A 121,896-nucleotide genomic window follows, 5' to 3' on the forward strand; every position below is an offset into this window, starting at 1 on the left:
GCCATGTAATTATGACAGAGATTAAATCAGCATTGAAAGGCTAATTTTGATGGGCGCCTTGAGCAAGAAAAGTCAGGATGAAACAAGCAGGTTGAAGGCACGCTCAGATTCTAGACCAGGAAGGGAAGTGCCTTCAAGCTCAGGTGAAAACACTGTCTGGAAACATGATGTGCTTTTTTTTTTCTGACTAGATAAAAATCTAATTAAGTCTCGGAGTTTGCCACAGAGAACTCCAACGAAAGCACGATGTGATTTAATAAACAGGAAAAGGCTCAAGGGCGATAAGACCACGCAGTCACAGATTCAAGCCACCAAGACGCGGTGTTGCCAGGATTTATTTAAAACTGAGAGCCAGCGCCATCTACAAATTTGAGAACTATTTCCAAACTGTGTATGAGTCCCTGATGCTTCTGAAACTATTTTAAAACATCAGTAGTATAAATTCTTACTTTCGAATGATGTCAGATTTCAAACCTTTTCTTCCCACTCAAAGATAAGGGTCTGGAAAACAAAGATGAAGTCCCTGTTATTTTTCCAGGGTCACAGGTCTAGTAAGTAGAGAATCTTTTCCCCCAGACAGAGGCAAGCCGTGTGGACGAGGTGTGAGGAGGTTTCCAGGCTGTACGCCCAGCCCGAGCTCACTGTGGTCGGCAGTCATCAAGAATGAACACACATGTAGGTCATATTAATAATAGTAATTATGACAATGATGATGATAATGAATAGGAACATAGAGTCTGAGTGTAAGGAAATGCCTGTCCCATATTTTACTCCTTGGCTTAAGGCTCAGCCTCCCCTGGAGCCAGTCTGGAAGAAAGACAGGGGCAAACTTGTGTGTATATGACTATTGGGTATATGGGAAACTGATAGGAAACCTACAAGCCACATGCAGGAGGAAAGAGGAAGGCACGGGAACTATTTAGGTTTAAAAAAAAAAACAAAAGAAGAGTAAACAAGACCTAGGGGCCCAGCGGGAGACACTGAGGTTCCAACAAATGTATGCATGAGAGTGTCTTCGGTAGGAAGTGTCCTACAAATATATTCTTCATTAATGTATTTTTACTCATAAGAATACGGCAAGCAGAATCGTTTACATGCAAAAATATTCTTTGTGCATATATTTTCTTGAATAAATTTTTAAATGAGTTAACTATATTCAATGACTGTATCATCTTAAGGCTATCGTCTTACAAACATGTTCTTATAAATATATTCATGTCGCCTCCTCTGCCCGCTGTTTCCTCTGGGACTCCCACCTCTGCGGTCCTCACCATCAGCCTCTGTCTATAGCCTCTGACGTCAGCAACAGGAAGCGAGGGCAAAAATAAACTGAACTTCTTTAAAACACTTCTATGAAGACCAAGGGAAAATCAGTAAGTTTAAACTAACTAGTTTTATCTGATTTATTTTATTTTATTTTATTCTATTTTTAGTCAGTGTGGTAAATGGACATTGGTATTCAGCAAATTGATCTTCCGTGAATTGGCCTGGTGGCAGGTTATATGGGAGAGGTAGAAAGGTGTGCATTTTAGCTGGCCGCAAGTCCAGTACGAACTCACTGTGTTCGTCGGTATCAAGGTCATTAGAAATAAGTTGGTACATTGGCTAATAAGAAAGTGATCCAGGGGCACCTGGGTGGCTCGGTGGGTTAAAAGCCTCTGCCTTCGGCTCAGGCCATGGTCCCAGGGTCCTCGGATCGAGCCCCACGTCCGGCCTTCTGCTCAGTGGGGAGCCTGCTTCCTCATCTCTCTCTTTCTGCCTGCCTCTTTGCCTGCCTGTGATCTCTGTCAAATAAATAAATAAAATCTTAAAAAAAAAAAAAAAGAAAGAAAGTGATCCATATTTAGATACCATTATGAATGATAATGACCCTTCCCCTTGACCATGGGTGATTGAATCAGAGGTGTTCGGGCCCCTGACCCTGACATAAGTGAGGCCATCAGAATTCTTCCCTAAGACTTCTCAAGTTCAAAGTGGGAACAAGCCCTCCCTAAGACAGATTCTCATTTCATTTACCAGGTAAGATAAGCCCCCACCTGCAGGGAAAGAATAGAGCCGACTAGCAGAGAGTGGTAAATGACATGGAGCAAAAGAGCATCTTGACAGTGACCACGCACCTGGATCCCACCCTTCTTGAAGCTCGTCTTGAAGCTCGGGAGGAGGAGGTAGCTAGCTTCAGTCTCAATGGATGAGTCAGGACATGCCCAGAATGATTCTTAGCATATGAGAGAGATGGAAAGAGGAAAAAAAAAAAATCCAAAGACCTGCTGGGTCAGAGTGGCCCAGCCCCAGGATGCCAGTGGTGCAGGTAGCTGGGCGCTCTGGATGGAGAGAGTTAGATGCTTAGAAAAGGCCAGCAGGGGAGACAGGGCCACATCTGGAAGAGACCTCAAAGCCAGGCTAAGAATCTGGAGCTTTCCCCTCTAGAAACTGGGACTCATTGGGGGGTGGGGAGGATGAAGGGGACTGAATGGGGAAAAGCAGGAGGTGGAGCACCGGCTGGGAGGCTGCCGCAGGGTTCCAGGGGAGCAGCGAGGGGAGCCCACTGAGGCAGGGAGCGATGGAAAGAGTTTTGCTAACTCCCTGAACCGCCCTTCAGGCCTTCATACACAGGGTGTGCCAGACTTCTGTGTAGGGCTGGGGGTGGGCCAGGGACATCAAAGGGAAGGCAGATGGGCACAAGCAGCACCCTTCTGACTGCTTCACATGCTACGCAGAGCACCTAGCACACATCCCGGGTTCCTCAAATACCAGCCGGGAGTATTTCCCCTCAAGGTCTGCGGGGCCCGTGCTCTGGTCCTGAACTTGCCAATTTAGCTCTATATCGACAGGCAGAACTTGGTTCCTTGTTCTAAACCAGAGATTCCCTCTGACCCAAATTCTCCCCAACTTTTTATCTCTTTAAAAAAAGGAGCTCAGATATCATTCTTCCTTTTTTTTTTTTTAAAGATTTTATTTATTGATCTGACAGAGATCACAAGTAGGCAGAGAGGCAGGCAGAGAGAGAGAGAGAGGAGGAACCAAGCTCCCTGCCTAGCAGAGAGCCTGACACAAGGCTTGATCCCAGGACCCTGAGATCATGACCTGAGCCAAAGGCAGAGGCTTTAACCCACTGAGCCAACCAGGTGCCCCAGATATCATTATTTCTTCCACCTGCTCTTTCTGCTTCATTTTTTCCCCTCTTGTTCTACACTAAAATGTTCTGTACTAAAATGTACTTTAGTGTACTTGTATACTAAAATGTATTATAAAATAATAACACTGTCCCCATTGACATGATTTCCTGATGATGCTATATAATCAATTCCTAACCCCGTTCTCAGGCAGAGGGGCACCCTCGTACCCAGCCTGTCTGCTACATCAAGGAGCTGTTTTCTTTACCACTGCAGATGGAGGACTTTGACTTGCTTCTTTCCCCTTTTTGTCCTGTGTACCTCATCACCCCTGCCATTTGTTGGAGTGGTATTTTGTTGTTTTTGTTTTGTTTTGTTTTGTGTTTTTAAGTGCTGTGCTGCCCCTGGTCAAGGTAAATATCTTTCATGATGAGAAAAGGCAACTTCATTTTTGCCACTGCATTTCAGGGCCATCTGAGATGTCAAGAGTGATGTCCTTTTAAAAGTACCTGTTCCTCAGGGCGGGAACAGATACAACGCAGGGCAGGAGCACTCCGGCCTGTGGGCTCCTCCAAACAGAGTTCCTCCCTGTCCTTCCACGGGGCACCTCTGGTAACCCCCAGGTGAGAGTGCAGGGGGCAGGGGACAACAGAGCCTGGGACAAACAGGCCCATGGCACCCTCTCCTCCAAAAGGGCTCAGCGATCTCTCTCCAGGGGCCACTGCTTCAGCGTCCTATCAAGAAGCAAGATGGGGGACGCCTGGGTGGCTCAGTTGGTTAAGCAGCTGCCTTCGGCTCAGGTCATGATCCCAGCGTCCTGGGATCGAGTCCCACATCGGGCTCCTTGCTCCACAGGGAGCCTGCTTCTCCCTCTGACTCTGCCTTGCACTCTGTCTGCCTGTGCTCGCTCTCGCTCGCTCTCTCTCTGACAAATAAATAAATAAAATCTTTAAAAAAAAAAAAGAAAAAGAAGAAGCAAGATGGGCTTCCGTTTCCCAGGCAAGGAGGTGGGACACAGCCTTACTTTCCTTCAGGCCGTGCTTGGCGCTGGGCAGGACCCAGCCCCCATCCACTTGTGGCTCAGCTCTCCCACAGCAGTCCCAGAAGTCTTGGTGGGGACCCTTGCGCCCTGATGCCATCCAGCAGCACCGTCACCAAGTGAGCTCACAACGAGGACCAGGCACAGTACTCGACAACCCACCGCCTTTTACGCGTGTCTTTCCACATTTCACCACCCTGTTCCACATAATCCACCTTTCCCATAAGGGCCGCCCATGCATCTCCTACCTCAACAGAACCTGTGTTTAAATAACTGTGTTTCTTTCCCTTGAGGTCTACAAATTTCCATTTCCTCGGCTCATTTTGACTCTTGGCTTGGCTCTCTGAACCTGACTTCAAAGTGCGTAGGTGAAGACATCCCCTGTCCTAGGGCATCACTTGCAGACCAACGATCTGAAGAGAGAAACCTTAACCTCTCCCCAGAGATCCACCCAGGAGCGCTAAGGTACAGAGCCGCCCATGTAATTTTAAAAAAGAACATTTCCATGCGCTCCAACAAAAGATACAACTGAAAGGGAATGAATACAAAATATCAGCTCCTACGGTTTTGTTCAAAATCCTCCTCTAATTTTGCTCCACAGGAGCTCTATATTTGAATGTTTTTGACAAAAAAAAAAAAAAAAAAAAAAAAAGTCTCTTTCTCCCTTACTCTCATACTAGGCGTCTATCATGTTCACATTCCTGTGACTGGAAGTGCAGGCTTTTTTCACCCCCTCACCAAGCAATTGTGCAACCCCAGCAGGTGTCCTACAATTTAACTGGGTTCTGACACCATCTACCTGGAGACAGCTCAGATCCCCAGGGTAAGCGCTCAGCCCCACGAGCTGCCCCTGGACACTTTGATGCCAGGCTATTATTGCCTGTGCCTCTGACCGGTTATAAATTGGAGGTTTACGTCCAGCCGTGACAAACCACAACACCTGCCTGGGGTTTGGTCATTTACCAGAGCGGCTCACAGAATTCAGGGAAACAATTTACTTAACTAGATTATGGGTCTATAATTAAAGAAACATTATACCAGTAGATTATAACTCAGGAGCAGCCAGAGAGAAAAGGCGAATAGGGCAAGATCTGGAGACAGGAGTGCCCAGCTACCACGGCCTCTCCACACCTCCCACCCTTCCAGCCCCTCCCTCTGTTCACCAAACCAGCCTATTTGCAGCAGCTTCGTTACACAGGGAGGATTGATTAAATCTCTGGCCACTGGTGATTGAGTAGATCTCCAGCCCCTCTCCCCTCCCAGGAGGTAGTCAGCTCTCTAAAGTGACTTTCCCCCACCCTATCCCCACCCCCCACCTCTGGGGTGGTTCCCATGGCAACCTGCCCCCTCCCTAGTCGCTCATTAACATAAAGTGGGGGGGTTGAAAGAGGGACCCTGTGAATAACAGAAAATACCCTTTTTACCTTCATCACTCTGGAGCTATGTCAGGAAATGGCAACACAAACTAAGTATCACTAAACCAAAATATTGTAACAAAAGATGGCTCTATAGCTCTTATCACTTTGGAAGTTGCAGGCATTTTAAAGATTCTATTCCAGGAAACTTGGAGGAAGACCAAAATATGTATTTATCTTATTATATCACAATACCGCAATTTTCTTTTCTCTTTAATTTTTGTTTTCACTTTTGTTATTTTCTATTTCTCTGTCATAAGCACCTTTAGTGCAGAGCCCTACCCAGTCTCTCAGAGGAATGTGGATACCAACCTTAGTGCTGTCCCACAGTGGCTTAAATGAACCAAGACTATCAAAAGAAGAATCAAATTAATACCCAAAGTCATCTAAGAAATGTGCAATGGCAGAGATTGTTCTGTTCTCATCAAATTCAATTTCCTTTTTCTCATGGACACAAGCTGGACTACATTTCCCAGCCTCCTGTGCAATCAGGTTGGCCATGTGACCAGGTGCTGGCCAGTGGAATGCAGGTAGGCTTGCTGAACACCACTTGCAAATCTGGCTCCTAAAAAAATCCTCTTTCCTTTGTGACCTTTCTTTTCCTTTCTGCCCGCTGAATACAAAGAGAACCTTTGAAGAGGGAAGACCATATCTTGGAAGAAACATGGGTCCCTAAGGATCCTATAGAGCAGACAAAGCCCTCCTCCCCCTTCCCAATGACCACAACGGAACCATAGTGGATGGTGACATGAGCAAGTAATACAATTTTACTGTATTAAGCCATTGAGATTGGGGAGCTTAATCAGGTCAGCCTACCCCATATTATACTCGTGCCTAGTAAAATAATTCTAAAATTTCCAGCCAGGAAGTTTATGGAACAACTGCCATGCCTATATATACCTTTCGCCAAATGCACTACTGTGCTCCCCAAGAATTAACCCACAAAAGGCTAAGATACAGATTAAGACAGTTTCAATTCCATGCTGACCTTTCATTTTGATACTTCTCAAAATCCTTACAAATAATTACCCTGTTTTTTCCAATCCCTGGGAGTTTGGGGAGTCACACAACAAAATAAAACAAAACTCAGCAAGTTACCACTATAGAAAGTTTTGGTGCAAATATCTAAACATCTGCATGAATTAACACTTGGGCCTACACTCATAAAGTACCTTCGTTCAGAGGCCACCTCATGGAAGGTTACACCGCAACTGACATCTTTCCTCCGCTTGGACTCAGTACTTCTCTGCTCGACCCTCCTCCCGCTCCCTTACCCCAGCTCCCACGGTCCATGAAAAGTCGAGGAGGCTTTTGTTCAGGGTCCCTAAGTGGTAAGAAGATCCCTCTCCAACCTTCAGGCCACAGCACTGCTTGTTGCTACCATCTGCCCTGCCCAGAGCGCTGCTGGGGAGTCAATGCCTCTCTCTCCGTTGCCACTGGTGTGACCCTAGCAGGACAGAAACGAAGGCTTGAGTGTTACTTTCGGCTTGGCTCCTTGTCCTCAGTGTTAGGGTCTGTGATCAAAGGAACGAGACTGATACAAAGTGAAAGTCAAGCAAAGCTTTATTTCACGCCAGCACTGAGAATCAAACCGACCGGTCGGGGCCGGCTCTTACAGAGAGAGCGACCCCTCCCAGCCTCACAGACTAGCTTTTATAGAGCAAAGGTCATGTGCTTGAGCCTGGCCCCACACAGGTGGCCAATGAGATTGTAACACACAGAGAAAGTTGCATAGTCATGCTAGGTCACACACAGGTGGCCAATGGAATTACAGTTCACCCTATAGTAGCTATTTGAACTAGCCTATCACATTGGTCAGAATTGGCACCCAAAAGGCACCCAAAAGGCGGGGCCCACATTCTTTAGGGAGATAGTGATTGGATGTCTCCACCTGGCCTGACTCATCCTTGCCTTCGGACTCTGTTATCTCCACCTGACCTGACCCGCCCTTGGATTTGGGCTCTGTTATCAGGGACTGGTCGACCATATTTTACTGGTTTCCTGGACTTGCTTCTAAGTAAGTTCCTCTGGGGGGATGGAGGGGTGGGCGGGGGAGGGTCAGTTTAAGTTTTACTGCATAAACGACAAAATCACTGTTTAACCGAGATGGAATCGCTCTGGCTAAATAGGCCCTTACACTCAGCAGTCACCTCAACACCTGTCAGCTCAACAGTTTGCTCTTAACTCCTGGATTCTGTCTACATAGTTCCCACGCAAACGTTTCCTGGAACTCAAATGCATCAGATTCAAATGCACCTGGGTGCTGATGCCCAGTCCTGTCTTCTTCTAGTCCCCCTGTCTTCAGTTCTTTTCCCTCGCCTCCCCCAAGTCCTTCTCTCATCAAGACCTGGCTGGACCACTGAGTTTCTCCTAGACTTATCCAGGAGATAAATAAATAAATAACCAGGAGTTAAGCTCCTATTTCTACTGGCTCATGTTAATGCCTTTCTATTATCCACTCACATAGCTAGTTTTCTGATCAACAGTCATATCAATCACATTGAGAAAACAGATTCTCACCAAGGGGAGGGAAGGACAGGTGGCAGATTCCAGGGCCTCTGGCTTGAGGGATGAGAAGAGAAGCACCCTTGGGGGAAGAAGATTGTTTCATTTTGGGGCATGCTGTGTTTGAGGTGTTGTCGTCCAACCAGGTGACGATGCCATATGGTTGTATGAGCAACTTCGATGGGTGCTTTCATGTACAGATGGGAGGTAAAGCCATGTGCAGGGCCCATCTGCCCAGACTGATGTCATGGGAGATTTTGATGCCTGCGAGCCATTGGAGCATCTGAGCCATGGGATAAGCCAATTCCAGGGAAGAAAACAGGAACCAAAGAAGTTTTTTGCCATCCAGCAAAGCATCAGGGTGATCAGCACATTTTTGCCAGAGAAACATGCTCTGAATCTAGCACGGCTGCTCTTTCATGAGAAATGCGAACAGAAAGGCTGAGACCCTGCACCCAGAGAGCCACATCCTCTGCCAGGTCAGAGCAGCCTCACGCAGGCTCTTGTCTCTCACCTCAGTAAGGACTCTCTGGAGACATAACTGCCTTGACACAGCCAGCATGAAAACTCTGTGAAAAGTCGCAGGTGGGAAGGAAGAGAAAGGTCCCAAGAGAGCAGTTGGAGGTCGGTGGGGTCTGCAACTTCTGCCCTCCCCACAGCGAGAAGGACAGCACTGGGGAATAGGGCTCTGGCTCAGAGAGGAGCAGGGATCTCCTCGCTGGCTTGCAAATCAGCTGTGCTGAGTCAGGGAGCAGCAAAGAGTTGGGGACAGCACCTCTGTGACCAGTGCAGCCCCTCTCCACTCTGACTCTCCCCTGGCTTTCACAGGGAGCAGTAGGGATGATTCTTCAGCCAGCCCATTCCCATACTCATTTCTGAGCATGCGCTGGATATTCAGAAAAGGATGGGGCTCATAGAAGGGCTGCTGGGACCTTCCCCAATCCCTCAGCCCTCAGCTTTCTGATGCCCCCACAAACTAGAGACCCTCCAGGACATTGTGGAAAGAAGCCCTGAGCTAACAAGGTCTAAAATTTGATGCCATATCTACTTGTGACTTGTCTGATTATGGAAAATTGCAACCCTTCTCTGTGACTATTTTCCCCATAAGATGCCTAGATGCCTAAGAGGCAGTTAACACAGTGAGAGGCTCACAGCAAATGCTCCAGGAATATTAGCTATTTTTATGACAAGAATGATAATGTTGAATAGGGCATTTGGATTAATGACCCTCCCTAAGTTGGAATAAGCAAAACATCTGTTTGTAACAAGCTGATACAGTAATAATCACAGACACTGTTGACTAAGCACCCACATGCCAGCCACTAGAGCCACATAGTTTCATTTACTTCTCAGACACACCTTGCAAGGCAGGGGATCTCAGCCCCTGTTTGGGAGATGACCAAACTGAAGCCCAGAAAGGTGAGATAACTTCCCCCCAAAGTCACCAGCTAACAAATGGCATAGCTTGAACTGGAAACCAGGCCTTTTCATTATCCCACTGAAGCCACATCTATAAAAAATGGAGAAGCCCTTTCAAAACAGTACACTGCTCACAAGAAATAAACATAGAGACCCAAAGACTAGAATAGAGAGCCCAGAAATAAATCCAAGCTTCAACAATCAACTGATCTTCAACAAAGTTGCCAAAAGCACACAATGGGGAGAGGGCAGTCTCTTCAATAAACGGAGTTAGGAGAACTGGCGATCCATATGCAAAAGCATGAAAACGGATCCTTATCTCACATCGTATACAAAAATCAATTCAAAACCAATCTAAGGGGAAGAAGCAGGAGGGAGGAAGAGTAGCAGACTAAAATATCATCAGGTCCCAGGAGTTCAGCTAGATAGTTATCAAACCATTCTGAACACCTACAAACTCAACAGGAGACAGAAGAGAAGAGCAGCAATTCTAGGAACAGAAAGTCAACCACTTTCTGGAAGGTAGGACATGCGGAGAAGTGAATCCAAAGTGTTGGGGAGGTAGGCCATGGGGAGAGGGGCCGGCTCTCGGCAAAGGGAGAGCAGCAGAGCACAAAATCAGAACATTTAGAAGTCTGCTCCACTGAGGGATGTTGCTCCAGAGGCTAAGCAGGGAGTGGAGCCTTTACAGGGACAGTGTGGTCTCAGGACCCATGGGGTCGTAGAGAGACCGGAGGGTCTGAGTGTGGCAGAGCTGCCAGGTATCAGAGTGGGGAAGCCAACTACAGAGACAGAGCCAAGGAGTTAGCTCTCAGCTTGGGGTTACCTTAAACTGTGATCCAAAACACAGTCAGGCCCCTGCTCTTCAAGCAAGGAATCCACAAGTGGCAGATCCAGAGAGACCCCCATCCTTCCTCCTCCGGGAGGAGAGGTGCGGCAGGAATCTGCTTGGTTTGGAGACTCCTAAAGGGGCCATGCGCCAGAGATAGAAATGCTCGGTCATGGGCCAGATGAGCTCTAAGTGCAGCCAGAGACTACAGAGACAGGAGAGATTGACTGCTTCCCTCTGAGGGCACACAGAGGAGTGGGACCCCAAGCTCTCACCTCCTATATGGCTGGAGATTGGGAGGTCGCCATCTTCATTCTCATCCTCCAAAGCTCTATGGAAAGCGTTCAGAGAACAAAAGCTCCAAGAGCAAACTCAACCTGAGCCAATTAATTAACCTGGCCTCTGACAAGGGCGGTACAATTCTGCCTCTGGCAAAGGCATTTGAGAATCATGGCAATAGGTCCCTCCCCCAGAAGATTAGCAAGAACATCTAGCCAAGAACAAGTTCACCAATCAAGGAGAACAGTGGGACTACATAGCTAGGGGAAAGCAACACAGAGAATTCATGGCTTTTTGCCCATGGTCCGTTAGTCTTTCAAAGTTAAATTTTTTTAATTTTATTTTTTCTTATTCTATTTTTTAAAAATTTTTCTTCTTTCCTATTTTAATATTTTTTAACTATTTTATCCTATCAATACCTTTTTAAAAATCTTTTTAAATTTTCATTGTCATTGTCATATTTTATCCCTCTGTTGTATTTAACGTTATTTTTAATACATATATAGGGGGTTTTTTCTTTAAAATTTTTCTTCTAATAGATCAAAATATACCCTAAATCTAGCACAGGGTTGTGTTCTAGTCTCCAACCTGATCACATGCTTTCCTTTTTTTTTTTTCTTTTTCAACCAACTTCTTATCTTATCAATTCCTTTTTTAGAATCTTTTTAAATTTTCACCTTTACAGTCATATTCCATCCCTTCATCATGTTTACCCTTATTTTTGTCTGTATATAAGTTTTTCTTTCTTTAAAATTTTGGGAGGTAGTTTCTTCTAAGAGACCAGAATACACCCAAAATCAAGTGAGTGGCTCTGTTCTATTTATTTATTTTTATTTTTTCCCCTCTCTTCTCCCCCCGGTTTTGGGTCTCTTCTGGTTTGGTCAGCGTATATTTTTCTGGGGTCTTTGCCACCCTTTTAGTATTGTATTCTCTCCTTCATATATTCTTATCTGGATAAAATGACAAGGCAGAAAAACTCACCACAAAAAAAGAAGAGGCAGTACCAATGGCTAGGGACCTAATCAATACGAACATTGGTAATATGTCAGAACTAGAGTTCAGAATGATGATTATCAAGGTGCTGGCTGGGCTTAAAAAAGACATGGAAAATATTAGAGAATCCCATTATGGAAAAATAAAAGCCTTTCTGGAGAAAGAAAAGAACTAAAATCTAACCAAGTTGAAATTTTAAAAAGCTATTAATGAGCTGCAATAAAAAATGGAGGCTCTGACTGCTAAGATAAATGAGGCAGAAGAGAGAATTAGTGATATACAAGACCAAACAATGGAGAATTAAAAAGCTGAGTAAAGGAGAGACAAACAACTACTGGACCAGGAGGGGAGAATTTGGGAGATAAGTGATATCATAAGACGAATCAATATTAGAATAATTGGGATCCCAGAAGAAGAAAGAAAGAGAGGGAAAGCAGGTATATTGGGGCAAATTATAGTAGAGAATTTCCCTAATATAGCAAAGGGAACAAGCATCAAATTCCAGGAGGGACAGAGAACCCCCTTTAAAGTCAATAAAAATGGATCCACATCATCATCTAATAGCAAAACTTACAAGTCTCAGTGACAAAGAGAAAATCCTGAAAACAGCTCAGGACAAGAAGTCTGTAACATACAATCGTAGAAATATCAGATTGTCAGCAGACTTAGCCACAGAGACCTGGCAGGCCAGAAAGAACTGGCATGATATATTCAGAGCACTAAATGAGAAAAATATGCAGCTAAGAAAACTATATCCAGCTAGGCTGTCATTGAAAATGAAGGAGAGATAAAAAAAACTTCCAAGACAAACAAAATTAAAATAATTTGCAAATACCAAACCAGCTGTACAGGAAATATTGAAAGGGGTCCTCTAAGCAAAGAGTCTGAAAGTAGTAGACCAGAAAGGAACAGAGACAATATACAGTAACAGTCACCTTACAGGCAATACAATGGCACTAACTTTATATCTTTAAATAGTTACTGTGAATGTAAATGGGCATTTAGCCCATTTACCCCAATCAAAAGACACAGGGTATCAGAATGGATAAAAAAACAAGACCCATCGATATGCTGTCTACAAGAAACTTATTTTAGACACAAAGTCTCCTCCAGATATCAAGTGAGGAGTAGAAAATAATTTACCATGCTAATGGGCATCAAAAGAAAGCTGGGGTGGCCATCCTTATATCAGATAAATTAGATTTTAAGCCAAAGACTATAATAAGAGATGAGGAAGGAGATCATACTTAAAGGGTATATCTTACTTAAAAGGTTTGCCCAACAAGAAATCTTTTTTTTTAAGAATTTATTTATTTATTTGACAGAGAGAAATCACAAGTAGGCAGAGAGGCAGGCAGAGAGAGGAGGGAAGCAGGCTCCCCACTGAGCAGAGAACCTGATGTGGGGCTTGATCCCAGGACCCTGAGATCATGCCCTGAGCCGAAGGCAGAGGCTTTAACCCACTGAGCCACCCAGGAACCCCATCCCAACAAGAAATCTAACAGTTTTAAATATCTATGTCCTTAACATGGGAGCAGCAACTATATAAACCAATTAATAACCAAAAAAAAAAAAAAAAAAAAGAAAGAAAGAAAAAGAAAAAGAAAGAAAAGAAAAGAAAAGAAACACATCAACAATAATACAATAATAGTAGGGGAATTTAGCAACCCTTTCACTGAAATGGACAGATCATCTAAGCAAAAGATCAACAAGGAAATAAAGGTCTTAAATGACACATTGGACAAGATGGACATCACAGATATTCAGAACATTCCATCCAAAGCAATATAACACACATTCTTTTCTAGTGCACGTGGAACATTCTGCAGAAGAGATCACATCCTGGGTCACACTCAGGTCTCAACCAGTACCAAAAGATTGTGATTATTCCCTGCATATTTTCAGACCACAGTGCTCTGAAGCTACAACTCAATCGCAGGAGGAAAGTTGGAAAGAAGTCAAATACGTGCCGGCTAAAGAGCATCCTACTAAAGAATGAATGGGTCAACCAGGAAATTAAAGAAGATTTGAAAAAATTCATGAAAACAAATAATAATGAAAACAAAACTGTTCAAAATCTTTGGGACACAGCAAAGGCAGTCCTGAGAGGAAAGTATATAGTGATATAAGCCTTTCTCAAGAAACAACAAAGGTCTCAAGTACACAACCTAAACCTACCCCTAAAGGAGCTGGAGAAAGAACAGCAAAGAAAGCCTAAACCCAACAAGAGAAGAGAAATAATAAAGATCAGAGCAGAAATCAATGAAATAGAAACCAAAAGAACAGTAGAACAGATCAACGAAACTGGGAGCTTGTTCTTTGAATGAATTAACAAGATTGATAAACCCCTGGCCAGACTTATCAAAAAGAAAAGAGAAAGGACCCAAATAAATGAAATCATGAATGAAAGGAGAAATCAAACCACACCAAAGAAATACAAACAATTATAAGAACATATGATGAGCAAATATACACCAACCAATTTGACAATCTGGAAGAAATAGATGCATTCCTAGAGACACATAAACTACCAAAACTGAACCAGGAAAAAAAATAGAAAACCTGAACAGACCCATAAGCAGCAGTAAGGAGATTGAAGCAGTCATCAAAAATCCCCCAACAAACAAGAGCCTAGGGCTAGACAGCTTCTCAGGGAAATTCTACCAAATATTTAGAAAATTAATATCTATTCTCCTGAAACTCTTCCAAAAATAGAAATGGAAGGAAAACTTTCAAACTCATTTTATGAGGCCAGCATTACCTCGATCCCAAAACCAGACAAAGACCGACCCCATCAAAAAAAGGAGAATTTCAGACCAATATCCTTGATCAATACGGATGCAAAAATTCTCAGCAAATTCTAGCCAATAGGATCCAACAGTACCTTAAAGAATTATTTACTACGACCGAGTAGGACTTATTCCTGGGCTGCAAGGTTGGTTCAACATCCACAGATCAATCAATATGATATAATACATTAATAAAAGAAAGAACAAGAACCATATGATACTCTCAATAGATGCTGAAAAAAATATTTGACAAAGTACAGCATCCTTTCTTGATCAAAATTCTTCAAAGTGTAGGGATAGAGAGTACATACCTCAATACCATCAAAGTCATCTATGAAAAACCAACAGTGAATATCATTCTTAATGGGAAAAAACTGAGAACTTTTCTGCTAAGGTTGGGTTAGGAGGGATGTCCACTATCATCACTGCTATTCAACATAGTACTAGGAGTCCTAGCCTCAGCAATCAGACAACAAAAACAAATTGAAGGCATCTGAATCAGCACTGAAGAAGTCAAACTCTCACTCTTTGCAGATGACATAATAGTTTATGTGGAAAACCCAAAAGACTCCACTCCAGAACTGCTAGAACTCATGCAGGAATTCAGTAAAGTATCAGGATATAAAATCAATGGACACAAATCAGTTGCATTTCTATACACCAACAGCTAGACAGAAGAAAGAAATTAAGGAGTTGATCCCATTTACAATTGCACCCAAAACGATGATACCTAGGAATAAACCTAACCAAAGAGGCAAAGAATCTATACTCAGAAAACTATAAAGTACCCATGAAAGAAATTGAGGAAGACACACCAAAAAAATGAGAAAACGTTCCATGCTCATGGATTGGAAGAATAAATATTGTGAAAACGTCTATGCTACCTAAAGCGATCTATACATTTAATGCAATCCCTATCAAAATACCATCATTTTTTTCCAAAGAAATGGAACAAATAATCCTAAAATTTATACAGAACAAGAAAAGACCCGAATAACCAGAGGAATGTTGAAAAAGAAAACCAAAGTTAGTGGCATCCCAATTTCAGACTTCAGGCTCTATTACAAAGCTGTCATCATCAAGACAGTATGGTGCTGGCACAAAAACAGACAAATAGATCATTGAGAATAGAATAGAGAAGACGAATAGAGAGCCCAGAAGACAGAATAGAGATCCCAGAAATAGTCCCTCAACTCTACAGTCAACTAATCTTTGACAAAGCAGGAAACATGTCAATGGAAAAAAGACAGTCTCTTCAACAAATGGTGCTGGGAAAATTGGACAGCCACATGCAGAAGAATGAAAGTGGACCATTTCCCTACACCACACACAAAAATAGACTCAAAGTGGATGGAAGACCTCAATGTGAGACAGGAATCCATCAAAATCCTTGAGGAGGGGGAGCCTGGGTGGCTCAGTAGGTTAAAGCTTCTGCCTTTGGCTCAGGTCATGATCCCAGGGTCCTGGAATCAGGTCCTGCATCCAGATCAATGCTCAGCAGGGAGCCTGCTTCACCCTCTCTCTCTCTGCCTGCATCTCTGCCTACTTGTTTTCTCTGTCAGATAAATAAATAAAATCTAAAAAAACATAATAAATCCTTGAGGAGAACACAGGCAGCAACCTCTTTGACCTCAGCTGCAGCAACTTCTTCCTAGAAACATCACCAAAGGCAAGGGAAGCTAGGACAAAAATGAACTATTGGGACTTCATCAAAATCAAAAGTTTTTTCACAGCACAGGAAACACTAAACAAAACCAAAAGACAACTGACAGAATGGGAGAAGATATTTGCAAATGACATATCAGATAAATGGCTAGTATCCAAAATCTATAAAGAGCTTAGCAAACTCAATACCCAAAGAACAAATAATCCAATCAAGAAATGGGCAGAAGACATGAATAGTCATTTCTGCAAAGAAGACATCCAAATGGCCAACAGACACATGAAAAGGTGCTCAACATCACTTGGCATCGGGCAAATACAAATCAAAACCACAATGAGATACCACCTCACACCAGTCAGAATGGCTAAAAAAAACAAACAAAAAAAAAAAACAAAAAACAAACAGGTCAGGAAATGACAGATGCTGGAGAGGATGTGGACAAAGGGGAACCCTCCTACACTGTTGGTGGGAATGCAAGCTGGTACAGCCACTCTGGAAAACAGCATGGAGTTTCCTCAAAAAGTTGAAAATTCTACCCTACGACCCAGCAATCACACTAATAAAGATACAAATGTAGTGATCCGAAGGGGCATGTGCACATGAATGTTTACAGCAGCAATGTCCACAATAGCCAAACTATGGAAAGAACCTAGACGTCCATCAACAGATGAATGGGTAAAGATAATGTGAGATATATATATATACAATGGAATACTATGCAGCCATCGAAAAAGTGAAATCTTGCCATTTGCAATGACATGGACAGAACTAGAGGGTATTAGGCTGAGCAAAATAAGTCAATCAGAGAAAGACAATTATCATACAATCTGATATGAGGACTTTGAGATGCAGGGTAGGGGGTTTATGGGGTAGAGAAGGAAAAAAATGAAACAAGATGGGATTGGGAGGAAGACATACCATAAGAGACTCTTGATCTCACAGTACAAACTGAGGATTGCTGGGGGGTTGGGGGTTAGGGAGAGGGTAGTTGGGTTATAGACATTGGGGAGGGTATGTGCTATGGTGAGTCCTGTGAAATGTGTAAGCCTGGTGATTCACAGACCTGTACCCCTGTGGCAAATAATACATTATATGTTAATAAAAATAATTTTTAAAAAATCGATATAAGACTTTTTAAAAAAGATTTTATTTATATATTTGAAAGAGAGAACATGAGCAGGGAGATGGGTAGAGGGACATGCAGACTCCCCTCTGACCTGAGCCAAAGGCAGATGTTTAAAACTGAGCCACCCAGGTACCCCTAAAGACCTAAACATAAGATTTGAAATTATAAAACTACTAGAAGAAAACAAAGGGGATAGCTTCTTGATATTGGTGTGGGCACACTTTTTTTGGATAAAACACCAAAAGAACTGGCAATGAAAGCAAAGATAAACAAGATTGTAGCAACCTATAAAGCTACATAGCAAACAATTTAAAAATCAAAAAGGCAATCTATGGATTGGGAGAAGATATTTGCAAAGCATGTATCTGATAATGGGTTAATAGCCAAAATACTCATATAATTCCATGGCAAAAAAAAACCCACAACCCAATTAAAAAATGGGCAAATGACCTAAATAGGCATTTTTCAAAAGAGGACATGCAAACGGCCAATAGGTATATGAAAAGATGCTCTGTATCACTCATCATCAGGGGAAGGCAAATCAAAACCACAATGAGATATCACCATAGAGGTATTAGAATGGCTATCAGCCAAAAGACAAGATAACAAATGTTGTCAAGCATGTGGAGAAAAGGGAACTTTGTGCACTGTTAGTCAAAATTTAATTTGTGTAGCCATTGTGAAAAACAATATACATTTCCTCCAAAAATTAAAAATAGAACTACTTTGTGATCCAGTATCCCACTTCTCAGTATAGATACAAAGGAAATGGATCTCCAAGAGATATCTGCTCTCCCAAGTTCACTGTAGCATTATTTACAATAGCCAAGATATGGAAACAATGTAACTCTCTATCTATTCATAGGTAGAGAGAGAGAATATGATAGAGAAATAGATAAAGTGAAATAGAGTAGAGAATAGATAGAGATAGAATAGATAGAGAAAATGAAATTAATCTCAACTGTTCTCACTATAAATGAAGAAAAGGTAACTATGTGAGGTGATGGGTATATTAATTAGCTTGATTGAGGTGATTATTTCACAATGGATACATTGATCAAAGCATCAATTCATATACATTAAATACATACAATTATTAGTCAACCATACTCAATAAAACTGGGGAAAAGAAAGAGAAAGAAGCCCCGTGCCTAAGGCGGCCACCTAACTTAATAGTGAGTGCAAACCTTTCACTGCGTGACCAATGATTTGGTTTATCCAGAACTGGGGAATTTCTTGGGACACTAAACTTTCAGTAATAAAACTGGGATAGCCCTGGGCAGACCAGATCACTTGGTCACTCTGCTTTTGAGAGTGAAAAGGAACCTGATTATTCATTCAATTTATGCTACTTATTCTCCTTTGATTTCTTCTTTGACCAACAGATTGTTTAAAAGTGTATTGCCTAATTTCCAAAATATTTAGAGGTTTTCTAGATATTTCATTTTTTATTTCAAGTGTAATTCCATTTTGGTTAGAGAACATGATTTTTAGGGTTTTAACTTTTTGAAATTTATTGAGACTTGTTTTGTGGTCCAGCATGTGATCTATCTTGGAGAATCTTCCATTTGCAGGGAAATAGAATGTGTGTTTTCCTATTGATGGGCAGAGGTTCTATGAATGTCAACCAGTTTAAATAGGGTGATAGTTTTGTTCATATCTTCCATATGCTTTAGTCTACCATATGCTTTTCCATCAGTTATGGAGTGGGGGGTAATAAAATCTCCTGCTTTGATTTATTTCTCCCTTTAGTTCTGTCACTTCTGCCTCTTGTGTTTTGAATCTCTGTTATTGGTAGCATATACTTTTAGGCTTGTTACATTTTCTGATGAATTGGCCTTTTTCATTATTATGAAAGGTCCCTCTTTATCCTTTGCAATATTTATCTTGAAGTCTAGGTTAAATAATTCACAAGCTCCCTCTCAACCTAAAAAAGAAAAAGTTAAGAAAGTGTGCATGTCCCTTCAGCAGCCCTGACTCATTTTAAGTCAGAGATATTCTGTGGGGTTATTTTCATTTCCTTTCTTGGCACATGACATATCTCAACACTTAGAACATCCATGTATACAAAAAGAAATGTTTGGTTAGTTTAAACCATCCCAGATGTGATTCCAAATTGGCTGCGAGAGAAGCAGCTATTTCTGTCAGCTGGGCTGATAATGCCTTTTGTCTTGGGGAAAAAGTAGCAATTTATCAGCTGCCTCCGACCCAGTTGACTGGAGTAGGGGGACAGATGCTACCGTTGCCCTTTGGAAACCTCAGAAACACAGGTGACCTTCTCGTGTAGCAGCCCCTTTCCTCGTGGCTTGTCTGTCATTTCATCTGCACGAGGATACACTGGGATAGGGTCACAGGGTCCTATCTAACCAATTTATTTAAGCTCACTGTGAAGCTGGAACTTACAAAGGGACCATGGGGAGGGTGGCAGCGAGTGTTGCTAAAAAAAGAAAAAAAAAATGCATCGGGGTGCCTGGGTGGCTCAGTTGTTAAGTGGCTGCCGGCTCAGGTCATGATCCCAGGGTCCTGGGATCGAGCCCCACTTTGGGCTCCCTGCTCAGTGGAGAGCCTGCTTCTCCTTCTCCCTCTGCCTGCTGCTCTGCCTACTTGTGCTCTCTCTCTGTCAAATGAACAAATAAAATCTTAAAAAAAAAAAAGGCATCAAAGACATACATGTAGTTGCTCGTTTAGAAGACAGGAGAACAGCATTCCCCAAGACTGGAAGAGGGATGTTGGTTGGTACCATCTTGTCTTGGTCTTGTATCCACCATGTTCAGCATAGTCATAGACACCTAGCAGATATTTAATTCATATTTTTGGATGGCTCAATAAATAAATGAATAAAAGTAAAGTCAGAATGTGCTCTCAGAAAAATTAAAGGAATAAATCAGGGATCAAAAACTTGCTCCTTCGGGACCCCAATCAGTCGGGGTTCAGTCGCATACAATAATAACCACTCTAGCTAGTTTAAGCAGAAGTGGCTCCAATTCCAGGAATCAAGTGCTTACCGAGTCGGAAGGGACGGAAGAATAAATAACCTCTAGGCTAAGAAGAGATTCCAAGAAAACTTCACAGAACTGGTTCACCAGGGAAAAGGAATTACTCCGTCTGCCTAGGAAGAAGCTGCATACGCAGGAAGCAACTGCTGGCTCTGGGTCTACACCACCCGTGGTTGGGGGTCAGGAAGCTGCCCCTAGAATTGCCTGCTCCCGAGTTCCACTGTGCCTGATGGAAACACTGCAGCAAAACAGGTATGAATCTCCCATTTGACTCAGTTCTGATTTGAGATCCCAAGAAATGCACCTGGTTGAGTGACTCTGATTCAGTTCTGCAGCCACACCTGCAGGGAGTTAGGAAAACACTGATCTTAGCTTTCCAGCCTCTGCCGTGGAAGAAGTTATCCCAGAAGAAAACTGAGCAAGACGCTGAATGAGCCAACCTACATCTCCACGGTGGATACCAGAAGGGTTACATCAGTATGGCTGGAGTAAGATATTGGGGGTCCCTGGGGGCCGAGGGTTCACATTCTGAATGCTTCAAGAACGTCGTGCTGGCCAGATGAGACAAGACTCAGCCAGATCGGCTTCTCTCTGTGAACTGAGAGTCCAGGCAGAAAAGAACAGCAGAGCCTGTGGGGCTGGGGCTGGGGGAGAGGAGAAGCCCAGAAGAGAAGCAGGAAGAACTAGCAGGGAGAAACCAGGAAGGTCGTCGTCGTTAGAGAAGATGAGGCTGGTCAGCAGCCCGTGGGCTTGACCAGAGGAGGCCCCATGGGTGGGAGCAGCCAGGGAGAGCCCAGAGGGCAGAGCACCGTGGTGGCGTCTAGCAGGATCTGGTAAAGCTGGAAACGAGCATCCGAACGTTTCTGACATTGGCGGACACACAAGACAGGTGCACGCACACGCGCGCTCACAGAATTGGGGGAAGCTCCACCTGAATGTCCAGGAAGAGGGCAGCAGAAAGGGGTCTATTCAGACAGTGAAAACAGAAGTTCAAATGAAGTTTGTGTATCATCTATGTGCGGAAGGGTCTACAGCAGCCTCGCTGGAGGTCACTTCAAGGGCATAGAAGTGGAATGAGGAAGATAAAAAAAAACTTTATCCATTGCTAATATTCACTTTAAATAAGTAAGTAAATAAATAAATAAAGGGGCACCTGGGTGGCTCAGTTGGCATGCGTCTGACTCTTGGTTTCGGCTCAGGTCATGATCTCAGTGTCACAAGATCGAGCCCCACATCAGGCTCTGCACTGGCAGCAGAGTCTGCTTTTCTCCCCATCTCCATGCTCCTCTTCACCCCTGTTCTCTCTCTCCCTCCCTCCCTCTCTCGCCCTCTAAAATTAAATAAATAAACTTTTTTTTTTTTTAAAGCAGGTAAGAAAATAGGATAATATGTTAACAACTATTAAGTGGTGCCAGTATGGGTATTGGTTCTATTCTTTTTGTGCTTACTTTTCTGTGGAATTTAATTTCTCACAAAATGGATTTGTGTTTTTGGGAAATGGAGGTAGTGACTGGGAAGTGATTTTGCACGTTTCATGCAACTCAATGAACATGTGGTGCCCGCTGTCTCACTTGGCTCCGGTGACTGCTGTCCAGGGGGGCCCCACAGAGCCTGCCTCCTCCGAGGTTTAAGCAAACGGATGGGGCTTCAGGCAGCTCATCTCTGCACATGGAGATGCAAATTTAAATCATCACAGCTTCTGCTCCTGGCCTTGAGACTCTCCCCAGGGTGGTGCAAGGGTACTCGGGGCGGGGGAGGTGGGGGCGCAGGCTAGGCATCCTGGGGTACTTCCCTCCAGGCACCCCCTCCCCCAGCCCTCTGCCCCCTCCAGAGCTAGAGGGAGGGACAGACACCTCAGTATCTGTGGTCCACTCCCTGAGTTTTCTTTCCCTTCACCTTGAGGAGTCAGAAGGGAGTGAGAAAAGGATTTGAGAACAGGCCCACCAAGGTCGGGAAGAGGAGAGTCCTCACACTGGGTCCTTGTCTAAGCTTATAAACTCCACGTCAATAAATCCTGCTGCTCTGAGAGACAGCCGTGCTGGCTGAGCGCCCACCTGTTCAAGCTCTGAAGAAGGCACGTTATTACACTGGGAGACCCGCTCTCCCATCTCCCAACAAACCTGTAGTAACTTAGGTCTCTTTAGTTACAAGCAAGAGAAACTAACCAGAGAAGTTCAGCAAAAAGGAATCTGCTGGAAGGAGATGGGCGAGCGCACGAGAGCGACAAGAATGTTAGAGAAACAGGATCAGAAAGGGACCTGGAACCTGGGCACATCCAGGGGTCTGAGGAAAAGCAGGACTCACTCTGGAGTCTTGTCCGGGCTCCGCCGCCAGAGGAAGAGCGCTGGTCACTCTGAGGCTGTCCTTACCTGAAGGCGCTTTGATTGGGCCGCCTTGGTCACATGATCACTCCAGCCGGGGGAGGGCAGGACACCTGGATCTAGGTCCCTCTGGCCCCGCACATGGTGGGGATGGGAGCTGCCTGCAAGAAAGTCAAGGAGCTGTTACCAGAGGACGGAAAGGAGATATTGAACAGCAGATAAACAACCAGTGTGCCTTGGGCACACACCCAACTTTACAGATGAGAAAACTGAGTCCCCCAGGAGTTAAATCATTTTCCCAAAGGCACACACTTAGGGCAGAACTGCGACTCCAGCTCTATTCTTTGTGTTCCAAGGTCCAGGTGCTTCCCATGCACGACTCCCGGGTCTCCACAGTACACACACCGGCCAACGGAACAGACCTCACCCCAGACGCGAGGCCCTGCCTGAGTTTTCCCTCCGGACACTGGTCGTCTGAAAGCTATGGCTTCTCAAAATTTCCGTGCATTCTCACCCCAGATGGAAATTAAGGCCTTGACCAGGCTCAGGACTTATTGACATGGTGTGGGACGCTGCCAGAATAATTGTCTTATTATAGCAGACTCGGAGACATCATTTCTCAAACCGTCTGGCTAGAGTACGTGCCTGGGAAGGACAAATTAAGATGCCCTTGGAGAGGCTAATCAAATAATAAATGGCAGACACACTCCTGAGATTGCTGGTTCATGGAGAAGTAGCCTCGGAAGCTGTTAAGGACTCGAAGCCCGAGACAGCCCAGCCTGAGCACCTGCGGCCACCGCCTCCCCTCTCTGCCTGAGAAGGCGGCGTGATCCCCGTGGGGGGGCGGGGACAGGGAGGGAATTGGGTTCCAAATGGGAAGGAGCTCATTTCTTTCTTGAGGAACCCAGTTGATAACACCTGGGATAAAACATTTTAGATACAATCTCCCAGAAACCTTGTCACCATGATAATGACCAATATTGGGGGCGTATTTTTCTCCTAGAGAGGCTGAGAACAAACACTAAACGTGTAGAAACATCTTAGCTCGTAGAGCTGCTTTCTGAGCTAGGAGCAGGCAGCTTGCTGCTTGCCTGATTGTCTCCCAGATGCAGAGGTGGCCTCGGATGTCATTGAGGGATTAACCCCCAGGTGCCTGGCTCTGAGTTAAGGGTGCTCACGTGTGTGCCTCCTACCACACATAGAACAGCCCCAAACAAAAAAGATTCACCCAACCCCATATACGTCAGGGTTTCTCGCTCTCAGCACTACTGACATTTGGGGCCAGTTAGTTCTTGGTTGTGGGGCCTGTCCCACACACGCGAGGACTCAGACCTCTGCCCTCCAGATACGGGGAGCACCCCCAGCACCCTCTGTCTTTGGCAACTTTGTCCTTTCTGAGCCTGATCACCCCCTTCCCCCAACCATCTCAGTAGGAACTCTGACAGCTGAGGTCAGGAGCTGCTGGGGGGCGGCCATTCTGGGCTGTTTGGGTTTGGTTTGCTAGAGTTTTAAAGGCTCTAATCAGCTACCTACCAGCAGACAAGCCAAATTTCCATCTCGTCCTGATAATTCAGTATGTCCAGAAAACAGCTGATTTCCCTGGCTGGAGCAGGGGGTGGGGGCCTACAGACTCCCGGTGCCCTGTCGCCCATGGCAACCTCCCAGCCCACCCCACCCCACCCCACCCCACCCCCACCGAGGGGACCAGCCCAGCCTTCAGATGCTTGTGTTTGTGCTGCACCTGAAGAGTAGTGGGGTGGAGGGGAGGGGCAACCTCTGTCAACACCCTTCCCGACCCCAGCTGAGGCTGACGGTGGGGGTCCCCCACGGTTCCCAGCTCTCCTTTCTCACAAGACCACCTCTCATTTCAGGGTCTCCGACTATTTACAAGGCTCTCTCCCAGCCTCATGGTCGTCGGCGTCTTCACGACCCTTCTGGAAGGTGGGAGGCAGAGGTACAACCTCCCCAGGAGTTCAGGAGGGGAAACTGAGGACCTCAAAGAGTTCACGTCCCTCCCCACCCAAGTGACCCAACATGCAAGCAGAGCAGCGGTTTGGAGCCTGTTAGGTCCGGCTCCGGAGTGTCCTCCTTGTTATAGTCTGGACATCTGGACCCGCCCCCAGAAGTCATGGCCCGGTCAGTGTGGCTGGGTTTGGAGACCAGGTCTCTAAAGAAGTAATTAAGGTTGAATGAGGCTATGGGCGGCTGCTCTGATAGGATTGACGTCCTGTGTAAGAGAGGACAAAGCAGAAGACACAGCCCTTCGCTTGCCAGGAAGAGAGGCTGCAAAGGGACCACCCTGGCCGGCACTTTGATCTTGGATCTCGATCTTGGACTCCCGGCCTCCGGAACTATGGGAAAGCAAATGCAGAAGCTGCCCGGCCCACGACAGTCTGTCATGGCAGCCGGAGCAGCCTAAGACGATACTCTACGCACAGTCTTATAAACTGCTTTCTTTTTTTTTTTTTTTTTAAGATTTTATTTATTTATTTGACAGAGAGAGATCACAGTAGGAGAGAGGAAGGGAAGAGATCACAGAGAGAGGAAGGGAAGCAGGCCCCCTGCTGAGCAGAGCCCGATGTGGGATTCGATCCCAGGACCCTGAGATCATGACCTGAGCCGAAGGCAGCGGCTTAACCCACTGAGCCACCCAGGCACCCTAAACTGCTTTTTTTTTACATGATAGGGTATAGTAGACATCTTTTGGAGTCCTTCCCTGGAAGGGCTGCCTCCTCATTTCTAATGCCTCTATTCAGCGTATACTAAAGGTTTCTGAAATGGAGGCTTCTCGTGTGTCAAAGCCATGCCTCCTGTCTCGGGGCAGGGAATCCTGAGAGCTGTTGGCTGAGCCTGCCAGGAATGGCTCCAGCCGGGAGGAGCCAGGCCCCACGCAGAGCCCCCCGCTGCAGAGCCCACATCCCCACCGGCTCTGGGCTCTGGGGCAAGAAGGGAAGACACCTGCCACACGGCCCCAGCCCACACCCCCAACCACCCCCCCCCAGCAGAACCCCTCTCCAGGGCCTCCTTCCTGGGGTAGGAGCATCCTCCTCTGAGGGCTCAGGAGCAAGTTGTGCTGCTGTAAGCCGCCCCCCTACTGGTCTCCCCCACCCCAAAGCTGGAACGTTCTGGAAGCCCTGCAGCAGGAACTTGCAGGGCAGAGGTTGGTGAATTCTTCGCGTGATTAGGGATAATGGGGCTGAGTCACACAAGAAGTCTGACTGTTTTTCAGCTCTATTTTTTAAATTATGGCTGGGAAAGTGTGCCCCCACCATCACCCAGGCCGGCTGCTTGAAGCACCAACCCTCCCCCTCCCCACACCCACCACAGCTGCCTTTGCCCAGCACAGGCCTCTCAGAAATAGAAAAATCCCACTTCAATGAGAAGGCATGAGAGGCCCAGCTCCCCTCACCAGGGCTGTGGACAAAAATTGGCAGGATGCTGAGGTAGGACGACTGAGCCCCCAGCCCACGTGCTTTTAAAGCCTGGGTGCTTGCCCTTGGCTTGGGCCCTAAAGCCTCCAGAGTGGGGAACCCAAGACAGGAGGGCGTGGCCAGCCTAGAAAACCTTGTGTGTGGGGGGGGGGGGTGGCTGCCGCCCTCCAGCTGATTCCCTCTGTCCTTATTCCTGGCTTCCTCCTAGCTTAGACAGCAGCCCCAACCCTGCCCCTCCCCGGGGCTGCCTCTAGGTGCCCCCTCCCTCCCCACTCCCCCGATGGCCCCATGACCAAGAACCACTCACTGAGCAGCTACTATGTGCCAGGCAGCATCCTGAACCTTTCACACAGATGATCTCAGGTAACGCTCCATCTGTCTGTGTGTGACAGGTCCTAATACCGTCCCCCTGCACAGACCAGGACTGGAGATGCCGACAGCTTGAGGGAACTGCCCAGTTAGGGAGTGGAGGCTACGGCAGAGGCTGCGGCTGGCTTTGAACCCTGCACTTGCTCTCAAGCATGATGCAGTAAGAGCCGGACAGGTGGGCAAGGTGCAGAAGGTCCCAAGTTAGGGGCATGGGCATCTCACTGGGGTGGGAATGAGCAGCCCCTCTGTTAGGTGCCGCTCTGACGGCACCCACATCGGATGCTTTCATCCGGTCAGTGGTCATGGGAGGGAGGAGCCACAGTCCTTATCAGCTCTCAGAGGACACAGGGCACACGACAGACTTGCCCGGTGTGGCTCTTTACACACCGGCTGGAGGCCTGGCGCCCAAAGGGAGCAGATGCCAGAGAAGTTCCGGCTTCCTGCAGCCGCAATGATGTCATGCCTGGACCTGACCCCTCCCCCGCAGGAGGACGGGGATCCCAATCTCCAGGAAACTTCCAACCCTGTGGGTCAGAGCTCAGCCGTGCGGGTACTGGTCCTGCCCCAGGCCCCAGCAGTGGCTCCATCCCCAAAACCCCAACAAAAGGTTCCTGGTCATTTCCATTCCATTTTTAGCTTTTGACACCCTCTCTGTCCAGCCTGTTCCTCACTCTGCCGTCCACCGGAGACCAGGGGAGGGGAAGGGATGGCCAGATGTGAGGGACAGCCGGAAACACTAGTCTTGCCCCAACCCTCCACCCCAAACAAGGTTCAGACCTGCCTCCCTCCAATCCAGACTGATCTCTGGGGCTCAGTTGCTTCATCTGCGCAATGGACCTGAAAGTTACTGACTAGTCCGAGGCAGAGGCCCGGAGCCCACGAACTCCTAACAGTGTGTTCTGCTCCCCAACAAGCGTTTGGGTGTTCAGAGCAGCTGGAGGACATTTAAGGAACAAGGCAGCAAAGGAAGGGCAGGCACAGGCATCTCTGTTCTCTGGCCTCCGAATGCCTCAATGGGTCTTAAGAAACGACCTTTGACCCTGCCTTGGCACTGCCATGGAGGAGACAGGACAGGGGGAGATGGTCATGCTGTTAGGAGAGTGGGAGAGCGAGGGTGCTGGGTCCCAACCTCCCAGCTCGTGCCCCCAGTCTGCGTTTCTTCTGGGCAGTCTGGCTGTGACCCAGGGATCCCGCCACTAGGAGAGTGTATCAGGGATTGCTTGGGGGTACACCCTGGTGTACGGGGGAGCTGCTTAGCCATGGGCTGGACACTGCTGGCGAGTCAGCAATGTAGGGCCTGCAGCATCTCTCTGGTCTAATGGCCTGGCTGTGCTACCTTAGGCAAGTTGCTTAACTTCTCTGAGCCTCATATTTCTCTGGCTGTCAACTACAGCATTTGAATAAGAAGATTGAGTTTTCAAACACATTCAGCAGTAGATTCTCCAAAAGTAAAAGAAGTGAGGGCAGAGCCTGATAACTTTGGGGGTGGGGGTTGCTCTGGGACAGTCAGGGGCTCACCCAAATACCTATCTGTATGGTTTCTTTCCCCAGGGCTGGCCAAAAGACTTTGAACCCTGCGCCATAAGCAGTGGCTTAACCTGAACACCATAAGCAGTCCATTCCCCAAGAATCATCTTGCCAAATAGCAAGTCATGCAAATGAATCGAAAATACCTTCCATGGAAAATTAGCATAAATGTTAAAATTCTCTAAGGAAGTGGTGGTAATTGGCTTTCTGCTGATGAAATCTCCTAAGCAAAAATGAACTGCCCTTTAATAAGCTACCAAATAGCACCGTCACCAAATCAAACAGGAAAGCTGCTGATGCAGACACATGGGGTTATAGCTGAGTGATGGGTGACTTTTCTTAAGTCAGATACGGGGGTGCAACTTCACAGTCCGGGACCCACCTCTGAAATGGCATCTCCAGGCTGTCCCAGCCTCTCTTCAAGGGTGAGACGTGCTGCTTTTCTTCAGTGGTTTCCAGCCGTGGCTGCACGGCAGGATGGTGAAGTCACTCTCCCGCAAGCATCCTGCACCTCCACGTCCCTCACAGCGCTGTCCACGGACACGAGAACGACCTAAGGATCCATCAGTGGATGCACAGATAAGAAAATGGGGTAGATACAGATATCCATATAAAAGGAGGGAATCCTGCCGTTTGCCAGGACAGGTGGACCTTGAGGGCATTACGCTAAGTGAAATAGTCGGAGAATCCAAATACTGTACGATACTTAGATGTGGAATCCAGAAAAGCCGAGCTCGTAGGCACTGAGAGTGTAGACTGGGGGCTGCCGGGAGCTGGAGGTGGGGGCACGAAGGAGATGGTGTCGAGGGCTCCAAGCTTCCAGCCGGAAGACGGGGAGGGTCTGGGGATCTAGCATGCAGCCTGGTGACAGCGGTTAACCATTCTGGACTGTGCACTTGTGAGTTGCTGTGAGAGTAGATCTTTAATGTTCTCACCGCCGCCACAAAAACAGCAACTGGGGCGGCGCCTGCGTGAACTCACCTTATGGTGGTCACTGCTTTGTGATCTAGGCGTGCATCAGTCACACCACACACCTAAAACTTAACACCTTAAACTTAAACTTATGTCAGTTGTTATATCTCAGTAAAACAGGGGTGGGACGAGAATCTTCTGAGGCCACTTCCAAAACACTCAGCGGCCAGTTGCTGGTGCTGGAGGTCTGAGTTCCCAGCCTGGGGGGCCTGGGGGGAGGCCCGGGCTCCCAGTTTCTGAGCTCTGCAGAGACAGCACCAGAGCCTCCCCAGGCTGTCTGGGGCCCGCATCCTTCCGTGTCCTCCTCCCTTCTGTTCCCCTGAGGGTCTGGGAGCTCCGGGGGTGGGAGGCGTTCTCATCAGGGCCCCTGATCTCTGTCATTTGAGGCTGACAGTCAGTCACCCTGAGTCATCATCAGCCAGAGACGCAGCCCTTTGCGAACAACAGAGCGGGAACATCGTCGTCCACGCTGCTTTCCATGGGGCTACTTACTGGGCAGAGAACAGCCCGAGAAGCAAGCCCCATTGCAGACAGTAGGTTCGTGGTACCCATCCTGGAGCTGGACCAGCAGTGGAGGGGACGGGGGCCAGGCCAGCCCTCACTGACCACCCACCTCTGCGTCCACAAGCAGCCCTGGAGAGGAGGGCACTGTAGGAACGTGGATCGGAGCTGCCAGGGCAAGAGGAAGACGCTGGGCTGGGAGCGGATTGTATGGGGCCAGCAGAGACAGCTGAAGCCACGAACCCCAGTGGAACTCAAAGCCAGCATTCTGAAGGCCCCACCACGAGCTACACTTCTCAAGCTCTAGGGCTCAAGAATCAACCTGGGAGGCATCTCAGAACACAGGTGGCTGGCCCCTCCCCAGAGTTTCTGTTGTTCTAGGCTGAGGCCCAAGAATTGACCATTCTAACACCTTGTGAGATGATGCCGATTCTGCAGGTCCCCGGACCACCTTGAGAGAAACTGCCTCTGAGAATATACGCTGAAGCCGCCTGTCAATCACAGACAGTTTTGTGTGGAGCCGACTCCGGAGGGAAGGAGACCTGAAGCCCAGACTGCCGCATCCTTCCTAGCTGTGTGACCTGAGGCAGGTTATTTCACCTCTCTGTTTCGATTTCCCTTTGTGCTTACCTGCTAACTGGGACCAAGGACAGCAGTTATGCCTTAGGGGTTTTAGGGAAGAATAAATAAGAAAATATCCACCAGGTGCCGGGAGCCCTGAGACTCCTCTTGGCTCATTAACTGAGCTGGGGTCAGGACAAACCTGGAAAATTGTGTCTGTACCTCCTGTGGGCCTGGCCCCTGCCGGGGTTCAAGTGCACTTTACTAAATTATCTCTTAATCTTCAAACACTTAAAAGCAGATGCCAGTGATACATCCCCACCCCTGCACCCCATTTCACAGGTTAGAAAGCCTGCTCAGAGAGGTCAAGTAACTTGTTCAAGGTTACGCAGCTAGGAAGGCGCAGGGCCTAGATTCAAACCCTGACTACCAACTTCATCGCCCTCCTAATATTCTATTCAAAGTCACTGCTATGTGACTGCAGCCTGCACAGCCTTTGTGGCTGCAAACAACCCGCGTCCAGGAGGGTCCTGAAGCACTGAGAATGGTTCGGCGTCCTGGAGCAGGGGCCCGCAGGCTACCCAAATCAATGCTTTCACACCTGCGACGTCCAGTACAGGAGCCACTAGCCACCTGTGGCTACTGACCTTGAAATTGAAACGCACTAAAAGTAAACAAAACCTAAAATTCAATTCTTCAGTCTCACTAATCACATTTCGAGAGCTCAAGAGGCACCCCTGGCCGGGGCTGCCTTACGGGAGGGCACAGCTCTGGAACATTCCCATCTTCCCATAAAGTTCTGTGGGACAGCACGGTTCTAGAGCTTCGCTCGGACTGTTCTCCGCACTATCCTCCATTTTTAATTTTTTTTCCAAATAAGAAGGAGAAAAAGAGGGCTTTGGTCCATCATCAGGAAGAAAGCGACGCTGATTCGATGAAGGAAACATAAACAGAAAGGGCCCCTGACCACGTAAGGAGATGCTCAGACTAGTCAATATTAGAGAACCACAAATCACACTAGACTGTCCGACAGGCAGGCTGCAATGGGCCAGCAAGGGGCTAAGCTGACTGTTACCACTTCTGAGCAGGGTGAGCCAACGTCCTGTTTTATTCAGTGATTCCACCTCTGGATATTAATCCTAAAGATGAACTTGGTCATGGTCCAGACGGCAGACATGCAGGACTTCCACTGCCGCCTGGTTGCAGCAGGCAAAGCAAGGAGGCCCCCAAATGTTCGTGGGTAAGGGACCAGCCAAGCACATCAGTGTGGAGGGATGCCACGCCACCGCCACCGAGAGAAGAGGAGAGAGGGCGTGGCCTCCAACTGCAGGGGAGAGGTGTCTGAGCAAGAGGAAGGAGCGTGTAGGGAGGGGAATGAATTAGAATATAGAAATGTATTTGCTTATTCACCTATTTTCAGTATAAAAGAATACACGAGGCTGATTAATGTGGCTGGTTATCGGTGGACAAAGGAAAGGTGAGGGGCTCTGGGGCACAACTTTTTTAGAAAGAGAGGGAGCGAGAAGACAGGGTGAAGACAGACCCTTGCAGGTGCCCAGAGCCGATGGGCACGAGGAGAGGCGCTGAGACCTGTGGCAGGTGCAGGGACTTGTGATCCTCCTGACAATACTGGGAGGTGGGCGTCTCCTGTGGGCCTGCCTGGCCTCCATCCCCCCCGCCCCACCACCAACCTCGCGGCTCCAGGCACACGTCAAGCCTCAGCAGCCAAGCCCGAGCCACTGGCCTCACAGCCACCAAGAGATGGCACACCTGGCTTCCTCGCGCCCCAAGCCCTCCAGCATTTCCCCACGCCGCAGCCTCCAGACCAGCCCCGTCCCAGGGACCTTCCTGCAAGATGGAAGCCACCAGGCCGTGCAGCACGATTGACTGCTTGGAAGGGGGCGGGTGCATGGGAGCAACGGAATGCTTCATTCCATTGTCATGAAAGAGCCACACGCGCCACGTAGTGCTCTCACGCATCCGGTTCTTGGGTCTGCCATCGCCTCTCGGGCATGGCAGCTAAGAATCGTGAAGCGAAATTTTAACTGTGCTCAACATGGTAATGAGGGGTAGACACGTGCAAGGCATTCATTCAGGCTGAACTCCTGAGAGGATGATCAAGTTAAAGAAAGAGGAAGGGGAGAGGGAGAGAGGAAGGGGAGGAGGAGGGGGGAAGCCGGGAAGGAGGAGGAACGAGGCCGGGAGGGTGGGGGGGAAGAAGGGGCGCGAGTCCGCAGCACAGTCGGCTCCGGGAAGCTTGCGTCCCCGCAGGGCCTCGCAGATGAGTTGCTGCTGTGGGTCCTCGCGCCCGCACAAGTGGGCACCAGTGGTAAGGCTGTCCTGGGGAGGGCTGCGCAAGAGCCAGTCGAAGACAAGGAGAAGGCGCCCAAGTGCTGCCTGGGAAGACAGACTCCCCACCGGGACAGGCGAGAAGCCCAGTCATGCCCCTTGGCAGGACCCGGACCTGCCTGTGCTGGTTTTCCTCCCCGGAGGCCTGGCTCGGAGGGCGAGGACCGACCGTGAGCTCTTCTCTTGCCGTTTCCCCATCTGAGCCCGACAGGAGGCTTCTGAAGACCCTCTCTCTGCCACGTTCCAGAAGCTGAAGTGGGGGTATTTGCCTCTGTGTGGCGGGTGCGTGATACTGACCAAGGGACACCGACCACCTCCCTGGGGACAGGGGGTCACAGGGATGGGACGCGACTGACGCTGGGGTCCCAGACACGTGCTCAGCAGCTTTAGGCTCTCCCTGATTTCAAGGACAGCACCTGCACAAAACAGACACTCAACAAAGAGCTGAAGGGACCACTCACGTGACGGGCGTGGGCGCTGGAGCCCACAGCATGGGTCTGCACTGTGCAGGGCGGGGTGGGGGGGCTGTGCCACCTCGCACCAGCGCCCGCCCTCGCTGAGCCTCCCTCTGCTCCTGGGAGGCAGAAACAGATCAAGCAGTGCCCAAGGAAGGGGGGCTGCTACGGTGAGGGGGAGAAGCCCAGCTGAGTCCGAAGACTGCTCTCCATCTGATGGGCCGTTGGCCTCGGTCTGGAGTCACCGCTCATGCCGGGTCAGCACTGTGTCTGCCGTGAGAGTTCTGAGCGGCTGGTAGGGTGGCCCGGTGCTACCCAGCTCCGCTCGTGCAGGGAGGGTGGAGGGTAGCTCGGGGACACCCTCCACAAAGTACCCTGACTCCCAGCTAGAGCCCTCCCCCGCCAGTACCACGACAGCTAAGAAACCTCTGGGCACGAGATGTCCTGTTGGTGCTCCACGGACAAGCTCTGTGTGTCCTCTGATGTCTGAACCACGGCTGCTTGCCCTCATGGCCCCTGGGGACGGGCCCACTGGCCCAGAACTGGGGGCCTAGGAGTTCACATGAGATCTGCCTTATTTCCCCACAGGGCCTGGCCTGATACCAAGAGGCCAGCGGAGCCCCTTGAATGACATCCCTCCTCACGCTACCGCTGCTCTCCCCACCCCAAACTCAGAGACTGTGAAACGCAAGGATAAGAGGAGAGACCCCTCCGCGCTCCCTCTCCCTCTCCTGGATAATGAATGGAAGTAGGCCTCGTTGCCAGAGTAACCACTCAAAATCCATTTATTTGAGGAAATCAAGAATCCTGTTTATGCTCATTAATCTATATTAATAAAGCCCTTGACTGTGGAGGGCTCTGGGGGACTCCGTTCCAAAGCACCTCCCACCCCCGGCCCATCCTATCCCCTGCTAACTGGGCTGTCACACCACCGTGAGGGAGCCAGCAGACAGCAGGCTCCCCCGCGGGCGGGGGGTTCGGAGCAGCCCCCCCGAACACGGTCTGTGCACGCTGAGCTGCAGTGGGGTTCACGGGGCAGGGGAGGAGGGAGCCGGGGCCAAGCCCCTGTCTGGGGAGACTGAGAACACTCCGGAGAAAAGCACCTTCAAGTGCAGAAAACAGGACACATGTACCTGCCTTCTGGGCCCCCGATGGAACGTTCCGCTCCACTTAGCTGTTGCCAAGGGCTCTGTTATGAGAACCCTATAGCAGGCGTTCGGGGACCGCCCTGTGTCCCTGTCAGCTCCCCATCCCGGGTCCTGGCACCCGAGTGGGTGTTCAGCGCACGGTGACAGGTGAATGGAAAGGTCAGCCGCGCCGGGGATTCTAATTTTAGCCTGGATCAGAAGAGTTGAGGGTGACTAAGAATCAGCCTTCAATTAGACCACATGGAAATTCAAACTTTAGACCGGATCAAGCCGGCATCCCCTTCCCACACGTGGTGGGCCCCACGTGCCTTCGAGACACCTTGGAGCACGCAGCTGAAATGCAGGTGTCCGGGCCCTGCTCCAGACCTACAGAATCAGAATCATATCAGGGTCGTGGAGGTGAGGGGAGTTACAAGCCTCCTAGGTACCAGCTGTGCACACCATAGCTCAGGAACCCCCCTTTTCTTGCCAGCGAGAAGACAGAAGGGCTGCCTATTGGCCAAGGACCCCTTGCAAAGTCATGTCGGGAGAAGGCGTTCGACCCAGCTCTGATGCAGGCCATGTTAGAGGAGGTGGGGGGCAGACACATGGGGCCAGACTGCAGCTCGTTGGGGGCAGATCGACATAAGGCTCTGAGCTTTGGCTGCAGGATGGGTCTCAGCTACCCGTAAGTGGACGGGGATCCGGCAGCCCTTTTAGCCTGCGGAGTAGATGCCAGCCAGGCAGGGAGGCTCAGCTCAGTGGGACCTTCGGGAATAAGCAAGCTCTGCTACTGGTGTGGGGTCCACTGCCGCGTGGTGGCCACCACCTCCAGCGGGGAGGACAGCGCAGGGAACAGTTCAAGTGCGGCTGATTCGGTCCGGCCGTCTCGGCTCTGCCACCTACTGGCTGTGAGACCCTGGGTACCTGCTTCTCTGAGCCTCCGCTCCTCATCTGGAAACGGGGAATAGGGTGAGTTCCTCCTTCCTGGGGTAGCTGTGCGGGGAGCCCAAGATGGCTCAGGCTGCTCGGCTGTGTCTGCCTCTCAGGTCCTCTCTGGTTCCCTGCCACCCACACTCACCCCTCTCTGTTCCTGTGCAGACAAAGGGGAGGAGGGCAGAACAGGAGCTCAAAGACTGAAGGTCCGGAGCCCTTCCACCGCCTCCTTCCCAGCTCCCAGCCCCACCAGCCTCCACGCTGCCAGCCCACAGTGCAGTTAAGTGCTAACTCGCCCTCTGTTCCGTTAATCACATCTTTAACTGCCCATCAGGGCCAATTAGGCTCCAATTAGACTCCGAGGGTGGCCATAAAGAGTTAAAAGCATTTCAGCTGCAGAGTGAGCCAGTCCGAGCAGCCTTTTAGAGGTCAATGATTGGTTACTGTGCAGTGTCCTGTAAAACCGGGGTGGCTCAGAGCTTCTTTCCCACTCCGGGGTCCTCAGGGTGGCCCAGGACTAGGTGCACAGCCTCTGGGGACACACCCAAGGTGGACCACACATACCTCTATGCCCTGGCAGCTGGGGGATTTCAGATGGGCTACCGAAATTTCTCTGGAGCCCACTTACCCCTCTGTAAAATGGGATTGAGAATGCTAGTAGCCCCCTCCTAGGACTCCTCTGGGACTTAAATGCCATCGTGTATCCAAGGTGCGGAGCTCACACCTGGCAACAGACATACGCAACAATAGAAAGCTACTGTTTTTTCCCAAGGACTTCCATTCTGAGCCCACAGCCTAGGTATGGGTCTAATAAGATGTGTAGACACACCGACTACCATGGAGACCGCCTAATCTAATCCGTGGGGGCTGCTCAGTGGCTGTTTATTGAGTTAAAGGAAAACAGGCACCTAATTTTAGCCCGAAGAAGAGAAAGTTAAAAAAGCAACTTGGATAGTGGACTTTGGCCAGACAGTATCATCGTAACCTCTGCTGTTCTTCGGCATGTGGTAACAACTTTTAAAGGAAAGAAATGGATCAGAGCCGCCCTGGTTTTCCCGGGATGACCACTAACCCCGCCTCCAGTGCAAGGCCGCTGTATGGGTGGGGAAAAGGCAGGCCACTACTACACTGCCCTAAGGGGCAGTGCTGAGATCTGCCTTCTTCCTAAGAACCAAGCAGCTACCCAGTACCCGGTACGCAACGTCAAGAAGAAAACCTCACAGCAGCTAACACAGCACCAGCTCTCCACTTCTGTCTCGCCAGGTGGCAGGAGACCCGTGACAAGGCCCCAGACAGCCCTCCAATTCCCCCTGCAAGTAGGTACCCCCCTGGGGCTGCTGTGCCAGGCACAGGTGCGTGGATGCAGCAGTGTTGGAGAGGCGATGGCCCTGGGCCTGGAGGCAGGAGACCTGGGGTGATGGCCCACTGGCTCCCCAGGACCACGGTGTAGCAGAAGCCCCTCTCAACTCAGACAGCTCTGCCTGGGACCAGCACTGGACCTCATGTGGAAAATGGGGTGCCTCCCAGCGCTGAGTGAGGGTGGGTGGACACAGAGCTTGGAACAAGGACTCGCTCAGTGGGGCTGTTCTCCTACGTGACCTCATTTAGAGACAGAAACTGAGGCCTGAATTTCACTGTCCTGCTTGAGGGGCTCCTTCCAGACACCAGAACATCCAGACACCCATCCCCACCTGCAAGAGCCCACGATGTCCCCACAAGGTGTCCATGGCCCGCCCCTCCCTTCAGGCTCCCGCTCTCCCGGGGCCCCGGGCCTCCCTGCCAGCTCCCGCTGCAGCCGCAGAACACCTACTGCTGCCTGGGGACTGCAAATGCGATTTTCACTGTGTCGGGCGCCAGGGCAAAAGCAATTTACAGTCAGCCGGAGGAGAGCGGCGGGGGGAAGTGTTTTGCAGTTCATTAAGGCTTGGTAACCAGAGAGACTCTCAAAGCCGCACAGGGGCACCTGCTCACGTGGACCAGAGGCCTGGCTGTGCCAACCAGGCGGGTCAAGGACAGGGCCAGATCAAGAACGGGGGCTCCTAGGGACCCCACGCCAGGTTACTCTATCCTGGATCCCCTGCAATGTCTCCCTTTACTGCCCAGAGAGAAAATGCAGAGCAGGAAGAAATGTTCAGTGTGCTCACTGATCTGTCCACCCCCTTGTTTCAGAAAAGCTCCAGGGCGCCTGGGTGGCTCAGCTGGTTAAGCAGCTGCCTTCAGCTCAGGTCACGATCCCGGAGTCCCAGCATCAAGTCCCACATCAGACTCCCGGCTCAGCAGGGAGCCTGCTTCTTCCTCTGCCCCTGTCCCCTCTCATGTTTTCTCTCACTCTCTGTCTCTCAAATAAATAAAAAATTAAAAAAGAAAAGAAAAAAGAAAGGCTCCAAAGTGGGTAGCAGAGTCCTCACTCGGGAAGGGATGCAGCACAAGTGATCTTCTGGGGGTCCAGCCAGAGAGCTTGGGCTGTGAGTACTAGTCACCGGCTGCCACCCCTGAAGACGGAGATAAGGCCACAGTGGGCAAAGGGAGGGTAGTCACCAGGTGGAAGGAGTGTTGAGAGCCATGCTTTGCAGCCCCCGCACCTGGTGGCGCCAGGGGTCTCCGTGGCAGGACCCACACCCAGTCCCTCTCTCTCTGCTCTTGCCGGTTTCAGACGGCGATCACTCCGCACACCATCCCAGCTCGGGGGGAGAAAGCGTAGGTGGCTCAGGCAGTCTCCCAGCTCAGGCAGTCTCCCCGCCCAGGGCTTCCCCAGCAGTTCCCCCAAGACTGTGGTAAACAGGAGGAACAATCCCCTGAAGAGAACTAGACGAAGGGAAATGGAAGGTCAGAGGACCCTAACTGGTGTTCACCGCCATGGGCCAATTTTTGGTTTTGTCGATGAGGAGACTGCAAGTCAGAGTGGTTCAGTGACTTGCCTGATGAATTAAAGGTAAAGCCAAAATTCCCCCGGTCTGCTGCAGATTCTAAGCTGAGCTCTCCCTGCAACAGGATGCAGTGTCCCCCGAGTCTGTGTGCTCTTGGCTTTGATCTCTGTCCCTCCAAACAGCAAACAACAATCAGCCACTCAATTGCGATTTCTGGCTGTTGGCAGGGACATCATTTTGGCCTTGGGAGTCTCTGGCTCTGCTGAGCGAGCTCTTGCCCACCTGTGGGGCTCCTCTTCGTGTGCCCCGAAAGTCTGGTCTTCCCTGAGCCTGGCCACTCAGGTGGGGCTCTGCCTGGAGGCCAAGTGACCACCCAGAGCTTAGAAGGCACTGCCCCGCAGAGAACACTGCTGGCACGAGACAGCCCACAGGCTGAGGACTCAGCACCAGGCGGGAGGCCGTTCATGGCCCTGGGATACCTCTGCTTTCCAGATAGCAATGCCCAGGAGCAGCAGGGCCACCGCAGGGAAGCCCGCGAGCACTTGCTGGGCTTGCCAGCCTGCATTCTGGTTACATCTTGCAGCCCTTACATCAACCAACAGTGTGCACTCGTTGAGGACTGGCTGCTGTGTCCCCAGTGGGTGACCTTGGACAGGTCCCATCATATCTGTGAGCCCCACCCTTGTCACTGGAAACCAGAGCTGCTGTGAGCCTCTGTGAGACGATGGACAGCATGCTTCACACAGTGCCCAGCCCACAGCCGACGCTGGGTGACGGGACAGTGGAAGAGTCCCCATGGTGGTGGTTCTTATCCTTTGAAGGATGAGAAGCATCTGAGCCACAGAACAAGCGAAAGCCTGAGCCCTCTGGCTTTACGGCAGGAGAAACCGAGGCGTGGAGAGCTGGAGTGACCTACACAGGGACGCACTGCTCATAAACTGGGAGCTAGCTGACCCCAACGCAGCTCCGTGTCCATTGTCTCCTGCTCCACGCTGCCAGAGAGGTCCCGACCATTGTCCCAGCTCTGCCACCTGCTCCCCTAGCCTGAGTCCCAAGCCCTGCACCACCCCATGTGTCCAGGCCACAGTGGCTCCCCATGGGCCCTGGCCCGGGATGGCCTGATATGACCGGCAGTCTCAGCTCTTAAAAATGTCCTCATGGCTGGGACACCTGGGTGGCTCAGTTGGTTAAGCAGCTGACTCTTGATTTTGACTCAGGTCATAATCTCAGGGTCATGAGATCGAGGCCTGCGCTGGGCTCCGTGCTCAGCGGGGGTGTCTGCTTGAGGTTCTCATTTGCCCTCTCCCTCTGGCACACGCACTCTCTCTCTAGAATAAATTAATTTTTTAAAAATGCCTTTACATCCAATCTTCACTGGAGCACCTGCCTCTCACATTTGCCCATTGTTTCTTTCCAAGGCTCCCCCGTACCCCTGCTAAGATAGCCCTCCCAGCAGAAAGCCTGCTTTCCTCAGCTTGCTCTCCTATCAGCACGTGGGGCTGGGGCCTGTAACCTTCCTGCCGTGTTTGCACAGTACTTCCTGGTCTCACACCTTGGATCAGCTTGACTTAGCATGATTTTCGGTCAAAGTGCAAACTCCAGCTCTGTGGGAACCAGAGAGTATGTGACTAAAGCCCGAGAGTAGAGGGTGTAAGGAACCCAGAAGAGAGGGACTCCCCGAGTGCCCTGGGGGAAGACCTCCCAGCCACAGGAGACCCAAGGGCCAAGGACTTCAACTGCCCGTCTTCCAAAGCTTCCTCCTTCGGTTGATGAGTTGCCGGGTTGTTTTGGCTAAGCTGGGCTGGTAATACCAATACCAACCCAATTCTCCAATCCCTGACTAGAAGCTGGAATGTACTGTCAACACCAGCAAGAGAACAGTAGGACCAAAACACAGGTGTTGTTAAGCTCAGACCCTTTGATTTGAAGATAAACATTTATCTCAAAACACAGGTATTTTTATTGGTGGGGCTCGGCGACCCGCCATCGGGCCCACCCCCCACACCGTGTGCCGCTGTGAGCTTCTGCAGCACAAACTGGTGATTGTTATGTCACACCCCCTCCAGCCCTGAGAGGCCCATGGGATTTAAATAAAACCTTTGGGGAAACAGTTTTTGATTTATGGAAGCATTGCGAAGATAGTACAGAGCATTTCTGTAAATCCTTCCCCCAGCTTCCCTGAGGGTTAAAGCGGATGTGGGGGTCATTTCTGGAAATTAGGAAATCATCACTGGTACCACGCCACTAGCTAAGCCGCAGATTTTATCCCAATTCCTCCAGCTTTTCCACAAACGTCCTTTTTCGGTCCCAGGATCCCACATTATGTTGTAATCACCATGTCTCCAAGGTCACCACGGGTTTTTGGTCTCTCCTCATTTCTCATGCCCACGACACCTTTGCTGAGGGAGTGGCCAGGCGTCCTGCACAGAGTCTCTCACTTGGGATCTGTCGGACGTTGTCTTGTGTAGACTGAGCTTACGGATTTTGGCGAAAACGCCAAACCTTGCCCAGAGAGACGGAAGGGAAAACCGCGACTTCTGCCGTGGAGAACAGTGAAGCCGTGACAGGGGCCCCTGGGGGCGCTGGCCTCTGCGCGGTGCCGCGGGCGAGCAGCCGGGGGAGGCGGAGGCAGGGCACCAGACGCTGCTCAGAAGCCGCAGCCTCCAGCTTGATTCTCCAGGGTGTAGAATCCTCCTCCCACTGCTGTGGGCTTTGACCCCCCTCGAGGCTCCTGCAGGACAAACCCACACTCGACTTCCATCTATAGGATGTCCTCGGCACACGCACAGAGCCAGAGGGGCAGACACACGCGGGGAGGGGGTGTGGCAGTGGTCGGCTAACTGCGCCTGCTGGCCGAGCCACCAAGCCTTGTCCTCGAGGGCACTGATGAGGGAGTAGGAGGCTGGCTGAGGACAGAGCAAAAGCTGGCGCCTTGCACCCCCTCCCCTCCGTAATATGTGTAGCATTCCTCAGGCACCCCTGCCTGCCATAAAACGATAAATAGTTAACTTGCAGAGATCACAATCCTGCAGGACAGCAATCTCCCTTGCTCTACCGAAGTCCTAGAGATCTACAAACAGGGAGGTTACCTTGTCAATAGCACAAATCTCCAGAGGCAAGTAACTCTCAGTTCCTCAAGCCCTAATTGTCTCCCTCCCCACCATAAATGAGACTGAGGAGGCTGAGGTAGAAGGGAATGTAAATGACAGCAGGATCGTAACACCCCACCAAGAATCTCCCAACTATCTTGATGTTAATGACTGGCCTAAAGATGACAGTGATCACGCCTGTACAAGGGCAAGGCCTCCTCCCAGCACCTTGCAGGCCCTCCCTAACATACGAAAACTCCGTTGAAACCTCCCATCCCTCACCGCCCCCCAACCGCAAGGTACATAACCTGCCATCCCTCAAAACCCGGGGCAGCAGCTCTTCCTGCCCACGGGCCCTGTCCCCGTGCTTTAATAAACCACCATTTTGCACCAAAGATGTCTCAAGAATTCTTTCTTGGTCATCGGCTCCGGACCTCAGCCCACCAAACCTCACTTAGGTTCTAGAACTTCATCAGCACGACCACAGATGGCCCTCTGCAGAGCCAAGGCAAGCGCTTCTGCCCTGACTGCGCTCCCCGTGAGGGAAAGGGTTGAGGGGCATCCTCTGAGGTGGCAGGAAACTACCTGCACCTCTGCAGCCCCTGGAGAACTCACCCGAGCGGGAGGTAGTGGAGGCCAGAAAGGGGGTTGCCAGCAAAGGACCGCCCCGGCCGGCCGGCACCAACTGCGCAGAGATGGGGGCACTGTTCTGGCTCCCTAAATCAGACAGGGCTCTACTCCTTCCCCAGAGTCTTTCATGCGGTTCACCTGCTTCCAGATGTCCCTGGAAAATGCAGGAAACCTTAGCAGTGGGATTGAAGCACCCAATCCAGCTAAGACCTCGCCCGGTATCAGCTGGGGAGAGCCACGGGCCAGCCTGGAGCTGGCCCTAGAGGACTCTGTGCACACAGGGCGTCCCTGCCTTCCACGGGTAGCTCTGGAGGCTGCTTCCTGAGGAAAATCTCTTCTAGGGGATATCCAAGGCGTTTTTCTCCCCAGAGCACAGCTCACAGTCTTCTCCTGCTCTGCTTCTCTCTCCTCCCAACTCTTCTTAAGGGGGGGGGGAGGGGTCGGGAGAGAATTCAGCCCTTATGCTGTGAAGTCACCATTACATGGAACTTCTCTGTGCGCATCTGGGAGCTGGCTATGTACCATTCCTGGGAAAAGTAGGAAAAAATGATCAAACCACTTTCTGTAGGGCTTCTCCCGTGGAACCTGTTGAGAAGGGGAAATTTAAATCCCAAGAGGCTGCTGGTTTTCTAAAAAGTACTGTCAAACTTAAAGTGATATATATTTATTGAGAAAAAGAAAATGTTTGCAATTTGCCAACCTTTCTTGTGGTGACAAGTGCGTGTCGGTAATATACAATGTAAAAAGTATTAAAAAAAAAAAAAAAAAAAACAGACTTTACCTGCCCCTCAAGATAAAGAGGATATTTTAACAGTGAGTAAGAAAGTAGCTACCTTTTCCAAAACAAATTCATGTTAAAAGCATCTTGAAAATGGTGAGACCTGTGTTTCCAGCTTTATGAAAATGAACTGGTACCTATTAAAAACTCTCGTAAGTACATAGTTAAAACTTGGGAAATGAAATCCAAAAATGACTTTCAGTAAGTTTTGAACCCATTTTTTTTTTTTAACCAGTAAAAATGCCACACTTGCAATTGAGCAAGAACAAGGTACTGATGGTGAGAAAGATGGAAATTTATTATAAAGATTTCAACAAACACTTTTGAAGACTAGTAGATGAAGTGGAAAATGAGCATTGTTTCTTGGTTAAGCACAGTTATTTGGATCCACAGATGGTAATGAAGTGGCTTTTTAAGCTACAATAGCCGTTAAAACCCAGCATTAGAATAAACTTACCTTAGAATCAGAAATTAAGTAATTTTTATCACAAAATGTTAAAACTAGAGGTTTCAAAAATAATAAGCACTTTTAATTGTACAGCTCTCACTAAAAGAAAGTTTTAGAAAGAGCAAAGGTATTTTTTTTTTTACAATACACACAAAAGATACTTTAAACGTTTTCACTTTTTTTTTTTTTTTTTTTTGCCTTATGTGTATCAGTATAGTACATAAACATTAACTTAAAAATACACGTCTATATGCACATGCCGGGGTGGTGCTCTACACACACTCAGGTTTGGACAGCGCTGTTTCCTGCCACTGCTTACATCCTTAGAATAAACTTCTCCAATCTCCCCGGATATGAACTATATTGTCTTCTCATTTTTGTAACTTATTCTTAAACTTTTAGTCCAACTGGAATTTCTCTTGGTGAATGGTCTGATGGGAATAAATTTCTCTACTGAAACCAGCACCTTTATTGAGTAATCCGTCATGGTCGGAATTATTTCAAAAAGCCACCTTTAATGCACTCTAAATTCTTAGAAGCATCTGAGTTTAGTTTTAATACTATTTTCAATTGAGTGGTCTATTTTTGTATGAGTGTAAAAATTTAATTGCACTTTAAAGAAAAAAAAATTTTTTTTGGTACAGCAAGTTCCCTCCCCTTTCAATGAAGATCCTCCTATTTTCATGTTATACTTCCATATGAATTTTTAACTTGTATTAAAAATAAATACTCTTTGGCATTTGATTTTGCATCGAATATACATATTAACTCAAGAACTGACGTATTTACAACGGTCAAAAAGTTCCTATTATCAAGTGCTTACAAGCCCGTGCTGCTCTGCTTTCCTTCCAGCCCATCCCTAAGGAAACCACGGCCTTGTTAATTTTGTCAAAGTTAACAAAGATTTTTTAATCTTCCTTTTCTTTAGCTTTACTACTCATGAATCATTCTGACTTAAGCCAACGTCACTTCTGAGATTCACCCACGATGTGCAAAGCTCTACACTACACTCACTGCTCTCCAGAATTCCACACAGAGACTCACTTACTAATTATACTGTGGATGGGCATTGGGCTCTCTTCTTATTACAAACACCACCACCGCACTATTCCTGTGGGTTTCCTGGGTGTATACACCTACACAGGAGTTTCTCTGAACGTAAATCCTTGCCTGTACGATATATCTGTGGTCAACTTAACTAGTTAATACTGTTTTCCAAAGTGGTAGCACTATCTTACACGCCAACAGCAGCAGATGAAAAAGACCCTGCTGTCATCTCTCTAATTGTTGGTATTTTCTGTTTTTTGTCTGTTTGTTTTTTGTGTTTTTTTTTGGGTGGCTGACAATTTGATGGCCAGAAAATGATACTTATGGAATAATTTCCTGATGACTAATCAAGTTAGACATGTTTTCAGGCTTGGTCACTTCTGTTTCTTCTTCTATGAATGTCTGCATCTTTGCCATTTCTCTTTTTGTTACTGGTTTATATGCAGATAGCTCGCTAACAAGTTAGGTATACTGTGAACATCTGTATCATATTCCACTTTGGGCTCATTTTTTCACTCTGAAATGTTCAGTCAACAGAAGTACTGTCAATGTAGCCAAATTATTCATTTTTCAGTGGTTTGCACATCCTCCTTTGTTTATAAAATCCTTCCCTTCCCCAAAGTCATAAAAATATTCTTCTATACTGTCTTCTAAAAGTTCTATAGTTTTAATTTTACTGTGTGAACCTTTAATCCACCCGGGATTGCTTTTTGTGCCTGATGCAAGGCAAGGTCCAGTTCACATTTTCCCTTTGTGAAAAATTACCAAGGCCCCGTTTATTAAATAATCCATCCTTCTCCCTGGGGTCTGCCATGACTGCCCTGTTAAAAATTAAGTTCTCGTATTAATTTGGGTCAGTTTCTGAGCAATCTGTCCCTGTCTATTCATCTACTCATAATCTCTATCCCAATTCCACATTGTTTTAATCACTACATTTTAAAGTTTTTGTTGTTGCTTCTTTAGATGTCTGAGTAATGGTTTCTGTTTTTTTTTTTTCATTTTAGAGTAAGCTTTAAAATCTGGTTGTGCTAGTTCCCCCTCACTCTTCATTCTTTTTTAATAATGTTTTGAATATCCTTAACCCTTTGCTCTTCCATTTACATTTTGGGATCAGCTTGTCAAGTATCACAGTGAAAACCATTGGGACTTTTTGTTGGAATTGCAGTAATCTATTAGCCAATTTGGACAAAGAGTTGAGACCAAGATAATCTTCTCCATCATAGTCCTTTAGATCAATAGAAGTATTTTTTTTAAAATCACCATTTGTCATTAATAGGCTTACACAGCTCTTAAGATTTATTCTTACATACTCTATATTGTTTTGTTCCTACTATAAATTTTTAATTATATTTAAATTGTGGATGGGCGCCTGGGTGGTTCAGTGGGTTAAGCCGCTGCCTTCAACTCAGATCATGATCTCAGGGTCCTGGGATCGAGCCCCACATTGGGCTCTCTGCTCAGCAGGGGGCCTGCTTCCCTTCCTCTCTCTCTGCCTGCCTCTCTGCCTACTTTTTATCTCTGTCAAATAAATAAATAAAATATTAAAAAAAAAATAAATTGTGGAGACATGAGAGCTTGTAGCTGGATGCATAGAGATGTAACTGACATCTGCATATTGATTTTGTTCCAGCAACCTTGATAAGCTCTTAAGTCTTTTAATTTGCCTTGTCGACTCTTTGGATTTTCACAATCTGATCATACTTTAGTCCATTAACAGATGAGTCACACTGACTGATTTTCTAATATTAACCAATTTACATCCTGGGATAAATCCAATTTGGTCATCATTCCTTGTACTTTAAATGCAATGTTAGATTTGGTTTGCAAAAAACGCTTATTTTCTCATTGGGAAGTGCAGGGAGATTTTCTGTATCTCCATCAGGTCTCATTTATTAGTTATGCTATTTAAATCTTCATGCCCTTCATGGTCATGATTTTGTCTTCACGATCTATTAATTAATCAGGGAGGTATGTTTAAGATGCCCATTATATTGGTAGATTACCTTATTTCTCTTTATAGTTGTGGCCATTTTTTTAAATATATGTTTTGAAGTATATTATTAGTCACTTAAGGTGCATAATTAAGAAATTTAGAATTGTTCTATTCCTCTTGCCAATGAAACCCATTGCCCGAGGAAGAAGCTCTATCATGAGTAATCTAGGGCGGAAAGAGGGCTTAATATGGGGAGACTAAGGTTGAGAAAAATAACCTTACCCAAGAACACACAACTCAGTAAAGCTAAGACAGACTTTTGCTCTCAGATTATCTGTAAGGTATTTCTCTACGAAACCATGTTCTTTGAAATTCAAAATGTTTTAGAATTTCAGATTATGAAGACATAAGCCAACAGAGAAAATAAATTAAACACATATTAACATACTCAAAAGAACTGACTCTAGTAGAAAAGTTCAATGTTCAGTTAAAAAAGAAAATCTGCTAAGGGAAGGGAGAGGATTTAAATAACTCCCTACATGGCTGAAACAAAGAAAAAGCTGAAGGAGGAAACTGTCAGGTGATTTCAATGCAGAGAAAGAGAAAAGACAGTCACGGAATCCTGCTGTGTGCAGTAATCAAAAAGAAGGTACCAGTACAACACAGCTTGGGTTTTAAAAAAAGAGGAGGATGACAACTGGCATTCCGAGAACACTGTAGGAAGGACACTTGAAAAGAGAAAGCAAAGCAAAGCGGAAAGGAACTAAAATTGCAAAGTGAGATTTCATAAAACCTAGGAAATAATATTAATTTCATAGCAAGAAAAAAGGGTTATTTTTTAAAAGCATGGTATCATCAATGCAAAAAACCACAAGTCAGAAACTTCTGATAAAGGTCCATAATGTGCCAGTGTTTAAAGAAGAAAAATGACATATATATGTACATATGTATAGATACTGCATACATATGCAGCCTAGGTAACTCAATGTATATAATTAACTATACACGCCCTTTTTTTCCAATCACTGGTACAAAGGTCAAGATGGACACTCACCCTGCCAGCTGATTAACCAGCTGACAGAACAGACAATGTGCTAAGTGTGGTTATTATTTAGGAGGCATTATGAATATACTGTAAGGGAAATCGTATGTTCGTATTTTAACAAAGTTACAGTGAACCAAGTATCAACATAACAAGCCAAGGACATCTGTACAAGATTTATTTTCATTAACCACAATGTTTTTGAGTGATGGTATACACCCTAATACAGAAGGAGTGAATCCAAATCCATCAAGAGTTAAAGGTCAGAGCCAAAGTCAGTGGCTTTAATCCCCCATCAAGAAGAGTTTCATCCACCATTTTTTCTTGGATTGGGAAGAGCTGGTGTACATAACACCCTGTTCTAAGCTCCACCATGCTTTCCAACAAATAAGCACCACCAGGGACTAGACTTCATTGCTTCATCCTTGCTCTGGCTGTGCTGGTGGGTGGCAAGAGCCTCTTGTCTGCATTCGACCTCCCATTTACTCATAAGCATTCCTGTTTCCAGCCATAGCTCCCACAACTTCACATCTGAGCAATTTCTCCTGCATTGCATGGTCATAATATTGACAAACAGAGCTAATGAGAGCAATTAAATTGCCATCTGTTTAACAAAACATACCCTTCTGAGGGAACATCCACAGTCTTACTGCATTTAGTACATCGTCGCCACATTGAAATGACATGTTAGAATCAATACAAAATATTTATTTTTTTCTAAACCACAAAATTTACCCCAGAGCCACACTATAAGTTTCCTAGAATTTTAAACCATTAACATTTTTCTAAGCAACACAGTCCAACCAGAAATGAAGATAATTTTCGACCAGAGGGAGTACAACATGTACTGAGGTCCTGTTAGAACATACCTCTGAGGAGGATTTTCTCTAATTCTCCCACACCCACACCATCAACATCAGCAGAAATAGTATATGTACTTGTGCCACTCAGCTCTGGAAAGAAGTTCAAAATAGGGTGTTGGCCAGGGGAGGAGGGAAAGTGTCAGTGACTTAGTTCATCAAAACTAAGGGGACAAAACAGATCGTTACCCTTGAAAAAATCAGGGGTCCTTTCATCAATTCTGGTGGCCAGAAACTGGGGCAAATTTCCATAGCGTAATGAAAGTAACAAGAAAGCCATTTCTCCAAGAACTCCTATTTTAACTTCTGATAAACATGAACTTTATCTTACGCAATCTTACTGAAAACTGCAACCACAATTGAAAAGGTCCTATTAACCTATTCTAGGTGTCAGTCAAGGGATTCACATTCTGATCTTACATTTTAAAGTCCCCTTAAGAGGCCTAGACCTGGAGTAAAGTAAACATAATACTGTGAAGCACAATGAGACGCCGTAAAGAAAATCAGCTCAAAACATCCAAACTGACTGGATACCTAACGTACGTTTTTTGTTTTGCTTCTTAGTTTTAAAATACTTTATTATCTCAGATTAGTGTATAGTCATAAAACAATGTTCAGTTATTTTCAATAATAGCTGCTTATTAAACAACTGAATTTCAGCTCAAGGGCAATGCTTCTATAATAATCATGGAAATAATTAACTGCCATAAAACAGAAAAAACACAGAGGAAAATATAGCCAGTCTCAGTAAGAAAAGAAGACAAAATCTGGAAGGGTTACTCTGGAGATTAAACAGGCTTATTTAAATACTATGATACAAGTGCTCCTGCTCACTTTATGCTGCAGAAACCAATCGTGTTTGCTAGATCACCATGACCTTTGCCAGTACGTGTGCACAGACCACCACTCTGAAGTTCTCCTTTTGTGCTGAAAAACATTCAAGTCCCTTGTTCGGTCATTACAGAATATTGCAAGGCGATGCATGTGCAAACTCTTCCTGAGGAATTCTTCTTGTGTGCAAATTTGCAACCCGACAGAAAGCACGGCGTCTGTAGCCAGGGGAGTGGCAGCTCTATGAGGCTGCGGCACCAGAGATGCACACAGCAGGTACGCCATGGGCGCCCACCCTCCTGCCGGCTCACTTACCACTGTTTCCCTCCGATACCCCAAAGAAAGGGAGAGGAACTGCCTCAATCTTGTAAAAGGGACAGAAAAAAAAAAAAAAAGTAACTTTCCCACAAAATTTAATAACGCACAACTCATGCATCCAGGTTTGAGTTTCTTCTAAATCTACCTAAGAACTACTAGATTAAGAGTCACACTCTATGAGGTTTGGCTTTCCGCCCCACAGAAAACAAAGCAGTAGCTCCTGTCAGGTAAGGGTACAGCTGTGACCACAGAGACCAGGAGAGGACACTGTTACTGAAGCACAAGGCCAACTCTGAAAGTAAGTACCGTCTCTCAAAACCATCATCATTTACTTTGACAGGTCATTATTCCAAGGTGACCAAGCTGGCTTTCTTCTGGAGAGTCTGGTTTCAGGCTGCACACACACACCAGTCAGGCTCGCCGAATCAACTACGTGTAGCCTAATGAGACAATCAATGTACAATTTTCTGTCCTCAGTGATTTGGGCCCCACAAAAGCCAGGACTTAACTGGGATGGAAAAACTAGATACAGTACTGGCAAGAAGAATACAAGTAAACATGAGAGGAAAATACTTTCTGGCTGACCATGCTTAGTCAATACAAAATGGAGAGCAAATCTTATTTCCTCTCATGTTGCAAACTCGGAATTTTGCTAAGAAACCCAATTAAATAAGCAAGGTCAATTTCTACATAAAGAAATAGGGTTTTCATCCCGCAATGTGCCTCAAGGGGCCAAGATAACGAGTAGCAACCAGGTCACATGCGCTAGGAAGATGAGTATTTTCTTTCTACAGTGTCTTCCCATTCATGGATCTGTAGTACCAAGCCCTGGCCCACTGTGAGCTGCAGCCGCTGTGCAAATATTCAAAGAAACTAAATTTTGCAAACTTTGCCCACTTTTTGTTAACATAATAATAATAATAATAATAAGACAATATAAAATATTTCTCCATTAACTTAATAATGCAAAAGCATCCAAAGATTTTAATGCCAATTAACATCATAATACAATGCTTTTATAGAGAAAGTTCCATTGTTGACCGAAGAATACTCTCCCAGAAAAAGCATTTGGGCACATTATTAGGATAATGAAGAATTCATCCACATTTAAAGAAACACCCCAATTTTATTCCTTTCAGAAGTATTATTAAAACCACTCAGGAGAGACGTCAGTCGCAGGTGTTCTAATTATAAGCCCGCAGCAAGCATGCCATGGCATAAAGTAAAATTTGGACTTCATGATAGAGTGGAGTTCTTCCTGGACACCACAATGTTGCTGGGGTACCAAATCAACCTGCACAGGGCACAGTTAAGAGCCTGTGTATATCCTTACAGTAATTCAGTGTTTACCAATACAATCTAACATGCTCACAGAGTTAAACGAGTCTGGGTCAAAGTCCTCTGCAAAATCCACCAACTCTCGTTGATAAGTACTTAAAAAATCTGACAATCTCTACATTTACTTCTCCGATCAGTAATTTTGCCACCAGAGGACTTCTATCAGATGACTTCCTTGCTTCTATCATCACACTCCAAACTCTCCCATCCAGCCGAGAAAAGACAGACTGAATTGACAAAGGCAACTCTACGAGAAACCTGACAATCAGAATTGTGACACTATCCCTGATACATCTTGTTTTGCCCCAAGTTCTCTGAAGAGGTAAACAGTAGCACGACATAGCCAAACAGAGTTGAGAATAGGCTCAAGCAAAATTGAGAAGAAAAATATTTTCACCTGCCACATCTATTTTTCTTTGCCTTCCAGAAACAACTAGAATAAGCTTTCGAGTCTTTTGTAAGAACCTAAACAGCACTGTGGGTGTAGGGAAAAAAAAAAAAAAAAAAAAAAATATATATATATATATATAGCTGTGCCACAGCTGGAAGGAAGCTTGAAACAGCAATGCTACTTCTCTAGTATACTTGAATATAATGCTAAAAAAGATGCAGACGGCAAACTTTGTTTTTCAAAGTACCTATCTCACCCATTTAAAATGAAATGGATCCAGAAGCCCACACCATTTATTATATTTGGATTGAATAACTGTATCTGCTTCCTAGAGCATCACAGTAACTAGCTGTTACCACTGGAAATTTCTCCACGATACTAAAAAGGGAGCTTTAGTGCTGACGAGCAGTGCATTCCTACACTAGCATCCTGCCAGTCCTCCAGCAGCTGGTGAAATCATGTGATGTGACAGAGGGAATGGATATGTTCTACAGAGTTGGTCCCCAACATGAACATGAATATGCCACAGTGAGGCAGGGGGAGATCCGACCAGTGAGCAACACGCTTCTACTTTCCCACTTATTAAGCATCCTGCTACAAAGTCACACCTGACACCTTAGTGGGGGAGTCTGTGATACCATAAACCTTTTCACGAAGCATTTGTGAGTTGAACACCATGGTCACAGAGTTGCAAAGTGCACAAAGCTCAAGGCACAGAGTAGAAAAAAGTTGTGAACTAGTGAGGGGGAAAGTTATGGCAGAAGCCAAGTTAGCGGTTCCCTTTAACGAGACTTTCTAATGCTAAACAAAGACCAACTCTTTTTAAAGGGGTTGTTTCTTTTGGTAATGGGCAAAAAACACTGTACTGTAATGATCTGCTTGATTTTAAAGCAAGAGATTCTGATGTGCAAAGCCAATGTGCTGAAGTGCCAAGTCCATGAATGAACAAAACAAGTGCTTAAAAAAAAAAAGATTCTCTGTTCTTGTATTTTTGGAGGAAGCTGCTGATGTTGGCTGCTGGATTTCCCTTAGCAATAGTCGCTTTTCAAGATGCTTGTTCCTCACAGAATCTGTAGATAAACTCATTAAAAGATTGTCCCATTTCAAAATCATCCCCAAGTCTAGCAGCAACTGTTTTTTGTTTTTGTTAGTTTTTTTGTTTTTTTTTAAAATTACAAACCAAAGAAAGAAGTCCAACATCCTCTTCCAAGAACAACTTTGTGACAGAGCTCCTGAGTGTCTGCAGGCCCCCCGCTGTGCTCCGAATACAGTCTCTGCAGCTCCAGTGTGTCCTCTTTTCGGGAAGGAAAGTACATTCAATACATTCACTATCTGTACCCTCTGGAACTTGCACATGCTGACGAGCTGTCTAGAAAAAAAACATTGCAACGGAAAAAAGTATGAATAGCAAATAGCATCTGATAATGGTAAGAATCTATTTAATATGTTTTTCTCGCCCCTCTTGCAATCCCCAAAAGGAGGTTAAAAAAAAAAAAATTATATATATATATATATATATAAACAAGCTGATTGAAGTGAAAGGGGCTGTATGATCAGGGATCTGGGAGGCCCCTGACAACTGCTGGAAACCACGGCCACCAACTAGACTCCAGAGCCGCCGCAGCTTGCTCTACAGTCTGGCCTTGACCACACAGAGTGCCTCCTGGAGAACACCATTTCCTTAGATTCCCCACACCGCCCCCACCAGGAGCTGCCTGGCATAACGAAGCCATCAGAAATGGTAAGGAACATTGTTACTTACTATAAGCCAACTCATCCCCAGCTCTCTTCCGGGACTGGTCACCTCTGGGGATAAGAAAAGAAGAAGGAATCAACAGAACACGCAGACATCTTCATACACCAAAAGAGGAGAAATGAAGGGACGGAACCCATAACAGAAGGAAAGCAGGTATTTCAGTTCTAACAGCATAGCTTAAAACAGACATTAAACCTGAATATTCTTAGCTAAGAGGTGCTGCCTTTTATTTTTTATTTTTTAAAAGATTTTATTTGTTTACCTGACAAAGAGAGACAGCAAGAGAGGAACATAAGCAGGGGGATAGGGAGAAGCAGGTTTCCTGCTGAGCAGGGACCCTGGGATCATGACCTGACCCAAAACCAGAGGCTTAATGACTGGGCCAGCCAGGCACCCCAGGGGCTGCCTTTTAAATACAGAAAGCTATTAAATGCAGGAAGGGTTAGCCATAAAAATGGTTTATACTGGGTTCTAGGAATAGGTTCAGACTAAAAATGTCTTTGAAGATAAACTTGGATTCTGCTACCAACATAGTTAGTGACCTGGCTTATACTAGGACAAACTTCAAATATGAATCCAAAATGTTCCCTCAAAATGCACCCCCCTTTTTAAGTAGGCTCCATATCCAGCGGGGAGCCCAACATGGGGCCTGAACTCACGACCCTGAGATCAGATGTTGGATGCTCCATCTTCTAAGCCACCCAGGCAACCCTCCCCGCAGAAAGCCTTACTGTAAGACCAAACTCTGCTTAAGGCTTTCGTGAAAAATCTAAGAATTTTTATTTTTAAGATTTTTATTTATTTGTTTGAGAAGAGAGTTGAAAGATCAGAGGGAGAAGAAGCAGCAGACTCACCACTAAGCAGGGAGCCCAATGCGGGGCTCAATCCCAGGACCCTGAGATCATGACCTGAACTGAAGGCAGCCACTTCAATGAGCCACCCAGGTACCCGCACCATCTCAGAATCTTAATGTATACGAATACCCTTCCCGCAGGTAGAAGAACACAAACCTTGACATATATTAAGCAGTTCTTCTCCTCCACCTATAGAAGTTCTAGTTCCACTTTACAAATAAGGAAATAGAAGTCCTGACTAGGTCCTGTGCTGCCTATATATCCTAGTTTTATCTTTCCAGTTTCTCAGACAATAATCCAGACAAATAACTAAACTGCTCAAGTAATGAGTAAGAACAATGGATTTGCTAGCTTTCTCTTGCCCGGTCCCTCAGTATCATCTACACAGTTCATCTCCTCTTTCCCAAAACACTTTTGGCTCTACCCCGCACTGTCCTTGGTCACTGTTTCTTCTCCGTGTATATATTCTACACCGTTGAGGACAGCAAACATACCAGTCCTGTGACTTAAAATACTATCCATACGCCAATGACTCCCAGATTTCTGTCTCCAGCTGTCATTTCTTCCCTACACTTCAGACTTGTAAGTCCAACTGTTTCCTCACCACTGACACTTAGATGATGGTTAAATACTGCCAGTATACCATGGCCAGTGACTCCACTCCATCCCTATTCCTTCTTTAGTCCTCGTCAATAAATGGCACTACTAGCCACTCAACTACTCAGACCAAAATCCTAGCTCATTCCTGATTTCTTTCTTCCTCTCCCTCTGGAGCACTCTTTGGCAAAACATAATCCAAAATCAAACACTTCCCATCAACTCCATGGCTACACTCCCAACCCACGCCACTATTATCTCTCCCCTACTCAATCTGCAAGAGTCTTATTATTAGCCCAGGCCAGAGCCAGAGCAATCTTATGTAAAAGCATAAATTAGATTATTTCAGTGGCTTTCCATTACAGTTAAGAATCCATTCAAATTCATTTTCCCAGTCCTATGAGACATGGCTCTTGCCTACCTCTCCACCGCCCACTGTATGTCAGCCATGCTGGTTCTCCTTCTTCCCTGGGACCTGCCAGCACTTTGGTACTTGACGTCTTCCCTGCTGGTAGCACTCGTGCCACCAGTTAGCCATGTGCCTGTCTCTTTATCACCTACGGCCTCACTGCAATGTCTGGCCCTGCGAAGACATTTCATGTCCCAGTTAGCTGGACCAGCCCTTCACACATGCCCTGGTCACTCCCTCACTCTTTAGCCCATGCTCTGTCTCAATTTCTTCACAGCGCTTTTTATTATTTGAAACAATTTGCTTACGTGTTTGTTATTTATCTCCCAACATTAGAACATCATAAGCTCCATAAAAACAGGAATTTGTGGGCGCCTGGGTGGCTCAGTGGGTTAAGCCGCTGCCTTCGGCTCAGGTCATGATCTCAGGGTCCTGGGATCGAGGCCCACGTTGGGCTCTCTGCTCAGCAGGGAGCCTGTTTCCCTCTCTCTCTCTCTCTGCCTGCCTCTCAATCTACTTGTGATTTCTCTCTGTCAAATAAATAAATAAAATCTTTAAAAAAAAAAAAACCCAGGAATTTGTTTACCTAGTACCTAAGAACAGTATCTAGCAAAAAAATAAGTATTTGCTGAATTAACAAATCAGTGAATAATTGATAAATGGCCTCTAGAGACAGACTATGAAGATGACAGCCCAAGTGATTATTTCGTGCTTCAGAGTGATCTTCTAGATTAGCAGTTTCCCAGGACAGAAACCTCTTGCTGGGTGAGGTGAGGAGTCTCAATGACCGGGCAGGAAGAGAAGACACCAAATGGCCTCTGAGGGTTCGTCTCTAGGCTGGGCATTTAGAGAAAACCATGCACCACATTTAGCATGTATTAGCCTTAGACAGCCTACAGAGCTCACAACACCTGTGTCCTAATGCCACTTTTTAAACACCTCCTGTTAACACTGTGCCTACAAAGCCAGTTGGTAACCTGTATTATTAACTACACTTATATATTATCTTCTGTGAGTTCCATCACAGTAACATTCACCAAATATTCTAAATAAGTTAATGCTGATCAAAAAGGAAGACATAGGATTTTCTATCCAGAACCTCAACTTCTATAGATAACTTTCATTCCCACCCCTGAAAGGTTAAATAAAAACTGAACATGCAAAATTAATAGGAGAAAAATATAGCTGTGAAAACAGAAGTCACAGAGAGATAATGTAGATGTGATCTACTCAAGAGGCTGCCAAAGACATCACCTAACGCCCCAAGTCTAGAAAGCTATGGTTGTCCTCAAAACCAGACCCTTGTTACTAGATGAAAAAGTGCCAATTCCAGAGTGACCCTCTCAACTGAAAAGATCAACAATACTCCTACAAGGTACCATTTTGTTCCAGAAATCCAAGTAACAATTACTCTGCAAAATACTTGCCTTTAAAAGCTATTTACTACAAGCTTTGAAGAGGCTCAACAGGCCGGCTCGAAAGAGAAGGTTCCATCTGAGGGCATGCATGTTAGAAGTTCCCAAACAAGCTTTCCTCCATAATGTAATAGACACCAACCTGCCCTCTCCCACCCTCCAATAATCAATTCTATTACACAGATAACTGATAAAAACAAAATGCTGTTTTTAGCTTATATGTTAATTCTAGCTTACAAATAAGTCTATTTCCATGTATCTAAAGATGCTGCACATAAACTCCAGCTCAAATGAGAAACACCCATTAACTGTAGTCGAGGATATATTTGACAATATTCACATCATTTCAAAACACTTCGAAGATATTCTGTGCCATCTACATCAAAGCTGGGTGCTGCCTTTCAGGACCAATCCACGCAAACAGAACATAGTCCTAAATGAAAAAATAGTTCACAAAGCTGAACAGGAATCATGTGACTGATTAGGAATAAACCATAAAATGACTGCTCAATCAGAACAGCCAGTAACAGAATTCTTGTTAAATAGCCCGTATTATATTTTCAAGGTTTTCTGCACCCATGGACACCATTTTTTCCAAAACAATCCTAGTCAAATAATGGTCAAAGGCAGCATTGAGTCTGGCAGGGCAGAATGTGGAAGGCCCATACACAAGAGCTGGAAGCATAGACAGACTTGCTCTCAACTGCTAAGTATAGAACGTGTGCCCATCCTTTCCGACAGGTGTGGGCCAGCTCAGCAATGGACTGCAGGAAGTCCGAGAATGTCAGGTTAGGCAAGACCTACAATGTGCAAAGTACCCAACAGGATAATCTGTTCTCATATTAATGTATAGTATGTTGTTAATTCTAGAAATGGCCCAATCTGGTTTGTGCAACAGAACAGGTTAATCACATCACCTCTTGAAATACGAACTTTAAATGCAGCCCTGCACCCCAGTGTCTTCTTTTAGTTCCAAAATAAGGGTTAGGAAAATGTCTCTGGATATGTTTACATAGTTCTACACACTGTTGTGGAAGGTGAGTTCAAGGTGTTCAGAGAAATCCACAAGAGCTACCTTCATCCATTGCTTCATAGAAATGAAATTTTTCAGAAGCCTGTTTATTTTTTAAAGGCATCAATAAACTCACCCCTAAAATTAAAAGTAACCATTTAAATAAAAACATTAATAAAAGCATAGATGTCAATATTATGGTAAACCTAGAGAAAACAATAAAAGGTAGACTCAGATTATTTTGTATTTACTTAAGAAAAAACTTTTAACTGCGATTCAAAACCCATAACCCATAAAGATATAACCTGATAAAATTACACAAAAATAAAAAACTTCTGCATGACTTAAAATAAAACAAAAAAACACTATAAGCAAAGTCATAGACAAATTGCGAAAACTAACAGACTTTTACCTCAGGCAGAGAGTCAATCTCTTCAATATAAAAATAGCTCCTAGAATTCAAGGAAAAAAGGCTAACGAATAGAAAAGTGAGCAAAGGACATAAACAGGCCATATACAGGAAAAGAAATACAAACCTGATAATATTCTCAGCTTCATTCTTAGTAAGAGAAATGCCAATTAAAACAATCTGAGTAATTATTTTTCACCTGCCAGACCAGTGAAAATCCAAAGCCATGGCAAGGCCATGAAGAAGAGGAACTTTCCAAACTATGCTGGTGGATATGCAAAATGGCACGAACCGCCTATGAAGGGCAATTTGGTGATATTAATCAAAGTTACAACCGCATTTACTCTTGACCCAGCAATCCCACTTATGGGAATTTACTCTCCAGATAAACTGGCAACAGGTACATAATTATGCATGTACAAGGGTACTCATCACAGCATTTTCTGTCACGGCAAGAACTGGAAATAAGTCCAGCTGCCATCCACAAGGGACTAGTTACACAAGTTCTATCTACACGACAGAAGGGATAAGAAAGGAGTAAAAGTAAGAATACATGCTGTGTTTGCCTGTATCTGTATATTAAAAGAAACACTGAAAGGAATCATAAGGAACTAATAAAACAGTCACCTAAAGGGGTAGGAATAGATGGGGAGACAAGTAGGAGCAAAACTTCTCAATGTGTACTCCCTGTATTGTTCTGACTTTTGAACCACATGAATATAATAGCTCTTTAAAAATAAGTAAGCAAAATTACTATGGCATTAAACAGGCTCATTCTCTATATGAAAATAATACCACTATTAGAGATATGGTAATTAATGTCAGAAAACACCTGACCACTGGACTTGAAGGAGAAAAATTACCTGCCAACATTCCAGCATTTTCTATGACCTTGCTTTCCCTTAACTTGACCCAAGAAAGTCAGGTCTACGAGACCTACCTACACAGCTTCCAGGAGCCTTTCTTTTGTGAGCTGCCAGTGAGTGAGCCAATGACCCGTGGATTACTCAGTGCCCCCGCATCCACAGGAATACAGATGGCACCAGGACGAAACATGAATAAACAGCAATGCGTAAGGCTGCAAAGAACAGATTTTCTGCTTTCTTTCCTAACCTATGCTGAGACCAGAGACAGTAAAAACAATCTTGGTCAAGACTGGTTATCTGAGATTTAGCTTGGCCTCAGAAACTATAAAAGAGGAATGTCCATCCCCAGCCCTAGTCAGAAAAGCGAGTCAAAATTCAACCTACTATTTGTGATCACAACTATACCTCAGGGAGGAACCAATGTGTCTTAACTTTCCATAACTTTCTTCCTTTAATGTCAGGAATTAAATAAGAGAAGATATAGAAAAGAGTAAAAAGTAAGGATCATGAAAATGTAAGGCCTTACTGTACCCTTCAATGATCTGGTGATGCAACTTGGGTGTTTTCCCACAGAATACTCTATTTCGGTTGAAAATATGCACTTTCTGGGTTATAGCTAGGATCCTGAATTGCAAATTTCAGAAAAATCAGGCATCAATAAACTCACCCCTAAAATTTGACACGTGTATATCAAAACCAAGCAAGGCAAATTTTCTGGACACATATAAAGAGATATCCTATTTTTTTTAAGGAGAAACAAGTAGATTTTAGGGCAAAAGCAAAAATAAGATAACTAGAATCGAAAAGCTGCTTTGACTAGTCACAAACTAGTCATTTACTAGTTCAGTCATAGAAGTACATTATAAGTAATCATAACATCTCACCAATGCTAAGAACAGTGGAGAAGGTCACAACTGGAAGAGCCCTTCTAGGCTTCCCAGCCTCACTGCTCCCCAGAAAGAGCTCCTTTCTTCCAAATCCATGTTTAGTGAAGGGCAGTTTCCATATACTCAAATCCCAGCTTCACCATTTCCAGAGACCGGCAGCTAACCTCTCCCCCAGCAGCATCACCCTGACTACTTGGTGGCTGTTTCCCATTCTAAGAACTCTGGTCTCCCTCGTCAAACCAAGGTGACCAAAGGAAATGGACAGATTTTGTTTAAAAAGAAAAAAAAAAAAAAAACTTGCCTCGTAAAACCATTCTGTATAAGTTCTCTTTGAAGTTTCTGATCTTCAGCAGCATATTCAGAAAGTTCAGATTCCACCGCCGGAGGGAGAATGTTTGGAATAAATTTAGAAAACAGAGTTGGAGCCATCTGAACCCACTCTGTGAGGGAAGGAAAAGATCCATTAAGGAAATCATAAAGACAAATTACATGAAAAAAGGAAAGCTTTCTTTGTTCACAGAAAGAATATATGTTATTAAACCAAACTTAAAGTGGGGAAGAAAGCAATGCAATCCCATTCTGACAAGAAATCTACAAACAGGTTAAATCTCCTTTCTAAAAAGAACTAACAGTACAAAGAAAGCAGATATTTTTACATTTTGCTGATAAATGAACACTCTCTTCCCTTTATCTGTGAGCACTAAATATAAATAACATCCACCTGTAACAAGGGTACTCTGCCTTCCTTGTTGCTGGTCCTAATTTAGCACTGTTACCCTTTCAGATCCTTTTAAAGGCTGCCCTTTCAAATTTTCCCTTTGGAAAACATCTTCGCTGTACAGATCAAAAAACCATAAAATGTCAATCTGGGTTTAATCCAGTAAACTCACTTTAAAAACTGTAATCTGAGTAAATAATTCTAAATCTGGGAGTTGCCGGGGGGGGGGGGGGGGGGCGGGGCGGACATGTTTGATGCTGTGCAGTACTGGGTCAATGGTAAGTAAAACATGTCCAACAGGAGAACAGTTAAGTTAGACATGACCAAAACAAAACAACAACAAAAAAACAAGTACCACAAAAAACAATCCACTCTTCCCTTGTATAAACTTATGGCAAAATGTTCTCAACAGTGTCCCTCCTTCTAGCTCAACTCAAATATACCTTCAGAGTCTCAGCACGGCCCCCAGGAGAACCACTGATCCATCAGTGAGAGGTGGCGGGAGACAGACTGATCTGCCATTTTATGGAACTCCAGGCAATCATTAAAATAAAGATGAAGAAATCAAAGAAAAGAGTGTGTATTAAATGAAGAAGTGCAGGATGGGACAGCTGGCACTGTGCCTAAACTAGGCTTCTAAAGATCAGATGGAAACACACCAAAAATTTTAATAATCCTAAGAACCTACAAAGATTAGGGCTCAGGAATTTAGTTTAAGTTCAAATGTATTCATCATACAAAGATCAGCACTTGAGAACCAGTGCAATGAATGCAACTTTTACACTTGAAATTCAACTTTTAAAATATTTTAAAATAACTTTAAAATATTTTAACCTTAATCTGTCAGGTGAATAAAACTACTTTAACAAACTAGGAACACAATGGGTACTGGCAAGGCATGTAAATATCAAAATATGTTTAACAGTATCTCCGAAAATGCCTAGGGCAGCAAAAGGTTATTCTCTGATAAAATTCTCCTTTTCAAAAGGACAACTCTCAAATACAGAATTCTCCTCACAAGTAGTATGAATCCTATTACAAGAGCTCAAACCCAGATAAAAATATACCTATGAATTTTTCTATATGTAGTGACTGGCTTTATTCTGCAATATTGTTATTTACGATAAAAGCCAGAGCTGATAAAGCTGCCTACTTGGGAGACAGAATTTAGAAATTTGTTATAATGCACTTGGATGTCTTCCAAAATAAAAGAAAATCATTCATAACCTAGCACTAAAAGAAAAATTCATGAGCCATTTTTAGCACATCTAGTAAAATAAACATAAAACTGTCAAACTATAAACATTAGTTCATAGGACATATGTAATAAAATGTTTTTGCTACTTTATAGAATTACTGAGAATAACCTGTTTATGAAGTTATGAGGAACAAAGTTTAAGACCTGATGAAAATTTAAGGTAACATGACTTCTGGATATTCTAGAAGACTAACTGCTTAAAGTAGCCTGGGAAAGAAGGTATTTCTGACATCACAGTCTACCTACAATACCACTGTTTTTAAGTGGTTTCCATTTCAGCAAGCTAAATTCTGACATATTTTTAAGCAAACAATCAAGCCATCAATTAATTAAAATAACTACGGGACTTAACTGGATAGTAATAAAAACAGCTAATGTTATTAGCTATGTTTAAGTACTATGTTAAGATCTTTAGATAATGTTTTATTTCATTTAATCCTTAAACGACAAGAGAATTCCACAAAAATAGTATTGTCAAGAAAGCATCCCTTATGTTTCTAGGTGGTAGCACAATGTTCTATCCTGAGAACTTTTGCAATCTCTCTACTACAGATTTTTTTAAAATTTGCTATACGGGGCGCCTGGGTGGCTCAGTGGGTTAAAACCTCTGTCTTTGGCTCAGGTCATGATCCCAGGGTCCTGGGATCAAGCCCCACATCGGGCTCTCTGCTCAGCGGGGAGCCTGCTTCCCCCCGCCTCCAACCTGCCTCTCTACCTACTTGTGATCTCTCTCTCTGTGTCAAATCAATAAATAAAATCTTTAAAAAAAATCTGCTATACAACTGTATGAAAATTTTGACATTCTGGCTTACAAACAGGAAGATATATACAAAACATCTTGGAATTCCTTTAAATTCAGTAGCTTTTTTAAGATAGATACATTGAGATAATTTATCAACCATGCCTTTGAATATAGTGCTCTTTGACATTTGGTTCTGCTTTTCTCAGTATTTCTTTCTTCACAGTAAATTTATGAAATGACTGTAATTTTACCAACACTTCTAGATTCCCTACAAGTTACAATGGGCCTAGGAAGATGAGATGCCTAGGAAGATGTATGTCGATGCATATCTATAGTGGTGGGTGGGGTACAAGTAAAGGAGAAACTCCACAACACAAAAGACAGAGATTAATACTGGATATGAGAATCAATTTTGTCCAAAATGTCTGCAACCAATTAGTTCTTATATTTCTTAAACTAGCTGGTTTTCATCAGTACAGAAGGAATTCCAAGGGAGTCCTGAGTTTACATTTCACAATGATGAGTGCAGTATCTACTCAGTTTTTGCTTTCGTGTGGGTTTTTTTTTTTTTTGGCTATAACAAATCCAAATACCATTAGGTCTCAAAAAACACATAGACAAACTCTGACCTTTGGATAAGGCTGGAGCTGTCATAAACAAACAAACAAACAAACAAGTCTAACCCCAAAAGATATATGGCTCTTTACCTGGCCTGAGAGTGTACAGGCCTTTCACAATATTCGCCATAGTTGAAGGTGTGACCTGAAATGGTGTTGACTGGGCTTCTAAAAGTAAAGCTGAAAGAAGAGAAAATGGGTTATAAAAATGATAGAACATGGCAGGTTTCTCTATTATTATTTCTCCCAAAACTAAAGTAAAACAAGTGCAAGAAAAACAGCCCCAGAGGACAAACCCAAGTCTATAAGCTAAAGATTTTTTTTTAATCCACTGCAGTAGAGCTCAATCTAACAAGTAAATATGTGCAGGTCTGTTAAAACACTAATGGAGATTATTCAATTCATGGAGGTTCTGAAAATAAGCTTTCCAAAAGCAGTAGTATTCATGGTACTTAGCGAGTGCACTGAAAGTGCTTCCCATTAAGTTTATGAGTCAGAAAATTTACATTTGGGAAATAAAATGTTCTCTAATTCACCCAACCATTCCTCTTTCCCCAAATCAACATATTAGAGGCTCTTGGGATTTTTCTGAAAGACACATTACTGGTAATTTTAGTAACTGTGATGGGAGTCAGAGACTCACATTCCCGAACACTAGAGCGGCATGTACTTCTTCCTTACTGAACATACAGGCAAGAGATCGCGGGGCTCATCCTCACTTTCCTAACTCTCACAACCACATGACCCCGACCGACCATACCAAGTCAGCTTTCTTTTAGGTTACATTCTCCAACAAAGATTTTATTAGAACATTTTTAAATAAGTAAGAAGATTCCTCTAGATAATACCATTAACAGATACAAATGTATTACATTATTTGAGTGGATACAACAGATACCAATGATTCCAAACAGCTAATTTTTTAATTTCTCTCTCAAAGACCGCCTGTAATTTAGTAGCCCCAAAACTCACAAGACTTGGCATAATTTTATTCTAAGCCAGGCTTATAAAGCTGTATAGGCTATGCCTTTTCAAAAATGAAAGCGCCTCCTCATTTGACCAGCAATGATTTTATAGTTTTTAAACATACAATGCAAGCTACGTTTGAATTTATATGATGAAGGACAGAGGTGCACCATTCCAGTGGATCCTTCGGATTCTATCTCTCAGCAATAAACAGTGATAACTCTGAAGGATCCAGTGGATCCTTCGGATTCTATCTCTCAGCAATAGACAGTAATAACTCTGAATGCCGCAGGTAAGTTTTAAGGATGACAAATGTTAAGCACTGCAGAAAATCACATTTCAGGATATAATGTTCAAAAACTGCAATTCTAAATTTTAGGTTCTGGGAGTCTCTTCAACTCAAGGTTATCTCTAATTTCAACATGTGCCCCATATGGAGGCTCTTTTTCTATTCATTCATTTCCCTACTTTTTGACAATCGTTTTGGCCTTCGTAAGTCTTATTCCCACTAACTCTTCACATTCAATCACACATTAATTATGTAGTCAAATATATATATTTGTAAATTAAGAAATGATATATTCACAGATTAAATTATATATAAAATACATAAAAATTTATCTGGGATGAATTACTGAAAAGAATTGCATTCAGTAACAATTACAGAGTTGAGAAGGTGTTAAAAATTCACTAAAATCCTCTCCACCTAAATTTTTTTAGGAGAACGGTGCTTAAGAGATTTGTTAGTTGGTCTCCTCTTTCAAGGAAAAAGAAGGGCATCTGGGGGGACAGGCAGCAGCTTGAGACTGGGAAGAAAATATTTCTTGAGTATTTAACAACTGCTAGGTATTTTATAAGTTTAATTCTTTTAAACTTTATTTAGAATTTACTTTCTTACAAACTTAATTATCAACTACTTTAAAAATAAGGAAACTGAGGCTAAGAACAAAACAAAATAAAGAACACTGCATAATTTACCCAAAGTCACAGAGCTAAGTGGCAGAGAGGTCTAAGAACCTGTGTTTCACTCTGAATTCTGTATTCTTTCTAGTTAACCATGCCACCACTGAAATACAGATCTTATATGTGATGGGTACTAATGAAGTTTTACTCTTCGTTTTCTCCCCCAAATTATGGAACTAAAAAACAAAAAAACAAGAATTCCACAACAATTCCACTCATTGTTGATTTTAAGTTAACAGTTTTGAAACTAGACTAGGTCCTTCCTGAACTCCTAGGACTGACCTCTTTTCTTATAGTTTATGACACTGAAATCTAGAGAGATGAAATACCGTCCTAAAAGTCACATTGCTTCCTAACAGTGGAACTGGAGCCAGAACCAAGATCCTCTCCTCCTTCAATTTTTCCTCAGAGCTATACCTTCACCTGAGGGCTTCTCTCCTTTTTAAATTTGAACAGTAATTCTTAAAATCAAAACTAAAATTAAAAATATCCTTGACTTTTAAGAAGTTCAAACTAGGGCACCTGGGTGGCTCAGTTGGTTAAGCGACTGCCTTCGGCTCAGGTCATGATCCTATAGTCCTGGGATGGAGCCCCGCATCAAGTTCCCTGCTCGGCAGGGAGTCTGCTTTTTCTGCTGACCTCTCTCCTCTCATGCTCTCTCTCTCTCTCAAATAAATAAATAAATAAAATCTTACCAAAAAAAAAAAAAAAAAAAGAAAAGAAATTCAAACTACATCAGTCTGAACTCAAGGCAGAACCTAAGAACAACTGATAATCATGTAACTCTTTAAAGCCTTCTGTCAAAAGTGAACTACAAACCTTTACTGCAACTCAACATACTACATTTTCTTAAGAAACTTCTACCATTAACTGGCCTGTTTTGTCACATTTGCTCCGAATCAGCAATATAGAAATACTACAGATACCCTGGCTAAGGTAAAAGTATTTCTGTTTTCAAAGTTTAATGAAAGTAAAAATCAAATTCAAAGGAAAACAATTTTGTTACCAGCCAAAGGTAGAAGCGATTTTATTTTATAAGCACATATGTTATGGAGAGATGGTAGAAAACGACCTTTATTTACAGCAGGAAGTCACTGTCTTCGTTCATGAAACAACTGTTGACACAGGGCACTTGAGTACCAATTATTCCTTAGCAGAGGGGGTATTCATTTGGCTCTGCTGCAAAACATGGCCCCTAAATTCTTCCCTAAATTCTTCCCATGGAGAGTTATACTCACACCCACACACCTGGAATCCAGTTACAGATAACTGCCTGGTCAGCACAACACAGCAAAAGTGACATTGTACCAATTTCTAGGCCCGGGACTTAAGAAACTGGCAGTTTCCATTTCCTGCATCTTGAGACACTCACTCTTAGAGGAAACACAAGAGAGGAAACTACAGCCACCACAACTTGCCAGTCACATGAGTGAGCCATCTTCAAAGTCCCCAACCCCTGGGCAAATCACATCGGCCCATGGTGAGTGCAGCAGAGATAAAGAACCCCACGAAGTCCTGCCCTAACTGCAGTTTGTGAGCAAAATAAAAGACTTTATAAAAAGACTATGTTTTGGGGTAGCATAATAACTGTAATAATAAATGAAACACCAGCATCTTCAAATTTATCTAAAGCCACAGAAACTAATCAGAATTTAGAATATTGACTTTGAGTGTAGTTATTTGTTTTGTTGGAATGAGGGGCAAGTATAGGAAAATGTACAACTAGAGATGAGAAATCATTTCTTCATAACTCCGTTTTTCCAATTTAATTAATATTAACCTTTCTATGCCTCAATTTCTCCATCTGTAACATGAAGTAATGACTACTACAACTGAGAAATAAATGTTAGTAAAGTATCTAGAACATGCCCCACTACAGAGTAAGCAGTGAGTGTATTTTTTTTAAGTTTTGTTTTTCAAGACTTTATCCATTTATTTGACAGACAGAGACCACAAGTAGGCAGAGAGGCAGGCAGAGACAGAGAGAGAGGAGGAAGCAGGCTCCCTGCTGAGCAGAGAGCCCAATGCGGGGCTCAATCCCAGGACCCTGGGATCATGACCTGAGCCGAAGGCAGAGGCTTTAAACCACTGAGCCACCCAAGTGCCCCAAGTGTATTAATAAATACAGAGCATTAATAAATACTTAGAGTGTCCCTTATTGTTACAGAGCCCAAACCAATGAGGCCAATGGTCACTGTCTGAATCCCTTACTCTAAGCACAATGCTTGGTAATTGTTCAATAAACATGTGATAAGCTCAGTTTTATACAATTTACAAAAGATTTGGGGAGCTTGGGTGGCTCAGTCAGTTAAATGTCCAACTCTTGATCTCAGCTCAGGTCTTGATCTTGAGGTCGTAAGCTCAAGCCCTGCACTGGGAGTAGAGCCTACTTTAAAAAAAAAAAAAAAAGCTGGGGCGCCCGGGTGGCTCAGTCAGTTAAGTGTCTGCCTTTGGCTCAGATCATGATCCCAGAATTCTGGGATCAAGTCCCATATCGGGCTGCCTGCTCAACGGGGAGTCTGCTTTTCCCTCTCCCTCTGCCTGCTGCTCCCCCTGCTTGTGCTTTCTCTCTCTCTGTCAAATAAATAAATGAAATTTAAAAAAAAAAAAAAAAAAGCTTAAGGAATTTTACACCTTACTTGGAAAAGAAAGGCCTATCTACCTTTAAGTATACTTTTGAATGAAAACTAAACTATATAATGAACAAGAGGAAGATTATTACTTTTTTGGAAAAATAAAGTGCAAATTAATTGAAGGCTTAAGAGGAAAAAAAAAATTTTTTTTTTCCCTGACTTTATGTCTTCACATCAACAGGCCTTTATGCAGACTCTTCAGAGGGTGTGATCTTGTAAAATATCATGAATCTATGGAAAGCTCACACAGATTAAGAAGAGAGATCTCTCTCATCAGATCTGGAAGACTATATATTCTCTTCGAGTATTTTCTTCGCATATGCCCAATAACATTGATTTCTAAATTAACTGATAAATATAAAAACAGATTCACAGAGAAAAAAAGCAGTAGCATTTCTTTAAAGAATTTTAACAGAAAGACTTCAAAATGCTGTGTTCCATTTTGCAATGAAAGTAAAGAAAATGTCAACATCAGAGATAATACTTAAGTGGTTATAAGACCTGGAATATCATAGAAGATTATATTTAAAGATGCTTATAAACATCTGTCCAAATTTTTAGAAAGTCATGCTCCCAAGATTTTGGTCTCTATTCTGATAGAATCCGTCGGGAATATAATAATGAAACAAATATTACCTTAATCAACCGTATTATTTGAAAACTTGGCCTTTCTGGAAGAAACTGGCCCAAAGTTTAACAATTTGTTCTTTTAAACTCAAAAATAAAAAAGTTGATGGTCAAGGTTAGAACAATTCTTCTGTAAATACTGGTAAAAGTTCACTGTGGCAGAAAGTAATTATGAGTATTAGAAAAGCTAAAAATACATACTATAAATCCAAGTATGTGCCAAAATCTAAAAAATGACTTCAATGATATACTGCAAAAAACATGAACTTTTAAAAGATGCTGAGACCTTAGGTTGAAGGAACTTCCTAAACTCCACTTAGAGAGGTATACATTTTTACTGAACGTAGGATAAGACGCCACCTACCGTGAGGGGGCAGGGGGCCCAAGAATGGGGGGAGAGAAAAACTAACTGAACTTGGTGCTTTGATCTGCTTCCTTACCAATCTACATTACCAAGTTAAACCTTTTATAAATCTCACTTCATAGAAGAAAAAACTCAAGATCAGAAGCTGAAGAGCTTGCCTAAAATATAGTTAATAAATGACTAGACTAGACAAGGGATTTTACACCAAAGAGTAAAAATCAGAAAGAATTCTGTGCTACCATTTCAAAGATAAAATATTGCGCTCCTTCTAGAATTACGAGTAACAAAGTTAGGGTGAACCCCTTATAAATATTTCCCCCGTTGTCAGGAGGGTAAAAAAGGTAAGTATCAGGCCAGATATAAAGGCACTGTCCCATGACCTAGCTCAGCTACTCCCAGCTCTCCATTTTCAGTTCCTCAGGGTCTCTATAGAACTGGACTTGCAACACCTCTTGCTATACGATTCAGATGTTAATAATGGCTGCACATGCCAATGCTCTCTGATCAAAAATCAAAAAGATCATCGCTCGTGTTATCTCACCCTTATAAGCTGAATTACTTACGCATTAGGCTGTAAATGTGCTTTTCTGCAACATGTTCCGTAAACAGCTTTATAAGGTCATCTTTTAGGTCTCTGTTAAGCTTGGTTTCGATGTAAAACTTATTCTGAAGAAGAAAATAAATTGTTTTTTAGTGACTTAATTAGGGGGAAGTGATTTGTCTAATGAGCTGAAGCACCAAAAAATAAATTATTTTAGGAAATAATTAATAAAGGTATCAATTTAAACAAAAAAACCCAACATTAAAAAACAAAAGCCCTGCTACTATTATTTGTCTTTCTGGCATGGAGTTAAAGCACATAAAGATAAAGATAAAATGTTATGAACCATACACCTCCAAAAGAACACAGGAAGACATTCAACATAAACTATACAGAGATGTATAGACAAACGGACCACACTGTGTAACAAGCACATATGCCCTTTAAAAATACTGTATCACCACCAAAAGGCAACAACAGGAAACACTAATAAAAGGTACCCCATTTATCAATGATCTGCGCTGAGAGCAGGCAGTGGACATGCACTGGTTGATTCCCCAACATACAATCTGTTTCACTGATTCCTCTAAGTTACTCAGCTTATGGCATTCTTAGGAACGGTCTTTGGTTCAAAGGCAGACATGTGACCCAACATAGAGCAAACAGATTGAGCAAAGCCTAGTTCGGTGCAAAATATCTTGTAACTCATTTATGACCACGAGAACAAACTGAAACAGATGCTGTGTACATGAAGGAGACAAGAACCTGAGTCCCTGGTAACACTATAGAACCATGAGACTGCCTATTGAAATCTGGCAGAGACTGCCTTATTTGCTTAGTTTTATTACAAGAGATTAAAACTTTTCCTTATTTACTTAAACCACTTTGAATCAGGTGTTCTGTTTTTTTTTGCAGCCAAAAGCATCATGATTAGAATGACTAGCCAAGGGGCACCTGGGTAGCTTAGTCGATTAAGCCTTTGCCTTCTGCTCAGGTCATGATCTCAGGGTCCTGGGATCAAGTCCCACATCGGGTTCCCTGCTCAGCTGGGAGCCTGTTTCTCCCTCTCCTGCCTGCCTCTCCCCCTGCTTGTGCTCGCACTCTCTCTCCCTCTGAAATAAATACATAAAATCTTAAAAAAAAAAAAAAAGAATGACCAGCCAAACAAGACTAAATTTGTTCATGTTAAATGTTAACTCAATATATAGGTATGGAAAATAAAAACAGGAATGTTAATAAGTTGCTCACTGATTCTCCTAAACAGAAGATTATGAAAATTATAAAAATAACATGCACATGGTAACAAAATAAAATCATGCAATAAAAACCAGTCTCCCACAGCAGACCCTCTGTTGCATTCTCAAAGGCCCCATTCAACTGGGAAAACTTGTATGTTCTTTCTAAAATGCTCTTTGCAAATACATGGATGTGTGTGTGTTTGTGTGTGTGTGTGTGTGTGTGTATGCTTTTTTTTCCCTAATAAAGAAACACGTTTTATGAAGAATATTACACACTGCTTTGCATTTTTCTTTTTCAGCTAATGTATTTGGAGAAGATTTCTCTCTAAGCATACATACAAGTCATTACCTTTCACTGCTTATTTTTCTACTATAAGTATCTTTCCACAAATTAATAGTCCTCTGCTGATAATACAGATTTCTCTCAATGTTCTGTTTTGTTCTTTCAGTAAACTGTATTTCATGGAGAAGAAATCCTTTTGAAGATTAGTATTCCACATACAGCAATCTTTATGCTACAGAATGTAGGATCAACCCAAATGTCCCATTCTCTAATAAACAAAAAGGAATTGAGATAATGATTGCTAAGGGCCCCTGCCTTCATAGGAACACTAACATTAAGATTCTATGATTTTATATATTTAGGAAGAAGAAGGGACTAATCAATAAAGTCCATAGAGACTAAAAATTATACTCGCGGCATAATTCTCCAAATGAAAGAGAGCACATCACCATAATGGAAGAACATTTTATTATTCTACTTGTTTTATGGAATGACTTACTTGACATTTATCATGTCATGTTTTTAGACAGCTGTCTTAACTCTTACTTTCTGAGGACGAGAAAGCTTTCTCACATATCTTTACTTTCCAAGCACAGTGTCTTCCATACGGCAGAAATAAAATAAATGCTGAGTACTGATCACTCAGTACTTTTTCCTGTATGCCTGTCTATTCAGCAGTGTTATTTATAGAATTTTTATGCAGTAAAAGGGTAAACAATTCTATGTCAATACAATCAAACATTACTAAAATAGATGAACTTCCATTTTTAACATAATACATAGCAAAAGATAAACAGTTCATCTATCTGCACTTGGACCAACAGAGATACCTGGAAAGAGAAAACAGCTCTAACTTACCATATATATGAAAAGAGGCACAATGCTCTGCAATGCTCCCATATACTGTCCAAGGGCTATATTAAATCTTTCAATATAGAGATCTGGAGGGCTGGCCTGTGAGAAAGAACATTAAACATGATTATTCTGGGAAACCAAGTTGAAGACCTTTAATCTAAAATGCAGACTCAGATAAATTAAAAAAAAAATGCAGACTCAGAAGTCTAAGTCAAAATTCATTCTTTCCAAGATTTTATGACAGAGAGAACAGGCGCTGGGGAGGGGCAGAGTTGGGGGAGAAAGAGAGACAGAAGCAGATTCCCGGCTGAGTAGGAAACTCAATGCCTGATCCCAGGACCCGGAGATCATGACCTGAGCTGAAGGCAGACACTTAACCAACTGAGCCACCCAAGCACATCCCAAGTCAAAATTCATATTGAAATTTACAATAAAGAAAGGGAGAAGGCTAAAGGTTAAGACGTCTATCTTTGTTCCAAAATCCGCTATGCAAAACTGAGGTGTGGTTTAGCAGTCTTTAAAACTTGTGTAACTTTATACCATGTTAGCTAAAAGTCTTACTCAGTTAGTGAGTAAAAAGCTGCATTCACAAGTTGTGTTTATTAAGATAAATCAGTTTAAAAATTATCACTGAGCTATGTGGACATTTCCTATAGGAACCAAACCATATTTGAGCCTAGAATATGAAGAAAGAGAGAAAATACTCAGGAAATGGTACAGGACATACTATTAAAATAGCTATTGAATTTTTACAGTTACCTTAGGCACAGTAATATTCTGACTTCAATACCAACTTGACTGTAAACCACTTCTATAGCTAACCAATTAGCTATGAAGAGACTTAAATGGTCCATATATATCCTCACCTCTAAAGAGCAATCAAATAAACATAATACATGCCTGGCTTTTAACTCATTGTTATCAAAACACCAAGTCATAAGGCCATCAAAAGAAAACACTTCCTGTTTTACTGCATGTTATGGACTAAATTATGTGTTCCCCTTCCCAAATTCCCATGATGAAGCCCAAAGCAGTGTGACTGCATTTGGAGTAAGCAAGCAATTAGGCTAAATGAGGTTTTAAGAGTCAAGCCCTGATCCTTGAAGATTAGGGTCATAAAAAAAAAGACACCAAATGGCTCCCTCTCCCTCCCCATCTCTTCCTCTGTCTTTTCCTCTATTCTATCACACCACGTACCCGCCCCCAGCACACACTGTATGTGAGCACACAGCAGGCCCACAGCTATGGACGAGCCAGGAAGAGAGTTCTCAACAGAGACCAAATCAGCTGCTACCTTCATCTTAGACCCCCCAGCCTCAAGAACAGGAGAAGTACATTTCTGTTGTTAAACCACCCAGAGTTTGTGGCATTTTGTTACCGCAGCCCCAGCGGACTAAGGCACTATGTTTTAGGAAAGTATACCCATCTACTGTTTCATTTTATTCTCTAAAGCTAAACTAACTAGGTATCATTTTAATACTGAAGAAACACACAAATGGGCAAGTCACTTATCTGAAAATAAAGAGGATAGACCCAGGTCTTCCAGCTAAGAATTCATTCCAGACACAGAGAGTTGGAGATGGGCATGGCACAAATCATCATGCAAACAAAAGTGACTGTAACCCATGGCATTCTCATTACTTGACAAACATACCGTGCTTTCAAACAACGAAAACAAGGAAATGTCACACTGAGAGGTTCCAGAATACTAAACAATTAAATTGTAAAACCACTTCAGCTAAGCTGTTTTTAAAACGTCCAAACGTTCCAATACTATTTTTAATATAAGATTTCATTTATTTTTTTCAGTTCTACTGAGATGTTAGAATATTGTAGTGAATGTTCCTTACTTCTAATTCATCTTCCACGATTGCACATTTAGAGATCTGGCACATACAAGATCCTTTTTTTTTTTTTTAAATTTATTTTTCTTAGTCTTCCTAATTACCTGCAAACTGAATGTTATTTCCATTGTACATACAAGGCCACTAGGGCTCAGAAAGGGTCACAGATCTACAGTCCCACAGCTAGTAAGCCCAAGAACGAAGACTCAAACCTTAGTCATCCGAGTCCTCGCAGCCATTTACACTGCATCCCTCTTTTAGCAGGCTGAGAACTTTAGAAAACTTGAGCGCACTCTGCTTTCACGGATTGTTCTTCTCACACGCAGCCCAGCAGAGCACTCCCACCGCACTAACAGTATGATGTGCTGTTTTAGATTTTCTCGAATCTTTTCTTCCTGAATGCCTTTACCACACCCCCTAATCAGTCACTCTAGTTAACTTCTATTCACTCTTCTAGATTTGTGTCACTTCCTCCAAACTGCCGGAGACACAGGGCCCTCAGATAGAGCACCATTCCACTTCTTCACTTTTCCCACCAGGTCGCCTCTGCTACTAAACTTCAAGCCCCTAGAGGGCAAGACCTCTGTCTTGTCTTTATAACCTCCACAGCTGACCGCAAACCTGCAAGAAAGCATGCAGAGATAAATCCGTTTTTCTGCAAGGACGGTCTTGCTTAAATATAAATTTGCTTAAATCTAAATCCTAACCTTGTCTTGTTTCCATCGAAACTACTTCCTTACTACCTAACAAGATTGTATTGACATCAGGCAATGCATTTAGCCTTCTGAATTTCAATTTCCTTAAATACAAAAAAAGTAAAAATACTAATTGTGCTACTTCCAAGATGTGCCAAAAATCAAAGAAAATGATATGTGTATGCTCTGAAAAATGTCAGATGTTATAAGGGGACATGCAACTAGTGAGGGTAAGTAAACTCCCTTATGAATTAACTATCTATTTGCCTAATACTTGAGAAAAACCTATTAATATTATTAAATGCATTCTTTGTTAACTAGAGAAATTGGGGAAAATGGTTCTACATTATGGGCAAACTTATAACTCTAACTACTGGGCAGAATCGTATGTAATATCTTTTTCTAAACTGCAGCAAAGAACTCTGGAAATGATATTTCAGCACTCAAAGAAATAAATTTTAGAAGCATTATATGAGAAAAAGAAAATCTGAAGAGTTTTTGCATTAAAATAATTTTTCTTTTCATAAAAGGACACTTTATCTATTCAAAAGCTGAAAGTATGAACACTGATCAAAAGGCACACTTAACAGCAGAGAATAAATAAAATTGAATTCCTTAGTTATTCTTTTCAAGAATTCCCAAAGCCTCAAAGGTTATGAGTATTAAAAAGCACTTTTTGTACTAAATCAAATGTCAGAACATTTATTTAGCTTTTTAGTTCCACATTTCACGCAGCACTTACTCAAAACCTTTCAAATGACAGGACTATAAATTATAAGTCTTCTAAAATAAATCCAATCTCTTTACAAGGAACTAGAAATAACTGCCATTTAAAAAATAACAAATCGTCCCTCCTTAAAACTTAAGTTCAGTATACCTTAGGCCCCATGGGGGAAATTGCTACCTATTTGATTTACATTATTTCAACATGAATGTATTTGGCTTGGACATTAAATAATATTTTTTACCCTAAAATAAGCAAGTCTCATTTTCTTCTCAAAAGAAAAAAGGAAGGAAGGAAGGAAGGAAGGAAGGAAGGAAGGAAGGAAGGAAGGAAACACAAGCTGCCAGAAAAATAACTATTGCTCCAACCCTGCTCTGATTTCATAACCGAGCCAAATTCCCAAAAATTTATAACGTGTCTCGTAGGAATGCTTCAATTTCTTCTGCTTTTTTTTCTTTAAATGAGTAACACATTCATCTGGTTTAAAATTTAAATGCATTCAAAAGGAAATAAGAGTTTACCTTTATTCCTTCCTCACTGAACCAACACTTAATTCATTTATAAGCTTCCAGAAGAATTAAACATCATATATGAAAATAAGTATCCCATATATATATATATATATATATATATATATCTCCTTTTCCACACAGATGCTAACATAAAACCACACCAATCTATACTTTTCCTAAGAACATACCTTGGAGACTTTTATTCTAGTGGTTCTCAAACATTTTGGTCTTAGGACCTCTTTATACTCTTAAAAATAATTGAAGATTCCAAAAAGCTTTTGTTTATTATATGGGTCATATAATATATAAATATAAAAATATGTACTAATTTATTCTAAAATGGTATTAATGAAGTCTGCATTTTAACATTTAATGATAAAAGTTACATGTTTTATATTATAAACTAGTTATATGTAAATAACTATTTTCCCAAAAAAGGAAGAAAAATGGCACTGTTTTCACATTTATGCAAGTCTCTTTAGCATCTGCCTTAATAGAAGTCTGCTTAATTCTCATATAGATGTGGTATGTTGTTCTGATTGAAGTAAATGAAGAAAACCTAGCCTCACACCGATATGTAGGCAGAAAAGGAAGGCATGCCTCAGTATCCTTTTTAGATAATTGTGCATGTTTTTCTTTAAAACTTGACAAGATTCTCAAAGGTTAGTTGAAACAGGAAATCTGAAACTATTAATGAACTCTCTGTACTCTATTACATTAAAACCCATTGGTCTATCTTCTACTTTGAATGAATCTTTTAATACATACATTTTATAACATCAGAAATTGGTCATTTGTAAAATACTGAGTTGCATATGTCTTCCACATGTTGATGCATTTCACTATACATCAAAAAGAAAAAAATTTACATTTGTTATTATCACCACCTATTTCATCAGAAGAGTCTTTTTAAGTACTGGGAAGCCATCAAGGTCATGGTAGTAGATACAGGCTTTCCAAATTCTAATTTTCACTCAAATTTTCAGCTCGAATTTTGTGTCATTGGGAACAAAGACTGCCAGTTGCTTTCCTTGAAGTGACACGCTTCATTTTTGAGAAAATGTTGAATACCAAAGTCAAGTTAAATAACCAGTTTGTCTGTCAGTCAGTCATTCTTTCAAATAAAAACACTGTTCTATCGGAAAAAAACACCCCATCTAGTTCAGCTCAAAATTCACCAACCACACAAGTGCTTTTTCTTAAAACAATCACTGTACTTTGATATGCAGCTTCCCATTTCTCTACAGAGAATATTTTAAGTATATTAAAAATCACAATAAAATTGTGAAATTTTTAAAAAAATTGCTGCTTCATCTAGGATATTCTTAAGTGAAATGCTTTCATTTTCTAAGGGTGGAAGATTTGTGCAACGGCATCAATAGTTTGCCCACCACTGGCTCGGTGGGCATCAGAACAAATATCAACAACCATACCATGGTAAGGTATCAGAACCATACCATCAGAACATCAGAACAAATATCAACCCACAAAAAAGGGCAAATAACATCTTAGGAGTACTAGAAAAAGCTTCAATTTTGCAGACCCTCTGAGAGGATTTCAGGAACCCTTGAGGTCCTCAAACCATACTTTAAGAAATCTGTTCCTCTAAGTAAAATGTTTGAATTTACCATTTAACCAATCTCCACATGAATAGCCTGTTGCTAATCTTCTCTACCACAAGGTTACCAATTATTAACTTCCTATAGCTATTGTTTAGTAGACTGTGCCTTTTTTAAAAAAAATTTTTAAGTAAAATAAAGAACTAGATGATAACCTTATGGATAGTTACAAAATAATTTGGCCCCCCCTAATTCTGAAGACCTAACCTGCTTAATATCACTAGTATTATATGTATATTTAGTTACTAAGTATATTCCTTAGAGCAAGGACATAAGGCTAAGATTTGCTATATCATACCACGCCTTCATAAAAGGAAAGAAAAACAAGTTTGTTATCCTTACTTTTGAAAGCCAGATAAGGAAGTTTGGTCAGTTATTCTTCTTAGATGTATATTTAATTTTATAACAACTGATTTATTTAAATAATTTCCCAGCCAATAGACTTGAAAATACTATGATCTATGTCAGTACTGGCCAAGAGAACTTTCTGTGATGACAGAGACGTCCCATATCTGCACTATCCAATATGGTAGCCCCTAGCCATGTAGGTTTACTTAGCACTTAAAACCTCTTTAATGAGGGGCGCCTGGGTGGCTCAGTGGGTTAAGCCGCTGCCTTCGGCTCAGGTCATGATCTCGGGGTCCTGGGATTGAGTCCCGCATCGGGCTCTCTGCTCAGCAGGGAGCCTGCTTCCTCCTCTCTCTCTCTCTCTCTCTGCCTGCCTCTCTGCCTACTTGTGATCTGTCTGTCAAATAAATAAATAAAATCTTTAAAAAAAAAAAAACCTATTTAATGAAAACCAAGGAACCAAGTTTTTATTTCATTTTCATTGTGGTTAGGGGCTACCAAAATGGACACCACAGATGTAAAATACAAACAAGTTCCACAATTTCATACTTATATCATTCCTCTTCCACCTCTGCCTCATCCCACCAAAATGAAACATAGAAAAAATGTTAAGGACTACGTGCTTTTATGTTCACAAAAACACTTTGTCTTCAAATAAATGACTTTTGCATGTTAAAATGAAATACGGAGGAAGAAAGGATGGGAAGGAAGACTAAAAAAACATAAGAAGGCCATAAACCTGTATCTTTATAGAAGTAATACATGTTTACTGAAATTTTAAAAGATTTAAAATGCTATTATAGAAAAACCACCACTACTGACATTGGTAGATAACTACCATTAACATTTTCTTCTGTTCTTGTGTTTATGTGTGTATGCTTATTTTAAAAAATGTGTAATTATATTATTTTCTAATTTGCTATTATCACCCAGCTATATATCATCATCTGCCAGGTCAAATATATTTCTACAACATAATGAACCATCTGGACACACCACTGTCTATTCCATTTGCCCTTCTTCATGAGACACTTAAACTAGGCTTAACTATGTTTATTATCTGGGTCCGAATGGATCCTTCTACTCCAGACTAGGACTTCAGTGGTGCAAAAGTGTTGTGTGGCCTCAGCAACAAAACAATCTTATATTTAAACCTAAGATGGCACCACTCCTTGCTTAAGTAACAGCAGGTTCAGGAACAAGGCTGCATTTCCATAGGCCAGTGAATCTCGAAGAATGCTCTTCTCCAAATCATCTGAAGGGCTTGTTAATGATGGACAGATTCCTCTGCCACACTCTTAAGTCCTGACTCAAGAAACCTTCCAGAAGTGTGTATTTTTTAATGAGAACTTCAGGAGACTCTTTAAACAGCCAGTCCAGCAGCCGTTAAACACTTAAAGAATTCAAGTGTATACCAGGAAAAGAAGTTTTATGGGAAGGAAATCTAGAGGATTAAAGAAAGGGCTGAGTTAACACAAGACGTGATTTACTGCAGGACAACTGCAACAATTTAGCTGCAAACTATACATATATACATATATTATACAAACTATATCAAATCAGTAAAAATATGATATCTTAGCATTTTAACATTAGTGGTACAACTCTACATAAATTTTTCTTTTAGATTTAACTGCTTCTTGACTGCTGTCAAATTTAGTGCTTAGAAAGTAATTAGAATGTAACAGTGAAGTTCCACATCTACTTGAAATGCAGAAAGCTGCTAAAGAACATCAGTCCTACCCTGATAACAAAAAAACCTAGTTAAACTACATTATTTTCCAAGCTCATCAGGGTTCTCTGTGTTTTACAGCTGCCCAGTCCAACCAGGTGAAACAAATTCTAAAGAGTGAGCAGCTCTGGGACTCCCTGTCTGGCTCAGTTGGTAGAGCATGTGATTCTTGGTCTTGGGGGTCATGCGTTCAAGCCCCATGTTCCAGGGTAGAGATTACTTAAAAAATAAATAAATAAAACCTTTAAAAAAAATTTTTTTTAAATGACCAGTTCTTTTAAGGAAAGTTTCTCCATCGGTGATGGCAGCCATAAAAGCTGGTAAGAAAACAACAGAAGCTGTGACTAATCATTCAAGGCCAAGTGTAAACTAATAGTATAGAATCCCTGGGAGTCTCCGCACAAGGACAGTCCACACCTTCTCTCCAGTTTCTTTATAGAAGTTTGCACTGAGTCTTTGAGAGTAAACGGAATTAAAAGTCCAGCTTCTGAGATCCTGGATTCCTTTAGCTTATCCATATAACAATAACTAAGCTAGGTGACACGGCAGTTACAAAAGGTCCAAGGATTACATAACAGAGGAAAATGCCTAAAGAAGTCAGGTGGACTAGGATGACTTCTCACTCTCCTACACACTTCACCCCTTTTAAAACTTAGCAAAAATTACCACTTACCCCATGTGTTTCTTTTTCAAAGAAAACTTTTTTCCTTACCTTTTCCAAGTACAAAACTCTGTCTCAAAATTAAAGTTTATTTTAAAAAGAATGTAACTCGGGGCGCCTGGGTGGCTCAGTGAGTTAGTTGGGCCTCTGCCTTCAGCTCAGGTCATGGTCTCAGGGTCCTGGGATCGGGCCCCGGGCTCTCTGCTCGGTGGGGAGCATGCTTCCCCCTCTCTCTCTGTCTGCCTCTCTGCCTACTTGTGATCTCTGTGTGCGGGTAAATAAATAAAATCTTTTTAAAAAAAAGAAAAGAAAAGAAAAAGAAAAAAAAGAATATAACTCACAGTGCACTCTGTATACTGTGGTGACAACTGCAAATAATTGCTCATTATTTAAGCGATCTCTCTTGCTCATCACAAATTCCATTTTCAAGATGCTGTTTTAATTCAGACAAGTAGATGGTTCTAGTAACCTCAAGCATAAGCTTTTTAATCAACCAGTAAGTGTTTTACTGAATCTCTCTTTAGGTCTGGCACTATGTTAAGCCCTATGAGGACATATAAAAAGAAAACGCAATCCCCATCTTAAAAATATGATAGTAAACTTATTAAAATTATGGTCTGCTGAGGGTTACATTGGCTGAGGGTCTCACTGGCAAATTCTGTTGAGATAAGTACCACTTTGCTATAACTGCTTTAAGTTTTAGTTTGAATTAAAAAATGGATCTCCAAATAACTTATTTAGAAAAAAATTCAGTAGAATACACATATGAAGCTACCTACCGGTTGGCAATGAAATTTATTTTACTTGAAATCCATTTAGGGATAACAGGCAATTATCTTATTACCTAAAATCATCCTCATTCCACAAAGAGTGAATAGCATATTTGGGGGAATGAAAGTCTTTCTAAAAACACACTGTGCAGCTCAACAGATGTAGAAATTACAGCCTTTAAAACATACATAAATATCCAATGACCACATGCAAGACAACCAGCTGCGTTATGCTGCCACCCACCGGACAGAACATTAACAGCAAAGCAAACCTTGCTCTGATTTTAAAAACCAAGAGAATCTGGTTCAGTTTGCTGGCAGTTTGGTAGTAAAACCTTATATGTAATCTGGTGTCCGTGAAGAACAAAACTAAGTTAAGTAATGTTGACTAATTATGGTTTAGTCTCTATAAATTTCCATTATTACTAGTAGATGATTTCAGAGTCGAATTATAACTTAACAAAGATGTATTTAACTCAAAAGATATCAACACTACTGTAATCTTATTAAAATAAGTGGTTAAAATGTAATTAGTTGACCAACAGTCATGTAAACCATCCCAAATTCAGCCCTACTGGAAGAATAAACACTGCAACATTTTTCTTCTCCACCTCTGTGTTTGTGGTCTCTCTTGGGGACCTGAACTCAGGTTAGTATTATAGGTGGTTTTCCTAACACTTTAATGTTCTGGCCTGGCCTGGGAACCAAGTCCGTTTAAACACTGTGCATGTACATAATGTTCAGTGTAAGTTACAAATCACTGAAAAACTGCTGGAAGAAACACACTTGTTAATGGGTTACTGGCTAGAAAGCTAGCAGATCAAAACAGCAAAACAGTTTTTACATAGTGAAAGTGAAAATACACTCTCAACAGGATAAAGTGCATTAATACATAAATTTATCAGCATTATGTGGGGGCAAAAACCTCATGACTGCTCTAATGGATTCTGGACTCAGACCTACACAAAAATAATCAAAATACAGAAGGACAGTTTTAAGAGTAAAGAATGTTCTATCCATTAAACTCAATTGTCCAAATGGTGGGGCAAACAGGATATTCTAAATACTGCCAACTCAAATACTTTTTGTTATCAGTCAAAAAACCACCCCTAAAATCTCAGTGACTTAAAATGACAAAGTTTGGATAAATAAAATATAGTACAATGGAATGTTATTCAGCCATAAAAAGAAATGAAGTATTAATCATGATATAAACATGGACTTGAAAACACTGTAAGTTAATTAAGCCAGACACCAAAGGTCACATATTATCTAATTTCATTTCTATGAAATGTCCAGAAGAGCCAAATCCACAGAGACAGAAAGTGGAATAGCAGCTGCCAGTGGCTGGGAGAAGGGGAAGGCGGGAATTACTGCCAGTGACGACTGGCTTTCTTTCTGGGGCAACTAACATGTCCTGAAATTAGCAGTGACGGTTGCACAACTTTGTGACTACACTAAAAACCAGTGAGTCTGTACACTTTTAAAAAGATGAATGTTAGGGGCGCCTGGGTGGCTCAGTGGTTAAGCCGCTGCCTTCGGCTCAGGTCATGATCTCAGGGTCCTGGGATCGAGTCCCGCATCGGGCTCTCTGCTCAGCGGGGAGCCTGCTTCCTCCTCTCTCTCTCTCTCTCTGCCTGCCTCTCTGCCTACTTGTGATTTCTCTCTGTCAAATAAATAAATAAAATCTTTAAAAAAAAAAAAAGATGAATGTTAGAGTACATGCTTGTATCTTAAATGTGCTTATATCTCAAAACAGAATTTTTTTAATGGGTTAAAAATTGAAAAAAAAAATACATAGCAAAGCTTTCTTTCTCAGGTTTTACAGGCCCATCTTGAGAGTCTACCCCATGTCAAACTTGCTCAGGGACCCAGGATAAGAGAGCCTCTATCATCTGCCACCATTCCCTCAGCAAGCAAATGGAAACATGGAAAACTGAACAGCTGATCTTGAAGGCTTCAGATCTTTGGGTACACACTTCACCATGCACACCTCACTTGAATTCACAATTCAGAGGCCAAAGCAAGTCACGTGCCTGAGTCTAATTTCAACAGGATAGAGACGCATACTCTTACCATGCATTGAAAAGTAAGAGAAAGGCAAACTTTGTCTAACGAGTACTCAGCTAGTTCACAATCACAATAAGCCAAAAGAAACCAACAGTAGTACCTCAGGATTCTGGACCTCAAGCAGCTCACAATGCTGCAAAGATGGCATCCTGCTTAGTAACTAAACCTGTGCCAAAGTGCTAAACTAAGGCCGAGTAGCAACACACACACAGTGCTCTAGGAGCAGAGAAGACAAAGTGATTCTGAATACTGTCAGGGACACCGAAATTAAAAGCTCAGTGAACCCTGACAAGGAGAATGCCCGGGGGGAGTTGACCCTCAAACAACATGGATTTGAACTACATGGGTCCACTTACTCATGGATTTTTTCATACAGTATGGTACTGTAATATATTTTCTCTTCTTTTTTTCTTAATATATTCTTTTCTCTAGCTTATTATTATAAAAATACAGTATATAACAAATAAACAAAATCTGTGTTAATCGATTATGTTGTCAGTAAGGCTTCCGGTCCACAGTAGGCTATTAGTGGTTAAGTTTGGGGGGAGTGAAAGGTTATCCTCAGATTTTCAGCTGCGTGGGGGATTGGTGCCTTATATTGTTCAAGGGTCAACTACAGTGGCAAAAGAAAGTAAATGAGAAAATACACAAAGATGAAAACACACAGCCCATTTAAATTTTATTTATTTATTTTTTAAAGATTTTTTTTATTTACTTATTTGACAGATCACAAGTAGGCAGAGAGGCAGGCGGGGGTGGGGAAGCAGACTCCCCGCTGAGCAGGAAGCCCAATGCGAGGCTCGATCCTAGGACCCTGGGATCATGACCTGAGCTGAAGACAGAGGCTTAACCCACTGAGCCACCTAGGCACCCCCCATTTAAATTTTAATAGCAAAAACGTTACACTATATTGCTGAGTTCACAGTGTGAAGAGCCCTGAAATCCTTGATAAGGAGTATGGTCTTTGCTCTTTAGGTAAATAAGAGAGTCGAAAGATTAAGAAAACAGATGATATGAGGGGTACCTGGGTGGCTCAGCTCAGGTCATGCTCTCATCAGGGTCATGGGATCAAACCCCACACTGGTTCCCGCACTCGGCAACTCTACTTGAGATTCTCCCTCTCCCTCTGCCCCTACCCCCTCAAATAAATAAATAAATCTTAAAAAAGAAAATAGATGACCTAAGTCTGAAAAAAAAAGGACTGAGGCAACAAAACAGTCTTGCACAGTAAAGATTCAAGCTAGAAATCTTCCTATTTTTCCATGGAGTACCCATGAGGACCTAAGCTAGGCACACAGCATGGGATAAATTTGAGACTTTACAAAGAGGAAAATTAGCAAGATTTGTGATTCATTTCCTATCTCTATCCTATTATTCATCCTATTCCAGTCTATCAAAATGATCATTACATCCTTTGCCTAAGCAGTACTAAAGAATAAACCCGCATCTTAATGATCTCTGCAGTCCACGCTAAGTCTAGCACACGTGCTCACACAATGTTTTGACATTCAATGTTTGCTGACCTGAATGTTCTCAAAGCACTATCACCCTCCTTCCCTATTCCCCAAGTCCCCTCTAGTAACTGCCAACACTTCTATGGAAACCAAATAGATCTCCCAATCCTCTTACCCTGCCTCTCTTCCGGCTGGTCATGGTTCTAGCTATACTGTTTCTTCTAGATACTTCTTCCCATTACCAGCAACTCCACAATTTCTTTTCCAAGATTCCTTGGACCAAATGTGTGCCATAATTCAGAACTTCACAGATTTAGATGGTATAGTGATATCTACACAATGTATTATGTAAAATACCCAACAGAGATTAGAAATATCAACACACTGATATTTCTAGGAGAAAACACATAACACATTGATATTTCAGGAAAAGAAATATATAAATGTTCCCCCCAAATTCCTCACGAGTTTAGACCAAGTCTTACTACCACATGAGTTCTGACACCAACTTAAGAGGAAACATCCATTTGCAAAGGTTTTTTTGTGATTTTGGAATTGCAGATAAAGAATCGTGGACCTGTAATTCACCTGGTCTATCGTAACCACTACTTCCCTGCCTCCCTTTCTTTCCTACTTCAACCCATCACGTACTCACTTGTATTCCACACCAGTCTTTGCTTGGTGCAACTCCTGGCATGTAAGGGCTTCTACAAACGGGCTCCAATCTTCCTTTTCCAGCCTCATCTCCTCCCAATCTCCCTCAAATACTCTCTATCCTCACAGGCCCACTCCTTTCTACCCAAACCTCTCCAAAAACAGCCTTTGCTTATGAAGTTCTCTCAGCCTAAACAGCTCCCTCCCCAAACACCCACCATTTTTCATGGCATTCATTTTTTAAAGATTTTATTTCTTTGAGAAAGAAAGAGCAAGAGAAACAGCATGAGCAGGGGCAGAGGGAGAGGGAGAAGCAGACTCCTGGCTGAGCAGGGAGCGTGATGCAGACCCTGATCCCAGGACCACAGGATCATGACCTGAGCCCAAGGCAGACACTTAACTGACTGAGCCACCTGGACCCCCCCAATGGCAATTCACTTTAATGCTGCTTCCTCCTTATTCCTCCATCTGGCTTAGATTATTTCACCTTTAGACAGACAGGGCACTTTTCAAAGCAGAAAGACAGTTCCTTGAATACTATTGTTCCCAAGGTCTACTAGCAAAGATTGTGACCTAATTCTTTTTCCTTTTGTATTCTTTTGGGTTTCCTTTGTATTCTTTTTCTAATTTCTTGAAATAAATGCTACTAATGTCATTGATGTGTTAACTTCTCATTATGACTGTGGATCTGTTTATCCTTTTGGGTCTATTAATTTTTGTGGCTATGTTATGGAATCTATACACATTTAGAAATGTTACCTTTCTGGAACTTGAACTTTTTATTACAAGACGTTTTCTTCATATCCAATAAATAATACCTCTTGCTCTGAATCTACCACTATTAACAAAATCAATGTAGTTATATCATCTTTCTTTCTGGCTGATGTTTGTGTATCTTCTTCCCTCATTTATTTGCAATCCTTCTGCCTGTAAAAGAATCCTAAATATTCTGCCTCCTATTAGCAGCATTTAGTAAGGTTGCAGAATTTCATTTAGTTTAATAATCTGCTTACTTCTTTTAAAGTAGTCTTTAACATTTCACATAACAATCAATACACGGAAGTTTAAATTTATTATCTTATGGTTTTTTCTATATGTCCCATCTCTTCTCTGTACTTTTTTATCCTTTCTTGACTTCCTTGTTTATTTTCAAAATTATTCCATTTTCTCCCTCTATTATCCTGTTTATTGCACTTTCTTTTACCATTCTTTTAGTGATTACCCTGAAATTATAAACTGCATCCTTATTTTATCAGTCTAATAAACTAAATTAGTACTTTTACCTTTTCCTACATGATGCTAGGGCCTTAGAACATTTTTTTAAATGATCTTATTTATTTATTTGATAGAACAAGCAGGGGCGGGGGGCAGAGAGAGAAGGAGAAGCAGGAGCAGGAAGCCTCTTGCAGGGTTCGATCCCAGAATCCTGGGATCATGGCCTAAATTGAAGGCAGACACTTAACTAACTAAGCCACTCAGGTGCCCCTCCATTTACTCCCATCCACTTTACATGCAACTGTCATGTGTTTTGATTAACTATATCTTAGGCCATGTAAGACATTATCATTATTATTCTACACTTGCGTATTTATTTTCTCTATTGTTCTTCATCCCTACCTGATTCTCCAAATTTTCATCTAGAACATTTTCTTTCTAACTGAAAAACACTCTTCATTATTTCTTTAAGGTTAGAGACCACTGGTGATGGATTCTCTCAATTCTTGTCTAAAAATGTATTAATCATTTCTATTACTTTTATGCTCACCTCCTAATATGACTAGTTATTCTGACTGAGTGCCAGATACTGTTTATGAAATATGAGGCAACTAATTTGATGCCTAGGATAATGTCATTTTTCTCCAGATAATTTACTTTTGCTTTTGGTAAGCAACTAGAGGCACCAGTAAATCCAGACCATCTTAATGGATCAGGAAGTCAGGCTCCAGCTACAACAGTCTGTAACTTATTATTCTTACTACTTGTGGGATGTGATCCTTCAAGTGTGATGGACCTTAAATTCCCAATTTTTATCATTCTACCCCCAAAAGTCCATCAAAACACTATTAAATTTCTTAGCCTATTAGCCTCCTCTTCCAAAATAAACAAGTGCCACTAGAGGAAAAATGGCTGAAATGCTACACTCCTCTCTCTGGGTTTCATTCCTCTCTCAGATCTTGGTTCTATAATTCCTTATTGTTTTATCAGCAACCTCGTTTATGTTTTAAATTGTTATCCGTAGGAGGGTTGGTCCAAATTATCGAGTCTTATCCATCACATATCTGCTGCTATACCTAACAGAGTCCCCTGCACACCTGGATGGAAGGCTCTGGGTACATCAGGTTGCCCTCTAGGAACCCCTTCAACAGATCAACCAGCTCAGTTTTTTATACTAATCAAAAAAATCAATGGTGACTGAAAAAGGCAACAGCGAGTCTTTACGGTTTTTGAACAAAAAAAATGCCCATCAAATTAGTGTTTTTAGAAGTTTATTCACCCAAAAACAAATAAGAGAGGAAAAACAAATCAATTAGGAGAATACTGGAGACACACGCGAATGACATGGAGAAGGAAAGGGGAGAGGCGAGTGAAAGGACAGTGTTCTACCAACCTTGACAATCACCTGGAAACAAGAGGTCAGGGAGAAAAAAGGAGTCGAAGATGAACATGAATCTCAGGCCTGAGTGTGAAAATTAATTGAGTGAAGAGGAATTCACAAGAAGAGGCATCCACAAGAATAAATCCAACTTGAAATGTTCAGCATACATTTAGAGACTCCAGTCTGAGCCCTCAACCAAAAGTATGGTGATTGCTAAATATTTTAACAAAATTTTCTAAAACTTACAGAATATTATTCACTAAACTAGGACACTTGTCATCTATTTGCAGTCATTGGTATATTTAAAAAAATTTTTTAAAAATCATGACTCGCAAGTCACACCTGAGGTTTTGGAGACATGGAAAAGGAAAATATATTAAGAGAGACTTTATCACATTTAAAGAAGAGAGGAGTTAAGTGCAAAAGTCAGGGGCAGGGGAGAATGGCTTTTAAAAAACTAAGGCAAAATACACTGTCACAGTTCAAACAACCTAGTAGTAGACAGAAAAGCAGAAACTTACATGCAGTGTAATATAATAGCAAGCACAATAAGTGGGGTTAGCCAGTTAAGTGATTTTAGTAACTTAATAAACTTAACAAAAAATGCTTTTTAAAGTTACTGAAGTGAGGGGTGCCTGGGGGGCTCAGCTGGCTGAGCATCTGCCTTTAGCTCAGATCATGATCCCAGGTTCCAGGATGGGCCCCACATCAGGATCAGGCTCCAAGCAGGGAGCTTGCTTCTCCCTCTGCCCCTCCCCCTGCTCATGCTCTCTCTCTCTCTCTCTCACTCTCATATAAATAAAATCTTTAAAAACAAATAAATAAATAAATAAATTTACTATGTACTGGAAAAGTCACTGTTTCTTTTAAGAAAGAAACAAATTTTTAAGAGGTAGCACATGAGATTATACCCTTCCTTAAGGATATTTAGGTTTACACAAATTAAAACCTTCTGAAATCTCTGAAAATAGTATTCTCTAGTTTTTAAGTCAATAGCTGGAGAACATGGAACGTTACTTCATATACTGTTCAGTCTCCCCATGAGAATATGACTTTTGATGGAGATGAATAAATTACTCTGACACGTAAACTATACAAACCATCAACTATTTTAAGATACCCTTGAAAGATAAAGGCCCACACCCTGAAGGTCCAGCTTATTGATTTATCAACCCTGGCACTACATTTCTGATTATCTGCCAAATGTAACTCATCCATTTAGCTCATAATAACAATATTTCATTTCTAAAATCAGAGTGATAAACAAAACCATTCCAACCGAATACAACTTTTCTGGCTCCTGGATCCTGTTCTATTTCACGGGAAAAGCACCCTTAAGGTCTCAATAAAGAACATTATGCTACATATCTGTGATACTGAATAAATTAATAAACCAAATTAACTAAACTCTAAATGAATTAATAAAATGCCTAAACATCTAGAGAACATAAAGATTAGTGATCATATGAAATTATTTATGCTATTCTTTCCATGGTAGAGGTCAATTCTGGTTGCTGAGCAATCACTCACCAATCATTTGCTGAGTTGTGATTGTGCCAGACATGAAGGATAAAATGACACATGACAGAACCCCTGCCCTCAAATGAGAACCTGTGGGGCAGCCAGACATGACTCAGAAATAACTCAGCACAATCACTGCTGATAGGGTTGTTACTGACAAGATGCTAGGAGTCCACTGTAGAAGAAATGACAGTGGCCTATTCTGTTCTGAGGGGAGCATGAAGACTCCAGAACATTCCACACAGGTGGACACTAATGAGTTTACACCTGGAAAAAACAACAAAGCAGCACTGGCTAAGCAGGAGATAGGACACAGGTTATCTTAGAACACTACTTAGAGCAACCAGGTACTTCAGTAAAGCCATTTCATTTTGACGCTGAGAAAATTTACAATTTGTTATTATCATGTTTAATCAAAAGGAACACAGCAGCTGCATGGCAGAATTGAGACTGAAACCAAGGTCCCCATGTTTTCATTCACTTCACCGTGCCATTTAATAATGGTTAGACTTTATAATCTTACAAAAGATATCATTCTGCAGTAAGATTTTTCCTTCAGGCCATACTGCTGAGCTCCAAGTAGAACATGTATTGATTCTAAAAATCAACTAAATTCCCTGGCTTTACATCATATATTACATTTATCAGGATGGTTTCCAAAATGCTAACACAAAGGAGATAGCACTCTTATGTTTTAGTTTTTAATCAAAATTCTTATTATATAATGCAAAAATTATTTACTCTTGTAATATGCTTTATTAGCAAAAGTGGGGGAAAACACATTTCACTGATATACGTGTAAATGGTTAGAGTGCAACTCTGGTACAACTTTCATGAACTAAAATATGTTCACATATAGTGAACGCTGCAGCACTGATAGTAACAGCCAAAGACTGGAAGCAATGCAAAAGCTCCTCAGTCCAACAACAGCTAAATAAATGAAGGTGCATCAATAAAGGTATAATGAACATTCAGACATTCATGATAAAGAATGAATACTCACAGGGACCATTCTCCAAAACCTCAGAAACTCACTCTCTGAACCTCAGTGATTTCAAAGTACTGGCACCCCAGAGAGCCCAGCTGGGTAAGTAACAAGTTTACCTTCATTACTGACAATTGGTCAAACAAACACATGGCAAAAATGTAGCCAAGTGTGGCTTCGTCGGTTAAGCCTCTGCCTTTGGCTCAGGTCATGATCTCAGGGTCCTGGGATGGAGCCCCACGTCAGGCTCCCTGCTCAGCAGGTAATTTGCTTCTCCCTCTCCCTCTGCTCCTTCCCCTGCTTATGCTCTCTCTCTCTCTCTCAAATAAAATCTTTTTTAAAAATAATATTTAAAAAAAGAAAAAGAAAGAGAGGGCGCCTGGGTGGCTTAGTGGGTTCAGCCTCTGCCTTCAGCTCAGGTCGTGATCTCGGGGTCCTGGGATCGAGTCCTGTGTCGGGCTCTCTGCTCAGTGGAGAGCCTGCTTCCCCCTCTCTCTCTGCCCGCCTCTCTGCCTACTTGTGATTTCTCTCTGTGTGTCAAATAAATAAAATCTTAAAAAAAAAAAAGAAAGGAAGAAAAAGAAAAATCCACTCAAGCAAAACTCCAAGATGACAAATGAATTCAGCGAATCACAATTCTATTGATTAGATAGATCTAACTTCACGTATAGATCTATTTATGATCTATACGTGAAGTTAGAGCCCAAGTATAATACAATATCTGACTCACATTTCATAGATATAAATAAGGCAAGTCACATACTTTGTCTTGCATTCTGTCTTAGAAGATTATTTAGTATTATTTCAGTAATAGCAAACCAGTGTTATGAAAACAATCCTTTTTGAGGATACTGAGTTCTTTGCTTATCTAATGAAAGCCGTGGTACTCCCTGAACCCCAAAACTTGATATTAAAAAGCAGGATCACATTCAGAGTTCTACTAGAAAAACTTTATTCAAACAAGCAGTAAATTATTTATTGGTAAATATTTGATATACATTTCACTCAGCAGGTACTAACAACACAATAACAAAGAAGGCACACATGTTCCTCTGCCCTCTCAGAATATAGGGGACAGAGGGAGGGACAGACACAGCTAAACAAGAAATACACAGATGAACTACAATAATATGCTACGTATTACAGAAGCACAGATGAGGGGTTTCCAAATCTAGGCTTGGGAGAACAAGGTATCAGAGAATGTTTTCCAAAACAAATGATGTCCAACCTGCAGCCAAAATGGTATGTTCACACTGACCAAAAAAATAAGAAGGCAGAGAAAAACAAAGTGTTCCAGGCAGTCAAGTTAACATGGCAAAAACCAAGAAGTGAAAGAGTACATAAACTGTTCAAGGAAGTGAAAAAGTTCAGTATGCAGGAGCAGAGACGTAATGCATCAGGCCACAGAAATAAGAAGGAATCAGATAATGAAAGGCTTCCTAAATCATATTAAAAAGTTGAAACTTCGATCTAACAGAAAAATGATCATCAAATTTGTGCTTTAGAAACAGCCACTCTGACAGAAATTAAGAACAAGTAAGAGATGTGAAGATTACAGGCAGAGCCAGCTAAGATGAGCATTTCGGCACAACACTGAAACGATGGATGGTAGCGGCAAGTGAACAGAGATGGACAAGAGCCAAGAGAGAAACAGGGAGTAAACAAGGTTTGGTAATCAACTGGATGAGAGAAAAAAGGGCAAGGGTAGAGTCAAGAATCAGTAAGCAAGAAAATCAAAAGCTGGAATGCATGGATCCTGGGTTTCATCTACAAGCTTAGATACAATGCCTAGGTGCTAAATATATTTGTTACATGAGTAAAGATTTCATATTTAGTGCCAAAAAGATTAAGAAAACAGTTTATACTCTTACAGCAGGAAAAGTATATATTTGGCTATGATAAACATAGCTTTCACTATAATTTAAAAAAAAAAAAAAGGCTACTTTAGTGCAACAACTGTTTGGGGTAAACAAGACCAAGATACCTCAGACCACAAGGTAAGGGAGGAACATCATTCAAGGCCAAAGCCCGCCCCAGCAGTTGCTGGAAACTGCGGATGCTACAGAATTGCAAGAGCCCTTTCTAGGTGTGGTACGTACTGTGCTCATCCACTGCTGAGTGACTTTTCTACACATCATGGTACTTCTACGTCAGAACTAAAATACCATCTGGCCCTGGCATAAAGATAGTCCCTGACCTTCAAGCACTGGAAACTTCACCAAGGCAGGAAGGGGTACGGATCAGAAGCCAAATGCTTCCTTAAACAGAGTACTTCTACTACTTGCTCCCACCCAGATTTCACAGCTGGGATGATGTTCCTCTCTAGAGGTTTATCAACAAAATGCTGACATCAGTTGTTTTTATATTAGCAAACATCAGAAACTAGCAGGCAAACACCACTCTTCAAAGAGAATACCAAAAAAAGTTACAGTAAAACATTAAAATATACATACATTTATATTACAAAAGCCATCAAATACTGAAGTTAGCAGAAATAAAGTTTTAAATAAAAGAGACGTTGACATAACAAACCATAAGACTCTGAATCTCATAAAACAAACAGGGTTGCTGGGGGGAGGGAGTTGGGAGAGGGGGGTGGGATTATGGACATTGGGGAGGGTATTTGCTATGGTGAGTGCTGCGAACTGTGTAAACCTGGCGATTCACAGACCTGTGCCCCTGGGGCTAATAATATATTGTATGTTTATTAAAAAAATTAAAAATTAAAATGCAAAAAAAAAAAAGAAACGTTGACATGTAATAACTGGAATCAGTTAAAGTCTGAAGTATATTCAATCTAAAAAGTTCTACAATTTATATCTAATTTTCCAACAATTTATTTTAAAGGTTAGATAATTTGGTCAATATTCATCTAGGAAATATTTATAAACTTATACAATTATCAAATTAATAAGCCTCCGAATATGTATTATATATACTAATTCCAACCAGTCCAAAAATCCCACGGAAGCAAAAATCGGTTCTTTACCTGCAGCTCCTTTGAGACTCGCTCTAGGTGATTAGTTATCTTTTTAATCAGATCACTGTACATCTGTTCTGAGTGCTGCTGGCAGACACACTTATACACACAACTGTGGGGGAAAACCAAAACAGAAAAACCAAGTTAACAATGAAGTACTTTATTCAACCTAAGAGGAATGCATACTTTGGATACACAGTCACCAGTTAAATAATTAATTCAGTCACCTAATAATTAATTCAGACCAATAATTAATTGGTCACCTAAAAAAAGTGACCAATCGTGCTCGCTTCGGCAGCACATATATTAAAAAAAGTGACCAATCACAACTTTTTTTTAAATACAATTTTTTTTTTTAATCTTTGAAGAGAGAGACACACACATGGAGAGAGAAAGTGCATACACTCGAACAGGGGAGGAGCAGAGGGACAGGATCTCAAGCAGACTCTGAACTGAGCAAGGAGCCCAACCCAGGGCTCCATCTCAAACCCCTGAGATCATGATCTGAACGGAAATTAAGAGTCAGACACTTAACCAACTGAGCCACTCAGACACCCCGACCAATCATCACTTTGAAGAAGACATTTACCTTGCCCCAATCAGTGTTCAGATGAAAGAGATACTACCACCAGCAGTAAATCCTTCTGAGTACTGCATTACACATTTTGTCAGTACTAGATAACCTAGTATTGGGTGATAATCTGAAAACCTAACTACGATAACTACTCACAAACCAGCTTCTCTCTCATTCTCTCATTTCAGTGAATGTCAAAATACGAGAGAGTGAAAATTAGTACCAAGTTTCTAACTCACAAAAAGTAACGTGCATCACTTGTGTAGAACAGCACAACTGTCACCTCCTCCTGTGACTAGGCTGATCTCCTGGTCCCATCCCAGGCCCTCACTAATTGCTGCTTCCACTTATCAGGAACTGGCCAACAAAATAACCAAAAATAGTTAGGACTGTATATCAATAAACATCAACAGATTAAACTAGGGTCTCCATGTGAGACAAAAAGTATTTCTGCACCAGATACTTGTCATTCTCATCTTATTCGTAGACCTCCAGAGTTTCTTCATTATGTATTGTGGGGGTAGCAGGCTAAGATGGGAAGAAGTTTAAGAGAGTTCGGCTTAACTCTACCTTGATTTGAAAGCCAATTCTGATGCAGAAAGTATAATTCAAACTCCAACCTCCAAGTGTGGAATATACAATTAACATAGAGAGCCTCCTCACCTGATATTACATGTGTACATACACTGTCATATTCCAAGGTGTCATGGACCTTAATATACCCTCTCAAACCAAGGCAAATGAAATCTTGACTTACCTGTATATCTGTTCATAGGATATGGGGATATAGTCACCAGGACTCTGGGTTAAAAGCTGATCTATGGCACCATCCAATTTTGGCCAGTATGTGCTCTTATAATCTTCAATAGTTATAACATTCATTACTAAAAGTAAAAAGTAAAATAAAGATTACTATATACCACATGTAAAGTAAACACAAATCACAGCAATTTTGTGCTCTCAGATTCCTTTCATTTGCTCATTTCAAAAAAAAAAAATAAAAAACAAAGAAAACACCAATCTTGTCAGGGATTTTTAAAGCAGCCATTAATTATGATGTAAAAAGGAATGACCATGAGTCTGTCCTTAAAAATAAAAAAATAAAAACAAAACAAGCAACCATCATTGGCTTCCTTTTCCAATTATCTATTAACAGTGGGGCATTCTCCAATACACACTCACTCTTGGCTATACACTGACAATGAGATGACAAGATGGCCTATCCATGAACCACAATAAAATTCTATGAAATTATAAACCCCAACAATCAACCTTTTGAGACACCCCTGAGGAAACCTAACTAACAACAGGACTATGAGGATTAAAGTCCAAACGTTACCTCAACAAAAGAGGTTGCTAGAAACTTGCAGGGATCTTTGGCACCACCAGCACTTCCACAGCTCTGACTCAGATTCTACCTATCTTACACTTGATAAGCCCAACAGAAAAACGTCAATGACTTGGGAGACCTACAATGAGGCTTACCTCAATCCTACTGTCTGGCTCTTAGTCCTTCACCAAAGGTCATAAAGCTTTTATAATAGCTGGTCCTAACAACTCTGAAATCCAGACCAACAGCTGCTTCGCAACAATGAAATGCTAGTGTGAAAAAAAAGAGCGACTACCCACCTGCCCTGGAGCAAAGAGCTATCCCAAAGCCAAAAATACCCTGTGTATTTTTTTTTAAGATTCTATTTTTATTTATTTGAGAGGCACAGGAGGGACAAGCCCTAGAAATGGGGCTTGATCTCACAACCCCAGTATCATGACCCAAGGTGACATCAAGAGTCAGAGGATTCATCTACTGAGTCGCCCAGGTGCCCAAATACCATGTGTCTTTGAAACTCCACTATCTCAGGAGATAGGAGCTAACAATACTCAGTCAGGTATTTTATTATGTCTTTTACCAGAAACTGGCAAGCAAAGAGTTGACTTCCCCAAGAGTACATGGCTAATGACTGCCAGAAGTACCGCATAAAGACTTTATCTAGCACCTTTCTGTATCACATTACTGATTTCTAAATTCAGGTTCAAAATGTTTCTCTTATGAATGTACCACCTCTGTCACTGTTGTTCAGTATTTTCTTTAAATCAATTCATTTTTCTTGCTTAAATTTATTCTCAAGGACACTTAGGGAATGACTACTGATTCACAGAGCATGGAATAATCATAAATGTATTTAGCCAAATGAAAAATAAATCAGACCAAAATGGCTGCATATTAGAAGATTCTCAAAAATTAAAAAAAAAAAAATAAGAATCACTTATATGATGCTAATAAAGTCAAAACTGTAAGAAGGGAAACAGACTGGGGCCTGGAAGGTAGGGAGGGCAGTCTACAAAGGGCAGCATGGGAGAATGAACTCCTGTGTAGAACACCCTAGTGGATACAGCACTCCAGGCATTTGGCAAAACCAACATAACTGTACACCATAAGAATGTGTATTTACTATATGAAATTTTTTTAAAAGATTTTATTTATTTATTTGACAGAGATCATAAGTAGGCAGAGAGGCAGGCGGGGGTAGGGGGGAAGCAGGTACCCTGCTAAGCCAGAAAGCCCAATGCGGGGCTTGGTCCCAGGACCCTGGAGCCAAACGCAGAGGCTTAACCCACTGAGCCACCCAGGCACCTCTACTGTATGAAAATTTAAAAACAAGACAATCAGCAAGCATGTAGTTGTAAAGATGGAATGAAAATCTTGACAAATGAATTCCTGCACTGAAAGGAATAGAGAACAAATACTTTGACTACACATAAGTCTAAAACCAAAAAGAACTGAATACACATATACACACGGACACGCACACGCATAAGGACAGAGATGGCCAGATCACAGAGGACCTCAGTGGCCATTCCTTTACTCTGAGTAAGATGGGGACTGGAGGGTTTTGGGTGAAGTGATGTGGTGATCTGACCTAGCTTTTCTGTGGCTCATCCAACTGCTATGTTAGAAGTGAGCAAAGTCAGGAGGCTGTGAGATGATGGGGGCTGAAGCAGGAGGCAGTGGTGGGGGTGAGAGAGGTCAGATTTCGAATATATTTTAGGGGTTGGGCCAACCAGATCTGCTGATGGTTTGGAGGGAGAAGTGCCAGAAATGTCAAGGACAACTCCAAAGTTTGTGGCCTGAGCATCAAAGGATGGGGCTGCTGTTTACTAGGACGAGGAGGCTGTAAGAGAGGCTTAGAATATTTGAGAATCCAGTGGAAACGGTTGGTGGCCCACCCATTTACTCTGTCCAAAAAGGCCACTGTCAACACCAACCATTATTTGCCTCAGGGTTCTCTCTGGCCGTCAGAGTTGCTCTGATGAAGGAGGAACAGCCTGGAAGTTCTGAATAATCAAGGGGCCTTCAAGTAACAACGAATGAGAATTTGGTATAAATATCCCAGCAGCTCCCTTTGCTCTGGAGTAAGACAAGGCTGAGGCGCAGGTGCTACACGGACTCCCAGAGCTCCCCACGCGTCTGCACTCCCGCTGTCCACAGTGGTGACTTCCTTACTGGCTTCCTTACCTTTTTTGTCTCTTCTCTCCACTGCCCTGCAGGTGCTTCCTAGTATCCCCCCCTTGTGCTTACAACTATTTGTGCTTTAAAAAGGAGGAAGAAAAAGTAATAAAAAATAGAAAAGCAGTGTCATTTTCCACTAAACAAAAGGTGGTACAGAAATAAATACAGTGCTGTTATTTAAATTCTAGCCGTGTCCTCCCGCCTGATAAAAGGTTCTGAAGCTGGCACTTGCTTTCCCTGTGAAAACTGGAGACTGGCCAATGTGGAGAAGTGTTACACACTAGCTCCAAAATACCACCTTTCTGCTTTTTGAAAGACTCAAAGGAAACCAAAAAAGAAAAACTGGAAATAACTAAAAAGAACATCCCTTTTGCGCTATGGAATTCTAGGTTACTGAATCTCCAATCATTCTATCACCTAAGCCATATCACATACCTGCTCTACACCAAAAGTTTAAGTTTAAAGAAGGTAAGTGACATCCTCAGAAAGAAAAGTTCAAGTACAGAAGCCAAGAACGAACATAATCCCATGGGCACCCCGACTGCTGCTTTCAATGAACTCCACCTCTGTTACAGGTGGGGAGCGCTCCCACTTCTCCAGCACAGGCTCTACACCTCAGCAAATTACCAAGTCAAAGATACAAAGGAGGGAAAAGAAGCTAAAATGTAAAGTCGTGCAGCTGTAAGTACAGAACGGAGTCCGCTACAGAAGTGGTCATTGCTGATGCCTCTCAGGTGTCTTTCATGTGGCATGTTTTTGTTTTAATGTTCTGCTTTTACGTATCTTTAAAAAGAGAATTTAAAACCAAAATGAAAAAGCCATGATCACGGAAGATCTTAAAGCCTATTTCCATATCAAAAAAGTCATATCTATTTCCACTCTACATTTCCAAATACAAATACAATAAAAATCTATTTCTACATGTATTTGGCATGAGAAAGAAGCACGTAAGTAACCAATTCAGTTGACCTTAAATGACAACTGTTGTAGTAAACTGAATATTTGTGTCCCTTCCTCCAAAATTCGTATGGTGAAATCTCAACCTCCAGTGTGATGGTGCTGGGTTTGGCCTTTGGGATGTGATTAGGTCATGAGAGTGAGATCCTCATGAAGAGAGTTAGTGCCCCCAGAGAGCTTCCTTGCCCCTTATACCATGTAAAGACACAGTAAGAAGACAGTCTACTATGAACCACGAAGCAGGCCCTTGCCAGACTGAATTTGCCAGCACCTTCGCCTTGACTTCCCAGCCTCCAGAGCTATGTAAAACAAGTTTCTGCTGTTTATAAGCCACTCAGCCTCTGACATGTTGTAACAGCTTGAATGGACTAAGATATTAGCTAATATAACTTTCTTCTAGGAAACCAGCCAATCTTCACCATTGTAGTAAAAGAACAGAATACAGACAAGTATCAGAGGAACTGGAGGTAGTCCGAAGAATGAACAAACATTGGTATATACTCTCAGCCAAAGATCAGGAAGGTTCTTCACACCTGCAGTCATAATCTGCAGGCAACAGTAAAATAACAATCCCATAAACTTTAAGGTATCTTAAAGTTATCTCCCTGCTAATCTCAATCCACCCCTGATTGAAAAATATATACACATATATACAAAGCATGTCTGTGAATTGTGTGGTATGTAGTCCTCAATTTTAAAACTAGATCTTCTTGTTGGAGAAACGCAGTCAATCACTTTTAACTTTGTCCACAAGAAAGTACAAACTGCCAAAAAAAATACAAAGTATGGGAACTAAACAAAAAAGAAATTACCATTAAATTACTAACTCTGGGGAGCACCTGGGTGGCCCAGTCCATTATGCATCTGCCTTCCGCTCAGGTATTAATCCCAGGGTCGTGGGACCAAGCCCCACATAGGGCTCCCCTGCTCAGTAGGGAGTCTGCTTCTCTTTCCCTCTGCCTGCCTTCCCCACCCCTCGTTCTCTCTCTCTCTCTCAAATAAATAAAAGCTTAAAAAATAATACTAAATTCTATCTAGGTTAGATTTTCCAGCTGAAAATAATGCACTTCTTTTCAGAAGTTTAAAGAAGGTGCTATAAAACTCAAAAGCCAACAAGCCTAGGCCAGGAACCCAAATGAGTAAAGCAATGAACACTTCAAAGAACTGAAGCATGCAGTGCTCTCTGGAGACAGTGAAGTTCAAAATATGTAAAAACCCTAGTGCTGGCCACAAGACTTAAAACTAGGAACACATAAGATAACAAGTTCACGCAGTCTAACCCTTACTGAGAGAGTTGTTTAATTGACCTTTCACTAAAATAAACTGAAATAAAAGTCTAAAACACATGGAATAGTTGAAATCTAAGGTTCAAGAAATATTAGCAGGTTACTAATAAATAAGAAACTATTAGAAATATATAACTATACCAGGAGTTAATAATATAGGAGTTAATATGTTCAACTCTCATACTTTTTAATTCAAGTAATTTATCAAAACTTGACATTTATTATTGATCTCCCTCAAATAACACATAAGCCCCCAGAGGAGAAATTTACTACTCGAGTCCCAACTCCGAACAGTGCCTAGCACATGGTAAAGTACTCAATAACATATGTGAAATAAATTAAATTAATGAAAGTCAAAATAAATCCTTACTATAAAAACAGCTGACGGCATACCATTTATTAGTCATTCTGGAATTAAAGCTTAAAGTGTATTTTTTTTTTCACAAAGCCTGAAGTAAGCCAGGCTTTGAAGCTCTACTATTTCCTTTGAATGTCTTTGTTATTTCTTTTTTTATAAGAGGACGATATATTCAGAAATCATATCAGGTATTATTAATCTATACTTAGTCTACTGCAAAGACCTCTCATTACCTTAGATCAGTGGTTCTCAAAGCATCAGGATACCCAGAACAGCATCAGCATCACCTGGAAACTTGTTGTAAATGCCAAATGCCAGGCCCTAACCCAAAACTACTGAATCAGAAACTTGGGGAGGAGCAGGCAGTGATTCACAATACAGCAATCTGTTTACCAAGCCCCTCCAGGGGATTCTTACACCTGCTGAAGTCTGACGGCCACAGGACAGCCAGCATCACAGGTGTGTTCTGTTCTCGACTGCTAGCACATGCTTTGGTCCCGAACAACCTGGGAGAGTCAAATACAGGTGCCAATGCATCAAAGAAAATTTTTAAAGGAACAACTAGGAACTATTTTCATATCAAAGACTCCTTAACATTCTACTCTTCCACATCCCTTTTCTCCCACCAAGAACACCACCTTCAATCAGAATTGACTCCTTAAGAATGCAGCAAAGGCAATTATGAATTAAATGATCAAGCCAAATTTAAGAGGTCAAGTTGTTTCAAAAGCAATGACTTTTTAGATTAACTATAATTAATTACAACCAGATAAGGTGAAAGAGTGTACTAGGAAAAAAAGCTTTAGGTTTTCTATTTAACTCTGGCTGGTCTATGTGATCTCGGAGAGAAAAAAAAATTATGACTTCTTATTGCCACTGTGTGTCCATCCATCAGTAAAAACCTAGGAACCTTGTGCTGTCCAAAATATCACCACCTGGTAGAATGCTCTATTCTCTACAGCACAAGGGGATGACAATGCTTTCAAATAATGGACAGAGAGAAGCTGAAGGCCAAGAACAAAGTCTAGGGGATGGGGGAAGCCTCTGGTGAAGGTGGTGTTCTGTTTCTTTTCTTTAAAAGAAACAGGAGAATCTGAATCAGAACGAGTTAGTATATTCCAGTAAATAAATGGGGTATTAAAAAAAAAATCGAGTTATTTCTCTCAAAAGGAAAATAACTTAATACTGACAAGAGATAGTAATACTTAGTTGTTCCTAAGAGAACGAGTGATTTTAAAAACTGAATCAAATCTTAAAAGAAAGTAAAAAGAAATCACCAAATACCTTAAATATCCTTTTCCTTACTAGGAGGGGAAAAAAAAAAACAAAAACCCCTACTCTTCAGATGTATTTCCATTTGCCAATAGAGGACAGCGGCTAATGTTAAGTCCTAACGAAGTTCATTAATGTTAACGAACATTAACTTAACTTAATGTTAAGTCCTAAAGTAGGCAAAAACCTTTTCAAAGCTGCATGCTTCAGGTATTGGTTTGTTTAGAAAGTTTAGAATTTGTGGTTTAATTCAATTAAATTCAATTAAATGCTATGGACAGTATAAAATGTCTATTTGTGATTGATTATTAAGAAATCATTCCATGGTGGCACCTGGATGGCTCAGTCAGTTGGGAGTCTGCCTTTAGCTCAGGTCACGATCCCAGGGTCCTGGAATCAAGCCCCACATGGTGTAGAGAATGGAGCATTCTACCAGGTGGTAATCTTTTGAACAACACAAGTTTCCTAGATTTTTACTGATGGATGGACACACGGTGGCAACAAGAAGTCTGCTTCTCCCTCCACCCCTCACCCCACTTGTGCTCCCTAACAAAGAAATAAAACCTTAAAATAAAATCATTCCATGTAAAAATGAAGTTACATCCACATAAACAGGTAACACTGATATCTTATTTTTATTTCATATAAGTCCTCATTAACTCATTGTTTAAGGATTCTGTGCTTCCTACCCCATCCTATCCTATTCTCCCCAAAAGGAAAACATTTTAGTCCACAAAAGGCTTGTAACATACTATGTCAAACTATATAACCTGCTTTGTCTTCAAATATCATGTTTCTTTCCTCAAAACACTATAAAAATTATATAGGAAATGCATTTCATTATTGTTTTACTGCTTAAAAATCCACACATTTCTCAATTTCACAAAATGTAATGATACAAACATCCATCACTACTGTCTCAGAAAACCAGCTGCTGGGGCCTACAGCAAGACTGAAGTCTATATACCTTCAGGAGAGCTATTATTCTACAATTACAACATCACACTTGAGACAAAGTGAACATGCTCTGACAGTACATATGAAAAAGTCAAGGGGTTATCATCTATTATAGTTCTAACTCCAACTAATCCAAAATCTAATATTCATATAGAAAGCATCTGCTCAACTGAATACATAGGTGTAAATCATTCTAAGTGTAGGTCTGCTGTAGTTTTAAAAGTCTGTTGTTGATTTCCTACAAGTTAATCTCTCCATGACATTTAAAACCAGGAAAGTTTAACTGAAATAGTAGTACAAGGCAGTGTGTGCTGAGTTGGAAACACCAGTAAGTGAGCTAATCTAGCCCTGCAGGATCAGAGAAGTTCAGGGCTTGAAGACAGGATACAATGAGTGTGGAAGAGAGGCAGAGAATAGGGGTAGGGAGGGGAGAGGTGAAGACTGGCTGAAAATCTGTAGACGAAACAGTAAAAAGAAAAAGGAATCTGTATAGAAACTGAAAGATACAAGGCTGGGACTCTGAGACAAAGATACATAAAGAGGGTAGGGGCACCTGCACAAGCATGTCTGCATGAAGTTCAGGGCCGATGGATTAAGTAAAAGCCAAAAATCAACATAAGAAACACTCAAACATCTAATCCTGCTCCTTCTCATAAATTCTACGATACCATGGATCAGGAGAAATATACTTTACTTCCTGTTCCACTTAACTACTACCCCCATCATTCCCCCAAGATGGAAGATCCTCCCTTAGAAAAAGGAAGAGGGGGCGCCTGGGTGCCTTGGTGGGTTAAGTCTCTGCCTTTGGCTCAGGTCATGATCTCAGGGTCCTGAGATCGAGCCCTGCATTGGGCTCTCTGCTGAGCAGGAAGCCTGCTTCCCTCTCTGTCTCTGCCTGCCTCTCTGCCTACATGTGATCTCTCTGAATCAAATAAAATCTTAAAAAAAAAAAAATCTGTTTAAAAAAAAGATAATTAAGAGAACTTTAAAAGCTTGGGGGAAAAAACCCTATAATTATTATCCTTAAAGAGGTTAAGACAAAAATCAAAGCCACTGCCATGAAAAAGCAGCAATCCAAATGCTCTTAAAATAAAAATATAGCAGCTGTTAAAAAAAAAAAGTAGAAAATATTAAGAAATTCTCCCCAAACATTAAGAGGATATAGCAAAAAGTGGTTGATAGAAGACAAAAACAGGAAACTCAACATCTGACTACTAATCATTTCAGGAAAAAGGAATAGAAAAAAAAATGTAAAGGGAAAAAAGTATTGACACATTGATATAAGAAAATATCTCAGAAATTTTTTCAAAGAGAGAAAAGGCCACATACAAAGAACAAAAATTAAAATAACACCTGAATGCTCCAGTGGAATACTGCAAGCTTAAAGTCAATGAAGCAACACAAAAAATTCCAAGGAAAAGTTTTTACTTAATAATTCTATACCCAATAAATAAATAAAATCTTAAAAAATAATAATAATTCTATACCCAAACTGTCAATTGGTGAAGGCAAAAATTTTAGAAAGAGAAACCTGAAACTTTATAATATACTAAAATTTTCTCAGGAAGCTACTAGAAGTTATGTTCTATACACACACACACGTGTGCACGTGCACACACAGACACACACACACACAGGAAAACAATAAAAAGGAAGACATCAAGTAGCAATCATTCCAACTATTTAGGAAGCCCCTGCAAGGCAACTGTGTAGTGGCCGTAAGGAATAAAGAGAAAAATATTAACAACTTCAAGACAAAAAGAAAATGCTGATTAACTGGGCATTTTTTTTAAAGATTTTATTTATTTATTTGACAGAGAAAGAGTTTCACAAGCAGGCAGAAAGGCCGGCAGAGAGGCAAGGGGTGGGGACAGAGAACAGGCTGAGCAGAAAGAGATTCTAACCTGAGCTGAAGGCAGAGGCTTAACCCACTGAGTCATCCAGGCACCCCTAACTGGACATTTTTTAAACACCAGTGACAGAAATATGGTGGATCTGATGAAGCCATTGAGGTTTTAAAAATAAGTTTAACAAAAATGATGTAAGTACAAACAAAGCAACTAATAACAAAGATCTATGTGAAAGAAAATGGAATCTGAGTGCACTTCTGGCCTTCTGGTGAATATTTAGAGAGTCATAATGTAAAGATGGTTTATTAAAAGAACAAAAAGTTGTGATATTGAAAGAACTGAAGAGGTAAGGTAGGTAGAGGTATAAAGGAACTAAAACCTCATATTAGTAACTGGAAGTCAACTGATCATATACAAGTGATAAATCAAGCAATAACAACATTAATACACTGAAGTGTGTGGATAAATACTAGAAGAAACAACTAAACGAACTCCGCTAAATGAATGCTAAGTGACTGACTCTGGGTTACAGGTCCAGGAATAGGAAAGGGCAGGGGAGGGAACCACTGATTTTCATTATGTATTTTTTCATACAATTTGAGTTTATAAATTATAAACCTGTATTTAAAAAAAAAAAATTGTGTTGTTTTAAAGCCAAAGAGTTTGGTAAATTTCAAACCCTCAGAAAGAGGAAAAAAATCTAGTGAGAAGACATTTTTGTTTTAGTATTTCCAATAAGTCACGGGGAATGAGAAAGCTCAGAGTTCACCAACTGGCCACTAGACCTCTCTACATTACTATTCCGTAGACCTTAAAAAAGACACACACACACACACACACACACCCCTATGCTCCTCCCAGATCTGTATCCTCCCTCCTTCACCCTCAAATTTCGTAGATCCTAGTCCCAAATATTTCCAAAATCTGAGACATGACCTCTTCCAATGCTTTATTTATTCAGGTCATCATCTCTTGTCTGGACTACAACAATTACAACCCCCTAACTCGTCTCCAGGCTTCCATTCATGATCCTTTCCAAGCTAAATTAACAAAATAAGACATATTTGCCAAGGTAGCTCCCCTAATACCCTTCAGTTATTCCTATTCCTACAGAAGAAAGTCCTGCCCCTAACATGGCATGTCCCTCACTACACACCTTTCTATCTGTGTTTAATTTGCACCACTCGATCTGCATACCCTGTGTTCCAACAATGTCAGCTCTGGGTATAAGGCACAGAATACCCCCTCTGCAAAGGAAGTTTCTTTGAACCCAGTCCCACCTCCTCAATCCTCCTGATAAACTTATTTTTTCTTAATATTTATTTATTTGAAAGAGAGAGAGTGGGACAGTGCAGAGTGGGTCAGAGGGAGACAGAAACCCCAGGAGACTCTGCACAGAGCTGGACGTAGGGCCCAATCCCACAACCCCACAGTCGTGACCAGAACTGAAACTAAGAGCCTGAGGCCCGACCCACTGCGCCACCCAAGGGCCCCTCTTCTGAAAAGCTTTCATTCATTTTCATAAAAAGATTCTCTTTTTCCTCTACCATGTACTTACACAGCTTTACTACAGCACTTAATCATATCATAATTATCTCTCATCATCTCCTACACTAAACTCTGTCTCATCACCAGAGTCTAAAATACTACCCTGGCATACAGAAGACCCTAAATAAATATCTATGGGATAAAATACCATTCAGATGTCTGGTCAGCACAACTGCATCTACAAATTATGGGATCTATAACTCTATCTATAGAGATTAATAGCCAAATGACTATAAAAGTAGGAAGAAAAACAGAAGGCCAGTTTGTCCTGCTAAGAAGTGTTACAAAAGGCTATCCACAATAATTTTTATATAGTATTTAACAGTTTACCATGTGATTACATATTGTCTACAGCTCAGAGTTACAGTTTAAAGAAGAAATAAGCAGCATTCATTCCTTTAGGGATTTGGGATTGGGCCTTATATAAACAATACTATGGCTTTCTCTTAAAGCTTCACTGACGTCACTTTGTACAATAACGTGTCAAAAAACAGCAAGACAAGATTCCCAATGAGACCCTGAAATTCAGCCCATTAATCAATATCATAGTGTCACTTACTGCAGCACAACTCCACTAAGCTGGAAGGCAAGAAGATACCAAACCACCACAGATGCTACGAACAGTGCATATTTTAAGACCTGAATGCATTAACTGATACACTTGTAAAAGGATCAGCCAATCTGGAAACTGGCAGATGTAAAGGGCAGGATTTACCAAAATCAGTTAACACTTTCATTTAATTCAAAAGTCAACTTTAACACCTTTTTTAATCATTAATTTTAAAAAACAGAATAATTTCATGGAATTCAAATCCCATTTAAAATCCCATGAAACTTTTCTTCATCTGAAGAAGAGAAACTTTTGGTGCACTGGGTCAATAATTTTCGGGAGATCATAGCACAGTATCAGTTAATGCAAGATCCCCCCCCCCCAAACACACACACCCTCCCTGTCTCGATCCACTCATTGCCCTTTATCCTCATACCCTAGTCCCACCTGCCTCCATCCTCAATACACCGTGACAGGAAACCATCTATTCTGTTTAATATATTTGCAATATGAGCAGCTGTAACATGTGCTACATCTGAGCAAAAGCTTTAAAAGCCATTTAGTGCTTCTGTCCACTCTCTTCTGTTTGCCTCTGCCAAGAGTGACAGGACCCTGAAAAGAGCTGCTCTTGAGAATGAGATGACACGTGAAAAGCCACAAGCAACTGTCAGCCACGAATATAACATGAACAAGAGTAAACCTATGTTGTTCCATAAGCTCCTGAGATTTGGGGGTTATTTGGGGGTTACCATCATAGAAAGCTAACCAATGCAGAATGGAAAGCTGAGCTAATTACACTTCCCAAATTAGATTCCACCAATGAGACACATTTGAGTGGAATTTGGAAGGTCAAAGTGAGACAAAGCATATTATTATGGCTTATGATTCTGCCAAGTAAAGTTAAAAAACTTCAAGCACCAGTGTCTAGTGATCCACTTCAGAGGTGAGCGACGCATCCTGACACAGGATGGTGGTGGCGCAGCCTGCCCTCAGCTTGAATGGAGCCACCTCACCGACTTCTACACCTCCAACCTTTCAACAATGTTTAGAGGACCTAATTTCCAGTATTAAATATCTTCTTGCTTTGGGTATCTAGAGTGATTTCTTGCACTGAACTATAATCAATAAAATACTGAAGTAGTGACAGGGCACATTCTCTAAAGCCAGGAAGCTGGCTTTGGTTTACCAATCCAGTTGCATTGAGAGGCAATGATGGCAGTGCCAACATCAGATAACACAATGCAACAGTACACGGCAGGAAGCAGCAAAGAGGTACCCAAATTATCACCTGCACTGACCCAGAATCAAGTTCTTCCTGAGGACACAACATGGCAGACTGTTCTGAAGCAACATGGCAGTTAGGATGGAAATGAGAAACAAAGACTATGAAGGGCTGTCTGATTCTGTTAACAGGTGAAAACTTTGAGAAAATGACTAGCTCACTGAACAAAGACTAAAGAGCATCCATGACTGCCATTAAAAGAATCTCTTAGGAGCACTGAGGTGGCTCAGTGGGTTAAAGCCTCTGCCTTCGGCTCAGGTCACGATCCCAAGGTTCTGGGATCGAGCCCTGCGTCAAGCTCTCTGCTCGGTGGAAAGCCTGCTTCCCCTCCTCTCTCTCTCTCTGCCTATTTGTGATCTCTCTCTCTCTGTCAAATAAATAAATGAATCTTTTTTAAAAAATTTTTAAAAATAAAAATAAAAATAATCTCTTAGTTCTTATAGGCACAGGGTTGACATAGCCCAAAAATGAGAAAGAGAATGATTGTGCAAGTTAAACAATTACCATACTAAAATAATTCAAAGCTTAGATAAATCTTTTAACTGAAAGGATACTGACTGTAGAACAGTAGGACCTTGAGACCTGAAATGGGACCAGCTTGGTGGAGTCTGATCATCTGGGAACCCTGACCTCACAAAAGTCACTGAGCTTTCCCTGCCTAAGAAGTACCCTTCCTCCACAACATGACGCTAATCTTTACCTAAGTAAAGACTCTGTGAAAATATCTCCTCATGCCTTACCTGCAAGCAGCCCTCACTGACCCTAAACTTCCAAGCAAATCAGATTTCCTAGGATAACAAGTACCAAATTTAAACCAACAGGAGTCAGCTTACATTCCAAAAAAACTAGAGACTTCAGAAGACTTTAAGACTTCAAAGACTTTAACACCTTGTCGACAAAAACCTAGAGAATGCAGGTAGGATCAGATTCTAGGGTTACTGAGTAAGAACGAAACAACTTTAGATAAGACTTATCAAAAGGAATATACTTACTAAAGATTATTTACTGTACTACCTCAAGGAACTAGATATGGTTGTAACAGTTTGCTCAGTTAACTGACTGAAACCTGGACTCAATGAGAGCCAACATTAAAAACAGCTGGAACTCGGGGCGCCTGGGTAGCTCAGTGGGTTAAAGCCTCTGCCTTCGGCTCAGGTCATGATCCCAGGGTCCTGGGATCGAGCCCCACATCGGGCTCTCTGCTCCTCGGGGATCCTGCTTCCTCCTCTCTCTGCATGCCTCTCTGCCTACTTGTGATCTTTGTCTGTCAAATAAATAAATAAAATCTTTTAAAAGCAACAACAACAACAGCTAGAACTCCTGCTGAATAAAAGCAAGAGTAACAGAGAAGAAAATGTATCAAGGAAGACACAGCAATGGAAAGTAACTCAACTGAGGCTCAGGGAGAGGGGAAAAAAACTGAAAAAGATAATGAACAGAACCTTAGTGATTTAGGGTACAATAATAAGTGGTCTAACACATTAGTAACCAAGAGGTGAGTGGTAAAGTTTTTTTTTAAATTATATATAATTGCAGTATTGTTACAATTACATAATTATGATTATGTATTGATGTAATTATACAACATTAACTATAATTAAGTATATATATGATGAACAATAATGCTCTAAATTTGACAAATTCTAAAAACTTACAAATCCAAGGAGGACTGTACTGTAAGAAATATCAATGTACGTTCTCAAGACAGAAGAAAAATAAGAGGTGAAAACTCCGGTCTAAACAAAGGAATAAAAAGTTACAGAAACAGTAACTCTGAGTAAACAAAAAAAGAATTATTTTCCAGTTTTTGATTACGTAAGACAAATTTCACACATGATTCCATCCATATGAATATCCAGAATAGGTGTATCCATAGGGACAGAAAGCAAGTTGCTGGACGCCAGAGGCAGGGGGAGGCAGGAATAGAGAGTAACTGCTTAACAGGTACCAGATGTTATTTTAAGGTGATGAAAATGCTTTAGAACCAGATAAAGGGATTGTTGCACAACACTGAATGTACTAAATGCCACCAAATGGTTCACTTTAAAATGATGAATTTTATGTTACATGAATTTCACCTCAATTTTTTTAAAGATAAATGGATATTTCAAACAAAGCTAATAACTGTATATTTGATGCTTGTTATACTTAGAAGTACCATTATGACAATGGCAATGCAGCATAAAGGACAGGAGGGAGGAATGAAGTATACTGACATAAGATTGTTACATTATATGTGAAGTGGTCAATACTTGAAAGTACATTGTGATGCGCTTAATTTTCATATCGTAAATACTAAAATAAGCACTAAAAAGAAAAAAAAAGGGGGGGGCATGCTAATAAGCCAAACTGAAGACAAACATGAATCATAAAAAATAATCAAAAAGAAGATGGGAAAAGAGGAAATTTAAGAAAAAGAAAAGAGCAGAAAGGACAAAGACAAAACAAATCAGAAGACAGTAGATTTAAACCCTACCACGTTGTTAATTACATTAAATGCAAATGGTCCAAATGCTCCAGTTAAAAGGCAGAGATTGGGACACGTGAATGGCTGAGCTGGTTAAGCATTCAACTCTTGATTTCGGCTCAGGTCATGATCTCAGGGTCATGGCATTAAACTCCAGGTCAGGCTCCATACTATGTATGGAGCCTGCTGGAGATTTCCTCTCTCCCTCTGCCTCTGCCCCTCCCCCAACTCGCGTGCATGCTTGCATGCTCTCTCAAAATGAATATAATCTTAAAAAAAAAAAAAAAAAAGAAAGAAAGAAAGAAAGAGCAAAGGTGGGGTGCCTGGGTGTCTCAGTCATTAAACATCTGCCTTCAGCTTGGGTCATGATCCCAGAGTCCTGGGATTGAGCCCTGCATTGGGCTCCCTGCTCAGCAAAAAGCCTGCTTCTCCCTCTCTCACTCCCCCTGCTTATGTCCTCTCTCTCGCTGTGTCTCTCTCTGTCAAATAAAAAATAAAATCCTTAAAAATAAATAAATAAATGGCAGAGGTTGTCAGACTAGACTTAGAAAAGCAAAACAAAATCATATACTGTATACAAGAAATACACTTTAAATACACAGATACATTAAAATAAAATAGGAAAAGATGTATTATGCAAATAATAAAACAAGGATGTTTTATTAAAAAAAAAAAAAAAGCAGCCTTCAGAGTAAGGACTATTACCAAAGATGAATAAAGATATTCTACAATGATCAAGCAACCAATTCATTAAGAAGACAGAACAATCCTAAATATGATACACCAACAGATTAATGGACTTTAGACCCCCCACATATATGGTCAGTTATTTTTCAACAAAGTTGCCAAAGTAGGAGCACCTGGGTGCTCTGTGGGTTAAGCCTCTGCCTTTGGCTCAGGTCATCATCTCAGGGTCCTGGGATCCAGCCCCACATCAGACACTCTGCTCAACAGGGAGCCTGCTTCCAACCTTTCTCTGCCTGCCTCTCTGCCTACTTGTGATCTCTGTCAAATAAATAAATAAGATCTTTAAAAAAAAAAAAAAGTGACTCAGTGAGGAAAGGATAATCTTTTCAATAAATGGTGCTGAAACAACTGGATATCCATATACAAGTTTAAAAAAAAAAAACTTCAATCCTTATTATACATATTATAATACTACACACAGGTTCAACTCATAACTTAGATCATAGACCTAAACATAAAAGCTAAAACCGTAAGATTTCTAAAATAAAATATAGGCAAAAAAATCATCCTAACTGTGAAGAAAGTATTTCTTAGGATAAAAAAAGTACAAACCATAGAAGAAAAACTGATGTCAGATTTCACCAAAACTTAAAACTTCCGTTCTTCACAAGACATTGTCACAGATACAACATTCACTATAAATATTATCCCACAGAATATGAATCTAAAACTACTGATGAAGCCTTGCAATAAGACAACCCAAAAAAAACTTAGATTTTCACAAACAAAATTACGTTAAAGGGCAATAAGCACATGAAAAAGCCAATAGCATGTGTAAAAGGGAAATGCAAAATAAAACCACAATTACTATTCTTCCTCTAAAGTGGCTAAAATTAAAACAAACCTTACAATACCAAGAATGGGAAATGTACCCGGTATAAATATCAGTGAGGGGGCGCCTGGGTGGCTCAGCAGCTTAAGCCTCTGCCTTCAGCTCAGGTCATGATCTCAGGGTCCTGGGATCGAGCCCCACATCAGGTTCTCTGCTCAGCAGGGAGCCTGCTTCCCCCTTTCTCTCAGCCTGTCTCTCTACCTGCTTGTGATTTCTCTCTCTCTGTCAAATAAAAAAAATCTTAAAAAATAATTAAATATCAGTAAGTATGTGGAGCACTGGAACTTTTATACATTCTGAATGGGAATGTACAATGATACAACTATTCTGAAAAACAGACTGGCAGTTTCTCATAAAGTAAAATATACAACCAATATAGGACCAAGCAATTCCACTTACAGGTATTTGTATGAAAACCTATGTCTACACAAAACCTACATGATGGTTCAAAACGGCTTTATTCATAACCGAGATTGGAGACAACCCAAATGATCACCAACATATGAACAGATAAACAATTTGTGGTATCCCCTCCAAAACAGAACTCTGCCCTAAAATGTAGTAATATGCAAGAACATGTAGGAATCTCAAAAACAAGGTGAAGAAGCCAAGCATAAAATAATATAGATGATACTATTTATCAGTAAAACCTAGTTAACAGAAAGCAGAGGGGCTAGGGGCAAGAGTACTAAAAGCAAAGCAACATAAAACATATCTCAGTGATGAACATGTTCTATTGATTGATTTAGTGGTTACTGTTGGAGAGAGTCTTCCTTGGGCTTCTTGCACTTCTACATGTCTTGCTGAGTGTGCTAAGATTGCAAGGCCCAGACCAATTGCTCTTGAACTTGAGCCATCCTATAGCTGGTAACCTTGAAAGATGAGGTAATGTCTTCCCCTAAACAAAGAGCAAGCTCGCTTACTACTTTCTATAAAAGCAGTGGATTCCCCACGTTCAATATTCTTCAGCTGCAACACAAACCCAATAAGGGAGCATCCATCTTGGCCATACTTTATTGCCTCTGGATACCTGGGGAAAGGGAAACCTATACAAATACACTTATTTTCAAACTATTTGCTGTGCCATGAATAACACATTTCTTTCTCTGATCCAGGAGTCTCCGTTTCTGCCAGCATCCAGTAGTAACAATAAAAGGCTAGCTTTTAGCTTGCTCAAATCCTAGATAAAATTTTATGCCTCAAATGGGTACAATTCATTGAATATAAATGGAGGAGAAAGGAGAAAAGGTATACGAGAAAGAAGGAAATGGACAAAAAGGAAAAAGAGGAAGGAGGACAATGAAAAGGACGAGGGAGGGAAGCAGAGGTTGAAACAACAGATATTCCTTAGTACGCAGAATGAATCAATCCAGCCTTATGCAGAATGTCTGAGTGCTTTACACACAATACACTTAAATTATTCTCCAAGAAGACCCTTTCTCAAGGAATTAAATGTATTGTTGAAGGATGTACTAATTTCCTTGAAAACTGCTATGGTGGCTGTCCTTTGTAGTTCTGGTTAAAGATGGTCAATACTGCCATTAAAAGGGGCTCCCTGATTTCAATGGGACAGTGGGTTCCCAGAGTGACAAAGGATAAGTAGAAGCCGTTAATCCTCAGATATAAAGTAGGCATGGTTATAAAAGGCAAGAGGACCAGATCTGTCAACAGAATGGTTTGGATCCCTGGTGGTGGCTAACCATGGTGTCCTACGGAAAAACAGTGGGCAATACACGTGATGAGAAGAAAAAAGGAAAACAAAAACAAAAACAAAAAACCTCTAGGTATATCAAACTGAGGCGTGCCGTAAGTGGCCACAATGTAAGAATTATGGCATGTCACGTAATACACAGACTGAGCTTGTTCAAAGACTTAGAGCGCCTCGAAAAAAAAGGAAACAGTGGGTTCCACTGAGTAAGAACCCTACAAAATTTCATCAAGAGAATACTTGGGAGTCTTCCTCCTAGCCTTTCCGAGAGAACATGCAGCTTTTCATAAGGAGATAGTGCATGTGGGAAACAGAATCACTCGGGCTTTTTAGGGGTTACTCAACACTGGCTCTAAGCCCATGCTAACCCTTAGGGACCAGAACATCACTGTGGTAAACCAGTCAGATCAACAGCTGTGAAGGCACATGGAGAAAGAAGTGTTTTGGCTTTGCTCCATCTTACAGTGGACCCAGTGACTCCATGGACCCACCCCGGGTTCCTGAACACAGTTAGTCTCCCTAAACTATGGAGTAAGGGTTTACAGCATAAGAAGGGCTAAGTGAGGGGGAGAAAGGGGGGGGGGGCAAGTAAAATGTCCTAGATGTGCTCTTTCCTAACAAAATAATAAATCCAAAGCAACTGTACATCTCTGTGGAAACTGGAGAGGATAATACCAACTCCAAAGACTTAAAAGATGGCAGGATGGGGACTGTCAGAAAGACATGCTGTTTCACTAGCCTACTGCAGCCAGTGCAGAAGACTTGGATCTTGGTGATTGTGGATTATAGTAAACCAAATTAAGTAGTGACTCCAACGGTAGTTGTTCCAGATAAACTCTCTATTGGGACAAATCAACACAATCCCTGGTACCTCATATGCATCCATCAAGCTAAGAAATGCTTTTTTTTTTTTTAACCTATTCCAAAAACATACCACTAGAAGCTGTTCTCATCTTACAGTCCAGAAACACACTTTGTGACTGTCATAGCTCAGGGCTTCGTCAACACTCCAGCTATCTCTCATTATTTAATCCACAGAGACTGTGGGCATCTAGACACCTCACAGGTCCATATATTGTTGGTTCAACCAACAAATCCTGTATCCCCACCCACACTTGGTGCCATCAGCTTTCTACTTTTTGCCAACCTAGCAGGTGGGAAAAGACATTACTACTCTCTTAACTTGCCTGTCTCTGATTACTTAATAATTGCAAATACCTCTTTCTATGCATGTTAAGATTTACTATTCTGCAACCTACTTATGAATAACCTTTGACTATTTTTCTAGAGGTTGCTGCCCTCTCCTGATGTGTAGTTCCTTGTCTGATCTACATATTAATCCCTTATCAATTTTGAGCACTGCAAATACCTTCTCTCATTCTTGTCTTTCACTGAATAAAAAGCTTTGATTTTTATATAATCAAAGTCATTAGTTTTTACTTTTATAAATTGTTGAAGCTTTGGAAGTCCTTCCTTATCTCTTAAAGAAAGAGCTTCTTTCAAGAATTCTTATGTCAATATTTTTTCTTACATTTAGGTCTTTTTAACTTATCCATAATCCATCCTATCTATAGCTAAGGTTTGTTTTTTTCCTCCACGTAGTGAGCCACTCTTCCCAACATGACTCCTTTCTCCAGTGATTTATGATGCCACCCTTAAGTTCCTGAACACATATGGGTAAGTCTCTCCTCTCTTATTTGTTCCGCAAGTCTACTTTTCTGCTCATGTACTTACACTATAGTTTTTATTACTATAGCCTTGAAACAGTATCTTAATTTCTGATAAACCAAGCTCCACCAACACAAATATTTAATACTGCTTTAGCTATTCACAAACTTTATCCCATTTGCCATACGAATTTTAGTTTGTAAGACCAACTGGAATTTTGATGGTAGTTTAATCAAATTTATAGATTAAAATGGAGAAAACTGACACTCATAATAATAAATATATCCCAAGAACATGGAAAGTTTCTCCTTAGATCCTCTTCTATTCTTTATTAAAGTTTTAAAGTTTTCTTCTTAAAATTTTTAAGTATGCTTGTGTTAATCCCTAGAGACTTTACAGTTTTGATGTTCTTATTTTTTACAATATTTACTTTTGATTACCTTTCCTAGTTGGTTATAGCTTATGTAGTAAATGCTACTAATTCTTATAGTTTGATCTTCAATCCAGTAACCATGCGAAACTCTTACTAGTTGTAATAGTTTCTCTGGATTCTAATGGTTCTTCTAGGTAAGTGGCAATATCTGCAAATAATTAGTTCTTACGCTTCCCTTCATATCCTTGTATTTCTTATTTTTTCCCTTTGTAATGTCAGCCAGGACTTTTTTTTACCATGTTAAAAAACAGTGATAGAGGGCATCATTGTTAGTAATCTTAAAATGAATGTATCTAAAATGAATGTATCTAAAATTTCTACATTAAGTATTATTATTTGCTGTAGGTTTTTGGTAATGACCTTAATCAGTTATCTCATATTCCAAACTTGCTAAGAGTTTTTATCATATATCGTTGTTGGATTTTATCAAATATTTTTATGGTATCAAGAGATTCAAGATTTTTCTCCTTGAGTCTCTTAAAGTGATAAATTACATTAATAGTAAACAGATGTTGAATCATATCCACATTCTTAAACTCCACGGATCACAATTTAACACAGACATGAAGGAGGATTTTCATACCTATGCTAATAACTGAAACAGATCTGTAACTTTCTCATACTGTCCTTATCTAGGTTTAAAATCAAGATTTCACTAACACTAACCTTATAAATTGAGCTAGCCATCTTTTTGTTTCCCTATTTCCCAGAACGACTTGTAAAAACAAATTATTATTTAAAATTCAATGCAACTCACCGATCTCGTTACAATTTCTGAAAGGGGAGGTCTTTACCATTTCAGTTTGTTAAATATTAAGCTCAAGTTATCCGTTTCTTCTGATACCAACTTTGTTCGTATTTTTCTAAGAATTTATACTTTTCATCTAGGCTCTCATATTAGCCTATAGTTCATAAAATTTTTTTTCATAAAATCCTTTTTAAAATTCTCATACTTGTAGTTATTTCCCATTTTCCCCTTAATTATATTTGCATCTTTTTTCTTGATCTTATCAGAAGCGTATCTTATTAATCCTCAAAGAACAATCTTTTGGTTCAGCAAATCTGTTGTTCCTAATTTCACTGGTTTCTGCTCTTAACTTGATGGTATTTTCTGAACTCTTCAAATGAACCGTGTAAGCACTAAAACAAGCTTTGGTCAGAATTTAGAAGAGTCAGCCAGCCACTGTGTTCAAAGCCTGGTTTCACTATACAGACTTCAGTACACAAACTATATTATTCTCACATATGCATGATACAAAAAAAAAAAAATTAGACCCGATTACCAATCATACCTACACATGAATATCCTTGAGGAAAGCTTTATATTGAAGGCAAATAAATTAGATTATGTGCTTGTCCCCACCAAAAAAAACAAAAGTGTAAGGCTGTAATTGTATATCTGAACCAAGGCAGATATTTCCTCCGCACAGCTAATTGGACAATTACTGGTACCGCTTGATAAAATTAGTAACTAGAAATGAAATCTCCAGTTGCTTTACCAGATGCTATTCAAAACCTGCAGTTATTAATAGGAGACTAAAATCTGGCTGCCATGGTCACTTTTCACCACTGCCACCACTTCCAAAAAAAAACCCACTCAAAGCAAAAGCATTTATTTTCCCTAGCTATAGAACCATACCTCCTGGTTAGGGGACAAAATTACAAAAGATTTTAGTCTTCAATCTTTCTGCTCGAAACTGAGCATTAAGGCAAGGCAGATCACTAACATAAAGTTCAATATTCAACATAATCTTGGACTTGGACACAGTAAATGGCTTATTATGAATGTAAGCTTTGAAAAGTTATTTTATACGTTATTGGCTTCAAAACGGGACGTCCCTCCCACCGCACTGGTGTTATCCAAGAAACAACTCATACATTTCTCTATCAGAACGCAGAACGTGCACACTTTAGAAGGGAAAGAACGAGGTGCAGATATTGGTCAACTTTCTAATTTCTGAGTTGGTTAACGCAGACAAGGTAAAAGCACAAGAACACAATTGCCAGATTCCAATCTGGTCACCAAAAAAAATAAATAAATAAATAAGACTCTCCCGAACGAAACTCAGACGGCCTTATTTTCTCCTCACGTTTGAGGCCGAAACTTTAAAGGGGGCACGGAGAAGAAAAGAGCTTCTGAACTTGGCGAGACAGCCGGCTGTGATAAAGATCGCATTTGGAAGAGAACTTGGGGCTGGGTGCGCCCCCGGCTGCTCCTCTAGGCCAGGTAACACAAGAAGCCAGGGCCGCTCCGGCGCTGGCCGCAGACACCGAACGAGGGGGGGGTGGGGAGGGAGGCGGGGAGGAGAGGAGAGACCCAGGCCTGAGACAAAGGAAGCGAGGCTGGCCGAGAAGGGTGGATTCGACGTCCGGGTGGGGAGGAGAAAAGCCAAGGCTGCTGGGGAGAGGCTGGACTCACAGAACTTGGAGGTGGAGGTGTTGATGTTGATGGTGGAGCTGGGGGTGGGGGCGGGGGCCGCCTTGGCCACCGCGGCGGCCGTGTCGCAGCTCTTCAACATCATGATCACCCCATTGGCCTCCGGCGGTGGCGGCGGCCCCATCGAGAGCCCCTCCTTAGGGCCTTTCCTGTCCACCGAGGCCGCGGGCACCGCCAGCAGCTGACCCCCCGGCGGCTCTCGCGCAGGGGCTGGAATCGACGAGGGGGGCGGCGGCGGCGGCGGCGGCGGGGGCTGCCGGAAGCCGTCCACCGCGGCCTCCCAGTTGTTGTGGTTCTGGTCGTCCATCATCGCCACGTAGCTGCCCCACTCCTCCTCTTCCATGCTTTCCTCCATCCTGCAGGCCCCCAGCACCCGCCCGCCTCACAGGCACCTGCCGCCCGTCTCAACCCCGGGCCAGGGGGCACCGCAGCCTCCTCGAGTTCACATCGCCGGGGGCCGGCACGGGCGCGGCGGAGAGGGGAGCTGGGCGCCGGGTCTCTCCGTCTCCGCCGGGCCGACTCTTACAGACAGGGCTGACGGCGGTGGGCGCTCCCGGGCTCTAGCCTGGGAGAGGCAGCCGTAAAGCGGCCGCGCCCCTCACGACATTTTACAGCAACTTCCAACAGGCTGTTGGAAAGGGCAGCTGGGGGAGCGGCCAAGAGGGCACGTGGTGCGAGGAATGAGCCAGGAGAAAGCAAAGCAAAAAGGGGCAGGAGCTGTAAGTCACCCCCACGCAAAAGGGCAGAGGTTTGGCCCGCCCCGGCTGGACCCGCACTGAGAGGGGAGGGGCCCCGGGTCGGGTGGAGCAGGCGTCGGTCCCGCCCCCGGGCCGGCCCCACGTGACAAGGGAGTTTGCGCACGCGCGTTCTGTGTCTGGTTACCAGGGCGACCGGAATCTGGCCGGCTGCTGAAGATGCGCACCAAACCCTCTGGCGTTCGCTGCGGCGCAGGGCCCCGTTTGCGTGGTGTTTTTCTTACGCCCGCCGGATTTACTGTGTCTTTGCGCCGCACAGGGTCTCGCCGTCCAGACCTTTGGTCGACACGGAGCTAGGAGGCCACAGGAGGCCTGGGGTCGCGCATTACAAATGGATGGGACTGCCCTGGGTGGCCCTGGATGGGCCTGCTGATGGGCCTCAGCCCACACTAACCGAAACCTTAAAAACCAAGAATAAAAACTGAAACATAGCAAGGTGGCTTTTAAAAAAAAAAAAAAATGCGTTTGAACTACTCATGAATTTTTTTTTTTAAGTTCCTTAACTTCTCCATACACAGAGGCCGGGAATTTTAGATTTTTAAATGCCAAGCTTCACGCCATGTTCCGTAAATCTGACTACAAATTTCGGATTTATGTTTCAGAGTCCAGAGGGGCAAAAAAGAGAGGTTACGTAACTATATTATAATTTCTTTAACTTCTCTGCTTTCTCAAATGACAGCAATAGTATATTATAGGAGAACAAACGTTACCGTTGTGTTTATAGGTCATCCCAGCTACTGGTGTTAACGTTGTCTAGAAAAACCTGTTATTATTTACTCTAGCAGATAATGAATCTTTATTTCCAGAGGTATGTAATTAGTGTGAAGAATCATTTCAGCCGCTGAAAAACCGTTGTCTCGGGTGCACTTCAGTGTCCACATGTATTTGGACTTCTCAGCATGTTTTCCCACTATATTCTGTGCTATACTTAAGGCAACTGTTCACCAGTCACTTAACAATGATTTAATTCTAGACAGTGCTCCCACATATTAATGGCACATACTTTTTGAAGCACTGCATGTTTTTAATTCCCTGAACCTGGAACTATACTAATTCTCCGGCCCTGGGAAATTCTTGGAGTATTTTCTTAAGTGAAAGAGAATTGAGTCAAATGCCAAGGGTGGAAAAAATGTAACCTCAGAATTCCGTGCCAGGCAAAAAAAAGAAGAAGAAGAAGATGGAAAAAGGAAAACAAATTACAATTTTTTACAAACAGCAACTGGTGGTTAACCAACAGACTTTCTGTGTAGGTGGGTTGGTGGGTATGTCTGGAGATAATGCAGTTTCTACATAATAAAATATTCAATACACAAGATACAAATCATAAATGTATTTCTAGTAACATGATCACAAAACATATGAAGCAAAAGTTCATGAAGGTGTAAGAAAGAAATCTACCGTCACAGTAAGTGATTAGCACATCTCTAGTAGATTGCAGTGGGTTGAATAGTAGCCCCCCAAAAGATATATTTGTGTCCTAATCAGTGGAATCTGTGAATCTTTATTTTAGAAACAGGGTCTTTGCAGATAAAATTAAAGTTCTTGAGATGAGATCTACCTGGATTAGCCTAGTAGGCCATAAAACCAATGACAAGTGTCCTGCTAACAGAAAGGCAGCAGGAGATGTGAGAAGACAAAACAGACACAGGGTAATGTGACCCCAGAAGCAGAGATTGGAGTGATGAAGCTACATTTCCACTCAGATGTCAACAGCCACCTAAATCTGGAGGAGGCAAAACATGGATTCTCCTCTAGAGTTTCCAGAGAATTCCACCCTGCCAGTGCCTTGATTTCAGATTTCTAGCTTACAGAAATGTGAGAGAATACATTTCTGTTCTTTACCACACCATTCGTTGTAATTTGTTATAGCGCCACAGGAAACTAATACATAGATTAAGAGGATAAAAAAATCTTTAGGGAACTAGAAGATCTGAACAACATAATGACCAAGCTTGAGTTAATGTATACAAATAGCACATTACACTTGACAACCATAGAATAAATATACACAAGAACATGTGAAAAGTCGACAAAAAAAGAACATACTAGGTCGTAAAGCAAGTCTCTCTACAATGTCTAAAGATTGGTATCATAGCAACCACATTCTCTGACCAGTATGGAGTTAAATTAGAAATCAATAACCAACAAACAACTAGTAAACCCTCGTATTTCTACTCTTCCAATCAACTCACAGGTCAGGAAAATCATAATGGAAATTGGGAAACATTTAGAACTTAAGGGATTGGTACTATCTTGGCAAAACAGCTTCCATCCTGGCAAGGCCTCACCCCAGAGATTTTTACTCCGCGTACTGGTGAACACTGAACCCTTCACATGTATACTGACAAAATGACCAATATAAGACATTCATTTTAGTTGTAATTAAACGCACCATTAAGGAAAAAGCTAATAATGACAGGGCCAAAACAATCACTAACAGGGTGCAACTTGCCATAAATAAGAAATACCACCTACCAAAAGGAAACCAAATGAGTACATTGATAACTGGTTATTTTTATGGACATTATGAGGCATTATTTCTTACATTACACATGTAAAAATACAACTTTACATATAGTAATATGTAAATTAAGGCAACTTGTAATATGTAAATGTAATTTACATATTAAAATGTACAATGTTTTATAATATAAGATGCTGTAATTAAAGTATATTTTAATAGTTATTAACTTAAAATCTTAGATGATTTGTTGCAGGATATGGAGATAGGCAATAACATTACTAGCGACCCAACATGGACAGTTATAACACATGTTAGTAATTACTGCAAGCTCCCATGGTTGCAAGTATTGATGTATCTGTTTGGCTTTTAGGTTGGTTGGCTGGTTGGTGTCTATTTCCCTCTAGGTTATCGGTTTCATTAAATCAGGATATATATAAAATATATATGTAAGATAGATCTATATAAAGGGACTCCATGGAGGGAAGAAAGCCATTTTCTTTGCTCCTTTTCCTGCTTCTGTTCTTGCTAGGACCTGCACCCCTGCCTTACACATGCCTTAACGTATATTCTTATAAAGGTCAGGAGTTAATGATTTCTTTGGAGTCTTCCAGCACAATACATAACGTCTAAGGAGTGATGGGTCAGGGTCATAAACTTCTCCAAGACCCTTGACTACAAACACCTTAATGCCAAGACCCCTGGCTCCAGGGCATAAATGACTTATGCAGGACACCTGAGCACTCATCCTTGTTCTACCAGTCCCTGGATGCCTAAGAGCACACGTACACCAGACCACCACCTCAATAAAAACTCCAGACCCCTGAGCAAAGACAAGACTCCTGTTCCCTTGATTTTGAGTTTCCTGGACATTCTGTATTCTCTCTGTGTCTTCAATAAACTCTGCTCTTACTTCCTCTTGGCTTGTATTTGATTGTCCTGTGCAAAACCAGGGACCCTCTTGGCTGGTCATGTGGGACCTGCTCTGGCTCCTCAGACCTGGCCAGTCTGCATCATAAGTTTGTATACAGAAAGAGAAGACTGATTCAAAATACTAATAGCAGTTATCTAGGATAATGGGTTTATGGGCGGATTAAATCTTTGTATCTTTCAATATTTTCTATGTTCTTTACAATGAGTGTGTATTACTTTTATAATGAGAAAAAAATTCTAAAACTTTAAAAAGTAGACAGAGGCACCTGGGTTGGGCAGCTCAGGTCATGACCCAGGCTGGCATCATGCTCCCTATCAAGCTCCCTGCTCAGCGCAGAGCCTGCTTCTCCCTCTGCCCCTGCTTGCGGAGGCACGAGCATCCGCTCCCCTCTCACCTTTTCTCCCTCTCAAATAAATTCCTTTAAAAATTAAATAAGTAAATAAACACAACATTAAAAAATATAAATTGGGATTCTGGGCATTAAAATGTTCCTTTTGATTCCCAGAAACACAAATCTCAAGTAAAAACTGCATAAAAATCAAGGCTCTTCATTGACACCAGACTGACAAGCAGGGTAAAGGTAAGGTGTGGTTCAGCCAGGGCTCCAGTTCTGTTCTCTGCATTGGTCTTTGTCCTGATCTCCTCCTTCATAAGTTTGATCCTCAAGCTGTTGGTAAAATGGCTGTCACAGCTCTGGGCCTCTTATAATGGATAAGATATCAAGAAGAGGGCCCACTTGGTCAGTTGAGCGACTGGCTCTTGATCTCTTGATTTTGGCTCAGGTCCTGATCTCAGGGTGATGAGATGAAGCTCTACATCCAACTCATGGAGCCTGCTTGAGTCTCTCTTTCCCTCTGTCCCTCCCCCTGCTCACAATGTCTAGCTCTCGCTCTCCAAATAAGTAAATAAGATCTTTAAAAAAAAGAAGAAGAAGGCCCATAACTTCTGGTAGCTATTATGAGACAGCAAGTTCTTTCCCAGAAGCCCTCAAGAAATTTCCTCTCTGTCTCATTGGTTCCTTCCACAACCGATTCCGATAACATTTTAGATATATTCCAGAGCCATTTACTGGGAAAGGTATGGATTTATTTCTGGAAAATAAGCCCACCCCGGAAGCCCAGAGTGCGATCAGCTTCTCCTTAAGTACCCTGGCTGAGAAGTGAAGAATGGATATAAGAAAAAAAACTGGGGTCAAGTGGAGAGGTTTAAATAGATGCGAGTTATGTAACAGTGCCCATCACAGGCCCAGGAACCTAATCTCCTGGAGCCTGCCCACTAAAAAGCCTCATCCCAGCCTCTCCACTCTGTCCCCTTCATTAGCACCTCCCTAATTAACATATTTATGCAAAACTGCATATACACTGATTAGATAAATATATGACTAACTGTCTAAAATAGTTAAAACTTGGAGGGGGTGAGGGAGCTAGGCTTTGTCACTAAGAATTTCTCTTTGGGGACACCTGGGTGGCTCACCTGGGTTAAAGCCTCTGCCTTCAGCTCAGGTCATGATCTCAGGGTCCTGGAATCAAGCCCCGCATTGGGCTCTTTGCTCAGCAGGGAGCCTGCTTCCCTGGACCCCCTCCCCCCCCCCCCGGCCACCTCTCTCCCTATTTGTGATCTCTGTCTGTCAAATAAATAAATAAAATCTTTTAAAAAAAAAAAAAAAGACTTAAAAATGTTAAAAAAAAAAAAAAGAATTTCTCTTTGTTTGGCTTTAAATACCGTCATGTCACTTTTCCCATGGAATAGTTCATTGTGATTGTACAATACTTTTGAATAAATACGTGCATGGCTAGCTGAACTCTACCTGAAGTCTTATTCATATCAACAGTTCTTTTTTTTTTTTTTTT

General features: G+C 42.2%; 1 protein-coding gene across 1 annotated transcript; it reads right to left on the minus strand.

Moving 5' to 3' along the window:
• Positions 1–46,710: 46,710 nt before the first annotated feature.
• On the minus strand, positions 46,711–116,727 carry CACUL1 (CDK2 associated cullin domain 1). Its single transcript, XM_082720268.1, has 9 exons — positions 115,879–116,727; positions 92,794–92,920; positions 91,472–91,574; positions 70,301–70,396; positions 67,944–68,046; positions 61,918–62,007; positions 58,794–58,932; positions 52,050–52,093; positions 46,711–51,656 (listed from the first exon to the last, which is right to left on the minus strand). The coding sequence occupies exons 1-9, from the start codon at positions 116,249–116,251 to the stop codon at positions 51,616–51,618; spliced, it is 1,116 nt and encodes a 371-aa protein (XP_082576394.1). The 5' UTR covers positions 116,252–116,727; the 3' UTR covers positions 46,711–51,615.
• Between the last annotated feature and the right edge of the window lie 5,169 nt (positions 116,728–121,896).

The sequence above is a fragment of the Mustela nivalis genome, assembly GCF_964662115.1.
Source record: "Mustela nivalis genome assembly, chromosome: 2".
In the NCBI taxonomy this organism is placed as follows: domain Eukaryota; kingdom Metazoa; phylum Chordata; class Mammalia; order Carnivora; family Mustelidae; genus Mustela; species Mustela nivalis.

Bases quoted from the DNA above. Each gene is read 5' to 3' on its own strand.
- CACUL1 (XM_082720268.1), bottom strand. From the start codon at position 116,251: ATGGAGGAAAGCATGGAAGAGGAGGAGTGGGGCAGCTACGTGGCGATG. The intron at 62,008-67,943 runs GTAAGTAATTCA...CTCTTCTTTCAG, and splicing joins GCACATTTACAGCCTAATGC to CTTTACTTTTAGAAGCCCAG. The intron at 51,657-52,049 runs GTAAGTAACAAT...TTTTTTTTCTAG, and splicing joins TGGGGATGAGTTGGCTTATA to ACAGCTCGTCAGCATGTGCA.